Here is a 144,179-nt window from a genome sequence, read left to right on the forward strand (position 1 = left end):
CCTTTTAAACCAAGATATTTACATTAAGTCTTACGCTGCACTCATTTACATGTGGCTGAAAAGTGTTTAGAGGAGCATATGAAAGTTGTTTATTGTCAACAGTAATAAGTAGACTTCAGAAAGAGGTCTGAATGGAGCTTTGTATCAGAATTTTTGACTTCACCTGTTGTCAAGAATTTTGCTTGGCACAAGTTCACAGGCTGTGACTAATTTAAAAGCTCGTTATTCATCCCGATGTATACGTCAGCCTTTGCTGCAAAGCAGACACTGAGCGTTTTCTTTGCTTTTTAGGACAGTTTTCCAATTCCATAATTTCCAGACGACTGTCAGAATAATTTAGATACATCCTGATATTAGTCTATTATTAACACTCTTGTTTTCATTTGTGGAGCATAAGCAGGTCACACTTTACAAACAGACAATATTTTGACTGTCAGAATCACTAAGCTGATATCTACTCTCATTAATGCAGAAATTACAATCCATAAACACAAACCGCCAAATGCTTTTATTTCTCTTTCACTGTTTTTAAGCTTTAATCTAGCCAAGTTTCCTATTTTGTCCTATAATTTCCTTACTTGGGGACATTTAGAGGACATACATGAATTTTTCTTATAAAAAAGACTCAGACTCATATAAATTAGAGGCACGCTGTGACCAGAACCTGGAAAGCAAAGAATAGCATCAATTTAGAATATATGTTATTGATGTCGGTGTGTTTTATGGGCTCATTTTCTTCTTGTAAAGCATATTGAGACTTTGGGGAGTTCACATTTAAATAAAGTATTAATTACTTCATTAATTTACTTTCTTTGGTGCTGAAAATGTGGCTTTGGTCCAAACTTTAATGGGCTTCCAAAAGGCATTACATTTACATTGTGTAGTTTCTGAATCCTTGCTATCATGAAGTCTTCTGAAGGTAGAAGACAGCTTTCCATGTGTAAAAAATTTTTTTGCTTATTTAGGTTTGTTTGCTGAGGTGTCAGGCATTCACTTCCCCTCGCACAGTATATGTGCACAAATTCAACAGGTGCAGGTGTGGAATTAAGCAGCAACCAGGTGTTCGAGAGTTTGTGGATTTGTATGCTTTTACAGGTAACTGCTGCTAAAGTGGATCTGACAGTTCCTGGTGGGGGGGGTGGGGTGTGACAAGGAGGGATTGACCCTCTTATCAGTGATCACTTTCAAAGAAATAATATGCACACAACCCCACCTCTTGACTGACAGCTTCAGTTAACTGAGCAAACACAAATATAAAGTCATTTTTCTGCCACTTTGTAACTCAGCATAACTCAGTTAACCGAAGCTGTCAGTCAGGAAGGTTGCGTGTGTGCCGTTGCTGTTAAAGTGACCATCAAAAGGCCAGTTCCTCCCTTGGTTTCCGCCCCGTAACTGTCAAAAGTCAGTCAGTCAATTAGCACAAGCAGCACTTCAGTTTCTAAAGCAGAAGCTCTTGCATGCTTGTGGGGCTGATTTATGTGCTTACATGCTTTTTTCTTCTACATGCAGCAATGCATGTGTGTTTAGCACTATAGTTTCAGTACAATATAGGCTTAACACACACAAAAATAAAAAAAATCAGGCAATTAAAGGAGATGGAGTATTTTATTATACTCCAACCGGTGGCAATTAAGTGGTCTGCCTGTAAGAGAAACAGGCAGAACTAAGTTAGTGGTCAAGCTTGTAACACCCCCCTCTGCAGAACAATCCTTGATTAGAATGCACAGTACAACAGATATCATAAAGATTTAACAAATAACTCAGGGATTTTGATTTGTCTTGTACACAAAGTAAAGACTAAAATGTGTGTAACAGATTAAAAATCTTCATTATTGGTATCAACTGTGTTCTCTTCCCCAGAAATGTCAGTTTCCAGAAATTAAAAGTAATTTATAGCCCCAAAAAGTGATTAACAACAAACTCAAGCAAAGATTTCTTTTTTCTTTTTTTAAAAGAGAGCAAAAAAGAAAAAGAATCCGATGCCTATTCCGAAGTATTACACTGGATCCTGTCAGGGAAAAACTGACACAGGCACATTTCCCAGTGAATGGCACTTCTCTTCCACCACACTGGTCAGATCACTCAGAGCAACATAACAGTACACATCTACCAGGCCTCCTCTGATCTCTCCCAGGAAGGAGACAACACTTTCATATCAATACCCTGTCATCTCACAATGTGGCATCTTCCCCTTTGAAGGTACAGTAGCGTTGTTGCTGTTGCTCAGATGTGAAACTCTTTCTTAGCTTTTATCATCCTGTTTTTTGGGCAAGGAGGAGAGTAGTGGGAGATGAAGGAAACAATTTCTTTTTAACTTGGACCCACCAAAGTGGAAAGAAACAGCGTGTTGACAGGTGTGTGAAAGGAGTGCTGCTGGGTCAACTGGGGAACTTCAGAGACCAGTTTAGAAGGCTTAACAAAAGTCTCTCAAAAGAGTGGGCTAGTCTTTCTGGCAGAAGAGCAACTACACTCATGTACCAATCAGAAGTTAGCACTGAAGGCTAGTTTCTAAGAATAGCTGATTTATTTATTTATTTTTTACCAAAGATTACTATTTGAGAAAAAAACCATGCTGGTGCCAGAAGAGACAGAAGCCGGAGAGATTTACTCCTTGTCCTGAATTACCAGCCAGCTGTAAACTACAAGTCCCATTCCACAGCAGGAGGATCACTCCTCCCATTAGCCTTGGCAAAGAGCCGACCACAAATGTGAGAGCCGTGGTCGTCGGGAGGCCCGGTTAGGACGAGACCCTCTGTCACTCACTGCGACACTTGTCATAAAATCATTGTATTGCCATCAATCCGGGGACCTAACCACCACCACAGCAGATGGAGGCCCAGCAGGAAGACAGGGGGCCGTGCCCTGAGCCTCAGCCCCACACAGAGTGCACACGGCAGGAGTAAGCAGGGCCACAACTACAGGGGAGCCCCAGACCTTAAACTGGACCTCCTGTGGATACACCTCTGGATTGAGTCCTAATGTTGTCCTTGATTAATTACAGACAAATGCAAGTGAGGGAAAAACAGGCCCGCTTTTAACTTCAGTCAGATCACACACCTATTTAAAAATATATCAGATCATCAGCGATTAGTCTGGATCACAATTGTAGATATTAGGAAATACATCAAGGTCTAAACAGTGGCCACACAGAGCCCTCACAAATTTTAACACGAAAACAGTGATAAACGCGGTGTGCAAAGAATAAACATGCCTTGCCTCCCCTGAATAAGGATATGTAATGATATTCATAAAGAGACCACCTACTGAGAGTGCAGAAAAAACTGTTCCTTAGCAACAACATACACACTCTTACAAGCCATATCTTGGGAAATTTTGACCGGATTGGGATGCAAACAACAGAAAACCTTTAACTAGGCCATGTTATGAGACAGCTCCCTATGGCTGAGTATCTCAGTGTCTCGCCTGGCACAAATCTTCCCCCAAAATGATACATATTGCATATCAACAAAAGACAGTAAAGAGAAAAAGAGCCAGCTCGTGGTATTTTTGCAAAATCAAAATCTCGGCCCGTTTTTAGTCCCGTTCAAATTTTTACTTGAGTGATTACAAATCATACAATTAACGTTCCAACATCCATTATGACTAAATGTCAAAAAGAACAAAAGTACCTTTTTGAGGTAGCTTTAAAAGAAAAAAAAAATCACACATGATAATTTTACAAGTTGTCACACAACGGATATTTTGTGCTCTCAAATGGTCACAAAGTGGTCAGCCTCACCTTTTAAGCCCTGTTCTCCCTCAATCACTCGGAATCAGTTTCATACCATCAGCTGAACGCCGCAAATGTCACATTTGGTGTAGAAATGAGTGAGGAAATCTATTCAAAGCAAGTGAAAGTATGAAACTCCTAAGCCTATGAGGAATTGAAGGCTTCTTTTTGTTTTGTTTTTTCCCCCTTTTTTCTTTTTCTGGCAATACTAAAATCTTAAGCATAGTTCCTATTAGCCTCTTTATCCAAATAGATTACAGCCCAATAATAAGTGATGTTTGTTTGTCCCTGTCATTAATTGCAGTTAATCAAAGACAGCAGATGACTTAAAAGCACCACTTAGCAAAGAGCTGGAAGAGGTCAACAGACAAAACACTTTCCTCTGGGAGCAGGGCTTCCAGGAAAAAAGAAAAAAGAAACGATAAATTATTTTTAAATGCACATCATAATAGATCACCACCCCCAATGTATTAATTAGCACCTCACTACTATTATCTGGTCTCCAAATCGACACACTAAAGTGAAAAATGCAAGCATTCGGATTCTTTAATTTCCGTCCTCAAAGTGCAGAATATTTGCAGAGATAACTGAATCCAAAGCTGCTCCCATAACTCTAATCTGCAGCATTTTTTTTCTTTATCAGCCACTGACTGGCGTCTGAAAAGTTGATCTGTGCACACATTGCTTCACTGCAGTTGAGTAGAAAGGCTTCATTGCCCTCTTGTGGTAAAGAGATGAAATTCACGTTGTAAGTGTAGCTTACAACAGGACTTTCATGAACCTCACAAAAGCTGCTATGTTATGTGATTTTTGGCACATGGAAGACATGAACTGGAGGAAGCTAGGGAGAGGTTTCTGTTCATTCGTGTTCTTCTGTACCTGGGGGCTGTAAGGCTGACGGCGGGTTTCGCAAATGCAGAAGGTCCAGTGACGTGGCCACCTGAAGGGACGTTGTGAGGCTGGTCGACGGGCAGACTCTGAGAGACAAGGAACAGACTTATTCACAGCATATTAATATCTCCTGACAGTCTAAGAAAACTGATAACAGTCTGATGTCTTTATGTTAAGGTAGGGGTGTCAAACATAGGGCACGGGGGCCAGTATCAGCCCTTCAAAGACTCCAATGAGGCCCAATATTTTGATACAGTATTTTCATAACCTTTAAAGCTTTTCCTATTGATAAAGATCCTCACCCCCTGCCATCCATGCCACACCAAAGTACAAGAATATTTTCTCTGAATTAATTAAAACTTCATAGTCTCAATTACAGGATACTAACTTACTAAGCAGTGATATACCAAAACCTTTAAATGTTTTTCACGTAGTTTCACCGGTCAGGCCAACTTGCTTAAGTCAGTTTGACACTCCTGGGTTAAGGTACTGTACAATACTACTACAGATTCTAGTAAGTGACATGGCTTAGTGTCTAATCCACCTTAAAACCAAAAAACTTTTGACTTTTTTACCACTTAAGAAAGCAAAACAAAAAAAAGAAAACCAATCTAACATCCAAGACAAGCAATTTGGATGGATGATTGAGCAAACCTTGTCATCGTTGAATTTTTTGGATGGTGTCTCAGATCTATGGAGTAGTTCTCTCTTTTTCGTGCCCTGTTTGTCAGCGCTGACAGGTGAGACGAGACAAGGCGGCACAGTTTCAGAGGTTTGGAGAGCTTTCTGCTGTGGATCATAAATGAGGTCTTCCCTCCTTAGGCATGCGACTGATAAGGACATCCCTTCATCATATATGTTAGAGCTCCTGGCCAGGCTGTTGACTGCAACAAAATAAAAACACATTTTATAATTTCAGGAATTACTTTTTTCTAATGAAAAAAAAAAAGAAAAACTTACTGATATTAGTGAAAGTTTTGAAGCTGCGCTCTAGATTTATTTTACATCTTTCAGAGTCTTTCACATTTAAGACAAGTCCAATGAGCGACATTGTGCTCTGTCCATCTCTAAACCAGACAGAAAAACAGGCACGAGTTAACAAAGACAACGCTACTCATAAACACGGTTTAAACGTAACCAGAACATCGCTTGTGTTTACTTTTTATTCGCTGTTCTGTGCCCAGGAAAGGCGTGTGGGTGAACATGGGCCAAGGAGACCAGCTCATTTCTCTCCAAAGTTGACACCAGTAATCTGATTTTCGACTCCACGAGGCCAATCCTGCCAGAGCGAACAACAGAGTTTTCAGAAAGAGGACAGCGCTACAGCAGTCGGGAATGAAATATTAAAACTGTTTTCAGCCTTTAAGAGAAGTGCTGGAACACATAAGAAGGATTCATACCCAAAGTCATGAGATGTTCCAGTTTTGCTTTGCGCTATGTACTCACCATTCGAGACGCTTCTCTTCTGTAGTATAAGATGCTTCCAACACAGCGCAGTGCCTTGAAACATGAGACAGAACAATGGCGATAGGCTCCACACATGCTGGAATCTTACATTAATCATGCTTCCTGTTTTTGAAGCTGATTGACTGTCTAATCAATATTTAAAGCAAGTCAGGCAGCGTAACAGGACAGTGGGTAACAATGCTGTACACATAACAGAGAGAATACTGACGTACTGATGATTTCCCCTTTACTGCACTCGGTGTAGCCCTCACAACAAACAAGCAAAACCACCGTTTAAAGCAACAGCTGATGATTACACCATTAACCTTTTATTTGCCATTTTATTAAGTAACCCAGAAAATCAGAACACACGGTGAATTTATTCAGACAGGACGATGTAAGTGCAGCAGAAATGATAGAAGCTACAGATTCCACAAGAGTTTAGAGAAAGCATTAAAGAATCAGAGAATATCAGGAGCTCAAAAATGACTCAAACCATCCAACAGCTCATATAGAGATGAATAAATGAAAAACTACTTCAAATACCCCAACAGGTTTCAGTTTATATTTGAATCATGGACAGAAAACAGCAAAATCTGTTCAACAAACCCACCACTCCACCATTATGCAAATGCATGTCTGAAGCAGCATACCAAGAGTTTAGAAAGCAAACAAATAATTTAAAATCCCCACAAAAACTGACAGACGATCCACTTCCTATAAAATTACTCAAACAGACTTCACTGAACGCTTTTCAATTAATGACAGCAAACAGCCAAACTTGTACAACCACAGTTCAGTAAAGTCAGGTACAAACGTAAATTCGTCACAGTATCAGGCGAAAGCTGATCCACTTTTTAAATTTAACCAATCGGGTTTCCTGTATATTAACTGAATAACAGCAGTGCATTTTCTGTACAATCATCGTACAGTCGGCATCCCAGACATTTTACAAAAAGAATAACATAAGACAGCCCGGCTTAATCACCCACTTTAAATTTACACAGCACATAGAGTAACATTACAATGTGTGCACAAAACATTCTTATTTTGCCCTTTATATACAGTAAAGATAGTAAAATTTAAATAGCTGTTAATTTCATTTAATTTATTATTATTACAATTTAAAAAGTCAAACATCATCAAATACAACGCTCTTTTCTTTGTCAAAGTACAAATGAACAATCAGAAGACACGAGTGCAAAACATCAACACAGTGTGTGGTAAAATATAAGGAACTTGGGGAAGACAGTTGTGTTCTGTGTGTGGCAATTTTCATCTTTACATGTCTTAATACATACTGGTACTTTTTGAAAAAGTCCGTTTGTTCAAAGAGTTCAGACCACTTTGCTTTTTTCTGCTCTATTTCCTGGCAGATGGCGTGACCTGTGGACGAGGAAGGAAATAAAACTGGTTAGAGTCCAGGTATAATTAAACCCCCTCGCTTTGCTTACAGAAGAACATCCCTGATGTTGTGAGTGAAACAGTCTGAACAGTCCACCTTAACTCAGTGAACAGTTTCACCTGAACAACTGACTTCACATTGGAGCAAACAGAAAGGTTCAAAGACTGTTAAATTACGCTTGTATTTATGGTGCTTATAATCTCTAACCTCGATGAATCTCCTCATTCAAGATGGCAAACGTGGACCGAGAAACATTGACTGAGGTGTTCTGCTGCGGATACACTGGGGTGATGATGGGCATTAGGTGACAGCGGTCACTTCGATTGACCTGGAAATGCAGAAGCACGTTTTACTTGTGCTTTTTGAAAATGTTCATTTATTAAACATCTGGTGGTGGTGACTCCACCAGATTTCTTTTTAGCTGGGCATACCTTGGGATCCCAAAAAGGAAGGTTGTAGTTGCATTTTTCTACTTCTATCAAGCGGATTGGGATCGGCCACACCCTGAGACAAAACATATGAGAGTTTCACAGCAGCTGATCCTTGTTTGCATTGGTTGTTCACACTTCATTTTAAAAATATTTGGGGGGGGTTTTCATCAAGGAAATGGGGAAAAAGTGAGACAACTCACCACATGGAGAAGATCTTGAAGAATTTTATCACCAGGGTAGAAGCGGTAGCATTTGGGTACACCTGACAAATCCTGGCTACCATTATGGCCCACGATACACCGCCCAAGAAGCCCAGCTTGTTGGAGTAAATGTTACGCTCTGAAGGGAAACAACAGAGAACATTAGACTTCAGCATCTATATTATTATCTCAAAGCACCCTTTAGGTATTTGATAAGACTTTTATAGTTTGCATTGCTGCTGCTTCCTAATTCTCCTGCTAATTCCTAATACTCAAATTGGTACTTGGACAGGTACTAGTCACTGTGCCACTAAACAATAAATCATCACTTATTTTTTGGCCTGTGGACAGAAGATTATGTCAAAATACTAACAGATGTGTCAGGAGGTAAACTACTCAAGGTCTACATTTTTTATTTCAGAATGTAAGGCGCGTGCTTGAATGAAATGCCAACATGGCTTAACAATATGAATATAAATGTGTAATTATCCTGCAAGTTGAAAGTTCGACTCACGTTTGGCCCATAGTTTGATGGCTCTCAAAGCAACCCTAAAGTTGAGAACATTGGGTACCAGCCTGAGAATCTCTTCTGTAACTCTGTAGCCTACAGACAAGAAATAAAAGTAGAATTTCGTTTTATTTACTTATTTTTTAAGGGGGGAGGCCAAGAAAATCTGTCAGGTGCTAATTAGCAATTTAATTACCAAATTTTAATCTGACACTTACCGTTGAAACTTCTGACACAGCGTGCATCTACGACGTTCTTCACTATGCTGTTATTGAGAAGGTCAAGGTTATCAGGAACGCTCCTCTGAGACAGCAGAGTGAAGACTAAGTCAATCTTTTAAGTAAGACAAACACAAAAAAATGATTAAGACAGATACAAAAACACTTTCCCTGAATCATCCTGCATTATTAAAAAATTTGCTCTCTAAACAAATGACCTGTATCCCTTCCCAGGACAGTTTGATGACTGGGACGTAAGCCTCTTCAATGGCCTGAGGACAATGATACCGTCAGCTTGCACAAAAGAGCAAAACGTCATTCAACTTTTGTACAGTGACTCAGTGATGTGACTGACCTGTATGTCTTTGACCTCCTTCTGAGCTTTCAGCTTTGCAAAGAAGGAGGTGAAGAAGGCTTTTCTCCCAAGGAATCCAGGTCCGACACACAGTGCATCAATATCAGCACCTGTCAAAACGGCACTATTTCAGATAAAAGCAAAGCCAGGGAAAGAGCTAACTACTGTCCTGCCCTAGGCTATCATTTTCACCATGTTCTTTCAGAAAGTTAGCACTGAAAGATGCCGTATAATCACAAAGACATGCAACGTTCAATTGCACAACAACATTAAATAATGTCTGGGTAATTACCCTTTGAGTGAACTCCCAGATGATACGAGCCAAATGGGAAGATCTTGCCTCCAACTTTTTCTGTAACCACTTTAGGTACATTCTAAAAATCAAATGACATTACCTATCAAAATAAACCCTGTGCAACTCTCTTTGTTTTTCAGATTTGGAGATTCTTTTTTAAAAAAATTCTAGATAAATTCTTACCATTTCTATGCACATTTCTTTGAGCCAATCCCTAAAGAGGGACTCCAGTCTTTTAACAACCCTTTCTCTGCAGATGAAGTAGAGCATTTTGAAATTTCTCTGAAGTGAGGGGTGCTATGCAGGCAACCGCTTGCACTGACTCTTTCTCAAGGTGATGCAACATTAAACAGGGCTGGGAAAACTATGTATAATACCTGTGCTCCAATTCTAAGTTGTTTTCATATACATTGTAGGATTTCATAGTGTCTAACAGTTTTCTGGTCTGGATCAAGTTTTCCTCTTCAGGTAGATCCTCGCTGATAGGACCAGTGAGCCCATAGGTCCTTGGCATGTCTGACCATGTGGGAGCTTGGCTCCTGTTTGGAGTAAAAGGAAAATGCTAGTGTCCTAATGGGAAACCTTAAAAATAAATAACATTACGAAAAAACTAACAATATGCATAAAATGTACTTATTTTATAATACTCGTAACTATTTTGTTACGAAATTTTAAATATGATTCCTATTAATCCCATAACAAATCCGTAACCATAACAAAGACCGGATAGCAATGATATATATGTGTTTTAGCTAGCTAAATTACTGAAAAAGCAGGCAAAAAAAGTGGATGCAAGTACTTACTGAAACATTGTTGCACTTGTTTCTTTAGTTGAGTCAGGTATATCTTGCTTGCTTGCTTTTTTAAATCAAAACAGCGCTAATGTGCTCCAATTCTAAGTTGTTTTCATATACATGCTCCTTGAACATTCCATGTTCAGCGATGAAGGTGAGTCGCAGAAGAACAGTGACACGTGACGTGAGCCCCAGGTATGTATGCTTTTAAAGCTGCATTAAAGTGCACATGAAACACTACAAGTATCAAGCGTAATTTACACAAAAACACTGTAATAGATAAACAGTAATAATTTAACTCTGTCCGTGAAGCTGGATTTAAGAAATAAGTGTTCAAACCTAAAGTTTTTTGAACAGGTTTAGCGCCCTCTTGTGTCAGTACAGAAAGTGACCTCACTGGGTTGGTTGCTGCTCATGTAGTAACATTAGTTTATGTCAGCTAAGCTAACTAATAACAGAATCAGTTACTGAGTGGAAAAGAAAGCTGTTATAAATAAAAACAGCCTAAGAGAATCACTTTTTATTACCCCTGGCTGCAACAATATTTTTTTTTGTTAAAAAAATAAAATAAAGGATAGGCTGTCACTTTATCACTTAGGCAGTAAGTGGTTATTCATTATTTGGCTAGCTGCACTGAAACGGGAAGATCCACTTGTTAGGAATGACGGTTGGGTGTCCAGGTCAGCTGTGCCGAGCTGTGCAATTACAATTAATATGTGTAGATCATGTCCACTTTAAATTTATATTGGCGCAGTCAGAGTAGCTAGGTATTAGTTTTGTCTCAATATAAAATATTTGAATTTGATATTTAAATATAAGCAAAATATTTGTCCATTACCTGTGGTATTACATTAAAATATTACTTTATTTCAAACGAAGCTCGTTGTTTTGAATATCATTAAGTGTTTAACTATGCTTAATAGAGTTGATACAAGTATCACTTATGCAATAAGTCTCTTTTTTTTTAACAATAATTAATTAATTGTTAGTTATTGTGCTTCATTATTATAAGGTTGCTCTAAAAAGCCCCAAAAGCCTCCAGGTAGTACAAAACACCACAGCGAGAGCTCTGACAGGGACAAGAAAGTCATATTTCTCCTATACTGACGTCTCTCCATTTGCTCCCTGTTAAATCCAAAATTAAATTTAAAATTCCTTCTCCTTACTGCTAATTAGACCCCATCATGTATTAAAGAGAATATCTGAAAGGGATTTCTGCTATCAGACTCATATGAAACCAGCTTCCAGTTTGGATTCAGGAGACAAACACTCTCTCTGGTTTTAGGATTAGACTCAAAACTTTACCCCATACTCTCTCTCTCTTTTTTCATTAACTGATATCTCTCCACTTAGGTGTTCCATCTGCCAGACAAAGTTACAAATTACGTGACAAAGGAGTTATTTTGAACAACTGTGGGCCACAACCAGACAACCAAATGGTTTAATCTGGCCCACTGGATGGTTTTACAGGTGTGAAAATTGCAGTGAAGTAATTAACAATTAACATTAAATAGATTTGCAGTGAATTGATGCCAGTATTACTACTCTGGAGTGAAAATGTATACGGAGTATTTTTGGTTATCATTAACTTGCTCAAAACATAGTAAATAATGAAATGCAACCCTTTTTACAGAGGCTAACATGTAGGAACTGCTTAATAAAAAGAAGAAAGGCTTCTGGTGTGGAGAATGAGGAAGAGGAGGGTGTAGCACAACCTAGAGGGTAAAGCTGGGGAAATGTGATGGGTCCTACAGAAGGAAGCTGGAGGCCAAACTCAAGCAGACCTGCATGAAGAATGTTTGGAATAGAAAATCACTGACTTTAAGGTTACAGACAGACAACCACTGGGCAGCCTGGAGAGAGTAAATGAGTTGAAGAGTTTCTTCGGCAGCTTTACTCCGTAGCCCTTTACCAGATCTTCCACCCTTTTTCCACCCAACTCAGACACCCCACCCACTGATAAGATAAGATAAGATAACTCTTTATTGTCATTGCACAGACATACATAGTACAATAGTACAATGAAATTGGAAAACTGTCCTACGTCGGCACTACATATAACACAACACGACACGATACGACACATCACAACGCAACACAAACAACACAAACAACACAACACAGTATAATAACTTAGTAATAAAAAAGAAGAATAAGTGTATTTGTATTGCACACTGTTATTATTGCACATTAATTATTATTGCACCTTGTTATAAATATAAATATTATTATTGTTACTGTTTTTACCGTTGTTACCTCCCCTCCCAAAAAGTCCAGGTAGGTAGCCAGTCAGGTCAGCTATTTGCATTGATCAGGGCTATTGCCCTGTTGTAAAAGCTGTCCTTCAGTCTATTTGTTCAGGACCTCAGCAGCCTGAACCTCCTGCCAGACGGCAGCAGCTTAAACACCCGGTGTCCTGGGTGTGTACTGTCCCGTAGGATGCTGCGTGCCCTCTTGAGACAGCGAGTGCTGTACAGGTCCTTCAGGGAGGGAAGAGGATGTCCAATGATATTTTGGGCCATATTGATGACCCTCTGGAGTGCCTTTCTGTGTGCTGTGGTGCAGCTGGAGAACCACACACTGATGCAATATGTCAGCACGCTTTCAATGGAGCAGCGGTAGAAGACGGTCAGTAGCTCCTTCTTCAGGTCCATTTTTCTGAGGATTCTCAGAAAGTGGAGACGCTGTTGGGCCTTCTTTAAAACCGCAGAGGTGTTAGAGCTCCATTGGAGGTCTGTGTCTATGTGCACACCCAGAAACTTGAAACTGGAGACCCTTTCCACACACTCCCCGTTGATGCTGATAGGCTGCAGCTCAGACTTCCTCCTTCTGAAATCAACTACCAGTTCTTTTGTCTTGGTGGTATTGAGGTCCAGGTTGTTATCTACACCCCAATCTGACAGCCTCTGAACTTCAGCTCTGTACGCCGTCTCATCTCCCCCAGAGATGAGCCCCACCACGGTGGTATCATCTGCAAACTTGATGACTGCGTTGTCTGGGTGGGAACTAACACAGTCATGTGTGTACAGAGTGTACAGTAGGGGACTCAGTACACAGCCTTGTGGAGAGCCGGTGTTAAGGCTGAGGGCTGAGGAAAGATGAGGCCCCTGGCACTGGCATGCAGACCTGATAGACTGCGAACTCTGGCCTGGGTTAGGAGTTAGGATGCTCTCATAGCATCATGTCAAGTTCTGAGGACCTGTGCTAAACATTTGTCTAGCTTCTGAATGCAAATAATACCAGAAAGATGGGGATGGGAAGACAGCATCAGAGGACAGCTACTGTACATGACCCATGTCTATCCTGGGACAGGATGTTGATGTGACAGAGAAGTACTAGTAGCTGGTTGTCCACAACAACAGCAGTCTGAACTGGAAGACCGACATAAAGGCTATATACAAAAAAGGTGATTAACAGGTTTTGTTTCCTAAGGAAGCTGAGATTTTTCAACATGTGCAGCAAAATGTTGAAGTTTTCCGATCAGTCTCTATCTTATAAGATAACCTTTATTAGTCCCACACGTGGGAAATTTGTTAAATTTGTTATAAAGATTTAATAAGCACTATTCAGACTTTTTGTAGCTCTCCCTCTAATAGAAAACAAAACAAAACACATTTAACGTGTCAAATTTGGTAAAGGATGAGTTGAGGAGGTGGTGACCATTAACCCCAGGTCTGCTTTGTAGAACAGGCCTTTCAGGTTTGAGATATTCTGGGTGCATAATGTCACTGCAATGCTACAGCCAAATAATGCGAGAGACCTTTAGATAAAGTAAGCCTACATTAAGGTTACGTTTCTTTATTGCGCTGTTTCATAAGGAAAAGAACAACAAAGTTGGTAAATTTAATTACTGTTTTTTAAGATAAATCTATATATATTTTGATTATATTTTGCATGTCCACTGTAATAAGCAGACCGAATGCATAGAATGACTTTAAAACTTTAAAGAAACAACCGTTTCGCCACAGTGGAAATAACAAAATCCATCATGCAATTTGTTAGACTAAGACGCAAGGAAATTTCCAGGCAGTGTCAGTTCTCCAGAGAACCCTGAACGCAGCATACAGAGCTATGAATTGAGGGTTGAGAAGGACGGTGAAACAAAAATGGACATCGATCGAAAATAGCCTGGTAAAATTGACATTTTATATTTTCACATAAAGACGCTGATGCAGATTAGGTGTCGAGGTAGTGTGTGGACCAAAAACGTAGAATAATTTTCAAAAAACAGATTGTTCCTTCAGAGCAATGACTGCTAGTTCCGTTGCTAAGTTAGCCTCCGTAGCTTAGAAAGGTACGCTAGCTGTGTGGAACATTAAAGGTAGGACACTGGCTATTAGCTGTGTAATCGATTTTAGCTAGCGGTTGCTAATTTGCCTTAAATCATGTGAAATCTTTTTATGAACCGACTGTAATGCTTGCAGCCTTAGTTCACTCCCCCTTTTTACGCTGCCCTCGATTTCTCGGTCAGCTGTTGTTGTTATTGCTTGTTATTGATACACTGAAACGTTATTTCACCTTGTTGAACAGACTTTCACTCGAGTTTTTGTTAATGATAAGGTAAGTAAGCAACCAATGTACAGCGAATGGCTACACGAATAAAGCTTGTAATTGCAGAAAATGTTTTATGTTTTATGGTTGTGGCCATCGTTGTAGTTTCTGTAATGGCCTCGAGATGTCGCTGTTTAGTCTTACAATCAAAAACTAGCATTATGGTATATTACATCTGTATAAAATTCTTTGTTTATTGTATTTCTGAGAAATACGTTACATATACATAAAACCCCTGTTGTAGCCGGTTATACCTCCTTTCCCTTTTATGTTTTTGCCCAGTGTTAACATATTTTTGTTTTCCTAATTTCATGACAGGTGATCTATGTCAGAATTCTGACGGGCACTTCACAGAAAAGAAAAGTGAAAGAGGCCAGAGTTCAGAGCCATGGAGGCTCGCTTTGGGAATATTGTGTTTAGCTCCAAGTTTGACTCAGGGAACCTGGCACGTGTGGAGAAGGTGGAGAAGGGCAACTCCAGCCTTTCTTCTGACACACCTTCTAGTGGAAGCTCCTCCTCTGGGTCAAGCCTCACCCCTGATTATGAGTTCAATGTGTGGACGCAGCCAGACTGTGCCGGCACAGAGCACGAGAATGGAAACAGGTAACCAAAATGTAATTTTTTGTGCCACGCCAACTTTACCACATTAGATGACTTAAAGTATCCCGTATCATGTTGTGGTTTTTCAGATCATGGTTTTACTTCAGTGTGAAGGGGGCTGCACCTGGGAAGTTACTGAAGATCAATGTGATGAACATGAACAATCAGAGGAAACTCTACAGCCAAGGCATGACTCCTCTCGTACGCACTTTACCGGGCAAAACCCGCTGGGAAAGGATACGAGACAGACCAACATCTGAGGTAGATATTCACTCTCTGAGCCTGTCAGAGAGAGGATGTGGGCAACAGGACTCTGTGAGGCAGAGTACTGCCTGTCAGGCTATTATTATCCATCTATAAATATCATTCTTCTTCTTTTCTTCTGCTGCTTTTCAGATTGTAGATAACCAGTTCATCCTTTCATTCACTCACCGGCTATTGGAGGTGAGAGGGGCTACCACCTATTTCTCCTTCTGCTACCCATTCTCTTACACAGAGTGCCAGGAGATGCTGCAGCAGTTGGATCAGAGCTACCCCAGTGCTGCTCAGCTCAGTCCGAGCAGGTAAAGCGCACAAGTGACACAAACTATGTACACACAAATTTGGAATCTTTTCTTTGTCAAAGTACCTTAAATGTGTACAGTTCTCTAACATTTTTTTTCCTTAAACTCTTTCCTGCACTGCTCCCACTGCTAGTACTCCAGGCACTGTGTATTATCATAGGGAGTTGCTGTGCCATTCTCTAGATGGCAATAGGGTGGACCTTCTCACTGTGACCAACTGCAGCGGGATGCAGGATGAACGGGAAGCCCGTCTGCCTAAGCTGTTTCCTGACACCAACACTCCAAGACCACACCGCTTCCCTGGCAAAAGGGTATCATTTAATCATACACAAAAACACAACAGTCACTATTCTGTAAAGGTCCCGTATCATGAAAATTAGTTTTAGACCATTATGAGATTTTTTTTTAAATACATTCCCGTGTGTAAAGTATGATCTGTGAAGCAAAGTCTTAATGCACATTCTTCCGAAACCTGGCAACTAGACCGCCTCCAAGCAGTTAGCCTCCCCCCATGAAGAAAAGAGTAAACTAGTACATTCGCACATAATCAACCCATAGCTGCTTGTTTCTTCCTCGGTGAGTCTGATGTAGCGAGTTATGGCATGCTGCTAACATAGATGCTAAATATAATAATGTGGATTGTCAGCAGCAATTTTCCCACCTCAGAAAGGACTGTTTTACCACAAGTGAAGAAATGATCATTTTAATTTAAACTTAACTGGCTTTTTGTTAAGCTGCATCCACACTGGAAGTGAGTTGCTCATCGTGCATTACTTTCAAGCTGAAGACTGTTCACTTGCAGAAATTCCAGGTTTTGGCTGCCTAGGTAAACCCCTAATGTATTTACTACCAGTACAAATGTCAGTTGTTGGTATTCTTAAAGTCGCTGAATATCCTTGACTTTCTGTGATCTCCAGTTGCCACATGGCTGTGAATCACTTCCAGTGTTTTGTAGATTGGGACCTTTAATGATAATTTCTAAGACTCTGAGCTTAAACAGGAACGTTCACTCTTGGTATTTGCGTGTCTGTGTGTGTTCCCAGGTGTTTTTTCTCAGCAGTCGGGTGCACCCTGGGGAGACTCCCTCATCCTTTGTGTTTAACGGTTTCCTCAACTTCATCCTGAGAAGAGATGACCCACGTGCACACGCGCTGCGCAACATGTTTGTGTTCAAGCTCATTCCCATGCTGAACCCAGACGGGGTTGTCCGTGGACACTACAGGTAAGAGTTTCACATTCATATACATCCACATCCTTAAATGAGACATGAGAGCGTTTCCTCTCAATAATAATGTGAGTAGTGTGCACCACAATTATAGTCTGGAAATGTGCTACAATGTATTGTCGTGCTACATTGTTCTGTCATTATTGTCACAAAGCAAGTTGGTTTGATGTTGAGCCTGTTAAAAGGCTACACAGCAGTTAACAGTTGCCAGTATAAGATGATTAGCTCTGTGTTTCTGCATAGGAAGTCTTACAACTGTAGACCCATATGTACTGCAAATAAAATGGCTATATCCTATTAAAAATAAGCATTCTGTGTGTTCAATATCTTTGTTTTTTGGCTTCCTAATGAAATTTTGATTTGAATAGAAAGTTTGTCTGAAGACCAGGCAACCAATGGGGATATGGCACCTGATGCTACAGTGCAAATGTGTCTGAATTTTTACAATGACCATTAGTTTTTGTATTACTATGTGCATATCTTCCTCTTACTTTGCCTTCACAACACTCATTGTCAGTATCAACTGAATGTCTTTGCTAACATGTGCATACATTTAAAACTTATATAAGAACTAATTTATGCATGTGTGTGGCCAATGAACCTGCTCGTTTTAGGTGAAATCAAGAAATCCAGCTGGAAAAATTAGGTTTCTTTAAGCCCTATGCAGTTATCACTCAGGGGGAAAAAAAGCTCAGTGACTACAACCTACTCAGAAATTACGTGCAATTTAATGCAGACGCATTTTAACTTTTTTCAGTTTTGAGGTGTTTTATGTTTAATTATTGTGTACAGATGATAAATTGCTTGTGTTAAATAAATAAAAAAGCAATATCTTTCAAGATGTGACAATTTAAAATACAGTGATGGAAACCCTGGCAACTGCATTTGGTACAAATGATAAGATTCTGGAAATCAAATTGGAAGGGAAAGTCGACCACAGCTGAGTTTAGTTTAGGCTCATCACTACTACTAGTCATAAGGAGGTTAGAAGAGCCAGCAGAGGTGAGATGTGGTGACCTTTTTACCAGATGTCCCTGTGTCTCAGAGAATGATGCACTGAGGTGTCAGTAAATGGTGACGCTGCTTTCTTGGCATGTTAGGGTATGCTGCCTCTTCTTTTGATTCCCAGACCTTGTACAGAGTTGTTCCTCTGTACAATTTTACTTAATCTAAACATCACCATGTAATAATGTATAAAATAGCTCACATATTAAATGTAGCAGAGGTGAAGTGTACAAAAGACTGTCTGCTGGGTTTAGACTTGTCGATAATAAAAGGTTCTTTACTTTCTCTTTTTTTAAAGGACGGATTCCAGGGGTGTGAACCTGAATAGACAATACTTGAACCCCAGCCCCGAGTTACACCCGTCCATCTATGCAGCCAAAACACTGTTGCTCTACCACCACACACACAACCGCTTGCACAAAACACAGCCAAGCACTCATTCTAACGGCCCCACCCATACAGAGCCCCCAGCTGCTAAAACAAAACCTGCAAATCAGCATGAAGCACCTCCCCTCACTGCCCTCGAAGTCACCTTAAACCAACGGAATGCAGAGAAAGATGCAAATCCTGCGCAGCCAGAGGTCCCCATGATGATGGAGGAAAACGCCTGGGCTACCTCAGAGACGGAGAAGGGAGATCAGAACAGCTCACCGAGCTCCACAGAGACTGTAGTTCCAGGTGCTGGAGATTTAGCAGTACCACAGGTGGAGGAACAGGAGTCGGTGCCACCAAAGGAGGGGGGTGTGGCATATTATGTCGACTTGCATGGGCACGCGTCTAAACGTGGGTGTTTCATGTATGGAAATAGCCTTCCTGATGAGAGCCAGCAGGTAATAATGAATGCATTTTATCCATTACTTTGCAGTACTTTTGCAAAATTGTCAAACAACATTCAAATTTGTTTTTTACTAGCAGTACTTTTCTTTCATTTTTTAATTTTCATTTTTTTTAGATTTACATTTGATTTGTAATACTTTCTGTCACGTGTGTCTGAATTGCTGTGATTTTCTTGCTGCAGGTCGAGAACATGCTGTATCCGAGGCTGATCGCTGTGAATTCTGCCCACTTTGATTTTCTGGGCTGTAACTTCTCTGAGAAAAACATGTACGCACGAGACAAGAGAGATGGCCAATCTAAAGAAGGCAGCGGTCGGGTTGCCATTCACAAGGCAATAGGGCTGCTTCACAGGTCAGACATTAGATTTATGACATTACTGCAATCTGTGTTCAGTGTAGGAAGTTTATGTAGTCATTTTTGAGGTGTTTAAAGTGTGATTTCCAGAATTTTTACTCAGTTTTGAATTAACCATAATGACCAAGTGCAGATGCTGTGGGCCCAGTACAAATTAAGTTGCAAAAAGCCTTGGAAACACAGTCATGCTTTTGTGTTGTAATTTTATATTTTATCTTGCTTCTGCAACTGGATATCGACCAGTTACACTCTGGAGTGCAACTATAACACAGGAAAAACCATGAATACAATCCCACCTGCCTGCCATGACAACGGACGAGCTACCCCCCCTCCACCTCCATCCTTCCCTCCAAAATACACTCCAGAAATATTTGAGCAGGTAGGAAGCGCATATATAACACACACATGCATATTATATAATATCATATCATATCATAACAAGTGTTGTGGCCATTACTAATAAAGTTACTCTCCATAGAAAGTCATTTGCTCCACTTTTCTTTGAATTATTTCCCACCCATAGACTTTACTTGGGAGGTATGTCCAAGTGTATTACCATCCCCTTCACGCATACTTGTCACCTCACATTAGAATTTTCTATTTTCATTTTTTTATTGATTAGTGAGAGCAACATCTCAAAGACAAGGCCTACTTGCTCTTATTTTGAAAGCACACACTAACCACAGCCTGCAGCATACTGTATGTGAAACCGGCTAAGACACGTGACGAGCTCACTGAAGCTATAGAGCAAAACGAGGGTTACCTTCACATCAAGACAATGGAGTTAGAGTTATTCAGCAGGATGAAAGACTCACTAGAGAGCAGATTATATTACTTAGTTATTGCCACAAAGTATTTGGCAAATCAAATATTTAGAAAGAGAAACTATGTTGCTAATGACCAATAAAGCACTTGTATGCACCGACCCTCCTCCTCCAACAAATAGAACCTAAATCTATGACCTAAATCAATACCATCTGGAAAGTGTAGGAAAAATATACCTGGACAGAAAAACACAGTGGAACACTGTCAGTCATTGACTGGCCTCCCCAGAACCCGGATGTATATTTGCACATTTTAATAAATCACTGCACCTGTTTCCCATTTTTCTACAAAATATAAAGAAATGAGATGTGGCTTAAGACAGTACTGTACACCTACCCTGACACGTTAAAGAAATTTCGCAATTTCTGTAAACAAAGTGCGCCTATCTATATCAGTTCTGAAATAAATTTGGGTGATGCCATCAGGTGGGCCGTGCTGTGGCGATCTCTGCCCTGGACATGGCAGAGTGTAACCCTTGGCCGCGACTGGTGCTTTCTGAGCACACCTGCCTGACAAATCTCCGAGCCTGGATCCTCAAGCACGTCCGCAACACCAAAGGACTGATCACTCACATCCATGCCAACCCTCCTCCACGAATACACCACAATGGCAGCAAGGTGTCACCACCAAAGAGCTTTAACAAGTGAGTTCCCACACATTTTTAACTTAGATGTCTTTAGTTTGTCCAAAGATAACAGCCGGGTCATGAATTTCTGTGATTTCTTCATTTTCCTACTAGCTGTCTGTCTGGATCTGCATCGGAGAACACCCTCAGCCGCGTCCGCTGCAACAGCCAAAGTAGCAGCAGCCAAACACCCTCGCCGAAGATGCACAATTCCCCAAGTTTTACTTTCGGGTGCCCCCCACCCCGAACTCATACACAGCACAACAGCAGCGGACGTGGAGGCAACAAAACACTCGGGCCAGTCAGGGGTAAGTTGAACTCCCAACTATCTGCCTGTGCTGTGGCTGCCTTTTTCTCTGCTCCACTCTCTCTCTCTGTGTATCACAAATCCTCTCTTGTGGTCTCTCTCTTTCTCATTTTCTTCTCTTTCCTTTTCTTCAACCTCTTGTTCGTTGCTGTTGGAGCTGTTCAGAAAGGCTCATTACTGGCTGATGTGTTATTGTCTGCGTGAGTGTTAGCTTCTGGTTTGCTGCGCGTGACGTGAAACTGGCCACAGGTTTGGGATGAGCTTGGTGTCCTGGATGTTAACGACCTGTAACATCCCCCACATTACCTCCGCATGACCTTTGCATGACCCCTTTTCCTGCTGCTGTGTCCTTACCCTAAAGAAAAATCTCAACATTGGTTTACATTTTGGTACAAAACTCCTAAATTTTTCTCACAGTATGGATAATACAGTATTCTAACATGATGTTTAGAGTTAGTTAGAGTTATCAAGTTTCTTTTCTTCTTTTTAAAGAAATATGATGAGTGCAGAATAGACACGCATCCCAGTCTCAATAACACATGTACCAGGGTTTCCACCAGTGTATAAAGGGTTTGCACGTGACATCATGGGCATGTCGAGCTGTCCGCTATATTGGACGTGATAAGCGTCACTACTTTTTTCTCTCCTCACAATGCCTGTATTCTGCTACATGGTTGGGTGCAGCAATCATCAGAGACAGAAAAAAAATCTTTTTAACCGCTTTCCTGTTGTTTCAGATAGAAGAATATGAAAATAAAGTTGGCAGATAAAGGCATCAGATAAACAGTATAACAATTTAACAATTATAAGTTAATTACATTTTTAACCTCCTAAGACCCCGACTCTTTCATGGCATGTATTTTTAATCTCTCCTTGCTATTTGGGCTGATTGGGACCTGATGAATGTAAAAACAAAGAATTACATTTTTTTGTTTTTTATCTGATTTTTGTCTCTGAGAAAAAGGAGATCCACAATTATTAAAGGGCATTAAAGAACCTGGCAAATGTTATGACTTTATTCTGTTTTACTTTCTCTGCTCATATTCATCCACTTCGGTCCACTAATCACTGTAAGATATATCCTTCATCACTTTATTTCAATAGAGTTGAATATGTTTTGGTGTTCTCCAGCTTGTATATGCATGCATGCTTTTAGGGCTGTTCAATATAACGATTTAAAGCGGATGACGAAATGAAAACGTTTATTGTTTCATTTTACGCTATCGTTTGTTTCGTGGTGTCACAAAATAAACTGTTTACGGCAATATTTTTTCATCGTTTTGATGGTCACTGTAGTGGCTATATTAATTTCTTTACGTTCCCTCTTTCTCTTATATTTAAAATAACCACACTACAGATGGATAAGCAACTTTTTTTATGCGTTGTCGTTAGCAACAATGACGGTAAACCCAGCTTGTGGCTCCGCCGTCTGCTTGTTTATTTTTCCACATTAACCTTTCACAATAAAGCTGAAGATCCTGTTGAGACTTTTCAAAATAAACTGAAATGATGACAAACAGAAGGACCAGTCAAAACAAATCAAGGACCTTATTCCTAAACGAGGGGCTACCTCTGTAGCATCGACATGGTTTGGTTATGAAAAGTCTGACACGGACCAGAAAACTCTACTATGCAAATTATGCAGGAAACCGGTCCCCACCTCAGACTCAAACACGACAAACCTCTTCTACCACCTACACATGAGAAGCAAAAAAGAGCCGTCAGGTGCTCAAAATAAATCTTAGACTCAAACATTAGAATAGGCTTTCCCCCGCAGCACGCCGTGTAATAAATACTCACAAAGAAAATGCGGCCATTACAACTTACAGTGGCTTGCAAAAGTATTCGGCCCCCTTGAACTTTCCCACATTTTGTCACATTACAGCCACAAACATGAATCAATTTTATTGGAATTCCACGTGAAAGACCAATACAAAGTGGTGCACACGTGAGAAGTGGAACGAAAATCATACATGATTCCAAACATTTTTTACAAATAAATAACTGCAAAGTGGGGTGTGTGTAATTATTCAGCCCCCTTTGGTCTGAGTGCAGTCAGTTGCCCATAGACATTGCCTGATGAGTGCTAATGACTAAATAGAGTGCACCTGTGTGTAATCTAATATCAGTACAAATACAGCTGCTCTGTGACGGCCTCAGAGGTTGTCTAAGAGAATATTGGGAGCAACACCATGAAGTCCAAAGAACACACCAGACAGGTCAGGGATAAAGTTATTGAGAAATTTAAAGCAGGCTTAGGCTACAAAAAGATTTCCCAAGCCTTGAACATCCCACGGAGCACTGTTCAAGCCATCATTCAGAAATGGAAGGAGTATGGCACAACTGTAAACCTACCAAGACAAGGCCGTCCACCTAAACTCACAGGCCGAACAAGGAGAGCGCTGATCAGAAATGCAGCTAAGAGGCCCATGGTGACTCTGGACGAGCTGCAGAGATCTACAGCTCAGGTGGGGGAATCTGTCCATAGGACAACTATTAGTCGTGCACTGCACAAAGTTGGCCTTTATGGAAGAGTGGCAAGAAGAAAGCCATTGTTAACAGAAAACCATAAGAAGTCCTGTTTGCAGTTTGCCACAAGCCATGTGGGGGACACAGCAAACATGTGGAAGAAGGTGCTCTGGTCAGATGAGACCAAAATGGAACTTTTTGGCCAAAATGCAAAACGCTATGTGTGGTGGAAAACTAACACTGCACATCACTCTGAACACACCATCCCCACTGTCAAATATGGTGGTGGAAGCATTATGCTCTGGGGGTGCTTCTCTTCAGCAGGGACAGGGAAGCTGGTCAGAGCTGATGGGAAGATGGATGGAGCCAAATACAGGGCAATCCTGGAAGAAAACCTCTTGGAGTCTGCAAAAGACTTGAGACTGGGGCGGAGGTTCACCTTCCAGCAGGACAACGACCCTAAGCATAAAGCCAGGGCAACAATGGAATGGTTTAAAACAAAACATATCCATGTGTTAGAATGGCCCAGTCAAAGTCCAGATCTAAATCCAATCCAGAATCTGTGGCAAGATCTGAAAACTGCTGTTCACAAACGCTGTCCATCTAATCTGACTGAGCTGGAGCTGTTTTGCAAAGAAGAATGGGCAAGGATTTCAGTCTGTAGATGTGCAAAGCTGGTAGAGACATACCCTAAAAGACTGGCAGCTGGAATTGCAGCAAAAGGTGGTTCTACAAAGTATTGACTCAGGGGGCTGAATAGTTACGCACACCCCACTTTGCAGTTATTTGTAAAAAATGTTTGGAATCATGTATGATTTTCGTTCCACTTCTCACATGTACACCACTTTGTATTGGTCTTTCACGTGGAATTCCAATAAAATTGATTCATGTTTGTGACTGTAATGTGACAAAATGTGGAAAAGTTCAAGGGGGCCGAATACTTTTGCAAGCCACTGTATGTCTAAAAACGTATAGTTTCATGCCTCGGTCAAAACACTCGACTCCAGGTACACGACGCCCAGCTGAAAACACTTGAGATTCACAGAATTTACAGAAAATGTAAAATTTTTGTGATATATATCGTTGTCGGGGCGATAAAGGTCTTATATCGGGATATGAGATTTTGGTTATATCGCACAGCCCTACATGCTTTTTACTTTCTCTTCATGCTGGAAGCATGAAAAAAGATCTAGCGATTGTCTTCCTTTTCTCTTTCCTGGCAGAAACCCTGTGTACCAAAAGAATTTGAGAATTTCATTTTGCTTTAATGAGTTTTTTTTGCATTTACTTTGCGTTACCTGTAATGACTTTGTTCTCAGTGCATGCAGGGTAGTTTCAGCCGCTTTGTGTATCCCTACGGTCCCTGCACGTCTCTGAGCAGGTGTATGTGTCTCCCTCTCTGTAGACACTAAGCCCCAGGAGAAGAGACGCCCCCCCCATCACCACCGCTCCATCCTCCGGTCTCCCAGCAACAGCCACACACCCGCTCGCCCCCCACTCTCACCCCCTTCCTCCTCGTCCTCCTCATCTTCCTCAGTGTGTGCAGCAGGCTCCTGTCCCCTCCCGGCCTCCGTCAGTATGACAGGTCTGTACTCCCTCCAGCCCCCCAGCCTCTCCACCTTGCTCCCATCCCTGCAGGCCCTGCCCCGCCCTGGGCTGCTCTCCAAACTGAGTCCCCTGCTCCTTCAGAGCTTACCACCGGCCGCCAGCAGTCCAACTGGGCCCACCCCGGACTGAATCTGACTTAAACCATGAAACACTGGGCACATGTGCTTGTGCGAGATGATTGCGTGAGATTGTCTTTTCAGAAACCTGCCTGGTAGTCCATGTAGGTCAAAGCGTGCGTGCGTGCGTGCGTGCAAAACATCACTGGTGCTAGTAAATTTTTTTCTTTCTGCACAGTAATTACATGTCTACAGTTTTAGCACCTTAAGGTAAATAACACTTTTACTTGAGAGCGAATGTGTTCCTCAGATCTCAGCTACGACTGAAATGCTTTTTCTCACCGACCTTGAATCAAGTGCTGGTTGCCGCACTGTCCTCTGGCTCTTTGATAAACATAGCAGACTGGTTAGTAAATGGGGATATTTGCTTGGGTACCTAATATCTGCTGTCCTATAAGATGTTCAGAGCACACAGTAGATGTTATCCGTAGACAACATAATATTATAATATGGATCCAGACGAAGCTTTTTGTGTATACAAGTAATAAGCTAAACTTAATTACCACGTTACTGTGCTCACCATTTGAAAGTAGCCGGGAGATTTTCTTCTTTATTCGCACAGTTGCTGTTGTGATGCGTTTAATTTTTGAATTATTTATTGGTTTTATTTGACTTTTGAGACATATTTTTATAGACTGAACATAGTCAGACTTTATTTTCTTTATAAGCCTTCCAAAGCACCCTCTGATCTGTTCTGTTGTCTTTGGGTTTCGCTTTAATATTGATTTGTAAAACGATGTCACATGTCGATCACATTATACTGTCATTTGAGGCTAAACATTTAAATAGCTTTTTTTAATTTCTTATGATTCAAAGTGAAATTTAAAGGTTTGCTTTTAGATTTTTGTACACAAGTCAGTTTTTCATTATCTAAATACCATTAAAAATAAATAAATAAAAACAAAATCCTGCATCATTCCAATGTCGGACCAACATTGGTCATGACGTTATGATCACAGGATAGCCTACTGCCAGAAACTGTGTACCCTCATTAGCTTAAGTCCTTAAGGGGCACCCACACAGGAAATGTTTTGCGGCTCATTCGTTGGCATTTACCATCCTCTCATACATCAGTAAACAGCATCCTTCCCTCTCATTGGTGATAGCTACAATTTCTCTGATTATCGTTGACTTTGGTCACCATGTCACTCACTTCCTGTGTGGAGACCTCATTATGGATTTTGCAATCTTGTAGCTGCTTTGGGATAACTACGGTTGATTTGTGGGGCTGTTTGCCAGCAAGTAGTATTATATGAAAAGAATTAGTTTAGCTTACAACCAGTTTGACTGGCAGGTGTTTGTTGTTTTTCTAATATGACTCTAACACTGGTTTAGGTGTAAATATGGTGAAGAGTTTTTGTTTGTTTATGTATTATATGTTTCCTTAAACTGATGAAGATAATATTTATCCTAATTTGTTCAAGCAGATAGACATGTTCCTTGTGTAAATCGATCGTGGCAGGTGTGTAGTAGGCTGTCGACGGTTAGAGTTAATATATCTTGTGGTAAGCAGTCATGAGAAGCTACCATGTTGTCTAAGATTTTACTCATCTATTGTGGAATTATAGTAACTTGTCTGTAATTCGTTTTTTGCGTGCTGTTATCCAAGTACTTGATGATGGTCTGTGTTTTAGGACCGGCCATTTATGTTGCACTGAACATGCAGAAGTGAATTATTATTTTTTTTTCTTCTTTTTTAGAAGGAGCAAACAAACCAGATCATTAAGGGATCAAAATAGCTTTCAGAATATCTGGCCTTTGCTCACTGTAGCTACTGTCTGATCCAGTGCTGTTACACATTGTAGTTAAGCTGTGCCTTGCTTTGTTGTAAGCAGTAGGTTTTGAAGGTCCTGCTCCTATTGTGATTTTATAGGGTATATATCCTTCTTCTTCATCTGTTTTTCATATTCAGTGTGACTTGTCTAAGTTGCAGTGATCTCACAACATAAATTTCTTGCGAATTCAAGCGTTGTTAAGCCAAATAAAAAGCTCTTGTAGAAACAGTCCTTAATACTCACGCTGGGCTCAGACTACATGATACCTCAGTCTGTCGCAGTGGTCGATGTGTCAGATTAGGTGATTAAGAGTTATAAAATCTTGTTCATCTCTTCTTTCACAATCAGTGTGATATCATTGGAGGTGCAGTTGATTTTCAATAAAAGAGTGTCAACAGAACAGCAAACAAAGGAGTGTCTATGACACTGGCTATCTTGTGTTACTGCTTCTCACACTTCTTCCTAACTATACTGGGACATCATTCTCTCTTTTGTAATGTATGCAATAGTACACCTACCTTATATGCTAGCCCTTTTGTTGGCACATTGTGGTTGTCAAAGACGCAACATAGCTTTTTTTGTCTGTCATGACACCCTATTGGCATGCGTTACTCTCATTTTTGTTCCCAACCTCCAATCGATGCTTTATGTGACTCAGATCTGACCAGCCTCGTATCGTATAGTCTGAACACGGCATTAGCTTCAAATGTCAGCTCTCTAAGTTAGAGGAAGCTCAGAAAACCCTGCAAATCTGATGGTTGTCTTGTGCTTACTGGACAGTAGTCTCATCTAATATTACTGTACTAAAGGTTTTAGTGTAGCCTCAGCTCAGTGGAGTTACGATCTATCAGTTTAGATCAGTGCCCTGCTAAATGGTGAAGGAGTGTTCTGTAGTTGTTGTTTTTTTCCTGCTTTCTCACTGTGAACTATGATGTTCTGTGTCCCAGTTGTTTCAGCCCTAAAGCGTCTACATCTTCATTGAAAATGACAAACAGAGCTTTAGGTGAAAACACTGTATGCATAGTCACATTCTCAGTAGGTCTTTCGGCTTTATACTCCTTATGAGAATTGTGCCGTTTCCTTCAATGTGGTGCTAACCTTCTATACCAGACTACAGTTATGTGTTTGTCCGTGTAACGTCTCTACAATTGTCACCTTTCTTGAATGTGCTGCTGTCTTTTAGCGCCTCTCTGTTTAACCTCTGGAATAAAAACTATCCGTTTGTCAAGCAGCTACAGAGTGTGGGTCCTTTTGCTCTCTTTTGACTCTGATTGTGATCTTTATTTTTCAACTTTCACGTCGAGGAAAAGATCAACACCAAAACTCTCACCACTTAAACTTAGTTAGGAGTATATGTAGATTATGAGATATTACAGGACATTCAGTTATTTCAACATATTTGGTTTTTGCCAGCATAATTGTGATACTTTAAACATACACACACTAAATGGCTTAAATCTTAAGTTTTATAAATCAGATTCTTAGTGTTTCATCTTCCACTCTTTGTTTCTCCTTTCTTCTCTTTGTTCTGTTTATTTATGTGTCTTCATCTGGTTGACAGGCATTAGCTGCCCGGACTTTGAGACTGGTGGACCCAGTTCTGCGGTCTGGTCCAGAATGCCTCTACCTATACGTCCTGGGCACATAGGGAGAGGGTGCCGAACTCTTACAATCACTCATCCCCCCACAGAAGCTGGTAGAGAGGTTAGGTTACCTTGCTGGCTCACTCACTGAGCAAATTCACATTTCCATTATTAACACTTTGTTGCAAAAGATCTCCCGTATTAATATACACTTAGACTATGATGTGTTGTTGTAATGTCTCCATGTGTCACAGACTGCTAAAGACCAGGGGCCTGAACACATCCTTTCCTCCATCAAATTTAGCAAGTAAGCCCTATCTTTTTTTGTTTTGTTTTTGCATTGTAATAATTTGAATCCAAAACAGTCAACAAAGGCTGGGATCTGAAAAATGAAATGAAAACCACACTGGAAACCCCTTCTTCATGCTGATATTTTCTTTCATGAATAGCGAAAATGTTAACCTCTCTGTCGCCTGCCCAGGTGTGAGCTGCAGCCCCACATCAGCCGCATTCCCATCCGAAGGATGGGGTCGACTGACGCACCTCCCAAACACAACAATAAAGCATCTCCATCTAGCAATAACCCACCAGGAGGTAAAGAGGTGTCTGCTACCATGAAGGTGTGGAAGCTGCTCAGACCTGGCCTCCACAGACACCTGTCATTGTCAGGCATGTACACCTGCTTGTTGCTCTGGGCTGTTTATGACCTAGATTACAGAGATGAGCTGACCAATGATCAGTTAAAATGGGGATAAGTGACATGAAGGCATCTCATAAAAGTATGTTTTACTTGATATTAAAGGAGAATTGTTTCTAAAACAACAACATAGAACTCGTGATTGTGCTTATTTGTGCATCTGACCACAGTGTTGTTTCCCCAGAATGCATGAAATGTAATGAGATAACTTTGAATGACATCCAGAGAATGAGTCTTATAGAGTCCCCCTGACTTTTCAGATACCACTTTTGAAGCTCAGATCTGTACATCCATATAAAGGACACACATTCAGGATCCCCAAGTGGTAGAATGACTTCAGTCACCCCCTGATTTTGACACTGGCTAATATGAGGTGGAAATTTCTGATTTTAAGTGAAATATTTCAACAGCTGTTTTTGGTGCAGTCATACATTTCCCCCTTCTAATTACTATGGTGTTTGCCATCTGGCTTTGATCCGCAGATGTAGTAGTTACTTTAGTGGTAATTAGCATATGTTAGCATAGTGATGCTTCAGAGTGGACCTATTAGGCACATCAGCTTAATGTTTTTATTCTTGAGCTCTGCTAGAATAGTTTTGAATGATACACATGCTTATTTTAGTGACACCTGGCCTTGACACAGTCCCTCAGGTTATCCACCATCTTACACAACATGTTTTACCGTTACAGTGCAGAATGCTTGTAATAAATATAGGTAAAACTTTCTCTGAGGCCCATGTATGTAAGAGTGATATATATATGAGAATGGAAAAAGATATAATTTATGATGATCAACCCAGGCACATAGCTCTGGCTCTGAGCAAGAAAGCCCTACCCACTTGCTGCTCAGATCTTTTGTTTGCAATCAGCAGCCAGTCAGAAGAAAGTCAGCTTAAGGAAGGAGCGTGAGGTGATTTCTGTGATGTAGTGAACTGAAGAGCTGCGCCAAGGCCCAGCATGACATAAATAAAGAATCATTTCAGCTTCAAAACTTTGGAATATGGAGCTGAACTGAGTGTAACTGGTCCTCTTTAATCCAGGGAACATGCTATCTGTGACCATACACTGCATTCTCCTCTCATTCACATCAACCAGACACAAGAGTCTTCCTGTTAAAGGGGAGTTTTTCCTTCCCACTGTCACCAAAGTGCTTGCTCATAGGGGGTCATATGATTGTTGGGTTTTTCTCTGTATCTATTATTGTACGATCTACTGTACAATATAAAGCGCCTTGAGGCGACTGCTGTTGTGATTTGGCGCTATATAAATAAAATTGAATTGAATTGAACTGAATTGAGTAAAAATAAACAGATGGAACCCAGCAGTCTTTAGACTCAGAAATGGACTTTAATAAACTACCTCCTGCTGGAGCATTTTATTACTGCACTACATAATTTTGTGTCCACTAAAATGTAACAATTTCTGAAGTACTGGTCCTTAAACCCACAATGTTACCATCAAGTTTTACTAAATCTCCCATTTCCCATATTACAGTGGACACCTCACATATTATTTGCTGACTCCCTACTGTTATTCCATTCTGCAGGTGTATCTGAGAAAGAAGCTGCCATACAGCTGGCCTCTAAAGCTTTAATGAAGAAAAGCACAGACAGAAGTATCACGTACAAAGAAAGTGCTATCATAGAAAGTGCAGCAGAGGCCATGGGAACACAACAACAGGTGAAAACCGATGTGCACACTTCTTGTTGTTAATGTACATTTAGATTGAAGCTATAATTTAATATGAATAACTAAAAGATGACTAGGCTGTATGATGTTGTCTTTAAAGGTGGAGGAAACTCCAGTGACTGTGCCTGACACTGTGAACATGTGTGAGACAGTAACCCTGTGTGGAGAAGCCTAGGAAACCAACAGCCTAAAAATATCATATTGAGCAATTGAATACTTCAAAATGTGAGAGGGACTTGTCACCAGTGGAGAATTGGTTGGGGCATGATGATGTGCAATATAAATTTTTTGTTTGTAATCGCATTGTTTTTAGCCTTTTTGGGCAACATTGAGAACCTAGAATTACCTGTTACAACTACTGAGCAGCTTTTGTTTTTACTGGAATAGCTGAAGGTTAAGTGCCTTGCTCTATGACATTAGCAGCTGTATTGGGGGAGTGGTTCAACCTTTCCAAATTTTTCCAGCTGCTCAAGAATGCAGACTTGAAACATCCTTGAACATTTCAGCTACCATAATTGTACCTCACATTTCCTGTTTTTGTGATTTAAGTTGCATTTTTCTGGTCCTTGCTGCTTCCCTCAGATACTGACCAATACTGTTATGTACTGCTAAATATTTTATTAGGCAGCCACTTGTATAATTACAGGGAAGGGCTGATTTTTATTTAGACTCATAAGCACAATAGCAACTTTATAATCTCATTATCTCTATTGTGGATGTTTAACAAATGTGAGATGAGTGTATTTATTCCACTTTTGTGCTTTGCACATACTGTTTATAAAATGGTTTTCACTTACTTGGGCTTTTTTTTAGTTTTTGTGATTCTACTCACCAAAAAAGTAAATGTCACATTATAAAATCCTCCTGCGTGCAGGTTTAAAATAATGTATTATGTGTATAAGGAACCAAAATTATCATAGCTGTATGCTGAAGATAAAACAAGCTTTGTGTGAGGCTTATGGAAGTCGAGGGTTAAATTAATGCTGCAAAATGCACTCAGTGAGGTTAATGAAGGAAACTTGATGCATCCAACCGGAGTGAACACCTAAATAGTAACCTGTTTGTACTGAATTAACTTTTCTTGTGACAGTCCTGTTTTTTTTGCACGAGTTAGAACAAATCATTTACAATTATACATCCTTTTATATGTACATGTGTATATTTATTCATATAGCGTTCGTGTTTTGGGTTTTTTTGCAAAAAAGATTGTGATGAACAAAACTGTTTAAATTTGGAAGTATAAATAACCTGCAATAAACTCCATGTATTTTAAAGTTGCATAACAAATGTTTACATGTGTACAGAGCAGGTGAAAAAATTCAAAGACTGTAGAAATCCAAATTCAAACATGTTTATTAGAAAAAGAAAAAAAGGTCCTTGTGCAAACAGAAATTACACCTCTTAGAAAGAGGAGAGGATGAGGGGAATGATGTAATCAAGGTGGTGGTTTTGATGTCCATCTCATCTGTGGGGAGGGAAAAAAAGCCTCAGTCGTTTCAGTTGTTAAACATTAAAATCCTGTTTGTTTGTAATTATTCCTCCAGATTTTTAGTAGTGCTCAGTGATCAGCCATGAACTCAGATGGAACAAATTAACTCTATATATGTAGCCCAATAACCTTTATTTCTGTGCATTTTCCTTTATTAATGACACTTACTGAAAACTGTAGAAGGGACTTTTCTTCAATAATAGAATAATGTAGCACTGACAGCATCAAAATTATACTAACTAAATGTAAAAGCTGCCATACTATAAAACAGTTATAGATGGATTTGAGTCATGTTTTTTTAATACATGGGGGTATACATAATAGAAACACAATAAAAAAAACTGAAAGAACCTGCTTTTGTCCAATTTGTTATTTTATGATGATCAGCATCAGAAATGACAATGTTAAAAGAAAAAACGCAAACAGTGTCTGACCTCACTGACCTCTGCAGTCATACTGTACAACTCTACTCCTGCTTCTTGGGGTTATTCACAGCAACGTAGTGGTATAACACCACTAGCAGGAACAAGGAGACGCCAAGCATGTTGGCAAATATGGCCAGCTGCACGTCTGTCACCATTCTGCAAAAGGACACAGAGGCAAGATTAGGCAGGTGCTGGGGTGAAGAAAAGGTGTGTTACATCAGTGGGTAGTAGGTAGGAGAAGAGGCATTTTCAAAAGGTTAAAATAAAGTCATGTTTATTTTGTATATTCTGTGCTTATTTTTACAGCTTTGGCAGATATCTGAATGCATTTCAGGACCTTTCACCAGTTTCAAATAAATGTCATTCTCTCTCACTAGCGACTTGAAGGTAAGGCATGACAATTATGTCACAAATTAACAGAGAAAGTTGGGGAAAAAAATGAAATGGTCGCGAGATCATGCACAACTTCTTGTAATGTTACAATTAGGTGCCGACATTTTGCACGTTGCCGCAGTTTGCATATTAGGATTTTTATGCGAATCAACAGAGTAATAATAACAGATAGGAGTGATCGGATATTTTCAAAATAATCCGCCAAATTACCGTATATTTTAGTAAAATTTCTAAGTGGACAATGAACGTAGCGTTAGCAATGCTAAGCATGCTAACTACTAACACCCCCACGAACTGAACTAGGTAAAATAAGTAACGTTTCATATTATATTTCAGCAAAATTACTAATTTTATCCAACTGCAATCACGTTTACCAAATGTTATCACTCACATTTTCTGTTAAATTGCTTTTTAACTCCCGGTTCGAGCAATACTTCAGCTCTCCAACAGCAGGTAAGCGCAGTGACGCCTCTTCCGGCCAAAGAGGAAAGCCACGTCACATCTAGGAGCGCCATAGAAGCGGTTTGATTGATGGAGCAATTAACAGGAGTCAAAACTATTTCCAGCACTTTAAAAGTTTTTTTTAGTATTCTTTTTATCAGGTGAGACCACAATCACCATACCATAGTGGAAGAGTGACCCAGTCAACAGAATTTCATGGAATTTTGTGTGGTTTATTTTTTCAGGGTCCTCCAGGCCTGCGTGGCGGTAGTGAGCTACGGTTACCTTTAACCGGGAAGGGGGTTGCGCTCCGTAGGAGTGGTTCCTATGGTTCGACATCGCCTCACCCGGCGTAAACGAAGGCGGCCAAGCTAGATGGTACTTGAACACGGCAGCTAACATTGGAGATTTGCATTTCCAAAGGAAGAGATATTTAGTTATCTCGTCTTTGAGCCAGACCCTACCGCCATGGCTCTTTACGAATATGTCACTCAGGAGCAGCTTGCGGGCTTCGACAAATATAAGGTATGATTTATAGGTTACAATGGCGTGCTAGCAGCTAGCCGCTGAGCGGACAGGTTCTGTGCGTTTAGCAGCTAGTTGTCACGATCTGCAGGGTGCTTCCCCTGAAAATTGTGTAAAGGTACTCAGAGTTTACGGAACGATACCGGATGTTTGCCATTTTTCCTGTTGAAAAAAGCCGCAAAGTAGGTCATCTCATATTCACCAATGGTACGTTTTTTGTTTTGAAAATTTTGCTCGGAAGTGTCCTTATTTTCTGTTTTACTTTACATTTGGTGCATATGCGCTAACAGCTAGCGACTCCTCTCTGCTTATGTTGTATTTGAATGGAGGCTTCTTTGCTTTGACCCCACAATTCAGAGACTTTATCTATTTCCTTTTTTATTGGACTCCAGCTGTTAATTTTTTTTATTATTATTTCAGCCACTGTAAGGAATAAAACTGCTAACGAACACCTGTAATGGTAGCGTGGAGAGGAAACCATTGAATTGGATCCAGTAGGATATGAGAAACAAAGAAGCACATTAAAAACGTCTAAATACAATTGTAAAAAATTCTGGGGTGTACAACATTGTCTTTTGATGGGTTTTGAACGGAATCACACTTTGTGTTTGCCAACTAATAGCATTTTAGTTAGTTAATTCTCATAAGGATGCGCTTCACTGGGCTATTACCAGTGCGCTCATCTGTAAGGGCATGGAAGTCATGGAGTATTTTAAGTAGTAAGTTGATCTTTGAATATCTTCATTTCGTTAACATGTGTTATAACATTACAACTTTTTCTATATATTTTTGCATTATTTCAGTCAAGTTTCTTCTTCCTTTAAAACCCTAGTGTGGGTACTCAGGCTCCTTCCTAATACCCCATGCTTTTACTGCTTCACACAGCAGCAAAAGCAAGAGTCGTCATATATCTCTGAGTATCACAAGAAACCATTTTTTCCCAGTATTTGCTTTATAAGTGGCTTCCTCTGTCTAATAGCAGGCGTAACCCAAGCACTGGTTTCTAGCAGACAGCAGAGAAGGACAAATGAGAGCAAATGAGGGGATTGTGACTCTCCTTGAAAACAGAGGTTGCTTTCTCAAAAGGGGAATAAAGATGCATATAGATGAGCTTTAAGTGGGAAGAACACAAGAGCGTGGAGATTGCTCAGCTGATCAGTTCACTTTTTTTTTCTGTCACTCCACTTCTCACATTCCTTTGTAACAGGTCACAGACTGCAGGGCCACCTTAGTTGGTGTGAAAGTGACATACTTGTGTATCTGTTAATGCACACAGACTATGATTATAGTGCCTGTTTTTCCATGTGTGGTTATAAATAATCACACAGGTTATTACATAAAAAACCTATTTTGTCATTACATAGTATAATCATCATTATCTACAGTGAACATGCTGTCAGTATTGCAGCAGTAGATAAACATTTTCATATTAGGTTAGATAAATCATTGTGTAGGCTTGAGTGAGAGCACTGTGTAGTAAAATTAACCTGTGTCCTTAGTTGGCTGTTGCGGTATTAAGTGCTGCACTGTATTCACAGTGAACTTGGAAGTGAACACTGGGGAGCCCAGCTTTTGTAAGAACAGTGTATTTAACAAAAACAAAGCAAAACAAATACCAATAGTTAACCTTTGTGTAGTCCCCTAAAAATGAAGATCCCAACCTTCTTCCAAGTATCTAGGAGTGACAGTGCGATCAAAGTCTATCACAGGAGATGGCTGTGCCAAAGGATTGATATCAAAGAGTCAATATTTACTCATAATAGGAAAGCCTACCAAAATAAAACACACAGTGCAATGCAATATAGCTTTTACATTGGGTCCTACAATGGATAAAGGTGCACACTGCAATCAGTTTTATTCTTATTTAGTACCAAGATGGTCCAGTTAACAAGGCAGTTGCTTTGCTTTATCTGCAATGAAATACAGAATTAAAGACCTGTTTGTGATCACACCTCTGTGCCTCTTTGCAGTACAGCGCAGTGGACTCGAATCCCCTGTCCATCTATGTCATGCATCCTTTCTGGAACCTTGTTGTGAAGGTGAGGAAGACCCATCCAGCTTAATGTGTCAGTTGCAGGCTACATCATTAATGAGATTTCCAGCCGTGTGCTGTGATACAGTAGCGAGACGACCTGATGCATTACCAGCGCGCATTTTTCTGCCAGTGTCAGAACACATCAGTCACTGATTGTAATGGTTTGTTTTAGATTTGGGAGGATTTTTTGTTGTTGTTGTTTTTAATGCTGTCATTTAACCAGACAGTCATTTGAAAAGGTTCATATTAATATACATAAATCTTCTATTCAGCAGTACTAATTAAATTCCAGTTATTCAATATGCCATTACTATGATGAGAAAACTGTGTGTGAGAGCTGAGTGGCATGATCATGAATTGTTGTTCTCACGGCCTCTTTTTTTTTCTCACTCTTTTCTTAACAGTTTCTACCCACATGGTTGGCACCAAACCTCATTACATTTACAGGCTTTATGTTCCTTGTGTTGAACTTCCTCATGTTGGCCTTCTACGACTTTGACTTCAATGCATCTTGTAGGTCATTCACGTTTTCTTTTTTCTTAAACTGGGGAGGGTTGCTCAGTTTGTTTTCCCTCAAACATACTAGACGTGGGTTGAATCCATCGCTGTTGTCTAGAGTAGGAAGAGAGATTCAGACATGTGCAAGTTTGTTTATGGAAGGCAAAGTCCAGCAATCGACTGCCTATGGTGGCTCATGGTAATCACTAACCCGTTACGTCATTCACACAGGCAACAACACCCAGGGAGCTGTTCCTGTTAACATGCCCAGACTACATCTCTGTATTGCAAATAAGATACTTTGCTCTAGCATTTCTGCTGTCCAATCTAAGTGGTTACCTTTTGCACACATAAATGAAACACTCATGGACAAAAGGCTGACCTCTACAGTCAATATGAGGGCCAGTCAGGATTTTTTCTGTCAGTACTGAGCTCTTACAGGAATAGCTAATCCAAACAGTACACACATATTAACAGTTGTCCTAAAATATTGACTTTTTTTAGATTGGATGGCATTGGTCTAATGAGTGGAATCAGTAATGTGGAAAATTACTCTAGTCTAAGTTTTTCATGATCTCCATGTGTCGTGCCATATACTCACAATGTTTGTTTCTCAGCTGCAGGACATCAACACGTGCCTAGTTGGGTCTGGGTTGCAGCGGGGATCTTCAACTTCTTAGCCTATACACTTGGTGAGTTCTGACCTCTGCAACTCCATGTGGCTTGTTTTTATTTTTATTGTACATTTTTTTTCCCTTCTTACTCATGGGAAGTAGAGAAACTCACGGGGAAGCGCAGTGCCTCTCGAAAGCTTAAAGGCCGCTATTCTGTTTTTGTTTTGGATGTTTACTTTGTAGAATGAGGCACGCAGACACCTGTTTTTGCTATAATTGGATTGTTTATATGCACTCATGTTACATCTCATAGCATTACATTTTCATTTTTTAGAAGTATCACTAACTGAAATCATAAAAGTTATCAGACTATTTGTAACTTGAATCAGATAAAGCTGTACTAGTCTGTCTAAAGCTATGTATGACATCCTGGAGGTATGTGTATGAAATATAAGGGACCAACCACCATTGCAACAACATTATAAGAGTAAATATATTGCACTCCCAATTCTGATATCTATATATTTTATTTTATAAAAAAAAAAACTTGAAGGAAAGCATATTTGAAATAAAATTGTTGTCTGACATTCAGTATGACGTGTGGCTGTCAAGGCTTCAAAAAAAGAGACGTATCTTCTGACAAGTAGCAAGGTGGGGGAAATCCAGGCTGGAAAATGTCATTGGGGAAATGGATTTCAGTACATATGACTGCCCACTTAATAGCTATAACATAAGTACAGTGGTCCCTCGCTATAATACGGTTCACCTTTCACGGTCTTGCTGTTTCGCTGATTTTTTGTGTGTGCAATTTTGCATGCTTTTTAAAAAAATATATATTTTTAAACAGCGCATTGTGTAATGCGTTCTGATTGGCTGTAGACCATTGTCAATCAATCTCGTGCCGTGTTTCTTGTACAGTACAGAATGCGTTCAGCTTGTCAAATTTATCTAAATCTTTGATCACTAGCAATGTGACTCTGAAATGCTGTGTTTGTAAGTTTTCTCCAACAAACAAAAAAATGTTGATGAAATGTTTCGCACCGTCAAAAGCAATCACGGGTGCCTTTGGTTTTATTCTATAATACTGGACTTATTTTTCTACGAAGGTTTAAACTTTTAGAGTGTTTAAACCATAAAGAAAAGTGGGAAAATGTTCATGCCTGTCGGAGAACAGTGTAGAAAGTGTAGTGAGGGGTTTTACAGCCATGAAACATCTATAGTAATTGTAAAAAAATAAAGTTAGCTACTTTGTGGATTTCACCTATCGCAGGTTATTTTTAGAACGTAACTACCGCGATAAACGAGGGACCTCGGAAGCAGCTTCATTCCCTGACTGTAGAGAACGGTCACACTGCAGCATCCTGTAACGTCTTCACTGAAGTATACTATACACAAGCCATTCCTGCTGGACTGCCGTTTCTTCTGTTTGTCCTGTCCACCATTAGTGAATGACTGATGACCTCAGTAATCACTGTGTGTAACATTAAGTGTGAACGTTTAGACATGAATGAAGCCTCTTATCTCTGGGCATACTTTCAGTTTTGACTTTCTCATTGCAGTTTATGATAAATATCAGCTCACACAAGTGAATATCATCTTTTTATAATTGTCTGTTGCTCTCCCACTGACATGATCTGTGTTAGTTAGTTAAACTGATCCCTTCTTATCTATCCTTCAGTCATACTCTGTGAACCATTAAAATTAAGCAACCGTGGTGTTTCATATGAGGCTGTGCTCCTGAGTGAACTGAATGAAGCCCAGTTGTGTTGGTGTAACAGTGAAGTGGGAATGTTGCTCCCTTTGACCAGTTATGCTCAGCCTTAGCTGAGCGGAGATGTCATCATATATACATATCCCCATAAGCATGTACTGTATGTGCTGATCTGTGTCTGTCTGTGCTTTTTATAGATGGTGTTGATGGCAAACAGGCACGTCGCACCAACTCTTCCACGCCGCTAGGGGAGCTTTTTGACCACGGTCTGGACAGCTGGGCCTGTGTCTTCTTTGTGGCCACTGTATACTCTATATTTGGGCGTGCGGAGAGTGGTGTCGGTGTGGTCACACTTTATTACATACTGTGGGTGGTGCTGTTCTCCTTCATACTGTCCCACTGGGAGAAATATAACACTGGCATCTTGTTTCTGCCTTGGGGATATGATATCAGCCAAGTGGTAAGTTTTTGGGCGTTTGGATGATTGACAGTGTAAGACACTACACTAGACTTCTAAACATCTGTCTTGTGTCCTGTCTCCTTGCAGACAATCTCCCTTGTTTACTTGGTTACTGCTGCAGTGGGTGTGGAAACCTGGTACCAACCAGTTATTTTTCACCTTCTCTACAGAGACCTCTTCACCTTTATGATCGTTGGTGAGCTGTGTTTGATTACTCAGTTACTGAATATGTTCATTCATTAGCCAAAGCAGTGAAACTGAAACTAATTTCTGCTGATTTCCAGCTTGTTCCTTCACTGTGACCTTACCTATGAGCCTCTACAATGTCCTCAAGTAAGCACAACTTATATCAGCCTTAGATCACATTTTCTTTTTTCTCTTGCCTTTGCTAATTCTGTTCTTAACTGTTTTCCCACTGTGCTTTTGCAGGGGTTACAGGAATAACACACTGAAGCACAGCAGCCTGTATGAAGGTTTACTGCCTTTCCTCTCTCCGTTTCTTCTGTTTGTCCTGTCCACCATTTGGGTGATCTACTCTCCATCCAACATCCTGGAGCTGCAGCCCAGGATCTTCTACCTCATGGTGGGGACAGCTTTTGCCAACGTCACGGTGTGTGATTTTTCTCTTCTTCTTCTTTTTTTTTTTTTTTTTTTTTTTTAAACGTTTTTTGTGTTGTGTTTTTTCCTTCAACCTCTGCAGTGTAGTTTCCTCAGTCAGAATTTCTCTTTAGAATTTCAAACTCTGTACTGATACCCTGGAAAATACCAAAGATTTCATTTGTGTTTTTTCAACTTTTCAAAGATAGATTACAATAATCCTGGTCCATGCACATGTATTCAGCTACAGTCCTGTTTATTTCATGTGCTTCTGGTGACTTGGCACTTGGGCTGAGTGATGTGAGGAAAATCTAATATCGTGATATTTTTTGGCTATATCGCGATACACAATCGCAATATGTCTTGAGACCCAGTGCCCCCGAACCAGCTGGAAAACAAGACCACAAATATACAATAACATGGAATCGGACTTACTGTGCCGCTTTTCTGTTTCTCTCGCCGATAGCTGTTGTAGCTTGTATCACAGCTGGCTTATTTAAAATTTTCTTTGGTGTGTGGTTCAGATTGCAGAGTTTAAAACAGTCTTAATTTCGCAGTGGATGACTTTTCAGCTGGTGGAAAGTTTTCTTGGTACTTCTACCTTTTGCAGAAGTAGTTTTACGGCATGTTTTGCAAATTACTGCATTATGTTCAACATCCTCCTGCTGTCGCCATATTTTTCCCTATCTGCTGGTATATAGACACGCATGCTCAGCGCAGTGCGCTGGTAGGAAATTTTCTGGATGGGGGAGGGGGTTAATGATGCATTCACAGCGTGTGGGAGAAAAGAAAATCAGAGTGAGTTACATGCAGACAGCTTAATATTTCCATGGCAACTTATACTGGATGGTTACAATAAAGCCATTTTAACTGTTGTACGTGGAAAAACTTGCGACACATCGAGTTTATTCGATGTATCGCCCACCCCTACTTGGCACCATATTTTTCTTTCTAAAATGAGTTGTTAAGGTGGACTCCCACTGTTTCTGTTTAGTTGCTGGTGGACTTCAACTCAGGACTTTTCAACTTCAGTGTGAGACTGAAGTTGAAAACAACACTTTTTAGACACTGATTGTGTTTTTCTGTTAAGTAATGCTGTCTGTTAACCTCACAGATGGGCAAGACTAATAGCATTTGCTGCCTAACTCCCACAATAATGTTATCCTTTTATCAAGTAGCCACAGTTACTAGCTGTTGCCTTAAACCATAACTTAACAGATGGCTAATGTGACTGTTAAAACAGTATAAAGGCTAACAGTAATGTGTATGTCAGCCTGGTTAACATTTATGTTTAATACTTGAGTGTTGGTGAAACAGTAGCTTTACTGACCTCATGCAATTCCTCAGAAATAGGAGGGTGTCGGTCTGTAAGATGCTTCACTGAGTATCTATTTTAGAAAATCAAAAAACAAACGGGTACTATCATGTTTTTGGAAATCAAAACGTGCCATACGTATTACTTTTGATGAAGTACATAGTTAATGTTTTTTCACGTGTTTTTTGTGAATGTCTTTGTTTTTCAGTGTAAGCTGATTGTGTGTCAAATGAGTAACACACGCTGCCAGCCACTGAGCATACTGTTACTGCCCATGACAGCGATGGTGGTGTTAGCCATCACCAGGGTCTTCACCAACGAGACGCTTCTGCTTTATTTGTGGACAGCTGCTGTCGTATTAGCGCACATACACTACGGCGTGTCTGTGGTAAGAGCACACATGCAAAGAACATGTTTGATTCCCTGCTGTGCAAAGAGGCTGCAGCTGTTCCAAAGACAAAGATGTGTTTGTTGCTGTAGCTCTGCCAGTAACACGCAGCCAACTGAGGCTAAGAAGACACTTAAAAAGCCCCCCAAAACAGTGATTGTGTTCATTTAGATCAAAACTTATAGACGTTAAAACGCCGAAATCGAAAAGATCTTCATTTATGTAGCCATTTTTATGCATAATACATCTGACTGCATGGCCTGTATAGCTGTAATGAATAATGTTTCTGTCCTATATGATTTAACCTGGAGAGAAAATGTGCACGTTAAAGAGCAATGGCCCAAAACCTGAACCCTGAGGAGACCAGTGATTTTTGTGTTCCTAAAATTTGCATTCAATACAAAACTGAACTGAAACAGAATATTTGAAGGCCTTTGAATTTGAATTAACTGCTGTTTTTACCTTTTTCGTTGCTAGGTAGAACAGCTCAGTAACCACTTCAACATCTTTGCCTTCTCCCTCAAGAAGCCCAACAGCGACTGACAGGAGGAGGAACGAATCGGCTTGAAAGGAGCAGAGGTTTAAGCTTCTCTCCTCCTCTGCTTACCGACACTTCACTTTCATCACCGCGGAAACTGCATCCCCTCCATCCATGACGACACTGCAAGTGGAAAGGACTAGGGTTTTCTTTTTCCAGTGTCTTCAAAAACACACAGTCACTCTGAGCACACACGCTCACACTTCCCCTAACCTATCCACCAACCAAACTCTGGTGTCAGAGGTGTGGTGGACCCAGGGGCTCTGGCTTCCGTCACTGATGATTGGCCAACTCGGTTGAGCCAATGAGGTGCAATTGTTTCCTACGGAAATGTGCTTCAGTCGCGAGGACAGGAGCCCAGACGAGCCATGCAAAGACAAACACTCGCATCGTTTGTTCTGCTATCTTTCGTGAGGGCCCTCATTGTCCCAGTGCAGTGCCCAGACCGCCCCCCCTCTTATATTGTCCATAACAAGTCAATGCCTAACCCTTAACCGCACACGTTTCTACTCCAGGCCTCCACCCTCACACAGCCTGTCTTCGAAGTTCCGACTCAAAGTGAGGAAAGGCAGAAATTCCCCTCACTCCCGAGGTCTTCACAAAGATAGATGTACAAGCTAATTGACACAGGAAGATGCATTATTCTGTTTTAATGCAGAGGAATAAATACTTTGTGGCAGATATTTCATTATAGACACAGCCACAAACACGCACACACATGTGTACTCTTAAAAGTATTATGAATGTATCATATGCCTTGGGGAAATGCCATTTCAGTTTTATTCTATTAACAGGAATGCCTCAAGTAGTGTTGTTCTTGAACGTGACCAAACCATCAAACTCTGGCCACATGTGGCTCCACAGCTGGGTCCAGTGTTTAAGGTTCTGTCACTTTTTTTTTTTTTTTATGAGATGATTTGCGGTTGGAAATCTGAGATATATGTTAAAATATATATATATATATATATATATATATATATATATATATATATATATATATATATATATATATATATATATATATATATATATATATATATATATATATATATATATATATATATAAAAACGGTATGTGTAAGGGGATTTGGGGCATCCTTTTTTTTCTAACTTAAATGAAACCGTAAAACATTGTACAAATTTCCCTCTGAAGTTCACTGTCTGCGCTGTCGTCTTAGAACAGAGTTGACTATAGAGCAAACCCAGGTGACTTTTACTAACTTTCCACTTTGACCTCTGTCTGAGCACTGGCTTCCCAACTCTACCTACTATCTGAGGTGTCGTGTCTTCATGCTGATTCTTTTCTTCTTCTTTTTTTTTAAACACTTTTTAAAAATGTGTTTTGGTTGTAGTTTTTACAATTTTTTTTAACATACATCACGTCTTTTGGGGGGGGGGGGGGGTTGATTCAACTGTTGCCATGGCAATGGTGTGTGGTAAAGTTGCGCAGCACTTGAATGAAGAGTGGGTCCAAAAACCGCTAACGGAGCGGGCTCACTCTGAAGGAACAAGTCGTCGCACGGGACACCGCAAATTCCACAGCACCGCCTGGCTCCGTGGTCCCTCCTCGCACAGATACTATCACCTCTTTTTTTGTTTTTTCTCAGCAGTGTGTCTGATAACTTCTCGTTGCTTTTTCTGGTCCTGTAAAACACTGTTCCTCTCATGTGATTGTAACTATGTATCCAGTGTGAAGACCATTCAGTCATGGCCTCAGTACTTGGATTTTCATCAAACTGGTTTTCAAAGCATGCCGAGAGAAGAGGGGCAGGCTTGTTGTAGTTCAGTTCAGCTCAGATTGTTAGTTTCACCAGTTTGAGCTTCACCATTTTTGAAAACCAGCCAAACCAGAAGAAAACCAGTATGAGATGTAAAGTTCTTGTTTACTTGGGATACCTCACTCTTTATCGAAAGGTGGAACAGAAAGAACCAGTAAGCTGAAAATAAAAGGACAAAAACCCACAAAACTCATCACTGAATAAGAATTATAGGAAAACCTTGGACTGGTCTTAGGAACACTCAGGCCGGTCAGGAGTTAATGTTTGTTAGTTATCTGACTGAATACGATTTCCAGTCATAGTAAGCATCATCTCTTTATACAGTCTTCTTTATTTTAAGGATACATAGGTAACATGCACTGGGGATATATAAACAACGCTGGTATCTGCAGTTTTACCACTTGTGCAGAAGTTTTGTACGTAAACTGTTACTGAGCATCACTGAACACTGAGACCACAGGCACAACCTAGTTAGTGTCCCTGTATGGCTGGGAGGAACATGGACAGCTAAGTAGATGATTGTGATTCGCAGTACCTGTTTTCAGTCATAATCGCATTATAGCATTATAACAGTTGAAACTGATTGGACAAAGCTTCTTTTTTTTTTTTTAAATGATGTTTATGAAGCCCCACTTCATAAAGTAGATTGTAGTAATGTGGCAACAACTGTGACTGATTTAAGCCCGGCACAGCGAGCTAACTGTGTCTCTGGTGGGTTTATGCACTGTCTGGGTATGTACAGCTCCATGAGTACATGTTTGTTTAAGTATGGGTGTATACGCTGTATGTGTGAATATCTCTGTAAATACATATTATTATTTCTTCTTCCTTTTTTTTTTTTAACTGCAAGTGGAATTGTTGACTGTCTCACAGTTCGTGATGGGGTGTGATGCCAGTCAGCAGTACAAAACACAAAACGGTCTATGGGACAGTGTTTAAATGTGTCAATGTTAAGGTTTTTTTTTTGGTTTTGTTTGTTTGTTTTTAACAATTGTAGGAATTTTTTTAAAATTTGTGTTGCTTTACCAGATGATGAGATCACCTCCAGTTCTTTTCTTTGGGATCCTGTGGAAAGGAGCAGTAGGATTTCCTCTCCAGGTTGCAGACACTACAAACTCAATCCAAACAGGGAATTTATATCAGAGAAAATGTTGTCTGGGATTTTTTTATTATTATTATTTAAAGAAGGAAACAAAAAATTGTCATGCTGCTTCCTTAGTTTCTTTAGAATCCAGTTTGTGTTCTTGAGCTTCACTCACCACCACACAAGTCTTAACCACCCACCCTCAGATCAATGAACCAAGCTGTTGTATAATGCTGCTCTGGCAAACACCCCAGAGCCTCAGTGTGGCTTCTTGTGATGTTGTACTTAACCAGTAGAAGAAGGACTGTACGGAAACAAATAAAAATAGATTTTCTTTAACATTTTGCTGTTGACTGAGGTTTGAACTTCAGGGCTTGGAAGCCTGTCATTTCTTAAGTGTCCTCCTGAGGGTAGCAGAGAGCAGCATTCACTCACCTCATGTGGTAAGAATGCTCTGCTGCCACCTGCGCTGTGATTCCATACAGTACTATGTTATTAGCTGCATGCAGAATATTCAGAGAAACTTTCCACAGTATCCCGACTGTTGTCTTTGAAGCTTTTGGGTGTCGGTGCAAATTTATTGATTGGTTAAAAGCAGTGAATATTACAGCTGACCCATCTAACAGATTTGAGCAGCACGTCATACACTTGTTTTAATATATGTGCCAATCCTCTTTGCACACAGTAGTGTGCAAGAGTCTCAGGCCACCGGTCATTTCTTTATATTTTGTCAGGAAAATGGAAATAGTTGCTATGATTTATTGAAGCAAAAAAAGAGTTTGTATAATTTTAATGAGCTTGGAACTCAATATTTGGTGTGAGTGCTTTTTTTCTTCACCAGTCGAGCTCTCTCATGGAGCCTTCTTGTCTTTTGTTTAAGTATTCAGGAATAGTTCTCCAGGCTTCTTGAAGGAAATTCAAAGCTCTTCTTTGGATGTTTCTGCCTTTTGGTCTGTTCTCTGTCAAAATGCTCCCACACTGCTTCAGTAATGCTGAGGTCCAGGCTCTGGTGGAGGCCAATCCATGTCTCACAATGTTCCACTGTGTGTTTTTCTATCAAGATGCTTTTAGTGCATTGGCAGCGTGTTTGGGATCATTGTCATGCTGTAAAATTAAGGAACCAGCAATCACAGTCTTTGCAGAATGTATTGTATGGTGGAACAAAGTGACATGTTTTCTTAAAGACATGACTTTCATGGTAAATGGTACTAGTCCCTAAGGACCCCAAAGCGCTTTACATATCCAGTCATCCACACATTCACACACTGGTGATGGCAAGCTACATTGTAGCCACAGCCACCCTGGGGCGCACTGACAGAGGCGAGGCTGCCGGACACTGGCGCCACCGGGTCCTCTGACCACCACCAGTAGGCAACAGGTGAAGTGCCTTGCCCAAGGACACAAAGACTGAGACTGTCCAAGCCGGGGCTCAAACCGGCAACCTTCCGATTACAAGGCAAACTCCCAACTCTTGAGCCACGATCGCTCTAATCCATTAAACAGCACAGCTTCTGTGGGAACAGGTGGAAAAAACACTTTGTCTTTAATTATATTTGCTAATGAATGAGCAACAATCGCCCACTTTCAGATGCTGTAGATATCTTTTTAGGCGTAGCAGTCATTTAGTGCTCTAGTTGTCCAGTTCCCTGAATTTTTTAAAGGCAAACTGCACACTCCAAGTTTCACAACTTAGGGAAGTATATATTGTAACTTTAGAAGAATATAGCTGCATCTCATAGTATATATTATCAGAAATGGGAAGCACTTGACCTTTGCAACAGCTCTAATCTGACAAAAAAAATACACTACTAAAATTGATAATTACTGATATTCAGGTGTCTTATGCTAAAATAAGAAAATATAAATAAAACTCAAACAAGACCTCAGCTGTAGAAAATGCTTCCATTATTGCGCCACATTAAAATGAGCATTTTACCACATAATTTATTTCAGTTTCACTCATTTAAATAATGAAATTGCTTTAAAATGGAATATACTGTTGAACCTATTTACATGAACGGAAGAAGCTACTTTTAGCCGCTCCCTTTATCACAAGGGGTCGCCACAGCACATGCGTGGCAGATTTTTATACCACATGCCCTTTTTGACACAACGTCCAAGAAATCTGCATCTCCTCCTGGGATTAAACCAGCGATCGGTCCCTTGATAGGCAGATGTGTAAATCGCTACACTGCTGAGTCACATGTGGAAAGAAAAATAGTGAAAATAAAAGTTAAGAAGTGGAATGAACTAATATGTGGATTAAATCATCCACAGTTTTGCCCATGCAATGAATTCAACACGTCTGCAGCTGTTCTCCAGTCAAACTGTGGTCGAATGAACTCAGACAATCTGCAACACAATTACAGTTTTGAGTGGAATAAGGAGAACAATTAAACATACACTAGTTTCCTCTGGTTAATACCCAGGAGCTATGCTGTTCAACTCAGTTCAATTCATTGCACATTTCTAGTGCTGTGTGTGCCTCAGAGATGGAATATCAAAGGTAGGAACTGGCTCATCCTTATGCATTATGCAACTCATCCAGCAGATGGAGCTGTAGCTCAGCAGATGTTGCAGTTTTACTCGCTGTTTCCAGCTCTTACAGCTGTGGACCTGACAGTTGAGAACTATAAAAGCATTGTTTCAGCACACAGTTCTCCACAAAACGAGCTTCACACGTAACACAACTGTTGGCATTTTAAAAGTCTTCTTCGCAGTATGAACAAAATGTGCCGAACTCAACACCCCTGACTTATGTGGCTCTGCTCTCTCTAACAGACTTCATTAGTAATTGACGTGTCCTTGCATGCAAGTTTGTCTGACAGCAAAAAGCTTGTGTGTTTTTGGTTTTTATCAGCTTTGCGCTCACAGAAAGACTGTAAAAATAAATCTCACGGGGAAGTTTAAGAGACAGAGTACTTATTGAAAATGAATGAAAACTTTCAAACAAAGAGAAATCTGAAATGCTTATAAAAACATTAGGGCAGCTGCCAGAGAACATCAAAGAGGCAGAGTCCGTGGCAAGTTTGCCTTTAATAAATGCACAGAGCTGTATGTTTGAATGTGGAGGCCCGGCGCGTCGGGCCCGGCCTCTCCATTGTGCATGTGTAGGTGCTGAGTCCTGCCTGTCAAAACAGCTGGCAGCTCCCCAAGATCTTTTTCACGAAGCAATGATTCATTCAAACACAGAGCAAGCCGGGGGATTGTTGGCACATTAAACACGAGATCAACTTGATTGTCTGGGAACAACAGCCTGGTTGCAGAAGTGTTACAGAAGAGTGGGGGGGATAAGTTACAGATGATCATTCATTTTCAGTCGATCATTTATACCTATTAACATCTGTGCACCAAACGAGTTCCACACTTTATGAAGAAATATATGAATCCCTTAAAATCTCACAGTCTTTTTGCTTGAAATGCTAAAAAAGTTTAAAGCTGGCCTCTTTGATAGCTGTGGTGGATTCACAGCATTAGCAAACTGAAAAAAGACCAAGAAGTTACAAAGAAAGAAGCTTTAGTTTCCTGAACCTAATCCTAAAGCACAGGGGACTTCTGCTGGGTTGATCCATGTGCTCAGTCTTCCAGTCACATTATTACTATTGTCAAAACGTGAGTCCTTGGGGCCACTTTCTGAAGCCATGAATTTTAAAATCATTTTCAGTGAAGAATTCTTTTAGACTGAGCTGATCTATGAAGCAGGGGCTGCTTCATAGATCAGCTCTAATCCATTAAACAGCACAGCTTCTGTGGGAACAGGTGGAAAAAACACTTTGTCTTTAATTATATTTGCTAATGAATGAGTAACAATTACAACTGCACACTTGATTGTTCTCAAATCCACCTAGGAACATGTAAAAGAGATAACTGACTAGTTTTAACTGTCTGCTTATTAGAAACAAATGTATGGACTTTTATTAAAGGTTGATGTAAAATGTGCACCAGTAGCGGTATCTCTTACCGTTTATGAGTGCCAATAATATTTTATAATGAACAGTTCACTTAAAATGTTGTTTTTATTGGCTTAGATGTGATAAAACGTTAGTAAGTTTGAATGTATAGTGAATATAAATGTAAATGACGACCTTTAGAGAGGAAGCTTTTTTCATGTCATGTTTTGTTATGTAGATGATGAGACACTTTAGTAAAAATGTTTCATTAGCCTTTATTTTCATTGCAGGAAAGATAAGAGAAGCTTTACATGGCAGAGAGAAGTTAAAAGACAGAAGTGATTCTCACTGAACCCAATTCATGCAGATATTAAAGGTGTCTGTCCATCCATCCCTGACCTTAAACTTTTACAATACTGTACTGTAGGATTTTGATGTGCTTCATGGACAAACAGGATTTTCTCCCCATTCTCCGATGATCTACCATGCTTTGAAAGTCGACGTGTGTTTAAGCTGAAGGCGGCTCCCACGCGCTGAGGTTAAAACGTCTCTGGTCAGGACGTCCTTTAGTGAATTAGCTGGTGTTGATGCCCAACTGACAGTTAATCAGAGGTGGCATCAATTAAACTGCCCTGGGCTCAGGTTGCTGCCCTGCGGTGCTGGGCGTTTTGTGCACCGCTGACCCCCCGTGACTCATATATGGACGCTCACGGTGAGCAGCTGGAGCCCAGTTAACCACCACGCCACCCTGGACTGTTCCCGGCCCTCCACTGCGAGGTGACTCTCAATTATGGATGACCATCATTAGAAACTAGACACGCCGGAACACAGGGTTACCCATACTGGCACACACAGGCGCGCACGCAAACACTGTGATGGACACAGCGATTATGCTCAGAGACACCCAAGACTATTGAAGTGCTAATGGAGTAACACCATCCATTTCATTCCATAAGCACTGCACCTGTAACCCCTGTAGCCTCCAGGTCACCACCAGTTAGTATTTTCCATATTAGTGTCATCGTTACTAGCAATTTAAAAATCTGTGTCATATCATGATATTCGAGGGGAGGGTAGCTGAGTGGTTGAGTTCTTCTCTTTCATGCATGATAACGATACAGTATTCTTGTCTATTGTATATAGACGCAGCATATTTGTGGTTTTGTATCAGCTCCTAATCCTGCATTTGTTCTGGGATCATCTGGGGACATCTCTCATCAGTCGTTAACAGATGAACTGAGCTGTAGACTGTAGACGGTGGCATCATGCGTTCACAGTGTACGCGCACGCAGGCACACACATACACAGACATGAAGGCTTCAGCTTACAAGTACAATCAGGGCACGTTAGGTTTTCTTGTGGGCTCTTTTCTGCAGCTTTTAAATACACGATTCTCCCTCAGGATTAGTCTGCACGGAGACAACTTTTTGTGCACAGACAATGAAAAGCAATCTAACGAGGCCACATTGTTGCATACCAATTTAGTAAAGACAAAGACACGGATCCACAGAGGGTGGTGTGAACAAATGCTATTTAAGACAAGAAATTTACAATGACTTTATAAATGGGTACAAAGACAAAGGGAGGGAAATGATGAGTGAAAAAAAGATTTAGGACACATCTGCTGGGTTGAGAAAGCTCACGACTGCTATTTCTAATGCTTCTCTAATATTTAACCAACTTAACAAAAAACAGCAAACATCAAAGAAGTTGCAGGGAGACAAGTCCGGGCATGTTTGATGTCTGAACAATTTTAACTAAATGAGCACACATGACTAACTGCCCTTGACCACAAGCAACCATCTCTATAGCATCTTACCAAATGGGCCATAGCCTTCAGGTGTGTGTTATCTCAGATCTTCCCAGGAGTGGACGTCCCAGCAAACTCACTTCAAGGTCAGACTATGCAATGCTTTTTAAAAACTCAGGAGCTGCATCTCAGACTCTACAGTTAACATTTTAAATGTTAAAGTTAAAAGAAAAAGATTGAACAAGTATAGCTTGGTTGGAAGGGTTGGCAGGAGAAAGAACATGGCAGCACGGCTTAGGATTGCAAAGTTGCAAGTGAACAAACAACAAGACTTCTGGAACAATTTTCCTTTGACAGATGAGGCCAAAGTAGAGATGTTTAACTCAACATATCAGCACAAATACCACCTACCAGCTGTCGGACACGGTGGTAGAGTGGTGATGATTTGGGCTTGTTTTTCAGCCACAGGAGCTGGGCAGCTTGCAGTTTTTGAGTCAGCCATGAAGTCCAACAGCAAAAGCTTGGCTGATATACAGTGGCTTGCAAAAGTATTTGGCCCCCTTGAACTTTTCCACATTTTGTCACATTACAGCCACAAACATGAATCAATTTTATTGGAATTCCACGTGAAAGACCAATACAAAGTGGTGTACACGTGAGAAGTGGAACGAAAATCAGACATGATTCCAAACATTTTTTACAAATAAATAACTGAAAAGTGGGGTGTGCGTAGTTATTCAGCCCCCTGAGTCAATACTTTGTAGAACCACCTTTTGCTGTAATTCCAGCTGCCAGTCTTTTAGGGTATGTCTCTACCAGCTTTGCACATCTACAGACTGAAATCCTTGCCCATTCTTCTTTGCAAAACAGCTCCAGCTCAGTCAGATTAGATGGACAGCGTTTGTGAACAGCAGTTTTCAGATCTTGCCACAGATTCTCGATTGGATTTAGACACCAGACAGGTCAGGGATAAAGTTATTGAGAAATTTAAAGCAGGCTTAGGCTACAAAAAGATTTCCCAAGCCTTGAACATCCCACGGAGCACTGTTCAAGCCATCATTCAGAAATGGAAGGAGTATGGGACAACTGTAAACCTACCAAGACAAGGCCGTCCACCTAAACTCACAGGCCAAACAAGGAGAGCGCTGATCAGAAATGCAGCCAAGAGGCCCATGGTGACTCTGGACGAGCTGCAGAGATCTACAGCTCAGGTGGGGGAATCTGTCCATAGGACAACTATTAGTCGTGCACTGCACAAAGTTGGCCTTTATGGAAGAGTGGCAAGAAGAAAGCCATTGTTAACAGAAAACCATAAGAAGTCCCATTTGCAGTTTGCCACAAGCCATGTGGGGGACACAGCAAACATGTGGAAGAAGGTGCTCTGGTCAGATGAGACCAAAATGGAACTTTTTGGCCAAAATGCAAAACGCTATGTGTGGCAGAAAACTAACACTGCACATCACTCTGAACACACCATCCCCACTGTCAAATATGGTGGTGGAAGCATCATGCTCTGGGGTGCTTCTCTTCAGCAGGGACAGGGAAGCTGGTCAGAGCTGATGGGAAGATGGATGGAGCCAAATACAGGGCAATCTTGGAAGAAAACCTCTTGGAGTCTGCAAAAGACTTGAGACTGGGGCGGAGGTTCACCTTTCAGCAGGACAACGACCCTAAACATAAAGCCAGGGCAACAATGGAATGGTTTAAAACAAAACATATCCATGTGTTAGAATGGCCCAGTCAAAGTCCAGATCTAAATCCAATCCAGAATCTGTGGCAAGATCTGAAAACTGCTGTTCACAAACGCTGTCCATCTAATCTGACTGAGCTGGAGCTGTTTTGCAAAGAAGAATGGGCAAGGATTTCAGTCTGTAGATGTGCAAAGCTGGTAGAGACATACCCTAAAAGACTGGCAGCTGGAATTGCAGCAAAAGGTGGTTCTACAAAGTATTGACTCAGGGGGCTGAATAATTACGCACACCCTACTTTTCAGTTATTTATTTGTAAAAAATGTTTGGAATCATGTATGATTTTCGTTCCACTTCTCACGTGTACACCACTTTGTATTGGTCTTTCATGTGGAATTCCAATAAAATTGATTCATGTTTGTGGCTGTAATGTGACAAAATGTGGAAAAGTTCAAGGGGGCCGAATACTTTTGCAAGCCACTGTACAACAGGACAATGATCTCAAGCAATCTCAATCAATGTCCCAGTCAAAGTCCAGACCTTATGCATAGCTCTCTTAAGGGCCCAAAAACTTCAGTGAAGCAACACTGTAAAGCAGAGTAGATCAAATTTCCTCCTTAAGTCATACAGAAAATGCGTACTTTGAGCAATCGCTGCTAAAGGTGGTTCTACAAGCTATTGAATAATGGATTTTACTTTTCTTGGGACTGCACAGAGTCCTGAGAAAACTTTCTTGTTCTCACGACTGTGCTTGCAGATGTGTTTACAGACAGCTTTAAATGTCACTGAACAGGAGCTGAATAGCGTCTTTATGTGGGTACTCACTTTCTTCATCAGCAGTACATAAGCATCTGCTTGGGTCCAAGTACGGTGGCCTTGAGAGGCCAAACACACTGCAACTTAAGACAACACCAGCAATAAGATAAACGCTGCAAAACCACACAAAACACAACGGAAATTGGACAAATGAAAACAGAAATAGGAAAAAACAGATTTCCAAAAGCACTAGGGAAGTGTTTCTGGGGAGACAATAACCCGAGGGACCAGTTGCAGGAACCCAAAACATGGTAGGTGTGTTTTATCATGATTCATAAAATACTGATGATGGATTTTTAGGCTAATAGTTAGGCTAACACACTTACCTCTCATCTTTTCTTTTCTCACAAAACCGACAGATCCTCCACTTCTTTTAAGTGTCTCCCAGCGCAATTCTTAGCATATTTTGGTTCCTGCAACTGGTCCATCGGGTTATTGTTTCCCCATAAACACTTCCCTTGTGCTTTTGGCAATCTGTTTTTTTCCTATTTCTGTTTTCTGTTTTTTTTGTGCTTTTGCAGCGTTTTTCTTATTGCTGGTGTTTTATTAAGTTGCAGTCTGTTTGGCCTCTCAGGGCCACCGTATCCAACAGATGTAAATGTCACACAGACCTTATACTACAGCTGTCCATAAAGCGAGTATAATCCTGATCTTTTACTATTTCCCATTCCACTTTCAGAAAGTGTGTGTAGTTAGTGCAGAAATGCCGCAAACAAATGGAAAAAGACCTCACAGAGCTTCGCGTTGACCCTCGGATGTCATTCTGACCTAAATGGATCCTTTTATACCACTGGTTGTGGAAAGTCTAACTTTTCCTGCATGAAGCCAGTAGATCTTGAACTCTGTGTTCTCTAACACCTTTGAACGCCTTTGTTAATGGCATGATGCTCATCACATGGCGTTTACTGTGGCATGCATGCAAATGCAACGTTCCAGTAGCTATGGATACATCTGTAGGTGCAGCATGCATTTTTAATTGAATTTCCATACCACGTTCATCCAAATTGTTGTGCGCATGGTTTATTCAGAATCAGTGTGACTGAAGTCATTTCTAAACGGGTGAGGGTTACCGATGCTTGTTTACTCACACCAACATTTCCAGCATCCAAAACAAGCTTTATGGATCTTTTTTTATGTTAATTTAATCCAAAGAGCTAATATAGTTTCAGTATAGAGTTATACTGAAATGACATATTTTGTTTTCAGTGTTATGCACCTTTATTTACATAGGCTTACTTTACTTGGCACCTTTACTGTTACTCTACTATTGTACAGCTTGAATGTGTGCTCATGTCTGATAACAGTATCAGAGCTTACTGGTTCATATCACTGTTAAGTAGCCAGAGAGGTAACTGGAGTTCGAAATGTATCCAGCTCAGTGGGTTCAATCTGTCCATAGTGGGCACACACAGAACATCCACCTCACCAATACACACACTCGCAAACAAAAGTATCAGATGACGGTCCCTGAATTATTGAGAGCCACCAAGCAGCAACCAGATTCTTCTACATCTTTGTCCTGAATATTAATGATCCGCAGATCCTAGACTTGGGGGGGAGGTGGCACAAGCCAGAGATTTGGGGGGAAAACATTGCTGACTTTTTAAATATACATTTATTTTGCCCAAAACATGAGAATCTCAGGTTAAACCTCACTAAAACCTCACGGACCCAACGCTTTCTCACCCGACGGCAGGTACACGGACACGCAGTCAGGGCCGACAGCTCACTGATTCTGATGCGTCGGCGGGTCCGTGCTTTGTGTTTACGACTTTTTTTGTGCTAGATTCTGAAGCTGCAGGTTTCATCACTCTCCAACCAAAATTGATTGAACCAGCAGCCAAAGACGATCCAAACTGCGCTTCAGATTTCGCTTCACATACACATTGTCATGAATTCCCTCTGACTTTTGGTGTTTTGCTTCCACCACGATAAAATCACACTTCCTGCACCCCCTCCCCTCCCCCCTCAGTGTACTTCAAGAACAGTTTCCCATCTAAAAATCTCTGTTTTCTGCATTATTGCTTGCTTAAATTTAACTGACTTCCGTGAAGAAAGTCTCATGTCTGCTGTTCAATACTAAAGAAATTTAAACTTTTTAAAATGCTGCGAAATTGCAAAATGCTTAGCTGTGTTTCTAATCAAACCTTTTTAACTTTGCTCTGCTTCACTTCAGCAGCATCAGGTAATGTTTATATGTTGATTCATGGTTTTCTTTCGTTTTTGTTCTACTGCAGAATATTTTTAAGGTTATCTGCTATGAAAAGCCAGGCCAGGAAAATCTCCTTCATCTCCTTCACAGGCATCTGCTGTGATGCTTACACCTCTGATAAAGTCTCACAAGTGTCAGCTTTCTTTTTATAGATATAAAAATATGGATATGTACTGATAAATGATCAGAATTATAATGTTTCTGACTGTCTGAGGCAAAATTTCTCCGATTCAAATTGAATCGAATCGACTCGTGGATCAAATCAGGACCTTGTGAATCAGAGTCTAATTGATTCTAGAAATCAGTGACGACACCCAGCCCTAATGATACCTCTGTATATGAAGGTGCATTCAGAACAACAGCTAATGCCATCTCACTTTGTGTCATGTAAGAGCTTAAATTTTATGATTTTAAAGCACAGTAACCTTTAGCATCTGTCAGCCCGATACTAGTCAGGGCGTAAATCATATGGGTGCTTAGTGCCTATAATTTTACCATAATACAGAAACTTTCTGTTTGTCTGTGAACTCCTACTATACAGGAGTTGAACAACCAAAAGTGGCACACAGGTGCACTTCCAAGTCTTCTCATCTTTGCGTCAGTAGGCCCCTGAAGGTTCTTATCTAGATCAGATATTATGATGTCATCATGCTGCAACATGATAATATCATAATACACTAAAATGTGTAGTTTTTATGCACTTACAGCACCTTATAATAGCATTTAATTTCATGGCAATAACGTCTAATTTATGACCGCAAAACTTGCATAATGTGTTATGATGTTATAATGTCGCCTACGAAACCAACTAGCAATTTATTAAAATAATAGACATATACTTGCATATACAATGTATTACCCCTATGCTTTTTTCTACTACCCTTGTCAACCTTGACTATTTGATTGGCAAGATATTCGTCAATCAAATAGTCACAAACTGATATTTGTTTGTGCTCACAAACATTTTTTTATTCCTCTCACCAAGTGAGACATTGGTCAAAAAAAAAAGCACAACCTGGGCCCGGAGAATCGGACGAAGATGGAGTAAGAAGAGTTAAAGATGAATTTGAGGGATAGATTATTTCCTAAATTAGATTTATAATATATTTCTTGTTATGATCATCGTGTTTTCATATTATCACTTCTTTTAACCATGATAGTTGTTTAGTGTACATCTGACACATACCACAAAATAAATAAATAAAAATATTTGTATTCTTTGTGTAACTGTTTTTTTTTTCTTTTCTTATGGCAACAATAACTTTGAAAAAGAAAGCACATAAAAAACATTAACCAGTATCAAGGATTGCTTTTACTTTCACTGTCAGTACAAAAATCTATTTCAGAAGAGTGAATACAAACAAAGCAAAAAATCATCATTTTGAATTCTGCCTTTGACTTTGTATCAGTGGAGATCAGCACGTCGAAATTCAAGAACAACATGCTTGATAGGTGCTCGGCCAAAGTCTTGTTGATGGACACTGGAGTTGTACGACTAGCTTATTGTTAAGAGTTGAAAGTTTTGGCACTGCAGCACTGACCCTGCTGGTGAGAAAAGGCATGAAGAGAACAGCAGAGTGAGAAAGTAATATCTTTAGGATTGTACTTTTCTGTAGCTGCCATTTAAATCTGTTCCAAATACTTGTTGCTCGCTATTATTTCTGTTGACACCCGTATTTACTGAATACTTCTTTAGTTACTGTCCCTGAAATACTATCAAATCCTGTCATCTTTGTGTCAGTAGTCCATGCTGTGTAGCTGACTCTTCCTGTCAGGTTTCCCCTGCAGGCCTGCAGAAAGCAGTGGAAGGTTCAGGTCTGCCACGCGACGCTGGAGAGACGAGCGCAACTGAACTGAGTTCCTCTTGGCTCCATTTATCCCTCCTGCTACTCTCTCTCCTCGTGCTGCAGACAGCTCTTTCCTCCTTCCCCTCTCCTGCCTGAGGTTCTTGAAGACCAGAGTATGTTGTCTTTGTGAGGGGAAAGCAGGAGGTTTAGACCCATTCACGAGGAGTCTCGGGGGCCCGGGTCGGGTCAGCCCTGCCCATGTCATCTTCCTTCCCCGCCCATCTTTAAGCGCCACGTTGTTAAGGAGTGGGAGGGGGGAAGAGGGCGATGTCTGTGACGCCTCAACAGAACCCAAGTGGCCTCTGTCTGAGGAGTGTGTGGTGCGCGTGTCAGTGTCCAGGAGCGTCCTGGGAGACGTGCCGTTCTTCTCGGATGAATAAAACGTCTGCAGCTTCTCCAGTCGCTCATTGATGCTCAGGTGATGAGAATCTTCCGGGCGCCGGGTGCCTTTGAAGCAGTCTGACCCGGGGTCCGCAGCACCATCTGACTGAGTAGTCCTGAGCAGGTGCGTATTTCGGACTGGTCTTGACGTGCTGCTGTCTCTGATTGGCTCCGCAGGTAAGGGAACTTGGCAAGGGGCGGAGTCACAGAGTTGAGATGTGGAGTTTTTAGGAGGAGAAAGGTGGACGAGTTCCCTGTCTCCAAAAACAGTTACTAGAATACAACAACATAAAAGTATAGTATAGTTGACATTGTATTATATTGTCACTGCATGCAGGATTTGTATTTAATGCCCTCCTCACCTTCTGCAAACAGTGTCTCTCTGGCATCTAAGGTCTCCTCATCAGTAGCCCTCTCCTCTGCAGACAAAGGTGCAGGGGAAGGAGAGGGAAGACGAGGGGGTAAGGACGGAGAGGCAGAGTGAGGAAGCTGGGGTAGAGAAGGAGAAGGTGACCGATTCTCGTCACCCTCTCTGTGCAGGTTCTCAGTCCTCTTTCTGCTGCTCTTAAATTCACTTGCCTGTTGGTTCCTCAGAGGCTTGCTCAGCTGCTTCAAGCTTTTTTCATTGGTTGGTTCATTCTGAAGGTTGATCAGTGATTGGTTGTCAGGATGATGAAAGAGGAATATAAAACCAACAACACATGTATGATACTAAAACACATTACCTGACACTAGTTTGTACCACAATGTTGCCTAAAAGCTAAAAAAAATTAAAGCCAATGCAAAAAGCATTGCATTATTTAGGACATGGCTACTTTGATTGACAGGTGGCTGCTGCCTCTATCTTTCTGCCCAGTTTCAACTCTGCAGTTTTTGATTTTTGATTTTGATTGTACGCGTGTGTCGTTTGTGCCTTTCTGGAGTTTTTAGTGCAATTATGCAACGGATATATAATACGACTTGCTGTGTCCGTGTAGAGCCAATCATTGAAGAGGTCTGTACAAAAGAGATGGTGAGAGAAAGGCTGCATTTTGTGTTTTAAGTAGCAATAATTAGCAGCTGTTTGTGTCTGTGTGGTTTACAGAAGCAGCTTGTTAAACAAGCTTGTTGGTGTTAGCAGATATGTTAGCATGTGATCCTCTAATGCTAATTCTAGACTTTAGTACGGGTCCACAAACCAGCTGGTAATGTCCGTGTTATATACAGTCTATGTGAATCAAATGAATGAGATGCATGGTCAGTTTTTCTGTGTGGGCTGTTTTTGACTTATATGTTCCTTTATTATGTACTGTAAGCCCACATGAGTGGCCCAAATTCAGTTTATCACTTAAAATGGATCAAAACTTTATCTGAATGTTGATTGCAACCAATATGTCAGGGAGAGTAATAATAGTAGTGAGATGGGCGTGCCATCCTCTGATAACAGAATATTACAGTGACCTCAGGATTACCTGTTGTGGAGTCTGTGATTCACTGTTATTCCTCTCTTTCCATGTATTCTTGCTGGGAAGACTCCAGTCGTTATTCTCTAGCTTCTGACAAATTAATCATTGTTGATGCCAAACCATGAATATATCACTTGTACTGATGGTTTTTTGTATTTCATATTTTCAGGCCTTTGTGTGTATATCTGTGTGTTATAACGGGAATACCTTGCTGGCTTTGGCTCCTTTCTGACTCCTGCTGAGCCGGCTGAGCAGCAGGTGATAGGAGGCCGTGAGGGCCGAGGGTCGGTTGGTTGTGACCGTGTGTATGATTTCAGAGAGGGAATATCCCAGTGTCTCTGTCATGTATTCTAGCACGGTCGAGTTGAGATCCTCTGGAGACAACCTGGAAAACAAGAGAAAGCTTTGGAAAAGGCTCACAAATGAGAAGTAGAAGGAGGAAGAAGAAGTGGATCTAACAGGCCTGTGTGGCAAAGAAAGACTTGGAGCTGAAGGATTTTTGGAGCAGGGCTGCAACGGCTCTTGCTCACAGACTGTGGCATCATTCCTGCGGATTTCGGAAAACGCATTATTTCCAGCAGGAGCCATACATGATTGCATTTCCATTCTGCGTAAAGTGATAAAAGCTTTTTAGTTGTGCTATAATACACAAAGCTGTTACACTGCAGACCACAAAAATGTTCATTTTGTTCTCAGACACGCAGTGATTTCCCTCTTGGTTCTTTTACCCACACTGTAATGTTTGCTGCAGAACTTTCCCTGAGGAGAGGCTTTGTGTCCTCCTTTTCTCTCATGGAACAGATGCACATTCTTATGTTACAATATAATAATGGTATAAATCATTTCAATCGTTACAAGAAGGGTGCCACTTTTTGCAAACACATTACCATTGTCATTTGTGTATACTGATGAATTGGATGTGCACCATATGCGTTAAGGTGTGTTTGTACCTGTTTTTATGAGAGAGAGTGTGCAGAGCTTTTTTGGAATAGCCCTCATTTATCCATCTCTCCTCCATGGCAGCTCTAACACTAGGTCTCTTTGCTGGGTCGGGCTCCAGGAGAGACAACACAAATGACACAGCACCTGCAAAGATGAATCTTTTTAAAACAGGCGATTCCTATATTTGGTTGAGTTTAAATTCTTATTGCCCGTTTTTAAAAAGCCGAAGAAATTTACAAGCATTTTCTAACTTCCCATTAATGCATTAGACAGACAGACAGACAGACAGACAGACAGACAGACAGACAGACAGACAGATAGACAGATAGATAGATAGATAGATAGATAGATAGATAGATAGATAGATAGATAGATAGATAGATAGATAGATTTGTCCAGTATATCCACTCTCCTTACTCTGAAAACGTTCAGTAGATCAATCGTTCAAGATATGACAGCAGGTCTGCCACGTGATTCCATTCAAGTCAAGGTTACATTTAGTGGATCAATGAACTGAACTAAAAGAGCTGTTAAAGGAAGGTCATGGGTAGATTCTCATGAAGGAGGTGATAACTGTTAAAATGTCCTTTTTTCTGCTTTGTGGTCAAGAGAAAAGAGCAGCATTAGACATAGAAATGAGAGGTCCTGTGTAGCCAGTGTGCATCAGCTGGTCGTTAATCACAGGCAGGATTGTGGTTACTGTTTGATAAACATCTCATCACAGATGAGCCCAGGGCTGAGAACCATCTTTTCCACTGCTGTTGCAACCTTATAAGTGATACATACTTAGAGTACTGACGACTTAATTTGCTCGCTCTTTGTGACTTGTGAAACTGTATCAGACAGCGAGGAGAGAGGCAGGGTTTCCCTTCAGGAGAACCAATTCAGCCTGTCAGCCTGTGACATAGAGCTGTTCTGTGGCAGCCAAGCATGGATGATAGTTTGAGTCCAGATGGGGATTCCAGATACGTTTCACAGTGTAAAAGAGCAGATGGGTTCAAGCGGGATGGCTGCCACATTCAAAGACACATCAGCCAAGACTGCTCTGTTCACTTTACTGCTATCAGTTCGCTTTTGTGTCAGAGCCAGAGCGCCTGTCTCAGCCAGGGACAACTCAATTTGTTTGTAACAGATCAAAGGAAGACACACGATTGATGAATTTTAATCAGTGAACCTGTGGAACCGTCATTCCTCCAGACAACAAACACATAAACTGGCAAACTGGCACAGATGAAAGAGAAAAATATATATGCTTAAGATGAAAGTAGAGAAGCCTAGAAAGAAAATCCTAGAAAGCAAAGATATATCATTTAAAGGATGTCACAGAAACAAGCGAGACAAGCATGTAAGCTAAGAAACGGGCCAGTCTTCACGAAATCATGAAGTTCATGAATTACCATGGCTGAAGAGAAAAAGAATCGGTAAAAGCCATGCATAATTTAAAAACTCTAGAAGCACACAGCCCCATTAGGAGGCAGAATAAAGTCTAAAAGTTAATGTGAATGTCTCAGATGCCCGCCCATGGCAGCGGTACAGCCACTAATCTGATCTTGTCACAGTTTCAGAGCTTCGGAGCTGTGCTGGTTTTCCCCACAGTAACAGGAGCTATGTTTGTTTGCGGTGACATGGCGCCATGACTGAGCGTAATGATGGGACTATGTGTAAGAGAGAGACCAAAATAAAGTAGAGAGAAACAGGACACTGAGGCTGCTGTGGACTTGGCAGAGGACAAGTGGTAGAGGTAAGAAGTTTGTAAAACGTTTCTTTCCTCCGATTTATTATGCTACGACATGTCTAAAGGCAAAAACACGACTTCCATAAAGGTTTAATAAGTATCATCATGTAGACTTGTTTTTATATTGGTTTCAGAATGAATAAACACTTTCAGCTACATCAGCTCATAATATAATCTGGCATTTTTTTGGTATGTCTAAGTCTACTCACTTATTCTCGTTCGCTTAATTCACCAAGACTCAACTTCAGAGATACACTTAACCCAGTGGCTTTTTAATAGTATAAGCCCAATAATCATGGGCAGAGGTTCACCAATCTGCAAAAAACTGTGTCTGCAAATTGGGAAACAGTTTCAAAACAATTTCACATGAAACTGTGAAGATTTTGAATGCCTCATCATTCGCAGTAAATGTCATCATCAAAAGATTCAGCAAATCTGGAGGAATCTCTGTGCGCAAGGGACAAGTCTGAAAATTAGTCCTGGATGGCTGCGATCTGGATGGCACTGCATTAAAGATGAGCACAATTCTATCTTGGACATCAATGCATGGGCTCATCAACGCTTCCGGAAATCAAGTTTGTTAACACAGTTCACCATGCCATCCACAAATGCAGGTAAAATCTCTATCATGCAAAGATTTAGAATGGACAAAGACAAAGTGGAAACCTGTTGAAACTTGAAATTCTTTTTTGGAAATCATGGACAGCGCACACCTTAGCGCAATGAGTAAAGAGTCATCTAGCTTGTTATCAGCACTCAGTTGAAAACCCTGGATCTCTGATAATATGGATGTCAATCAATGCCTGTGGGATTGGGCATGATCAATGCTGAAAGATATATACACAGGTGTAAGAGCATCCAGATGACATTGTTTTCATGAAAAAAAAACCTTGCATATTTCAGCCAGACAACACTAAACCACATACTGCATCTATGCCAACAACATGGCTTTGTAGTAAAAGAGCCCAGGCACTGAACTGACCTGTCTGTAATCCAAGTGAAAATATTTAGCACATTATGAAATCTAAAATATGGCAAAGAAGACCCAGGACTGCTCAGAGGCAACAATCCTATTTCAGTCATGAATGAGGCAACTTTCTTCTCCTTAAAGTCCAACAGCAGCTCTCCTCAGTTCCCAGACATTTATGTAGTTAAAAGACGAGGGGGTGCTAACCAGCGGTAAACATAACCTCGTCCCATTTTTTTCTGTCCTATTGTGAATAAAGTTTTGGTTTATGAGATTTTCAAATGATTGCATTCTGTTTGGAATTGGAGTTAAATACGGTAATGATAGAAGCTTTGTTTCGGTCACTCTGATAGGTACCTTTGCTGATGTCACTGGGGATGCTGCTGATCTCCCCGTTGACCATCTTCTGGTGCAGCTGTTTGATGTTGAACGGCTCAACAGTGAAGGGCAGAGTTCCTGTCAGCATTGCAAACATGCTCACGCCTCTGTAGATACACACAACGGGAAAATGTGAGGAGGTGGTCAACACATTTACATGAAAAATACTGAGAAAATCATTACATAATCTGTTACAACACTATAGAAAAATGTGTTCAATATCCAAGCAGAGAGTTTCTCTGACAGACACACTGAGACTTTCTCACTTACACAGACCACACATCCACTTTGGGTCCATACTTCCTGTGAGCGAGGAGCTCCGGGGCGGCGTAGGCTGGACTTCCGCACTGGGTGCTGAGGAGCTCCAGAGATAAAGAGTCAGTCTTGAGGGTGTTACTCAGGCCAAAGTCTGTGGGAGAAATCATCATCTTACAGCAAAGTTCTTTTCAGAAATTTTAGACAGCTAAAATAGTTTAGCATAAATAATTGAAATCAGTATGTTAGTGACGAAACTACAACATACCCACAATCTTTATATTGTTGTGTTCATCCAGAAGGAAGTTTTCGATCTTTAAATCTCTAAAAACAGGGGAGAAGGAAAATAAGAGACAAATCGGTTTGGTCTCAAAGGAAGAATGTGGTTCATAGTAGCATTTTTATAAGGCTCTGTCGTTAATCCTACGGGAATTTCTAGTTATTTTTCTCCACACAGTGCTGATGAGTGTTCTGGGGCAATTTACTTGACAGACATTGTGGTGGTTGCTCAGAACTCCAACACTAAGCTTTTTCTGTGTATTTATAGATGACCAGTTGAGATGGGATCAGACTGGACCCACAGAAGCAAAAGGAATAACCCAAACGCTAAATTTGGGTTTGGGTAGAGCTCAAGCTTTTGGAAAAAATCCTCAAAAAGAGAGTTTTTGTCAGAATAATCTCCTCTGGTGATTTGGAGGATGAGTATGTTTTAGAAAAGAAGCTAATTGCCCAAACTTAAAAAGCTGCACTCGATTTTCAAATCAATTCATGTCACCTTTTTCTGACTTATCTCTTATTCTTTACCAAAATACCATATCTCTGTTCACCTGAAAAAGTTGCTTCGTTCCCCTGAAAGTACCCCAGCCTCACCACCAACCACACTGAATGCACTAAAACTACCAAGCTAAATGAAAATCTGCGGTCAGGAGCGAGAGAGCCCCTATAAACTACAGCCTGGGAATCCGCCATGCTCCTTTCATCTGCCTTCATCTAACCAAAAATCCAGAAAACCCTGCTCACACAACCCGAGACAAGTTCAAAGAGAGGCAGAGGAAGAAAGAGAGAAAAAAGAGCAAGAGAGAGCGAGAGCAGACATTGTCATAAAGGAGAAAATGTATGCGGTGAACCTATTGAACGTGGGTGGCAGGAGGTGCGTTTAAGTGCAAAATTTCCATTTATTTCCAGTTTAATCATCTCTGTGTGGCATTGTGGTGCAGTGTGTGTGTGTGTGTGCGCGCGAGAGAGTGAGCGAGTGAGTGCGTGTAGGTGAGCGCGTGGGTGTGTGCGACAGAAAGAGGTGCCATTGAAGGGTTGAGAGCGACGTCGTTGAGGGACTTCATTAGAGAGGAAGTCCATGATGTTGTGATGATGTGTGAATCATGGCGCCGGCGCAGGATGATGAGGTCATTGCCTGGTAATCACATTCCCACCTTCAGAGGAGCCAAGGTCTTAAACCAAAGCGCAGTGCTGTGCATAATGTGTGCGGCTGTTTTGCAAGTGTGTGTGTGAGAGACTATTGAGTCTCTAACACCTACACGTACTTAAATACCACTAAAATAAAACTCTCATCTCCCACACTGTGCTGTGCCCAGCACTTCCTCCTCTGTAGGCTGTTAATGTCCTGCAAACTTCTTTCTGTGTGTATATGCATGCTTTTTCAAGATGTGTGTATGAATCATAAAGCTTTGAGCCATATAAACAACTTTTTGTTTTGATCCGTTTTTTAATTCTCTCTCTTTTTTTTCCACCTTTTTAAAAATAAATATCTTTGACCAATCAGCTCAACAAGAATAATTTTCTTAGTAATTTTCGATTGGTAGAATTTTCTACTTACCAATCAAACATGCTGTAGTAGATCACATGTCAAAGGCCATCTGAGATTCAAATTTGGCACTAAATTCTAAATGTGCTCAAAAGTGATCTGATCAGGTTTTGGGGGTCACTGTGGCCTCACAGCTGGTTGCCCCAAAGCTTTCTTTTCTTTTCTTTCCATGATTCTGAGCTTTTAGTTGGAGTCGGGCACAAAACCAGGTAAGGGAAAAGATCGCGGTATGAGTTAAAATGTTAAAGTGGACTTACTACAGTAATTTCCACCCCCTTTATTTTATTGGCGGGCTCTACTAGAGTAGCTTTGCATGATTCACAATTTAAAATAATCCATATTTATTTTATAATGGGTCTTTATATAGCCCCATCTGTTCACTGTCCACCTGAGACAGGCCATTTTATCTCCTTTAAAACCAACTTTCCACTGACTGGCTCTCCCTCATGAACAAATGTTTAACACCACTTGCAGGCAGCTGCCATCTTTAAAGTGGCTTCGGTGTGACAAGACACTGAGTAAACGGTCATAAGATAGCATCAGTCTGCTATCAGGTGACTGAGTGATTACATCCAATCTGTGACTAAACTGTGATAAATCTGTGAACATTGCAAACCTGTTGCCATCTACACAGAAATTCAAATGCCAGCCAGAAACTCAGTTATCTGAAAGGGAAATTCAGAATTTCCTCCACAAGTAGATACACAGTTGCTGCAAGACTGTGATTTAAATGCTAAATGAGGTACATGTACAGCAACCTTGCTTTTATTGGGAGTAGAGCACAGAGTAGAATACAACCAGCTGGCAACCAGATGAGCTGAGTTCCCTAATGCAAAGAGCAGACAGGCAGACAAGTTATTGGGAACATATTGGGAATTGTCTGCATTTATAAATTAGGCAACAATTATTTGTAAACCTCTGCCAACCTGTCTGAGAGTGACTGCAGTCACTCCAAGTTAGACAATTCTTTAGAGACAGGTTGCCTCCTGTGCAGTCGCTGTGCAATCAACACTGGTTGCAACCAGTTTGTTGTTGCAACTGCTTGTAGCTGGTTGTAGAATGTGAAAACATTTTGTGCAATCACCAGGCAATCATTTTCCTAATCACAGGGAGGTTCCTGTTCCATGTTTTGCATATATATTTATATAGCAGGTGACCTGGACCTACTGTGTTCACAGTCAGAGTGAGAGAAGGACATTTTTCATTATTTTATCACCAGCTAAGCTATTCATTGTTCATCATCATCATCATTTTCATTAGTATCATCATCATTACATCATCGGTTGCATTTTAGTATAAACAGATACCATTTGCAGCATGTTTAGAAGCTCTAAATAACATCTGTTGTATTGTTTGACATCTGTTTCACTTGGTGAGAGACTTAAAGCTGATTGTAGTAATATAACAATTTGACAACTGTTCAAAAAGCATTTGATCTTTTCTCTATGCAAATGAGTGAACTGTGAACAATGCAATGGAGTAAATCTATCACCTATTTACTATGAAGACTAGATAAAGACATGGAGCAGAGTCAGAAGCCTTCTAAAACTGTAGATGACATCTGCCTCGAAGGCATACATGCTCTTCCTGTGTGTGTGTGTGTGTGTGTGTGTGTGTGTGTGTGTGTGTGTGTGTGTGTGTGTGTGTGTGTAGTGACCTGTGCACGATGCCGTGTTTGTGCAGGTGTTCCACAGCAGAGAGGATCTGTCGGGTGTAGCGCCGCACCTCCCGCTCCTCCAGCCTCTTCCTCTCACAGATCCTGTCCATCAGGTCTCCTCCAGCACAGAGCTCCATAACCATGTAGTAACTGTTCTCAGTCTCCAGAGTCTGATGCACAGGATTATTCATATGTGGTTCACAGCAGATATAAAATAACCTTTCAATTACTGTCAGCAATCAACATCTACCACTGAGACAGAAATATGTCTCTGGATTCATGTATGTTTATTTCTGATGCTGTGCATGTTAATGGTTGATGGGTGAATATGTACTTGTTGTTGTGATTTTTTATTTTCATGTCTTTACCTCCAGCAGAACTACAATATGAGGGTGTCGCACCATCTGATGAATGCGAGGCTCCCTCTTCATGTTCTTCTGTACATAGGAGTCCTGTCGTGCTTTTTTTTTGTCTATCACCTTAATGGCTACCTGAAAACAGACATGCACACATGCACATTTGTTTGTTTTGTTGTTTTTGCCAGAAATCAACAGAAATTTACATAAAGACACTTTGCTTTATATAGAAAATAGATTAAAATGTTCACAGGTGACTGTAAGAAAACCTGATATTTATTATGACCAACATGTAACACACTTAAGTTGAAATGTCAGAGGCTTATTTTAAGGAAGTAGGGTGCGTACTTCTGTCACTTTTTGTTTCTGCATTTTCTCCACTCATCCAGAGGTTTGAGCCAACAGCCTATAGTCATGAACCCTTCAAAAGCTCAGGATACGGACTGCTCTGAACACTCGATTTTAGATTTTTGCTACTTAGTATGATGCCAGAGAGAGAATATCCTTAATATGGTGATCTCAGGAACTGGCTGTGAGCACTGCAGCTCCACCCACCTGCTGTTCAGTATAAGAAGCAGCCAAACAGAAAAGAATTGGCCTAAAGGGAGAATGAAGGGAAAGCTACACGTAGACTCAGTGTAAGATTAATAAGGATTATTGTAAACTGTGACTCATATAAAACTACTTTAATAGGGTGAAACAACAACACTGAGTTGGAAATGAGAAAAAATATTTAAATATTTGATAACAACAGCATTTGTGCTCGGTACAACTAATTTTCCTCAGAATAACAATCTTGGCAAACAAGGACATTTTCATTTAAAATGGACTAAAACTGAATATAAAAACCTCAATTAAAATGAAATAAAATAATACCCTCCTCCCCCAAAAATAAAAAAACCACAACTAAGTGAAACAATATCCTGCACTTTTTATTTTTATAAAAAAGAAAAACTTTTGAAAGTGAACTAAAAAGAAAATTTGAAAACTAAACAACCAAAATAGTCTGCAAAGACAAACAAAGTAAATGTTTTATTTATTAAAAAATGACGCATCTTGTCATCTTGGACACATAGCACCGTTGGTTTAAATAGCAGTTAAGATCAAAAGGGCTCATTTTATTACCAAATCTGTTTCTTACTGCATGCGCGAGTTTCTGTGTCATAAACATGTAAAATTTATGGCTTAGGTCAACAAAACATTTCCAGAGAAATCCAAAGGCCCCCAGCAGTGGATGCTTGCAGGTTTACAGTTTTCACCTTAACACAGTATCTACCTGCAGAGGGTAAACTGGGTTAAGAGGAACAACAACCCCCCAGATGAGTTTGGGCATTGCTAAGGCAACCAGGTCAGGTGCATTGCCAGGGTCAGCGACTCGGTGACCGGTGAAAGTTACACTTATGGATACACACAACCACACACAAACACATTAATGAAACACATGCACAGTCTGGCCTGCGCAGTGAGTGCAGATGGATTGCCATATGACCAGAAATAGATGTAGAAGACACAGAGTACTTACAAACATGCAAATTCATGTTTTTTGTTAATCTGAAAGAGCACCGATTCTAACATCATTCTGCACTTTTTAAAGGAACTAACGACAGACATATTGCACAGAAACAGATGCATTTCAGACCTCTTAAATCTGCTGAGCAAATGTTGTCTTGTAAAACCCCTCATAGTCATGAAATAAGCAGTTATGGACGAATCTGACTGAGTTCTGTGCACATAACAAGAATAATAACAGACTACTACGTTCTTTAAACCCAAGAGTGTATAATTATCAGTTACAAGGCACTAGTTGTAAGCATGTAATCATAATCTTGTATGTGTGTGATCTTTTTCTTTGCCAGTGTGCCACCCCACCAGTCAGTGACATGTCACTTCATGTCTGCTCTCTAATTGTCAAATTGGAGAGAAAGCACTGACCTTTTCCCCTGTGCTGATATGCAGCCCCTCCATCACTTTGGCAAATGAGCCCTTGTTGATCATTTTTCCCACCAGGTAGGATCCAACCCGTTTGGAGTGGGGGAAGCTTCGCAGCAGCTCTCTGGGGACCTTCAGGGAGGGCAGAGGCAGCCTCTGCCGACCCAGCCCAGCGGTTTCCCATTGGGACACCCCGCGCTCCCCTACGCCCCCTCCCTCGGCAACCATGTCCAGAGCAGGCTTCACCGCAGCAGCTGGCATCCCGGACAAGGCCCGGGCCCCATGTGGCCTCCCCTTGCGCTCACAATCGAATCCAAAAACAGGACAGTCCTTACAGAACGAACATGCTAACACACAAATGCACACAAACAGACACACAATGCTGGAGTTTAATCGCAGCAGGCAAAACTGAAGTAAAACTCAAATCCTTAATCAGCAAGAGGCGTCTTCAAATGCAGATTTCTGTTATCCACTCTCGGGTGAGTATATCCTTTTCTTCCAACTGTCTGATGTACGACTTCTCTTTTCTTCTTTCTTTATTTTGCCTTTTAACAAGTGCAAATGCCTCAAAGTGTCATTCAGCTGCTCACCCGGCTCCTCTCTTGTTCTCTCACTCTGCCTGTCCCTGCCCGATAGTGGATGATTAACCGTTGTGTTCTTAGGTCAGCTCCAGTGATGAGGAAGACATTCTACACCTAAATTACCCCCCCTCCTGCACCAAGGTACACACGGATACTCACAGTTACACAGTAACCGTTTAAAATGATCTTAGTTAGCGCTCTTGATCTGCTCTTTTTCTACTTCAGTCCATTTTGGTTTCACTTCAGGCACATAGAAAAATTTGTGTTAACTGTACAAAAAGGTCAGGGGATTGATTGTAAGTGTTTAAATTAGTCATAAGTGTTGGAAACCTAAAGATTCATTATTAGCTGAAAATTCAGCTAATGATCCAGAATTTGTTTTAATTTGTTTCCACAAGTTTTTTCATGGGTTGTAAAGATCTGGAGAAACTGTTCTGATGCTAAAAGTTAAATGAGAAGACACTCTTTGTGTGTTTACATGCTAAATACAAAGCTAGAGCCAGAATTTAGAAAGCCTTAGATGTGCTACAAGGTAGATTAGCCGGAGCTATGCTAGCTTTCTCTCTTGGTCTCAGTCTTTAGGCTCTAGGCTCTGCTAAGCTTATCAAAGCTAAGTTAATATCAAATAATATAAGACATGAAAAATCAGTCATCTTATTAAGGTGACTGCCCCTGCCTGAGATTGGTTCTGCTGGAGTTTTCTTCTGATTAAAAGGAAGTTTTTCCCTCCCACTGTGACAAAGTGCTTGCTCATAGGGGGTCAAATGATTGTTGGGGTTTTCTGTGTTTTCTCTGTATTGTTTTAGGGCTTTTATCTTACAATATAAAGCGCCTTGAGGCAACTGCTGTTGTAATTTGGTGCAATATAAATAAAGCTGAATTGAATTGAATTGAAGCCAACAATCAAACTAACCTAGTTCCCCAAAATATCCAGCAACATGTGTCAAAATACTTGTCACATACAGTAGTTGATACATTAGTGAATTCAATTCAGTTCAATTTTATTTATACAGCACCAAGTCACAACAACAGTCACCTGAAGGTGCTTTATATTGTAAGGTAGACCCTACAATAATACATACAGAGAAAACCCAACAATCATATGACCCCTATGAGCAAGCACTTTGGCGACAGTGGGAAGGAAAAACTTCCTTTTAACAGGAAGAAACCTCCGGCAGAACCAGGCTCAGGGAGGGGCGGGGCCATCTGCTGCGACAGGTTGGGGTGAAAGAAAGAAGACAGGATGAAGACATGCTGTGGAAGAGAGACAGAGATTAATAACAAGTATGATTCAATGCAGAGAGGTCTATTAACACATAGTGAGTGAGAAAGGTGACTGAAAAAGAAATACTCAATGCATCATGGGAATCCCCCAATTCATTTTGGCTAATTAGAGAGAGCAAGTTAACAATGCGAAAACATCCCCTGTCAATCACAACTGTTAATATCAGTACTGACTTCTTACAGGAACTCTGTGCTTAAGCTACACTGTAGGCATGCTGTATCTGCAAACCTCTGTGACACCCTGCGCCATAACCCGACATGCACCGACCTGGAAATGTAACTGCTCATCACTAAAAGCATAGCCAGCATCTGCTGTGATTGGCCTGTTTTTGAATTTATCAGTGAGAGAATAACAATCATTGCCTCAATGTAAGGACTCACAGATGTCATCATACTGCACGAGGTGGACTGCTGAAGTCAAATCAGAATGCATGTGAGGGAATGTAAAACGTGACAAAACGTGAGAAACGAGAGAAACAAAGTGAGCACAACAAAGAGTCGGGGTGGAATACCAGGATTTTATTTGTTTCTATTGTGCACATAAAACACTGGGACATGACCACAGGGTAATTAACACATAACACACCAAGCAAAAGTATGAATGCTGGTAACGTCATCAGCCACTTAGGTAGGTTACCTCGAGAAAGGATTCCCTACAAAAGTGTTATTTAGATGTTCAAGGTCTTTTGTTTGGCACAGAGAGGTGAGAGGTCAACAACAAATCCCCGCCTCCTGCCCCCTCTCCTCCAGTCTTTCGCCAAATGGCTTTCTTAAAATCTCTAAATCAAAGAAGATATTTACAGGCCAAATCCCACGAATTGAATCAAAGCCTGTGTAAGAAACCAAATCATAAACGAGAACAATGATTTCCAGTGAAAACAGCAGTTAGAAGGGCTTCAAGTCTTGTACTGACTCAGTGATACAATACTTGCTAAAGAAAAAGGTCATCATTAAAGTGTGTGTCTGCTTTTCTGCTACTGTGTGCATTAAAGCGCACGTCTGTTTGCACGTAGGGGTCAGATTGCACTGTATTGGCACTGGATTCTTCCTCACTCAGCTGATGAAAACAGGGATATAGCCTTAGATCGGCCATGTAACCCAATACACTTGCGCGCGCACACACACAACCTTACGCAACCTTTAAATGAGCGCCTGCAGTAACCAAGTGAAGCCTCTATGGTTACCTTGCCTTAAAAGTGGTTACACTGTATAATTTGATTTGGCATTTTGACCAAACGACATGACAGCCTGTCGTTAAACTCGCTGTGATCACAATCAGGATGCCTCGTCTCCCATTAGGTTACCATGCCAACATTTTTTTTTTTTTAAAAAAAGAGCCAACTGGGGGCGCATAGTTATTACACTGGAATGAAGGTTTTGTTTTTTTCTAGAATATTTTGAAAACAAGACAAAAAATATGAAATCAAAGCCCATCAATGCATAAATATGTCTGTGCATACTTACACGCCAGGAGCACTACACTTCATAAACGGGTCTTTAGGCCCTGGCATGTGTGCGGGACGAGGTGTTAACACACCCTCCCTAACGCTGGGAAAGGCTGTCAAGCTGGATATGACTGTGCTGGATGAACACAGGGAAAGAAAGAGAAGGGAAGAAAGTGTGGCAACGGGAGGAAGCTGCATACATCCCTGAGAAAGTGAACGACGACGGACCGGAAATGAGTGAAAACCGACAACTAGACACAGAGACGGGATGAGTGAGAAGGAGAGAAACCAAGCTTCACAACTGCAAAACAAATGTGAATTAATAAGCCCTCGAGAGACTTTTTATATAACCTCAGCCCCTGCCATGCCTAAATGTTTTGCAGAGGCTTTTCTGTGCGTATGTGTGTGTGTGTGTTAATGTGTGTGTTTCCATGGTTCAGAAAAGGTCATTCTCACTGCCAGCGAGTACAGTCTATTTGTGTGTGTGCACTTTTATGAGATCGCACATATTTGCCAGTTTTCTAGAAGTACCGCGATGCGTGTATGTTTTTAAAATGATGCGTCTGTGCATCGACACACATGCATGCATAAACTTCGTTTACATGCACTGCAGTATAATTAGGTGTATAACATAGTCCAGTGTGTGTGTGTGCAGCGTTGGTGCACAGGAATGCTGGCTTGCCTGTAGGACTTGGCGAGCTTCTCGGCGGTCACATTAAATGAGAAGAGAAACCCCCTTCTGCTTCCTGCCTGTAATAAATGGATCCCCAGCAACCATTAAGGCATATTTTAACACCAAATAACTCCCCAAAACCACACTAGAACAGACACGACCCCCACCCTCTCACCATCTCCTCACTCTGTTTCCTATTCTTTCACTTCTTCTACTACCGCTGCCACTTTTGTACAAAAAAAGGTGCTTGTTGTAAAATAAGCTCCTGCGTGATGAACTTCACAGTCACACAGTTTGAGTGTTTCATGAAAGTCGCGACGGTGGCCGTTCTTGCACTGACTGCCCCTTGTTTAAATGTTTTAATTCGACCGTTTTGAGCTTAAACAAGAACTTGAAATCCACATATTATCTAAAAAATTTCAAGTCTGTATTGCACAATACAAAAATTTGCATGCAAAAAACAGTGGACGTAACAAAATGTGGAGGAAAACGGCAGAAAGCAAGAAGAATACAAGGAACATGTGATGCTAATGCATTTATGTAATTACAGAGTATGTTGAAAGGACGACTGCAAAGTGTGTAAATGATTAAAGTAAAAACAAATCACATGGATTCTGCAAGTGATTGAACTAGAACTGTAGATTTGTGCAAAAAAAACAAACAAAAACGAGTGCAGTTCAGAATATGCCACAGATTGGCATAAAACAAACTCATGATTTATTATTTTAACACTACATAAATTAATCCACTTCAAGGTGTTTTACTGCATACGTCCAAACATGCAGTGAAATATAAAACACGACAGCTCTCGCGTGTAACTATAGACTTTGCGGCTTCTAGACTGTTTGTGATATTTAATGATTTAATGTTATGAGTCACAAGTTAACCCCCCTGAGATTTGTTGACTGGTCTTATGAAGCTGTAAGGACTGAAATATAGGATTTGGTCTCACATAGTAGGAAGAAGCACTGAGCTACAGATTGCTCCAGAGATTGCAAACTGAGTTTTTGTTTGTCATGTGACTCTCAGATTGCATATATAATAAAATAACATGACATTGCACAGTTAAGACATTCCAACAGGTCCTCTGTCTCACCTCTGTGAGTGTTGCCAGAGCTGCTGTCGATGTCTGCCCCCAAGTGGATGTAGGAAACTTGTGCAACAGCCCCACCTGCAAATCCGTCCATGCAATTTCATTGCAGATAATAGAAACAAGACTAGTGTTCCTCTTTTTCTCCAATCTGTCTGCTTTCTTTCTTTGTCTGTCTTTCGATAACAGATTTCTCCTCCTCCTGAGCCAAAAAATCCTGAGTCATTAGCTACATTTGTAGTAATGGAGTCTAAATGTGTTTAAGATTACTCTGAGAAAATGAACTGCTAGTGTCTGTTTCAATCTTTACAAGCTTTCACACTCACCACCTGCATACCCACAGCTGACTGAACCGAGTGTTTCACATGATGACACTCATCATGTGAGGAAGTACAGGAGGGTAGTCCTGCTTGTGAGGAGGAGTAAACATCATTTACTCATACTGTTTAATGGCACGCAATGATCAGATTGCAAGGGAGTGATCAAATGTCAAAACCAGGAGACTAAGAAGGTCTTATTCATACACTTTCAATCCACTTTAGTTAAAGAAACAGCAGGATTTAACCTTTATGTGACGACGTCACTGTCTAATCCTGAATTATCACTTCAGTTTGTCACTACGTAGGGGCGAGGAAACAGCCGGCTGTTAATCCCAGATGACTTCATCAGTGGAAGCAACCTCCTTGACGTGTCATCATCAGTCAGTGCAGCGAAGCAGGCTTAGCGTGTCATCAGTCAGCGCCTGCATGCTGCTGTGGTTTAAACCTCACATGTTTTGTGGTCTTTGCCTCTGTGACGACGATTAGAAATGCTTTTGCACGGTTTCTAAACAGACAACGACGAGCCGGACTCTAAGACTTTAAGCCGTGTGTCTCCCACATCATACGTATTGTGACAGCAGACCAAAGACCAAACCATTGCTGCCCACAGAAACATTTCAATGAGATCAGGTTGCTTCAGCAGTGAATTCAACCAGAAATTGTAGTAAATTACGTCTCCGAACAGTGCGGGGAAACGTGTTTGGTGAGCACATACTGCGCCAAGAAAAACTGAAACAAAGAAAGGACGCATAAAACAAATAACTCTGGATTTAAGGCTGTCTTGGACTCTTAACTAAAGTCTACACAAAGACAGAGATGCTGAAGTATTTCAGTGTCAGGCAGTCTTGTCTGTGGTATCACAAATGAGTTGCAGTCTAAAAAAAAAAAAAAAGACGTCACGAGTACCGCCCAACCTAAATCATTTTATCAAATTTCATTTTTTATCACCAAACTGTTCAAATTAAAGACTTTAAATAATATAAGTCAGACTCGAAAATGTGTAAAATCTGTCTGAAAATGAAGACTCTACTCTCTGTTAAATTCTTGATGAAAAGTAGGCTTTTGTTTTTAGATTTTACTGACAGTAAAGTCATTTTGTGCACACACACAGACACACACACAATACATTTCCATAAAAAAATTCCTTTCCCAGAGCCTCAGTATATCGCACTCTGTTAATCCCACACAATCCTGACCAAGCCTGAAATGGGAGTTTGTGTCACGGGTGGTTTAAAGGTTTTCTACTGTCAACAAAACACCGACGGGAGACAGAGAGAGAAAGTGGGAGAGAGGGGGACAGCTTTAATAAAAATACATAAAGAAAAGGATGAAAAAGGAGCCCACCCCTTTGAGCTGAAAGGCTGAAAATGGTGCGTTGTAACAGCTAAAAGTACACTCCCACCCTTGCTAATATGGACCGTGTGTGTCAGTGCCTGAGCGCTTATGCCCAGATGTGTGTCCATGTGTGGCTGCGCGTGGATGTGTGTGTGTGTTTATGTGCAGATTCGTGCTTGTGTGCGCTGTAGCTGCCTGCTGTGCCGCTCCCAAATTGAAACGTGAAAGAAATGTGTTGGAAGGTGATGACAAGAGTGAAGTGAACCAGTCGTTTCCTGAAGGCTCGGGCCAGATGTGCTGCACACAGAGCCTCAGAATTCTGCAGCACATTTCTGCTTAATAACCAGGATATTTAACCAGGAGAGGCGGGAAGATGGAGGGTGGCAGGGACCGCGGGATTTTTTGCGCATGTGTGCTTACCTGCATGCATAAATATATGTGTGCGCGTTGTTTGTTTTTGCTTAGGAAATGAGTTTGTGTGGGTGTGTGTGCTTCTTAGGGGTGCATCAAACACACACACATACACACAAAGTGTGGTTTATTGCTTTTATTGGAGTTTTTGAAGCTGCAGCGCTGCAGAAAGTGAAGGAAGGAGAGAGAGGAGGAGCTAGACGGACTGATGGACACACCTCCAATCGCCACTCAGGACACACAGACACACATACACACAAACACTGGGTCTATTCCATACTGTAGTCAGCTACTGACCACAATGCCCGCCACTTCCTCTGGGAGCAAGCCCTGGCGCCTAGAATAACAAAGAAAATATTCAGCTCCATACTGTCTGATGTCTTAATATTTCCAACCCTTCTGTTCTCATATACGCATGATTCATGGATTATAACTTAGAAATACAATCAGATCCTTTTCCAGTGATCCTTCTGCCAGTTCAATAAAGCTTTTTCAGAAGTAACTGCAGGAGGAAATAAAGCAGGCGTGTTGCAGATTTCCTAAGGCCAGTATACTATGTGTTTTAACTGGGGAGACAGTAAATACACAGTGGGACATATTTATTATGGGATAAAACTGTACTGACCCTCATGGCTGTGCATAAATTATACAGCATTAGGGCCAGGAAGCAATTAGTGTAGCATAGCATTATGCTAAGCATTATACAGCTGGAGAGGTTGTTTATAATATAAACAAACAGAAATGTATGAAGAAAATAAAAATACACTTTCAGACCATGTTATGGACTCTGTGGACAGCTGGGAGGGTGTTGGGTCTGGTCACCTTTGGGATGTCACACAACACAGTTAAACACTAGTGGTGTCAAACATAAGGCCCAGGGCCAGAATTGGTTCGTCAAAGACTTTAGAAAATGGAGAGTTGGACACAATTTTTAGCCTTTAAACTATATTTTTTAATAAGTTTTACAGCTTCTCCAACTGATAAAGACATCCTTCATAGCCATGCATGCTACACTAAAGTAAATAAGTAATAGATACACATTCCAATAACAGAAAGTTCCTGCTTTTCACTATCTGCTAAAGAATTTTATGATTTTTACAGTGGATTCACAGTAAAAAAAAATATGTAATAATAAAATTACATTTTGTCAATAAACAATATAATTACATTTATAATTGGTGGACGGCCTGCGCAATGAGCTAATGAGCTTTATTACTTACACAATTTAAGCCCAAAGCAGAATTTCTTTATTTTGTGGAAAAACCTGAGATGCACTGTTGAAATTGCACTTCTTTTTCTTATATTTAAATATCTCAAGGATTAAATGTGTAGTTAAACTTCTTTACACTGACAGAAAGAGTTGTTTCACTGGTCCAGCCTCCTTAAGATCAAGTGGGCTGTACAAGGCCCACATGGTAAAATGAGTTTGACATCCCTGCACTGGACGGAGAACCGAGTGTGTACTAGATCCACCATATGAATGAAAGAATCATAGACGTATGATAGACTGATTCTTGTTTTTCTATGTTTAATGCCAACCTAGCTGTTCGCTGCAGTCTGCTTAAGCCAAACAGGGTTTATAGGCTAAATGTTAAAAAAGAAAAAAACTCCATATATGCAACTAACTCCTGGACAGAGAGCCAAACCACACTGTACTTTGCAAAATGTAGAAATCTTCTGTTATGTCAAAAATGGCTACTGCTACATCTGAGTGTCTCAGTAATGAGTCCAAGTTAACACTGCAGAAAGTGATACTGGTGAAACTGGTTGACATCTGTGAGCTAACAACGAACCATGCAGGCCGTATTGTTGCTAACGACTAATTTTGACACCAGCTGACAGCCAACTAACCCCAAACAGAGCCAAATCTGGCAGCCATGCACAGGCCTCACATTTGCCACACGTGGCAATGTGCATCAGTATTTTTAACAGGACGAACGAAACCGGGGTTACCCCGTGTCAGCAACTGTTGTCTTTAAATTTTCTAACCCACACTCCAGCGTGAATTGCTGCATTGTGCGCTCTGGAGAAGAGGTGCAGTTTGTTTGGGCAGGAGGAAGCAGCTATTTACACAAAAGGTGTTGGACCAGCACACGTTTAAGGGCTTTGGCTTGTGTGTGTGTGTGTCTAATGAGGGAGTGTTTAGCTGCGTAAGCCTGCGCATGTGAACATAATCACCCATGATATACAACATTATGGACGGTTCTTAATAGCTGCGTTTTAAGAACAACCATTAATGCAGCTTGTAAAATATTCCCAACACCAGGCCAAACACTCACTTCAGTTTCACCTCCCTCTCGCTCACACACACACACACACACACACACACACACACACACACACACACACACACAGACACCCTAGCTCTCTCTCTCCGCCTTGCTCTGCCCCTCTTGCTTTCCCTCACCTCATTTGTGGGAAAATTTATTTAACTCGTTAAAAACAATTCTCTGAATATTCCCAGCTGAGTGATCAGGCTTCCGTTTTTGTTCTTTTTTTTTCCATCCCTCAAACTTTTTTTTTTCACCCTCTGTTTTCTCTGGCTTTGTTTTTTTCCTCTCTTCTCTTAAACTAACCTGTATAATGTTGTCAGGACTGCTCGAGAATGAAGTGCTAAGTGTTGCTTTTTATGGGGAGGAAACAGACTGGAACAGCGGGTGCGTGCTTTCTGATGCCTACTAGACGCACACACACACACACACATACATATGTATATGTATATATATATATATATATATATATATATATATATACACACATATGTATATATACTTTAAGATATACACATTTAAACCCTTCCCAACTGATTATGTAAAAGACCTGGTCACTGATAAGATTTTGATCCTTTAAGCTTTAAGCAGGTAGATCATTAGCGTTAGCATGTGCTGCATTTTTGTGTTTATGTGTGTTTGCAGGGTGAGTGGCTGACAGTGTCATTAAGGCACCTTTGGTGAAAATCTGTTCTCAATTGTTGTGGTGATTTCTGCTGTTTTAATTTGGACAGTAAAGGCGCTGCCAGGTCTACCCGCCATGATTCCGTGACCACTAAATATTAACTCCGTTCCCATGCTCCCCGAACTGCTACATGTGCAAACTGCCTTTTATGCCCCGTGTCCATAAAAAAAAGCCCAGCTCACAATTTCTTTTCCAAAATCACGGTGTGTCATGAGTGACGAGTCTTTGTTTAAAGGGTGTGAATAATGTGCCGAAAATTACTCTGTGTTTTTCAAAGCATCGTAAACTAAAGCTCGGTACCTTAGTCATTCTCTGTGTCTGTGCTATGGCTTTTAAAAGTGCAAGTACACTGTAACAAAGAAATTAAAAGGAAAGGGTCAAAAAAAATATTACCAAAATTCAGATTAAAAAACCTCCAAAACACTACTTTTTTTTTTTTTTAGCTTTTACTGACAATACAAAGGAAAAAGATGTAAATTTGAAGACAAATTTATGCAATAAGCCTGTTGCAGAGACTGTGGGGCTCAAAAGCAACTGTACAACCTCAGCTCTAAGTTTAGACTGAGGAACTGCTAGTAAAGATTTGCCACAGGATCTGTGTGGGTATGTGTGGAGCAAAAGCTGGGAAAAGCTAAAGCCAGACCCTGGAGAGCTTTAAGGATGATAAATATAACATTCATAACTTTACTATATTTTAAAATCAGCTGGAAGCTTGGACAAAAGATTTTGTGCTGTCTCTGTTTTCGTTTTAGGAAAATCGTCAAAATTCTTCTTATTATATTACATCTGATTATTTATAAGCATTGAATTAATCAAAGCAGTCACACTTTTCGATTAGTGCATTCTCTGTTGTTTTTTCTGTGTCAGCTGCACCCTGGTATTTTGTTAATTTGAGTCTTATGTTGGAACGGGCTCCATTCTGTATTCAATGAGCAAATTTCTCACTCCCTCTCAGTCCCTCCGGGCCCTCTGCTGTCCCAGCTGACAGCTGGCTACAAGCACCTCTGACTCTGGCTCAGAGGATGAGATAAGCTACAACATGATTGGATGGAACTAAAACAGTTTCCGAAGAAAAACCGTGCGGTTGCATCAGAAAAAGGGCCACAATATAGTGAAGCAAATAGCAGAATGCAATTAGAGGAAATAGAGATTAGTTAAATCCATTTATGATTAAATTTACTAAAATTGCAGCAAGTTTATTGTCCTGCAATAAAATTGCACATAAATGTTTGCCAGTTCGGGATTAGGAGTGCATGATGTTTCGTTACTTTTGCATATCTTTTAATTTGATTTCCATCGTCTAAAAAGACCAAAAATACATCATGTTGGAATATTAAGGGGTGTAATGTTAGTAATAGTGGTGGTGCTGGGACCAGTTTAAATATGGAGTGGACACAGAAATCCGATGGATTCTTTGGATTGCCCCATGTTTCTTTGACCTCAACTAGCAGGATATGCTATTATTATTCCAGCTAAAATCTAAAATCTCAATTTGCATGTCTCTGATATCTTTGTTTTGACTCATGTAGGAAAATGCACATGTGTTTGAGTCGAACATGATTAGGTGGGGTGCTGGCTGTTAAAAAGAGCTAATAAAGTCTGTTCCCTTTCGTTAGCATGTGGTAAAATGGCCTGGCGAAATTAGTTTGTGTTTGTGCGTGCGTGTTTAGGTGTAGGTCAGTTTAATGGTGTTTTTGTTAACTAGGTAATATTTCAGGTGCTGAGACAACATGCGCTGGAGTGTATGCATGTGAGCGTGCGTTCATTAAACACGTGTTATGTTGTTAACAGCACACCTCGTTGGCCAAACAAAATGAGGTCATTAAACTGGTGTACAACTGTGCTGCTTGTGTACTTACACTTAACAAAGGCAGGCTTATATTTGTCAATGTAAGGATTGTATATGCATATGTTTGTGTATGTGTGTGCGTGTGTAAATAAATATTGTTTTATGTTCATGCGGCTGTGTTAACATGTAAGATGTTATCCTGGTAAGTCAGCAAAAGTAACCATGATTGCAAAGTTAGCATGGAAAAGCTATTAACAAACAGACTGCTGTGGTCCAATTCGAATTCTTGAAGGGCAGAACCAGTCATAGTTCTTTTGTCCTGCTATTGGCAATTGGCTCAATCCTCTTTTTAAAATATAAATATTTGTATAAATATTTAATTGTAATTTTACACCACAATGCAAGCTGAAAAAAAGAGAAAATTCTATATTTTTATTTATTTATTCAAAGATATAAGGTGCTATGCAAATGAAAACTGCAACTAATGCACAAATAAAACACTCATAGCTGGCAAAAAACTATTTGCTATGTCAGAGGAAACAGTCATGTCAAAACTAACGTTTTCATGAGTCACAGGTCGTATCGGACTTTGCCTAGGCCACTGCAACATCTTAATTCTTTTCTTTTAAAGCCATTTTGTTGTAGATTTGTTGATGTACTTATGATAACTGTCTTGTTGCAGGACCAAACGTCCACGAAGCTTTAGCTGTCAGACAGATGCCCTCATGATTGACTCTGGAGTACTTTGGTATACAGAGAAGGTCATTGGCAGGTCCTGTGGCTGCAAAAAAGGCCCAAATGATCACCTCTCCAGTTTGCACTGGCTGATGTCCTGTGTTTGGTTGTTATCAAATGTGTGGCTGTGCATTATAGTAAGAGATGTCCTCTTTGGTCTCATTTGTTCCAGAGGTTATGTGGGGGGGTTTTCAGATGCAACTCTGCAAACTTAAACTGTGATGCCATGTTCTTTTATACAAGCCAAACTTGTTCAGTCTTTTTCTAACTGTACTGTCATGAAACTAAACATTTAACATACTAACTGACACCTGTGGAGATGTAGGTCTTGGGTTTTTTGTAGTTTCTCTCAGCACTCCTGGGAAGACTAATGGCAGTAAAATATACCTATGTGACTGCACAGAGTCTGTGACTTGTCTAGTTGTGCTAACTACAAACAGCTCAGTAGCTACAGTGGCTTGCAAAAGTATTCGGCCCCCTTGAACTTTTCCACATTTTGTCACATTACAGCCACAAACATGAATCAATTTTATTGGAATTCCACCTGAAAGACCAATACAAAGTGGTGTACACGTGAGAAGTGGAACGAAAATCATACATGATTCCAAACATTTTTTACAAATAAATAACTGCAAAGTGGGGTGTGCGTAATTATTCAGCCCCCTGAGTCAAAACTTTGTAGAACCACCTTTTGCTGCAATTCCAGCTGCCAGTCTTTTAGGGTATGTCTCTACCAGCTTTGCACATCTACAGACTGAAATCCTTGCCCATTCTTCTTTGCAAAACAGCTCCAGCTCAGTCAGATTAGATGGACAGCGTTTGTGAACAGCAGTTTTCAGATCTTGCCACAGATTCTCGATTGGCTTTACTTTCTTCAGTCCGAGCTATCTCCAGTAGTGCAGATGAAATTTCTTTCAAACACTGGTTTGCATGTGCAAAACTGCATCCCTTCCAGTCATACCTGTAGTTTCTCACAGCTCAGTTCTGTAATAATTAAAACTGAGACTAGAAGAAAAATAAATCAAACACAGTTACCTGTTGAATGTTTTGACCACTTTCCACCCTTTAAAGTGACAGGAAGGTTAAAAGTATATGTTGCATCAACTCTTCTTTAACAAGTAACTTCAGTTCAATCAACTAGTACACAGACCAAGACAAGCATCTTCAGTGACTTAACATTATAAGAGGATACATTGCGTTCTACCTACCAGTGTTTTTCTCCAGCCAAGTTACCCTAAGAATAACGCTCACATTGGACAAAGCTACATCTCAGCTCCAATGCAAACAAATGTGGCCTGAGCTGGGCCAGACCAGAGTTTGCATCCCATCACAATAACCTCCAATGTTTGCTTTTTGTTTTGCTTTGTTTTAACTGTGACCGCAATCTTTCCCTAACCTCTGTACACAGTAACACTGCAGCTCCTTTGCACAAATTTCACACACACACAAAAAAAGAATTTAAAAAAGTTCCAGCGTTTTGCTGAATTGTCCAACATCCACATTCTTGACTGGTAGTAGTTTTTCCAAAGGAGACAAATGAGTGTTTTGGAGGCATTCCTCAGAATTAAGTTGTTGTTTTTTGTTTTTGCAGCTTACCCTCTCCTATTGTCACGCCTCTTTTATTTTAATACTTTTTTGTAATATTAGATATAGGTTTGGGAAAAGATAGAAAACCTAAATAAGGAGAGAAAAGAAATGACATTCAGTGCTTACCAGATGCCAAGTGCTCACCTGCTAAGGCCATTTTAGCCCATGTGGTATGTCTCTTGATCCCTCAGACTTTGGCTGTGCCATTCTGAGAACTCTGACACTAAACTCCTAAATAAAATCTCAGACACTTGGATTTAAGGTGGTGAAAGTCTCAGAGGAGGATACCTCAACATGTTCCCAGGTCAAATTAGAATATGTGCTTCATTTTTTTCTAATGCAGCTTGCACATGAAAACGTATATAAAGGTTGTTGTGTATCTAACCCTCGCCCATCTTCCACTGTAGCTTCTAGATGATTGAAAACTGTGATTTGCAGGAGGGATTTTTAAAAACACTGTAGGTTAGCTCCTCCTACTGTGCTGAAACAAAAGCACTCTTTTCAGATGTGTGCAGCATCTTGTGTACAAAGTATAAAATCTACAATCACGAGGGAAACTTTTACCATCTGTTAACGAAGGCGGATGGAGCTCGCCTTTAAATTAGTGCAACTTTTATGTCTGCCTTTAATGAGTCATACGCCATGTGTGCCAATGTCATATGTAAGCTTGGGTCTTTCCCGTGGTGCATGCCTTCCCTTCTTCCAGTGCTAATGTGCTAATCTGCTGTTTAGTCCAACCAGATGGATTTCTCCCCCCTACGTTGGGGGGAGATGGTGGAGACAGAGAGGAGGAAGGAGGGTGCAGAGGAAGTTACCTGCAGAGATCTCCACTCATTAAAAATCCCTCCGCCTAAATTACACACCCCACATTTGAGCCCCTGCCTTGCCTGTCTCTCTGTCTTCCAGTCCTTTTTCCGGGATCACCAAGAAAAGAAAACAGTTACTAGGCAATGACAGCTGTAGGCAACCAAACTCTGCATCTCTATCTGCCCTCCACATTCTTTTCCTTCACAGCTCAACTTCCTCACAATTATTCGTTCACATCCATCTAGAGCTAATGTCTGACAGCTAGCCCGAATAGTCTCGTCATACTTTGGCATCCACATCACAGGCCTGTTGGCATATGCACTGACTTCACATAAAACTAACACATTCCTCGCTGTTGATGAAAATAAAATAAGAGCTGGAGATGAAAGTTAGCAAGATCTGAGCGTTAGATTGATTTACGTTTAGAAACATAGTATGTAAAAGAAAGAAATGGAAAACACACATGGAGGCCAATCAGAGAGACCACACATGCTCTATTTATGCATGCACATGCTAACAGCTCTATTTCCTTTGCCCTCTGAATGTCTATCAAGTTCAGACCATCATGCATGAGTGCATTCAACAAGAACGGGGAGGTGTAGGGGCACGGGCATGATGAGAGATGATGGAGGGATAGGTGGAGGAGGGGTTAAAATAAATGAAGTCTGTTTAAAACCCGATTAAAATTCTTGTGCTTTATTGTTCTCCTTTTAAGTGGTCTGTTGACAAAAGTCAAGTAAAAAAAGAGAAGCGGCATAAGACGAGAACAGCCCAACTCTGTGAGTCAGAGCTGATACCAATGAGACAGTTTAACAACGGAAAAAGGGAAGTCCGCAACGCTCGCTGAGAATTCCTGCATATTATCAGAGAAAGGGACAGTGAGAGATGTGAAGTCGCTGAAAACCTTCATATCAAATGTTGAACTCGTTGAACATGTGACCAGAGTCTCTCTCTCACACACACACACACACACACACACACACACACACACACACACACACACACACACACACACGGGCTTCATCTTTCATCGCAAGACAATGATCTCTTTTCCTGGACTGTCTACACACTCACACACTCAAAACCAAAACCGCAGGACTAAAAATGGGTCCTTGTCATAGTCTATTAGGAGTAAATTTGCTGTGTCCACAGAGTTGTTTCTCTCTTTCCCATTTCAGCCCCTTTCTCTGTGTTTTGATTGCTCACTGGATTTGGTCCTCTCACCACCTCGTCGTATTTAGAAGGATTTAGCTGCCACCATCAGCCACACGGCGGTCTGATCGACAGATAACATCAGCTGATGGTTTCCAAACGAGCAAGTGAGCGCACCCCGATCCATTTTCCTCCTGTTTGTCTTGATACGTAGAGAGGTGCATTTATTGGTTTTCATTCCAACGTGTCGTCTTCTCTTTCCTTGGTTTTCTGCTGCTCTCTCTAAGGCTCGAAACCTACACAAGAAGCTAAAATTCAGCAAAAAGGTCCAGTCACAATAACACCAGCTACAGAGCAGAGTCCTGAGTAAGTTTTCAAAAGAAAAAAAGAAAAAGAGAAATAAAGCTATACTCAATCACTTATACAGTGTTTTGAGTTTTCCTTGGATCCTTCAGATAACAGTTGCATGTGTACTAAATGTTATTTCACCAATTTAGTTTTCAATATTTTCCAGTTTTAGTGATGGGTATAAATCAAGCTCCAACCCCGAAGGCTGAAAAATAAAGCCAGCACAACATTTTCTCTGTCACTTTAGGCTACTACTAGACTACTATGTTGAAAATGCCCAAATTTACTTCAGCCTGGCAGAAATAATGGATTTGATCTCCATTCATGATGGGCTGTTTGGGGGAATCTTTTTAAACTCATCTGATTAAGTGTTAACAATTAAGGCATTTTCAGGGGTGTGGGCTGCTCTGATTCTGACAGCTGGATCCCAAAACAGGCAGTTTACCTGCTAGATTTCTGTTAAGGCTTCATCTCTTGCCTCTCTCTGGTTCTGGACTTTTTAATGCAATAATCTAGGATTTGTCACACTAGCAGCGTGCTCCTGTTTTAGTCATTGAAGCTCTGCTGTTTCTCTGCTTGCTCAAGTTAGCTGATAACTTAGCATTTGGCTATCTTGTCCAAAACAAGATGGCGGCAGGCCATAATAGTAAATCCACAGCTTCAGCAGGGATTCACAAAGAAAACTTCACCATGCTATATTTACCGGCATAGGACATTTACCCACAAGATGTCCTTTGGTGTCTGGGGGATGGTATTAGTGATGTGTCACTCCTGACTCCTGACAGTGTTACTGTATGAAGTGCCATATTTGAACCCAAACCACAATCTCTTCCTGAACTTAACCAAGTAGTTTTTAGTGTCTAAACCTAAACAGCCAGTGAAAAAAGCAAATTAAAGAGTGGATGAAAAAGTGCAAAACACAAAGGTCTCAACAGGACACAAACCACAGTTTCCTGGCTGACAAACCTGCGACTTATGCCACCACCGCCACCCCCTGTAACATCATAATGCTGGCCGTAGATTACGGGACCATTATGTCTTGGCACTCAGCATAGCCAAGCATCAAGGCAACAATGCCAAATGAGAACTTGTGTGTAACAAGGCGACACAGCTGACAAAACAGCACTGTGTAACGATCTGAAGGAATTGGTCACAAGCAAATCTGCAGATTTAATATTGTTATTGGATCTTTTTGGTTTACTTTGCATTGCAGCATTTTTTATGTCATATCCGGCTATTTTTAAGTAACCGTTTCACATCTGGAGAAATCTGTTTCTTTGTTTTCTTGCTGAATCACATGAGAATATCATGCCTCTATCAATATGAAACTACTGGAGTAGAAAACAGCAGCCCTGGCCCTCACTTCAAAGGTTAAAGTAATCTTGTACTAATGAGTGTTTATAACAAGTGTCATGTAAAGCTAAGCTAACATCGCTTACAGGTAAAAGAAACTTTGTACACCAAGGCAGACTGCTACATTATCACCGCTGACATGTGACAAACACATTGTGGGTTTTTCTCTGAAGCAGTGTGTGAGGAGAGCATAGGGCATGCACACTCCTACACCAAGGTCAGAGCGAGTTGCTCTTAACATTTCAAAGTAAGAAAAAAATGACTTGAATGCGTTACACTTATTTGTTTTATGAAAAACGTATGCGTTTGACTTTGTAAATCGTTGCAGTGGTGCATATTATTTTTCTCTCATTGTTAACTGTTACCAAACAACATCTCCACTCTTCCAATATATTTAGCACAAAGTGCAGCTATTCAGACAAAGCTGAAAACACTGTTATTCTCACTCATCACCATCTCATACAACAGTTGAGTTGCCGAGCAACTCGCAGGGGAAAACATCCCGACTGGTCTCCGTTGCTAAGTTTTAAGTCGACTGCTTCATAAAGTTAAGGTTTCCAAACATTTTCAAATCAGGCACACATTTTAAAAACGTGTTTCGTGCCTGCTTGGCCAAGGCTGATGAAATCACATTAAAACTCAGCACTAAAAGGCATGACCCATTTAAGGCTGTAAACTACAGTTAAGAGTCCAAGCTGTAAGTCACAGGTCGGACCATGGCCCCAGCTTCAAAAGAGACTCAATGTGATGCGCTACGTTGACAGAAAAAAAGCCCAGACCAGCCCTCAGTCTGTCTATTTGTGCGTCGGTCTCTTCAAACTAGCTTTGGGTGCAAAGGATTGTGGGTAGCCACTGACAGCATGGCCACTCCTCTCCTACAGAATATTCATTTTCAGTTCAATTAAATTCATTTTTATTTATATGGTACCAAATCACAATAACAGTCGCCTCAAGGCGCTTTACATTGTAAGGACCCCGCTCTGAGCAAGCAGTTGGTGACGGTGGGAAAGAAAAGCTCCATTTTAACAGGAAGAAACCTCCAGCAGAACCAGGCTGCCACGATCAGTTGAGGGTGAGAGGAGGAAGACAGGATAGAAAAGTATTTATATTGAAAAACAATAAAATTGCAAAGAAGAGCACAAAGATAAATGGGTGAAACTGAACACTGGTGAAAAAGATGGGAAAATATAGTGTAATGCAGACATGGGGGTAGAAGGGGATATAAATGAAAAGGCAGGGGGAAGACAGTATAAAGAGCAGGGATAAAATATCATTATGTTGTTAAAGGCTGTGCTTGCCAGTAATAAGATGCCCAGATACTCCGAGGCTCCAACATTTGTGTTGTACTTTGTCCCAGGACTGTAAACACTCATTCATCAATGTGCAGCCCAAGAGACCGCCTGTCATAATTACCTGCCCCACTCGGAGCCCATTATGAAAGGGAAACAAACTGTCACATACACCAGTAACTGTTCCTATGACCTCTAGTAATACAGGGTGTTGTTAATAAACCTATAAATGCTGTTTTCATAGCCAAGTTAGAAGACATGGACAGTGATACTCCCTGACAGTAATGCCTGCTGTTCGTCTGTCTAACCAAAACACTTTTTCTTGGCTCACTGATGGAAGGAACTTTCTGAATCTGAGCCTTCAATGTACCACACGGTCAGGACACATTTAGGCAGGAATCTGTGATGTGGATTTTTTTTGAGCTGCAGCTTTGGGATTCTTTGGTAGAAGATGTGCGTATGCATGTGTGTTTGTACTTGTCACACAGGCGCTGCTGGCCTTTCCATCAAATATACAAGCAAAATAGATTCGGTCTCTTTATAGGTCTTAAGATCTCTCCATCATGAATTACCTTGTGAATACAGCGGTCCCTCGTTTATCGCGGGAGTTAGGTTCTAAAAATAACCAGCGATAGGTGAAATCCGCGAAGTAGCCAACTTTATTTTTTACAATTATTATAGATGTTTTAAGGCTGTAAAAAAAACCTCACTACACACTTTACACACTTTTCTCAGACAGGCATGAACTTTTTCACACTTTTCTCTCTTGTTTAAACACTCTCAAATTTCAAACCTTTGTAGAAAAATAAGTCCAGTATTATAGAATGAAACCAAAGACACCCGCAGGAGCCTTTGATGGTGCAAAACGTTTCGTCGAAAGTGTTGTGTTTGTTGGGGAGAAAACTTACAAACATACAGTACAGCACTTCAGAGTCATGCTGCTAATGATTGAAGATTTATGTAAATTTGACAAGCTGAACGCATTCTGTACTGTACAGGAGACACGGCACAAGAATGTTTGACAACAGTCTACAGCCAATCAGGACACAGAACACAATGCGTTAAAAAAAAAAAACATGCAAAATTGCACACAAAGAAAATCCGTGAAACAGCGAGGCCGCGAAAGGTGAACCGCGTTATAGCGAGGGACCACTGTATAGCATTATTTAGTTTAATCTACAATGTATTTCATAGACACTTGAAATTTACTTACAAAATTAAATGTCAGTGTTTACTCTTTTTCATATCTGTAGATATAATATGTTTTGAAACAGAAAATTCTGAGAGTGGAAATTTCCAGTATTAGAAATGTGGCACCTTGTATTTAGAGTATGAAGTATACACCCACCTTTACTGGGCAGACCTTGTGCTATTATCAAACAGCAGAAACAAAATATATTTTGCATGCAGACATGGTTAAAATGACCTGCTGAAGTTCAAAATAAGCATCAGAATGGAGAAGAATGGTTGTCGGTGCCAGATGGACACCAACTGCTGACCTACTGATATTTTCTTGAGTTTATTTCTAGAGTTTATTTTCAGTGAGCGGCAGTTGTCGCCTTGCTAATGCCAGAGTACAGAGTAGAATAACCAGGCTACTTCAAACTGTTAGGAAGGCAGCAGTAACTCAATCAATCATGACAATCAGCATACAGAAGAGCATCTCAAAATGTACAAGAAGATGAACACCGGTGCTGCTCCTGTCGGCTAAGAACAGGAAACCAAGGATACAATTCACACAGGCTCACCAAAAATGGACAACAAAAGATTGAAAAGATGTTGCCTGGTTTGATGATTCTCAATAGTGGAGTCAGAATTTGGAGCTAACCACATTAAAGCATGGATTCATCCTGTCTTCTGTCAATGATTCAGGCTGCCAGTGGTGTGACTGTGTGGGGAATATTTTCTTGGCAATTTGGAGCCGTTAGTTTCAGTTGAGCACAGTTTAAACACCACAGCTTAACTGAGTATCGTTGCTGGCCATGCCTATTCCTTTATGATCACAGTGTACTCAAACTTTTATGGCTCCTTCTACCAGGATAACGCACCATGTCAAAAACCTCAAATCATCTTGAACCTGACAACCAACTGCCTTCAAATGGCGTCCACAGTCACTGAATCGCAATCCAACAGACCACCTTTGGCATTTAGTGGAAACGGGAAATGTGCATTACAGACATGCAGCTGACAAATCTCAACAACCACATGGAGGTTAAAGGCCAATATCAAGTACAGGGTACAGGTAAGTGAACACTCTCACTTAACTACCCAGGTTTGCCAGATCACATAAAAATAACCCGTCCAATAATCCATTATCTCATCTCTGTCAAATTAAACAACACACAAACAAACATCATGGTAGCGTGATGTCAGCAGGTGTGGTCAGTGCCATCCAGCTGCATCCTACTTGGCGGGGCATGAGCAACATCCTCACTGCCTCATTAACAAATCATAAAATCCTCACATGGGCATGTGTGGCTTATGTGTTTGTGTTTGTTGTGTAAGTGTGTGGGTGCGAGACAATGTTCAGAGGGTTAGTTCATGTGAAAGATGAAAGACGAAGCTCAAACTGAGTCAAAATGTCGAGCTTTCTGGGGTAATTAAAGGGCTTCGGGCTGTTGGAGTCTCAGATGGTGTGTGAGAAGAATTATATCCACCACTCACAACCTTCTGTGCTATATAAATGAGAAAAGGGTCACAGATTCACAGATGGGCTACTAAACAGCTGACTGATAAAGCAGTAGATTGAGTAATGACGAAGGGCCGAGTGGATAAACGCCAAAACAAAGCTCAGTCCTATTCACTGCTCTGTTTCATAAAACTATACAAGTAGGAATGTAATAATAATATTCCAGTCTATAAACATCAGTCCAAACCATATTCCTTGTAAATTCTTCAGCTTTAATATCATTTTTCTGTCGGTATATGTGAGCCATTTATTTGCCGCCTTCCCCATCCACAGTCTGTTAGAAGCAGTCAACATCTTTGGAGTTTATTTGGAGCCACAACGACACGTGGCAGTTTTGTAGGGATGAAAAATATCCCCCAGCACTTAATATATGTTGCAACCCTATAGATGTGAATTCAGAAACTTTATGTGACACACACACGCTCTTACATGTGTGTGTGTTTGCACAACTAGGCTATAATATGTTTGGTGAGAGCAGGATGCCAGGCAGTGCCCTTTAAAGGCTCTAATGTGGCGGTGGTTTCATGGTGGTTGGCACAGATCAGCAGGAAGAGGGCAAAGAGAGGGGTATTTTAAAAAAAAGATGTAGAGAGGGGAGAAGAGGGATCTGGGAGGAGGAGCGTGTTAAAGAAAAAGAGCTATAGTTACACAGGCACACCACAGGCATCAAACTGTTGTGAAGATATGAATTTCCACTCTTTCTCCACTTCCTCGCTGCATCCCTCTATTTTCTCCATCCATCCCTCACTCTGGGTCAGCGGCCCATTCACAGTGCGGTCCTGGGGTGATCAGAGTGGACCCTGCCCTCTCTCGCTCTGCTTTCATTCTCTCTCCATCTTTCATCCCATCTTTTCTTTTTGCAGCGGGGGGGGGGGGGGGGGGGGGGGGGGGGCAAACAAAACAGTCATACTTCCCCTAAACTCATCTTTTATTAATCAGACCTCAGCAGTGTGTCAGGGGGAAGAGTGACGCACATGGGTTTGTGAGTTTAAAACGTGCTCCGTGAACACACACACACACACACACACAAGAACATGCAACTGACCACTGACAAATGCCTCGGGGTGTTTCATATTTCCTCTGCTGCAAAACAGACCATCACAAAAAAACACCAGAGCTCTTTTTGCGTCTGAGTATGTGTCAAAGAGAGAGACGGAGAGAGAAGGAAAAAGAAATTAGTGAGACAGATGACTTGAAAGCACCGCACGACCACCTCCCTTCTGTCATTCATAAAGCCTCCCTCACTCTCTTCCCTTTTTTCGATCTCCCTTAAACACACACGCGCACGCACACACAAGCACACACACACAAGCTCACGGGCAGAGCGGAGCGGATATTCTGGGTGGTGTTATTCCAGGTGTGGAGTCGTTGAGGTCTCCATGCTGTGACCCTGTTATCCTGGGAAGAGGGAGCGTATTAGACGCATGCAGGGAGAGGAAGAGACTCTATATCAAAAACACATTTCTCCCCGAGGCTGTATCACTGCAGACACACGGCTACGAACCCAGCACATACTGTATATAAAGGCATACGTTTTTATGTACTCATGCGTGAATGTGAATGCTTTGCACGGCCAAAATCTACTGTCGGATATTATTGGTCGCTATCAGTAAAAGGTCCCGCGGTACATGAAGTGACAGGTATTGTCACAAACTAAGGCCCTCTGTTAACAAGCCAAATAAATAAACAAACAAAGGACTTTAACTTGTGATATTTGATAAAGTTTGCATATTTTAAAAATGCTCTTCAGTTCAGTTTGTAGTGGAGATGTACATCTTCTGAGAAGTGTTTAAAAGGAAAATATTAATAATAAAATATCTGCCCCTCTTTTTCAATTCAATCCAGTTTTTACTGTTTTTCTTTTGTCGTGCATTTACTGGGATGCAAACAAGGATAAAGCTGATACTATTTTTGTTTGCATCACTTTTCACTCTATGCATTATGGGCAGCATATACACACAGCCTCAACTGACTGAGACTCACTCTGCGCCTGGAAAAAACAGAAAACAGAGCTTTCTTACACCAAACAAAAGTAAGCAGCAAGTGAATGAAACTTAAAACTGGTAACAGACAAAACTCGAGTTTTTGTCTCTCCAAAAAGCCGACAACAGAATCAAACAACTGGAGGACTTGTGAGGGTTATAGCTGGATTTAAAGGACATAATTGAACCTGGCACTGCCTGTTATGTCTTTATTAAGCCTATCACAGAACCAGAAAGTGGAGCACTAGAGCCTTATCGTCCCTCCTATACCATCAACAGTGGCTTGGCGGTTCCTAAGTACAGCTCTAAGAAGTTTGATCAATTTGGGCTCTTTACCATCTCAGAGATTACAAAATGTATTAACCTGCAGCTGACAACTAAGAAATTGCCTATGTTGTTTCATATTGAGCGTGTGTGTGTGTGTGTGTGTGTGGGGGGGGGGGGGGGGGGGGGGATATTAAACTGATGTGGATAAAAGTTCCTTAAACCTTTTGATGTGTTGAATTTCCTTTAGAAATTGTTCTTTCTCTCTCCGGCTAAAATTGTGTAATTCGAAGCCTCAGAAACGCTTAAAAATAGTAAGCACCAGGCGAAAAACACTGAAAACACTGAAACGCTTATTTATAACAAGGTAATAAAATCCCGTATATACATATATATGCTTTCTGTGCACTATAATGGAGACATTCCTTAAATACAGTAATAAAACAGCGTTCCTTACATTTGCGCTAAATGCTAGTTAGTGCTGGCCTGAGCGCCGAGCGCAGGCGGGGAGGAGAGGCAGGCTTAACGGACGCCTTCGCCGCCAATCCTCAATTTTAACGACTTTGCTCTTTGATTAAAAAAAATGCTTAAATGGTTCCAGTTGAGCCAGAGAAAGAGAAAAGAAATAAAACTCCAACATCTAAGAGATGAAAATAACCGTTGTTCTCCAGTTTTAAGAGGCACGTGTGCTGGGTTTGGCCTGAGACGCTAGTTACGAGCTGCAGATGTTTGTATGGTTTTTTATGATTGTTGTTATTTTCAAATTGCGGTGTTTCTATGATGAGCTTTGCATTCGTTAGCAGAGTGTGTGTGTTTATGTGTGTGAGTGCGTGAGTGAGAAAGGAACTTCCAAAAAAGAAAAACGACCCGAGTATTTTGAGTTTAATTAACCATAGTTCTAATCTGTGTGCTTTTTAGCAGCTTATTATGCAATCTGATCGCAGGAAGCTGTAGTGGTGATTACACACGATGATAGACTATCTATATATGCACACACACACACACACACACATAAAGTTATATATTTCAAAATTATGTAGCAGGAAACAAGTAGGGTAATTAAACCACTACATACACAATCCTTCCTTCTTATGATCTCATGCACACCCATACAAACACACACACGCGCACACACACACACACCGCTCAGATGTTCACGTGGTTTCGCGGGTTACAAGAGGAGAAAAAGTTTTCACCTCTTCTTCGCTGGATGAAGAAAAACCATAAAAACAGCACCTGCTCGCTTGTTCTCTCTCCATCCCAACTGCGCCTCCCGCCATCCCCCTCCTCCGTCTGTCTGTCTGTCTTTGAAGGGAGGAAAAAAAGAAGGCAGTGAGGTAATGAGACGAGCTGTTTGGCCGCTTTCTAACGGCATTAAAAACATTACATTTGCATCTTAAAATTGATTGGACAGGTAAGGGTTTGGCGTCTTCCTCGAGGCCGCAAGATGGGGTCAACAAAACCTGCCAAGTTCAAATATCTTCAAGCGGTAGGGCATTAATCACTGCACATGTGAAGGCTATGAGGTGATGAAACACGCAGATCACTGGTGCATCGCTGTGGAATTGGACCAGGTTGTCTTTTGGATACGAGAGATGCTTGTTTAACAGTGTGTTCAGTGCCAGAAAATGAACTGTTTACTTCCGCAAATTATGACTATGCTTTGTAATTAACAGACCTTAGATCAGCCCGAGAAACATGTATAACTGCGTCTCCTGCTGACTTGGATAAATATGACTGGAGCCAATCCTGCGGAGCTGTTGACCTCTGTTGACCTCCCTTGAGCTCAGAGACAATTACTTACAGCACCACTACATAAAGCGTTCAACAGACAATCAGGAAGGACCGTTTTCAATGTTAAGCTCCTTCGTTTAGCTTTCACAGTTTAAAGTATAAACCCAAGATGCAAAAGGCTAACATCCCTAAAGTTTAAAAAAACAAAAAAACCCTGTCCCTAATCTTGAGAGTAATGACACATCAAATGTGCTTTCATTGGATAAATCACTCACTGAAGCTCTTTTATAAAGCGGTGATCCCTGGTATGATGTTCCTCCAACAAACTTTGCTGATAATAAGATCAAAATATCTCTCTTATCTGTCTCTCTGAAATGCATGTTCACAACGTGGTTTAAATGCCACAACACCATCAAAAACATGTTGTTTGTCTAACGGCATCATCGCACCTACAGAATAGTTTTAAGGCTTTGTCCTCTGCCCGTTCCAGCCTATCATGAGGCTTCAGTCTTCTGTTCTCAATCTATCGAGACACAGTATTTACCATCAACAGCTAGAAATGATGACAAAAGCTAGCAATGAGTCGTAATCCATCTAAAGAAGGGCAAACCAGGTCAGCAAACCACCTGTGAGTGTCAGCTTGTGTTTAAAAAATACGGATGAAGAGGTTTAAAGGGGTAGATGTCCTTCAGGATTTGCTGTAAATTACTTTAAATTTGTTCATCATGGACAGACTTCAGACTAGTTGCAATTTTAGTTACAATTTTTATCGTTGTTCTAGTTTTGCTTCCTCTCACCTCCCTACTCTAAACACTCCTTTTTTTCTTAATTACAATAGTAAATTCTTATACTGAACCCTCTTCTTTTGTTTTATCTGCAGACAGTGAGATAATTATACTAAATAAGTTTCAGTTTGATACCATGAAAACAATAATTTGATGTGTTTAGCAGCAGCCTAGTAAGCTGAGCAAAGCATTTTTTATCTCTGAATAAGAGGATGACTCCCGCTGCTTCGGGCTGTAACTCAGAGGTGCACAGAGCCATCTGTCTCTCTCTCTTTCTGTCTTTGTGTGTCTGTTGCGCTTGTGCAAATGAGACAAGCTATTGCAGCCAGAGCAGGAGTTCAACTAGAATAGCATCCGAGGCGCACAGAGGCCTGAATAAACGGCATCGAGACCAGAACCGGCTCGTAAAAAGAAAATCAATAAATGTCACAGATCCGTCAACTTCTATCAAGTGTGTCAGTAAATACCACATTTTGAATGGAAGGTTAACTTTATGAAAGAACGCGGGGGTCACTTCACTTGGATGACGAGTGATTCTGGGCCAGCATAAGCAGGATACGCTCGGAGGGGCCCCGGTCGTTTACTTTGCAGTGTTGCTTCAACTGCAGATAGGCACGGAGTTCAAGTCGTGGCTGTTCTTAGTGGAGCCATGCAGAGGATCCAGCAGTTCTCGGACTAGGGTCTGCCTCCCCAGGACATGCCGGATGTGTAGCAGGGACCCTCCTGCACTTCTCCCCGTATAACTACATCCATCTTTGTGTACACCACTGCATCTGTGTGATGTCTGTTTTTTTGCTCAGATCAGCTGTAGCACTAAAACGCCATGTCCTCTGGAAAGATCGGTGTGACACATTACAAAACTGTGGAAAGCTATCACTCCCGAAGCCTATAAAACGCACTGCGTTACCGCTGCCTTGTATGGAGGTCTCTCCCCACACGCACACAGAAAGAAACTCACACACCTTCCCTGCTCTCATGCCACTTCCGCCATAAAATGCCTGGCAGTGTTCCACGTGCCCATTAGCAGGCGCTAAATAACTGTTAACAATGTATTACCCAGACTCCCCTGTTCAGGCACTTCTACCCTTCCACGGGTCCCTTCAAAGCTCACAGGTAATTATGTCAAAGGTTTTTAATAAACAGCTGAGGCTACTTGGTGCAGCGGGTTACGCCCACCTTCAAAGCGGCAAAATCTGTCCTTTAGATAAAGTTACAAATGCGCAGGGCTCTGATTGGCTGAAGTCTTCTCAAAGTCGTTAAAAGCCATCAGGTAACCCCGCACCTGCATGTGACCGGGTAATTAGGGATAATGCTTTGAACTTGACTAAAGGATATAGTCAATCACAAGTGGACTGAATATTAAGTCCATTAAAACGAAATGCTGTATTTTTGTTTATTTCCCAAATTAATTACCTTCGTCCAATATCTCGCAAACTGGAGACGAAAGGGAAGGATGATAAATCAAAGCAACAGCTTGAGCCTATTATAGCGGCACCGACAGCGTTTCATGTATGGCGGCGAAGCCTGCCGCTAGCAACCTGTGATTATATTAAAAATGTATTTATTTATTTATTTATTTATTTTTTAAAAGCTACATTAGAAAATGGCCACACGTTAATATGTGCTGATGCTTAAAGCTTACATCCTGTTTTCAAAATTTTTATTTTATTTATTTTATTTTATTTCATTTTGAACAGTTTATCCTATCAGCCTCGGGAGATGAAAAACTGAAACACTTAACAAAACAAGCAGGGCAAGCTGCCAAACTTAGTTAAAACAGCGTAAATAATACATTATTTATTTATTTATTTAATTTTGTAGCCTGACTTATATGCAAGTAATGTTAAATGACGTGTGGAGCTGCCGGATATGAGGGGGAAAATAAAAATGAATAAATACATAAAAAAATGTTTTTTTAAAAAACCCGTCGAATAAAAACAAAAAGGTCACTAAAATGTGCAGAAAAATTTCTGTGCGAAGATATTATTATGAAGAATATCACACCAGCATCAAATAATATAAAAAAAATAATTTCATAAATAAATGTCGCATGACTTACCAATGTTTTTGTATTCCTAAATACACTGTTGCGACGACACATAGTATGATAACAAAGTTACGATAATGTGCTAATAATAGTTACAGTGCTCTGGAAGCAACGACATCAGTTTCACGAAACGGCTGTTTCAAAAATCAACAATACCAATCGAAACATTATTATTATTATTATTATTATTATTATTATTAAATAGTATGTATTTCATGAAAATGATGGGAAAATAATGTGCACTCTGTTAACGATCAGCCAGCCAATACAGTAATGTTAGTTTCTTCTGAAAAAAAAAACCATTTAACTTACAAATAAAATCTAAAATACATAAATAAGACAGTCTTTATGAAAAAAAAAATCCAATTCATACAGAACCTTTGTTCACGAGTGAAGATTTTCAAAATAAACTTAAACCGGTTTAAATTACTACTTAAACAATGTTGAGATTACGATTGTAAACACATTCCTGTTAAACTGGAAAAAAAGAGGAAAATCCGTTTTGTGCTGTTACTAAATTCTGCCCCTTTTTTCGGTTTTTTTCCCTGTCTTTTTTTTTGTTTGTTTGTTTCAAGTACATCTGTTTACGTGCGTTTTTATTGGTTCCAAGGCTGGTAAGGGAGCAAAAATATTCGCTTTAAAGTTTTTTTTGACAGTGTCAGGTTAAGTCGGGAGGCCTGGCATCGACTACAATCTAAATTTTGTTTTAAACAAATGTTAGCCTCTGTAAATGTGACGGAATTATAAATAACCTACCACATTTAAATTAAAAAAAAAAACGCCAAGAGGAAGTGAAAGAGGCAGGTTTTGATCTGATACCAAAAGTATATAGACAAGGAATTTCTCCTAATGTCCAGATATTTACATTAAATTTACGCCAACAAACGGCGGATATGTGACCAACAAGCCAGGAGAGGCCCGATGTTCACGCTGATTTTGGCGAAGGGAGGTAAGCTGGAGGCTTAAATACTGTTGTGAATAATGGCATTTTGTACTTTCTAACTCCGACAACAGCTTAATAAACACACCAACAAATGAACAGGTTCATTAGGCCTTTAGTTTGGCCCATTTTATGCAAACTGCAGCACGCGCGGTGCATATTACACTTGGAATAAATGGCGTGTTTAGGTCTTAAAAAGAGCATCAAGAACTAAAGAAACCTGTACACACACACACACACACACACTCGTAGGCTCAGTGCTTTGTTTATTTATAGCCAGCTTCTCCTCTCCATATCTCACCGCCACACCAAGGCGCATTCCCGGCGTGACCGCGCTCGTTAACACGGCCTTGAAAATGCGCACGATTATTTCCACACGTGCAGTAAGAGCGAGTCAAACTCATCCATGTATTTTATCCAGCTGGTTGTATTCACTCATTTCCCCCTGTATTTCAAACATATTCCCAAATATTTCATTTAGCTACTGTTAGACTCGGGTTCAGTTTGAGACGGAAATATTACCTCATGATTTACGTTTTTCATAAGAAAATAGCAAAAGCGCCTATTAGATCATGATCGTTATAATGACATTATCATATCTGTTATTACGTTATCGACTAAGAGACTAATACTTATTGCATTAGCCTTTAAATAGTCTATAGATTCAGGGTTAAGTGTACAGCTATCATACGGTTGTTTTTAGTGCAGCAATTGCCTAGTTTCTCTTTTTACAGTTGCATATTTGAGTTGTTGTAGAAAAAGAAAAAAATCGAAATTTAACTAGAGTTAATGGCACTGTTGTCATGACATTTATGCCAAAATACACGTGAAATGGTACACAACAAAGCTCTTGTGTATTTTAAACATTCGCTGCTCGGTGAGGCTCATTCAATAGACATAGTTGGGATTTTTCAAAGACTTGTTAAAGACACAAAAATAGTATTTTACACAACAAAATTTAATTCCATACTCGTATTATGATCATGCATATTTTGAGGTAAATAATCAGTATAAGATTCAGTCTGTATGATAGTTCTGTCAGGACTTTTTTTATTTGGGGGAGGGGGGGGGGGGGGTCCAGTCGTGCAGGAGCTACTAATGGCCAGATATGCAAAGCATGTTGGGCCGGTGTGTCAAAATGCGCGCAATGCCCCGGAGAGACGCTCCTAGCTCTCCTTGGCCTGAAGACATGATTCATTCACCAGCTCTACTTTTACCACATAAGGCGGCACGAGCGGCCCCCACAGCGGGCGGGACCAAAGGAAAAGTTCCGGGGGGTTGTGATTACTCATGATTGGTTGCTCTGCGCTGTGACTGACAGGTCCCTCTCCCCGACTCTCCTCTAAGCTCGGTTGTTGACACTCTCCAAAACTCCGCAAGGCACCTACGGATAACGGAGACACCATTACAGCTCGCCCCAGGCCCTTCTGTCTCGTCAGCTGCTCCGTGCAAGCACGGAGAAACTACCCTGCCCTCGGCGCGGGATTGTCAGCGTGGATCACCTTTTTTTTGCGACTTCCTCGGTTTTGAACTTTTCTTGGTCCCGGCCTGCAAGCTCGTGAGCGGTCTCCTTCGTCTCCTTCCTCTGTCCCGAGACACGGAGAAATGGCAGAGAAGCGTAGGTCCCCGTGCGCGCTGAGCGTCAAGGCGCATGCATTCTCAGTAGAAGCGTTGATCGGCGCGGAAAAACGCCGCAGGACGAGCGGGGAGGAGGTCGTGTCCCCCGGCTTCGAGGACGAAACAGATGTGTCTGATGTAACCGGGAGCCCGGGACTACGGGCGGATAGAGGGTGTACCGGCGACCGGGGCAGTGAAGCTGAATGTGGAAGTGGCGGATCCCGTAAGTTATAATAATAATAAAAATAGAAATAATAATTATGTAAAATAGAAATAGGTGTCTGACATGTCAGCATTATAAAATTATTACATGACGCTCATACTCCATCATTATAGGATGCATTTGTTTAAGCTGGTTAATTACTGTGCAGCTGCTGCCCGCGCACATTTGTTATTCTGTTATTATATCAGAAGACCAAAATCCTGATCCTCGCTTATGTGTTTATTCATGAGCATTTTCCCCTTGTCTGCATAATAATTCATGTTCTCTTCTTCTCGTCACCGACTAGAATTCGGTCATAAGCATAAAAAAAGATGAAGTTTATAAAGTAAAACAACAATAGGCTTCCTTCGGGGCCGCACGGTGAGACTGTGATACATCACTGCTCTGGTCTAGTAAATATGAGCGGTGTGAGTGTGACTAATGTGAGAGGCTTTATGAGTTGTGTTGCAATCATAAACACGCCAATTAGCAGCGTATAAAGGCCGGGAAACTGCCACGGAAAGGATACTAAGAGGTCTGCAGACGAAATAAACCGACTGGCCCGGACAAATTAGGGTTTAAACCCGCTGTAAGTTCACAATGCATTTGGCTGAGGAGTTGTCTCTGTGTTAGTTTGCCTCGTTAGGCCCATGTCTAATGTCCATAAATTTCTACCACTTGGGGAGGCCTGTGCTGAATAGCACAAATAACAACAGCGGCGAGACGCATAAACACCGCTGTTAGTGCTTCCTCTGAACATATCCTCAGTATTAAAACAGGTTTCAACTCAAGCACTGGCGTGAAAATCGTTTAAGCATGCAGATATTTCTACTTTCTCATAGTTTTAATTTTTTAAAGGATATCTAATAGCGTGACATTAAATCGTAGAGACAGAAATAACTGCCAGAGGTTTAAAAATATTTATTTAGCTCCTGTCCTTTTGAAATAATTGTGTGTTGTAAATTAAAGTATGCATAAGGTTTTTAACTTATTTCCTTTGTTCTGCTGTGACGTTACCGTGTGACGTTACCGTGCTTTAACCCCGTTCAGATTTATTTTTCTTTTGTTTTAATGAGTCACAAAACAAAAGTGAAATGCAACACCTCGTGAACAACGCTTGGCTTGTGATGGAATGTTACAATTAACACGTGCCAATCTCAATTCATCCCGGTGCAGCAGAGAGCGACGACGCGCTGCTGGAGAGCCCGCAGCCCGCAGCTCTGTGCACGGCGCCGGTAACCGGGACCGGAGAGGAGACCCGCGTGGACCTGCAGGGATCAGACCTGTGGAAAAGGTTCCACGAGATTGGCACGGAGATGATCATCACCAAGGCCGGACGGTGAGACAGGGGTTCGCGTGAATGCGTAACTTTATGGGTGACTGAAGAAAATAAGAAATGAGAGACTTGAGGAGAGAAAAAAAAACATTTTTAAAGACGAAAACAACATCAAATATATAAGAAGAAATAAGACGCACGATTCGTAGAAATTAGATGAGCAAGGCAGTGAACCAGATGATAATTTGAAAAGTGAGCAAAATTGCTATTAAAATAATTATTTAGAGAGTTAATCTCCCTAACCAAGCCAAACAAAACTCTGTTGCATTGATTCTTTAATTAAGCTATTATTAATGCATTTTTTTTGTGATGGTGAATAATATATTATTATTCACCAGTTAAAAAATGACAGAGTGTTGCAAAAGAATGATTTTGGTTTTCCTGGCAGCCGGATGTTCCCCGCTATGCGTGTGAAGATTACGGGTTTGGATCCACATCAGCAGTATTACATCGCCATGGATATAATCCCCGTGGACAATAAACGATATAGGTAAGACCCACAAAAAGCTCCACCACAGGCCTGTGCACACTTACTCCAAAGCTCGTAAATCGTAAAGATGCTGCTTCTTAAACTTTGAGATCCTGCTGTCAGAATTTTTAAAAGCTATTTCTCAAATCTCGTAATGAAGGAAAAAGTAAAAACAGAATAGAGTGCCAGTGAATCTGAGTACACTGGGATATTTGAAACACCATTTTATTTTTGACTCGTCAAAGCAATCCCTGTCGAAATATAAAACAAAGTCACATGACACAAATCCTGCGACATCACGTGAGGGACTGTGGTCGGCGCCAAAAAAAACAAATTAAATGAGAACTAAAAGAACACATTCAGCTTTATTTGAACAAAAAGAGACTTTTTGAGTTAATAATATGTAATAATTTCAATTATAGTATGTACACTATCTCATTAATTTTATAATTGTGTACAAAATATCTTAAAAAGTAATTTTTAAATAATGTTTACTTTTTTTTAAATGAGGGCATAATCTTGGTGTTCATTTGCTGACTGAACTTTTCTGATAAAGTAATACGCTAAAAGGTAGATTAAGTGTGGCAGTGATGTAATTCTCTAGTTCCACGTAACTTTTAACCACAGTAAGACTTTTTATTAATTTGTGATTGGATGTCGAATTGAATTGTTTTAATCCTTAAAACCTTATATTCAACTGTTTTGATGAATCACTGGGCATGATAATGAACTTGTTAGATATATTCAATGCCAAAAGTTAAAGGATGTATTTATGCACTGATAAAAAACAAAACTCTAGAAAATATTTGTAAAAAATGCATATTGTTTAAACATGTTGGATCAACGTAACACCTTTATCAATAGCCAGGACTATGGAGCCCAAGGCAATTTATTGACGTAATAATCTGTTAAGCTATAATAACACATCAAAATAGGCTAATGCATAAGGTGAAGCAAACATGCTGGATGTTAACAAAAACAATTGTTAATATGATTATTTCAAATGTGCTGTTAGGATTTAAAGGACTCACTGAAATACTAAGCAATAAAACAAGTCATTTGTAAAATAGTTCAATAGTTTTGTGTCATGTATTTTATCCGAAAAAAGCACAATATAAGGAATTTGGTCAAATCACACGACGCATTCCCAATGTCAGAAAAGCGATTTTGAGGCGAAAAAACGAATCGCGAAAAATGTCCCCAAAAGAATGAAAGCTGAAATGTACCCTACAGCGCTGTAGCTTAAATACACACTCTCACACGCGTGTACTGTATAAATGGGAACAGCAATTTTCTTTAGCATGTAGTCCTGATTTAGACTCCATACACTCTGTTCCTGGTACAACCCAGGATTTTTCAATTGTGCAACCTCAGCTTTGCCTCCACAAATGGTGCTTGGCACCGGTGTTTTGTCACGGCGGTTTTGTCGTCCCTTTTGGAGAGGACCGTTTGGATACCTAACCTCTCCACCCTGGAAGGTCAAACCAGCAAAAGTCGTTACAAAGCAGAAGAAAACGGCGTGTTATTGCAGCGGTATCCGTGCAGCCAAGTCTTTGCGTGATATAAACCGCGTGGGTGTCATTTCAAAGGTTCAAAATTCAGTTTATAGGATACCACGTTTTAAAGTGAATGACATGCCGGATAGCACGTTACTGGTCCGTCTGCCTATAGAACATATAACAAATGCATTATGTAAACTTTGGTGCGCATTGGCGCACTTCAGAACTTCCGGTGTCAAAGCGCCGTGGATCAAACAGAAGGAAAATACTGTTTGTTTAAAAGGAGCATTAATCCAGTAGTGGAGTCTAACCTGTGGCCTGGAGGGGGGTGTCCAATCTGGCCCTAAAGTCATAAAGAGTAAAATATGAACTTAGATTTTAGTGTTAAAGTTTTATGCTTTTGTAAATTCACTCCCTTGTAAGAAAACATTTTGTTATTTGTTATTACTGTATATTTATTCATCAGTTATTGAAGTATCGAGTCTATCTTTTGATTTGTAAATGATATGTTCATTCAGACAGAAACCGTGCTCACTCACTGTCTTGTGTGTGAATTGTGTAGGTACGTGTATCACAGCTCAAAGTGGATGGTAGCGGGGAATGCCGACTCCCCTGTGCCTCCCAGAGTATACATCCATCCGGACTCCCCGGCCTCAGGAGAGACGTGGATGCGTCAGGTGATCAGCTTCGACAAACTCAAACTGACCAACAACGAGCTGGATGACCAAGGACATGTATGTAGCAGCACATCACACTTGTGTGACACATTTTTAATGTGGCTCTGTTGTATGAAATGATATACTACTATTGTAGCAAATAATATGACTACATATTATTTACAATCAACACATTAAATTTCACAATGAGCTATTATATAAAATGTAAATTTCTAGTCTCATAGTTTCATAGTCTGAGTTGAACATGACTTAATGTTCTGTGCATTTTTATGTTTTATTTAATTTTCTTTCTTTATTTTTACAGTGTAGGTCTGTAGATTTTGTGCACCCACAAGCGTACATGTCCATTTTCCCCAGCCATGCTTTATGAAACACATAAAATAGCAGTTACATAACCCAAGCCTCAATCAATGTGTTTTCCTCCCCCGGCTCAGATCATTCTGCACTCCATGCACAAATACCAGCCGCGGGTCCACGTAATCCGTAAGGAGTGTGGAGAAGAGTTATCCCCAGTGAGGACCATCCCTGCGGGGGAAGGCACGCGCACCTTCTCGTTCCCGGAGACCGTGTTTACCACCGTCACGGCGTATCAGAACCAACAGGTAGCTCAGCTGAACTCCTCTGTAGAGACCCATAAACTAAATATAACAAAATACTCACAGTCGCCAAGAAACTCACATTTCCAGTGTGTGCTGCTACAATGTGCTGTGAATTTGAAAACACATGATGTAATTTTGGATGTTGTGGTTGTGAAGTAGAGATTGATGTTAGAAGTTTAATATACATTCGTGCAGCTCATCATTCAGTGTAAATATAAGCTATTTTAATTCCTAGTAAGTAAGTAAGTAAAATGTATTTATATGGCACTTTTTAAGAAAATAATCTATTTTAAAGTGCTTTACAGGGATATTAAAAAAACATTACACATGTTCTTTGTTTTGCATTTAAAGACAGATTCCTCTCTAACTGTCAGCAGGCGTGTATGTCTATGCATGTACATGCTCTACAAAATAAACAGAATAAAGTCCTCTGGAAACTCCTCTGCAGGCTGTTAAAGCAGTTTACCTATAAAGGCTTATGTGACGGGCTGTTAAGAAATAATAGTGATATTCGCTTAAGTTGTCACACATAGCTTAAGATTGTTATATTTTCTGTTTTCAGTGAGGGAAAGCTGCAGCTTTTCTGTATTTTTGCACATGTTTGCTCCATGTGAGCTTTGAAGTAGGACGTTAGCTGAGGTTTGCTGGCCTGCAGTGCATGATGGCTGAAGTCAGAACATGGTGGTGATGTCTATAAAAGTCCTTTTGGATGAGGGTCACAGAGCTGGGCCTTAAACACCACCCACAGTCTGAACAGGCCCACAGACATTAACTCCATGCATGCATGAACCCACACAAAGTCACATAAATGTGCAAAGAAACATACAAGTGCACATGCTCACGAATGAATTTATTTATAGACCTGATTGAAAGATTTCAGAGAAAGAAAACATTTTGGTTGGAAGTGGTATATAGCGTAGTGCGTTATCTTTGATTTCATAATAACAAAGTTTCAGGAAATAATTAGAGTCTTATTTTGCTTTTTCAGATTACAAGGCTGAAAATTGACAGAAACCCATTTGCCAAAGGCTTCAGAGACTCTGGCAGAAACCGGTGAGTTCATTTTAACCGCAGAGATTTGCACATTATCTGGTGCATTAGGGGTAGTGAGCGATGCATGACTGCTTCATATTTTGGCTTGCATGTGGTTTTTGTCACTGCTATTTTAGTCTGATTTTATGGGGAGCAAAGCTATGTATTTATTTATTTATTTTTTCCCTAATGGAAAATGTGCTACAGCCTCCCATTAAATTTTGTCCTGAAGGGCAAAAAAAAAGGAAAAAGAAATGGACTAAGCTGAAAAAAGACGTGGCACGTAGCATTATGGTTAGAGTGGTGATACGTTTTCGTTCAAATGTGCTAACTTTAAAGGCAAATTAATTCCTGCAATTGCACAGTTACAGGCACATGCTGTAACTGTGTCTGCGAGCCTAAATGGAGCGTCAGATTCCAGCCAGCCTCGGGAACATAAACATCAACAGCAAAATAATAAAAGTCAAGAGTGTCCCGAAGAAAATCTGTATAAACACATTTCTAAACATATATAAACACAGCATTAAAACAACACAGCAGTAAAACTCCAGCAGTCTCCAAACAGCCACTCCCCCGAGGCCTCGTAGAAATCATTAGAGAGGAGAGGAGAGCCGGAGGAAGGGAAGCAGAGGGAATGTGCGAGAGGGAGGAAGGTAGAGAACGGCAAACTGGATAACCCAGGCACCTTGACAGCTGACCCTATAAAAGTTAAACTCAGGAAGGCTGAAAAAAACCCTCCTCTTAAATATTACAGGAAGAGTTAAGCAGTTTGCTAAATAAACTTCTGCTCTGATAGGCTGCTTTGGAGCACACAGAACCGCTCCGGGCAGCTTGTCTAAATTATCACCGTGGCTACAACCCCGCGGGGGGGAAGACTTTTATCCTCACGCTAACGAGAGGTAACAGAGCACTCGCATTACCCACCCGCCACAGCAACCCTCCGCCCCACCTAGAGGAGCATGGAGGCTCAGATTTGGGGTGGGGGAGGAGGAGGAGGAAGGAGAGTCCCACCTCATAAATCGTTGCTGCGGCTTCCTGCTCCTTCGTCCTGATTCGCCCGTAAAAGCCGTGTGAAAGCAATTACACACAAGCACCCAACCAGCAGCAGCCAATCGAAGCCTGGCGTTTATGCCCCTCATTACCTGCGGTCTCCATGGAGATGGCGAGGAGGGCCCCACAGGCGACTAAGATGGCCGCCAGGTGGTTGGCGAAATGCACGATTTAGTGAGGCATGCTGAGAGCGAGTAAGAAAGAGAGGTTCCCACTGCATCAGACATTAAAAGGTTGGGAGAGCTCACGGTGAAGTGTTAATGTGTGCATTTGTGTGTGTTTGCAGGATGGGTTTGGAGGCTTTGGTTGAGTCTTATGCATTCTGGCGTCCATCCCTGCGAACACTCACATTTGAGGACATCCCTGGCATGACCAAGCAAGGTAAAGTTTAACAACAGGATGCTTCCCGATGGTGAACATAAGCCATCCAACCTAAACACAAAATCTTTGTTTGTGATGGGCGTCCTTATTCACACCATGAAAGTGTTTATCAGTCACTCACACAACCTATAAGACCATAAAAAAATTGTAAAGACAGAGTACTGGTTGGTCATACCAACTACAGGTTGCCATGGCTATAAACATTTATCCTGCTCTTATTTTGTAGGAGTCCCAGGAACTCACGCAGCGGTTGGAGCATCGTCTCACCTGCTCTCCACATCCCCGTGCTCATCTCCTTTCCAAGTTTGCCCTCTCAGCCCACCGGACTACACCTGTAGCCGGCCGGCACACCCCCTCCACCGTTACAGTAACGCCCCAGAGCCATTCCCCCCACCCAGAGGTCCATCTGCGTATGAAGCCGAAGGATTCTGCTCCCTGCCTCTCCCTGCCTCTCAGCTCGGCTATCTCTCCAACCCCACCTCACAGGGCTATGCCGGTCTTCGCCTCCACACGCCGCCCTACAGCCTGTATGGTTACACATTTCCCTCTTCACCGCGCCTCGCTGCCAGTCCTGATAAAATGGCCGCCACTGCCACAGCCAATCATCAGAGTGCCTTTCTTGGCTCGTCGCCCAGTGGGACTTTAACGGACAGTCTGGGTGTGCTCGGCGGAGGACAGCAAGGCTTCTTGTTCGATTCTCGGACTTTGGGACTGGCAGGGAGCCAGTCGGGAGGCGGGGCCTCGCAGGTCACTGCTCACATGGGCTGACTTTGACTCTGGGTTGTCACAAACACACAGTGACACCCTGGATTGGGTGTGTGCTGCTTTTGTTCCAGAACACTCTCTGAATTAACGATCAAGCATCACGCTGAACTGAAGACAGAAAGAAGTGACAGAGCAGGCTTTTTTGCCTCTGTGAATATATGAGTTAAAGCTTTACCTGAAGGAAATAATTTTTACTTTTATTTTCACGCACGATTTCTATGACATGCCTGTGGACCTGCAGTGGTCACTAAAGAAGCAGCAGTGGTGGTTAAGGAGTCCAGACGAATGAACACACTGACTGAATTTGGACTGGGCTCAAACCGTTGTGGCCCAGAGAATAAAAGCGAGCACTTCATCCCCTGCCCTGAAACAGTAACTATGATACTCAAACAGTGCTACCTTTGTCTCTATCATTGCCTACATTGGGTGGGACTACTAAACACCATCAAACTTTTTCTCATTACATGCACGATTGTTCCTTCGATCACTATGCACTAATGGCAGGGCCTGTTCACCACTCAAAAACACTTTTTACACACAACACTCGGGGTCGGACGTATAATTACTTAATGACGTCATAGCCACAACAGACCATAGGAGTTCTCCTGGTGGCAGTTGCGGTCTAATGGTAAAACTGTAGAGAGGAGTGGATAATGAAAAGATTTAAGGCTTAAATGTATTTTTTCATGTCTGACAGAGAAGCAACAGTACATGACTCTGTATATATAAGGGGGGAGGTGGGCGGGAGGAGATTTCTGTATATAAAGGGCTGTGCAACCCTTCGCACTTAAAAACCCCAATGCACCTGCTTCTGCTCTTAAGACTGGGTCAGGTATGGGACACCCTACCCTGAACTTGACTGAAAAGCTTTTCTTTGCAAATACGCTATAACAACAAGCCCTTTGGCCCGAGGACATTAACATGTTCTGTGACCTTTTTGAGCCAAATAAAATATATGTATACATGTCACGATGTTTGAATGTAATCAATAACTTACTAATTTAACTGATTTCACATGGTTTTGTAATGAAATTCAGTGCATGTTCGTGTGGGCACGACAGTTTCTTTACTTTTTTTTAAATCAAAGCAATCACAATACAATATTTCCTCAAGAAAATTCGCCTAGTTGTATTTGCGTATAACTGCAGGTGTGTGTGTGTGTGTGTGTGTGTGTGTGTGTGTGTGTGTGTGTGTGTGTGTGTGTGTGTGAGACAAAGTAGCCGTTTTTTTCACAGAAAAATGAAAAACATCCGAGAACAAAAGAGAGAAAGCGCAACTCTCAAACACCATCGTCACGATCACCACTCATTACAACTCCAAATCTGCAGAAGTGATGAGTCTTACGACAGAGGGTGTGCTATGAATGTGGATGTGGGTGTAAGGATGTGGATATGTGTGTCCCTGTGCACACTTGTGTGTGCGTGCGTGTGTGGGGGGGGGGGGGGGGGGGGGGGCAACAGGTGGTTGAGTTGTCAGCGAGTGTGTGACCTCACAGTCTCAAAGTTCATGTGGATCCCAGAGAATTGACACCCCCATCCTCTCCCACACACACACACACACATATATGCACACACACATATATATGCACACACAAAGTTATGTGTGTATGAAAGCACCAGCCAAAATCTTTAGTCTTCTATGTACTCTAACACCCGAAAAAGTAGAGTTCCCAAGAAAGCCAGACAAAGCAGGGTTTCATGTGAGAAGAGAACTACATCTACAGCTATCTTAAGCTAATCTTAATACTGAGAGGCTCTGTCAATACTAAACCTACACAAACATCAGAAACTGTAGCAGCTGCCCCAAAATGGGAAACTTGCATCGTGAGTCGTGTGTCTTTAAGACATAACTACACAATGAAATTATTAGCACTGGCGCCTAGAATAGAGAGCAAACACAGTTAGGAAACACTGATCAATGGAGGATGGAGAAACATTCAGAATGCACTCAAGGTACAATATAAATTTGGTGGTATTTGTAACTACAAAGTCCAATAATTTATTACATACTGTCTGAGCTCGCAGCAAATCACAGTAACAATCATGAGGCCAACAACTACAATAGCCTCTTTAGTAGCTAGCTGTGATAGGTAGAAGGTAATCTGCCCATTTAAAACTGATTTACTCGGCCCCATTTCTACCCTTTCAAAGTTTGCTGACTCCCTCTTGATGTCGCCCATTTCCTCCTCAGCTCCTCATCAGTTGTCTCCTGTCACTCTGAAGGTGAGAGGTGCTGACGAGAGGAGCACATGTGAAGGGAGAGCAAGAGGATGGAGGGGGGGAGGAGAGCTTATTTTAGAACTCAGGAATGATTGGCTTGTTGTGTCCGAGTGGCAGGAGATGGAGCTCTGCCTGTTATATACGCACCACACACGGATATTTAAACACATTGCTGCTTAAATCTCCTTCTTTCTGAAAACTTTGAAAGCTTTAGTAGACTTCTGATCTCAGGTGCATTTAAAGCTAAAATACGCCGAATCACAGAGGCACAGTTCAGCGTGGCGTCAGTGCTCCGGTGATTCTCAGCTGAGGTGGGGACATTAACACTTGTGTAAGACCAGGTGCCGATGTGACAGATCTTTGATGCTATCTGCCTGAGGGAAGAGAACAGGAGGGGAGGACAGAGAAGGATGAAGGGAGCAGTGTGTTTGTGTGTTTAAGACCTGTATGTGTCTCTTTAGCATGAGATTTTCAGGGAATCCTGATATAAATCTATTCAAACTTTAATCAGAAATTAAACATGCACAAAAAAACAAATATGTTCCATGAGATTCACTGTTATTACAAAGTAGCATTTCCCAAATGCTAGTCAGGTGCTCTGAGTAACATGTCAGTGGATCTCATGGCAATGGTAGAAAGGCCAGTAGGTCACATCTGGTGACGAAGAACACTGTCAGCACAGTGTAGGAGTATCCACACATCAAACAGACTGATGCTGAGACAAGAGGACCAAGACAGGATCTAAAGAAGATTACATCTGTAACACCATCACAGGAGGAAATATTTTACTCTGATCTCATCGTCCCAGATCCTGCATTCTTAGCATATTTCATGCTATGACCATGACTTACAATGTCCTGAACACAGAGGTGCCAATTTAAAAAAAAAAAACAAAAAAACAAAACACACACAACAAAATAGGCCAAAGGAAAAATGCAGGATTGGTCCCTTGACGACCATGAATACCTGTACACCTTGTCAGCTAAAACCAAAAGTTTGTTTAAACCAAAGCGCAATGAAATCTACAACCACAGCTTATCTTTCCTCACATGTTTATTCGGCACACTTCGCAACCAAATGTGCTGGAAATCACTCAAAAACTTCTCACAGTCAGAGTCACCGATCAAAATTCAGAAAAATCTAAAAAACTAAAAATATAATATTTGCCACATTTTTATTATTTAAATGTTTTTAAATAAATGTTTTTGTAAAGAATTACAACTTCATAAGTGGAATTCAATTTCAATTACTGAATTTAAAAAAATTAAGAGGTACACAAACGGTGTTCATGAGAAAAACACAAATTTGCCTCATTTGTAATTTATAAATAGATCAGATAACTTCCAGCTGAGTCTCAAATGCATGATTATATCAACAATATGAGGTAGATGAGGACTGAGTCACATTTAACTCTTTGTACATGAGACTTATTGGGCTGATATTTTGATGCATTTTACAATTAAAATGCATCAATTTACAATGAACAATTATGACCTTTAATTTGTAATCATTTTTTGCTACACCAATCATTTTCATATAGCTTTTGCTTAAAATGTTATTGTGCTGACAATGTAGCGTTCTCAAAGTGTCACACAAAACTTCAAGTAAGTATCAAGTAAGTATTCAACTATCAAGTATGACACATTTGGCATCGCAGGGTTAATAAAAATCACTATTTATCTTCTTTACTTGCAATATCTGTTATTATTTGAGTACACTACTTTGTCTTCCTGTTAACATTAAGTACACATAAATATACACTAGCAGTGCTGCCAAAGCAGCTCACCATGACAATGAGTACTGAGAGACATCAGGCTTCTTTCTAAAGGCTGTGCGTTCATGCCAGCTCAGGCATCTGCAACTTGGATGAGAGAGTACAAAAAGAGCTGATGCTGGATGGAAAGATTAGTACTGTATGTTGTTGTGATGATACTAAACAGGTAAACTGGCTGTCAACCATTTCATTTGATGCACTACTGCAAATCGAAATATATTTACATACACTTGACTGCACTAAAGCAACTATTAGCTGTGATGAAAACGTTTTGCAACTCAGCCCATCAAAAGGAGAACCCAACACAGATTTAATACTCCCTTCAAATAGTCTCTTTGCAACCCACTGCACTGAGTTACAATTGGATCACTCCTTACATGACTCATTCTGACCCCACTGGAAATCCTGATTGAAGCTTGACACAACTTTCATGTGAAGTATCGTTACTGGTTATGAGAGCTGGGTCCCACACAGTCCAGAGACCAAATAAAAAGTGTTTATGGTCATCGACATATTTGACTTTGTCCTCTGTATGATTAATAATGAGTTCTGACACCTCAGTATATATCAATGGCTTGATGACCATTAGAACAGGTTTTTCTAAGGGTAGCTGCATAGGCAGAGACCACCCTCACTAACTTCTGATGCAAACACAGTTATTTTATTCTATAAGCAGACCTGAAATATGTTGGAAACCACTCAGTTCAGAAAAGAGCACCACAGGTTACTCCTAGTAGGCTTTCAAGGAGAAAGAGTTAAAGTTCTAGTACAACAGTCTACATTTGGGGTATCTGAGGGAAGATTTCCAGAAACTCTGGAAGCTAATATAACACTAACATTATTCTCATCTGCGACCTGCTTTAACAGATTTAGCTCCCAGTGGTTTTGTTCTCCTCCCTAAAAGTCCTTAGGTTGTTGTTTCTATCATGTAGAAGAACAAAACCTACAGAAGTCTGCATTTGAAGGGTCGAGTCCTGCATGGGACCACGTTTTTGCACTCTCCTTTTACTATTATTTTTGTCCTCACCTCCTCTGTTAGTGTTAGATGCATGCAAAAGTATTTGTTTAGGTTTAAGGGGGATAGAAAAACTCATGGTTTGGGTTCAAACAGACTCTTTCACGATGTTAAACACAAGTTTAAAGGCAAACTTCTTCCATCTGCAGCAAGTTTCTCCTGTGTTACCCAGTTATGTGTCCTTAGTTACCATGGATACACGTCCCACAGTAGTGATGACAGTTCACTTCTGTCTGCAGTGCAATTAAAATGTATTTTACATGTCACAGATCAACAGTACCCTTCAAAATCAAACACCAGTTCTTTGGAGCAAGGACAAGTTCACTTGGGATCTTGAACTAGCTGAGAAAGAGTAAAAGGTGTTTTTATTTTATGTATCTTTTAACATGTTGGATAAAGTGAGTGGCTTCTATTAAATATGAACAATAGCATTTAAGAAAATGAGAATAAGTCTATTAAGTAGGGAAAACTGCAATGCCTTAAAAATGTTTTCCATGTTCAGTTTAATGTTTGTGGTATCGTTCAATAGTGAGCAAACCTGTTTACCATATTTCTCCTCTATACTCGTCTCATTTCTTCCCTCAGGGAATTGGCTGCCCGGTGCATTCAACACAGAAGTCAGTATTTGCATAGAGGGCAGTTATGTGGTTTTAGCATTCTGTGTGATTGAAGTGCGCATTAGCATAGGGGCCGACAACGTGACCACGTGGTCGAGCGTGCTCAGAGGGGAGTTGCGGCCTGCTGTACGTGACCAAGCATATAAACCGGGGAGTCCACAGGTGAGGTCATTTTAGGCAGTGACAGGAAAGTTCCCCTTGAGCAAAGAACAAGGTTTGGCAAATATGCTTGCAACGGTCCGAGGCAAAAAAGAGGTCTGTTTGTATCTGATGAACAGCATATTAGAATTACAAATGGCGGTTTGTGTAGAAAAAAGAAAAAGAAAAAGCCTTGAGTGTCTTGAATGCAAAAGGAACCTTATAGGTTTCCCAGTAGGAAATGTTCTAATGAGATTAAAACATCTGTCAACACTTGAGAGCTGGATTTTAGCTAAAGATGCCAGCTGACAATTCAGGATCTCACATCTTATATCCATCGTGTGTTACAGTGTCTCAAATTAAAGAGCCAAAGATTCACCAGGATGAAGGAAGAGGACAAATACTTGGACAAAGAGGTTCTTCCGCCGCTGCCGCTGTTCCAGGAAGTGCACCTGTGCTCCGGGCGCTTCAGGGGAGGGGGGGTAACTGTGCTGATGATGTTGCAGGCTCAGCTTAGCTACGCCTGTGTGACCTGTTAATGGCCCCGTGGGTATTTGATGACAGTTGACTTTTAGACGTTTAGGCTCAGGGTGTCCTTTACAGCTATTTATTCTTTGTCATCAAATCTGCTCAAGCTAAGCTGATTTATAGCAAGCTCCACCGGGAAGTTTCTCAGTGCACCCCTATTAGACACCCCATGAACTCTGATCTATGAGAGAGGTGTTGAGAAATAATTATGACACAATATTTTCCTGTAATCTTTCCATGTCAATAAAGAAGGCACAAACAACTCCTCTCACTCCCCCCTCTAGTTCTACAGTGATAGAAATATGCAAAATACATTCATGGGAATACACATGTAGACTTCATAGTGCGTAACGCTTCGTGCTTGTGTGAGACATTGAGAAGGTCTGACAGACTGAGTGTCCAGCCAAAAGGAAAGGAGAGTCACTGCAATGCCTTGTAAATGTCTATCAGTTATTTAAGCATGTGATCTGTAGCTCGGACCCTCCTGAGTCCTCTAGCCAACACATAACCGAACGCAGGACAGTTATTCACAGCTGCCTTAGCGGACAGTTTTAAAGGCTAAGGACTTTTTGGGAACTTAAATTAGCAATGGATGTAAGCACTTGTTAAATAGAGTATCACAGAAACATATCTATCTATCTATCTACTGTGACAAAATCCAAAATCAACAATTAAGCAGGAACTGTAACTTCTGAACCTTAGAATAGATCACAATGGCATTTGTAATCTAATAGCTAAGATGCAAATCCCAGAACATAACCTTCCCTTTAATCATGCTATGAAGTTTCTTGTGGATGTGTGATCTGCGGTGTAAGGAACAAAGGTATTGCACTTGATAAAAATCATAACCGACATACGCAGAAGAGCATCTCTGAATGCAAAACACATCCAACCTTGCAGAATTTGGGCTACAGCCGCAGAACACCACACCAAGTACCACTCATGTCAATTCATAACATAAAATGGAGGCTACGATTTACACAGACTCACCAAAAATGGACAACACAAAAATTGAAAATGTTGCCTGAGTTTCAGTTTCTGCTGTACAATTCAGGTGGTAGGGTCAGAATTCGGTGTAGACAACATCAAAGCATAGATCTATCCTGCCTTAAATCAACAGCTCAGGGTGCTGGTGGAGCTGTAAATCATGTGGGGGATATTTTCTTGGCACGCTTTAGTTCCCTTAATGCCAAGTAAGCATAATTTAAACCCACAGCCTACCAGAGTATTGTTGCTGGTAATTTCCATCACTTCATGAAAACAGTGTACCTATCTTCTGGAGTAGAACACACCATCTCAAACTTGTTTCTTGAACCTGACAATGAGTTCACTGTACTCAAATGGCCTCCACAGTCACCAGATCTCAATCCAACAGAGCACCTCTGGGATGTGGTGGAATGTGAGATTGGTATCGTGGATGTGAAGCCAACAAATCTGGTCCAACTGTGTGACACCATGATGTAAATGTGGACCAAAATCTCTGAGGAATGTTTCCATCACCTTGTTGAATCTGTGCTATGAAGAATTAAATCATTTCTGAAGGCAAAAGAGGAATGTCTGTCTGAAAATACGTTTGACTCTAGACTTGTGCAGTATAAGCATCGTCAGTTTGACAAAATCAGTTGGCTACAACTTGTCGAGATATGGCTTTAACGGTGACAAAGCAGGACGAGCAATGAAACAAAGCATTTCTGCACCCCACAGATAACAAATGATGATAATGATAAGAAAAAAAAGCGTTTCATGCCTAATCTTTCCCTTTCGGCATTCTAAGGAGGTCTTGGAAAAGACATTATACTGAAATACTGTTTTTAATTTGACTATAAAGTATTGGACTTCAGGACCACCAATTTACAGCAGATATCTTTGGAGGGGATAGACAGGTTTGTGTGAGCAGTTATGTCTGTATGTATATATATGTGTTGTCTATGTTTGCATACTGTCACGTCCTTCCTGGGCCCCAGCTCAGACATTCTGCTGCTAATAAAGAGGGTGCATGTGAGAGTCTGAGTGTGGGTGTGTGTGTGCGGGTTTGTGGATGTAGCCCTTGCCTGACCGTGGCCCTGTCCAAGTCTTAGCATGCTCATTTATAGCCAAGCAGTCCATCAATCTTAATAGAGGAGAGAAGTGCAAAGAGCCGATGAAACGCCAGACATGATCACTATTCTCTCAATGGGGGCAAGGAGAGAAGGAGGAACACGGGGAGGGAGCCATGCGAAGAGATGACAGGGGAGATGGAGGTGGCAGGGCGAAAGAGCACAGAGGGAGTGAAACTGAGGAGGGAGGGAGTAAGTAAGAGGGATGGGGTGAGAAATAGAGAGGTCACAACTTGTTTATTCCTGTTGGTGATAATAATGATCTGATCTGGTGTCTTCCATCCGTGTCTCTCGTGCTCCTGCCACTGCAGACACATAAAAAGTGCTGAAGAGTCAAGGTTTCAGTTGCATTACAACACACTGATACTTTCTGTTTATATTTCTTGTTCATATTTCTTATTTTGGTAATCAATTTTCATGTAAAGGTGGACTAACACATGCTGCTTTGCCAGCATAGTTGGAGGGGTCACATGCTGGGCATCAGATCACACTGTGCTCTGTCCTGGTCCTGGAATGGGGCGGTGTGTGTGTGTGTGTGTGTGTGTGTGTGTGTGTGTGTGTGTGTGTGTGTGTGTGTGTGTGTGTGTGTGTGTGTGTGTGTGTGTGTGTGTCAGTGGGGGCAGGAGCACTGCTGAGAGGTGGGAAATGGCAAGAGGATATTTGGCAATGTGCTGCGAGCCTGTGCTGACACAGTACACTGCATCTTCATGCAACAACGGAGCGATCACTGCTAGTTTCAGACAGATTCAGAAAGGCATAATTTACAGTTTATAACGTGCCCCTAGTTGAAGAGAATTTTGCTTTTCCTTTAATAATCACCTGAAAACAGATATGGGTACGTCGCGGCAAAATGTTGCGTTTTTTAAATGGACTAACAATGAGGTGGAGCTGCTGCGATTAACACAAAAGTACAAAGTTGCAAAAGCAGGGAGAATTAAAGAATTTGAAGAAAGGCTATCTGGAGCATGTACAGACTGATATTAATCTTTAATAGGGCTGTCAAATTAAGAGCAAACAAAACAACTGCTGTATAATGCCCTCCGCTATCTTTGTTTAATTGGTCACATGACTACATATGACTAAAATGTGTCATCGTTTCCGAAAGTCTACACTGTGACGCAAAAACGGCGTTTTCAAATGTATCCGCTTTGGAGAACGTTTTCAAAAAGCTCTGTTTTCCTTGACCATAAACGCCGTCTCAGTGTGGACGTAGAGAGAAAACGTATTAGTGTGGACATGGCATAAATATCTTGGCAATTAGCCATAAAATGGGTATCAAAATCATTAATAAATCAGCTTGCATGCCCGATTTAAATATTCTCCTCCCTATAGTTTGCACCTTCAGAAAAGAACTCCTAGAAAAATCTTGGCGTCCCACCTCCTACATGCAAAACTGTCTCTGCGCTCTCACTGTAATTATTACCAGCACTTTCTTTTTTTACCCCAAACCCAGTTAATATTAGTAAATCTGGCCTTATATGTAACAGAATGCCTTAAACCTGATTTACAAATGTGATTCCGAAAAGAAGTTCGATCGTATAGAAGTTTATAAGAAAATGACTTCACTGCTCCTCTGATTTATGACATTTTCCTGATGAGTTTTTAGTCTGAGTTGCTAGTTTTAGACCGTCTTTACAGTTGGTGTTTATTTCCTCAGTCGTGATCCTATTTTCAAAGGCCACTATACTATACCACTATGTCCACCTTATGATTGACAGCCCAGTGTCTCAGTTTGATAAATGTTAAACTCCAGGGTGTAAAACAGTAGTCCACATACCAATGGGCGACATCATGGTGTCTCTAGTTTCCTCTTTTATACAGTTTATGCAGTTACTGAGCTTTAGATGTGCCAGTAAATACATTTTATTACTTTTGGACACATTTTAAGTTTAGCTTAACAGTTTTATATTTAACTAGTTTACACATATTTTTGCAATCCACAAACCCAGTAGACCCAAATAAAGCCGTTGTTTGGCACAAGCTTAAAAAATAGTGCCTGATTTTTCTTATTGTTGGATGAGATGTGTTAACTCTCTGGACTACTTAGCAAGATACGTCAAGCTCACATCAAAGCAGTTCAAATATTTAAAACCCTATTCATGTCTTGTATATTTTGCCTTCAGGTCTGAAAGCCAGGACCACAGAGGGCAGTGCAGCGAGGTGAACCTGGGAACGCCTGTAACAGCTGTGAGAAACCATCAGATCTGCCATTCCTCACACTTCAACAGCCAACAAGAGAGCAATTTATGGCGGCTTGAGAGTGAGAAAAAGAGCTGGGGGGGAAAAATAGGACAGACAGGAGAGAAGGAGACATAAACAGAGAGAAAAACTGAGAAAGAAAGAAATAAACACAGAAGGAATATGATGAGTTGAAAGGAAATGTGATAAAGCAAAACAAAATGACAGAGAAATAGATAAATAGGCGGAAAACAAGGAGCAGGAGGGACAGAACGAGACAGAGAGAGCAAGACGACTGACGAGGAAAGCAAAGAAGAGACATGGTCTCTCCTAGACCCACTAAAGACACAAAAATGTCAGGTTGTTACATAGACGAAGTGTGCACACAGACACAGAATCTCTGAAACACACACCGGCCTTTTACAGTAAGTAATCAGACAAGCAGGACAGCTGAGCAGATAGCCGCACAGTTCTGCAGCTGACAGACACGACAGCCCGCCTAATGACAGGCTTAGATGCTCCGGTACATCTGTTTCTTCAGTGTGCTTTGAGGACACTGATTAAAAGTGACTTACTGTCTTTTACAGCAAGGCCAAAGTTCAGGTAAACTACAGAATCATGTTCAAATGGCACTAAGCAGTGCACGTGTAGATGACTTTGCACCATCCAGGTGAGAAACACCCCCCAAAGCGATCCAAACTGCTGCCCCAAGACATGAAAGATCTCTCTCCTTCAGCTGCTCCCCTCCAACATCTAACATCCACCTATTTCCTGCTGTCACTTTCTCGAGTTCTTTGTGCTCGTCTGCGGTGGGTTGGTGGTGCGAACACTTCGTTTATTTGGTCTTTTAATACAAGCTGACCCCTGTCCCTCGATGTGTGTGCATGTGTACGGGAGCGCATGTGGGTCCAGAGAGCACTCTCCCATGACAACTACGTCAACGACCCAGAGACGGTGTCGAAAGAAGACCACACCACACGGGGAGAAAGAACACATCAACTCAACTTTAGCACATATACGCTCATATATCCGACGCAGCAGCGCAGCACATAGAAGAATATGTGTGTGTTTATGTGTGTTTTAGTGAGGAAATCTTCGGCATGTGTTAGACGAATGAATCCCCGGGGTCCACGGTCGACTCTGATTGGCCGGTAGGTTTGCTGTGTTTGTTTCCACAGCGACAGAGCTGTCACTGCCTCCTGCCACCCAGGTAGAGCTGTCAATCCGCCTGGCTCACAGCCAACCACATGCAGGCCTCACCGCAACCAATAAAAACTCACAACCTTTAGTTAACAATTATTATCAAGCAATTTTGTTAGTACTGAGTTAAATAAGAATACAAACCTGTATACTTTTATTCTAAATTATTGAAATGTCAACGGAACTTCTGCTTTATGGGTAAACGGGATCTAGAAGGTAAGTACAAAAAAAAAGAAATGCTTAACATTATGGGGAATGAAAAGAATTGTATAATGTGACATTTATGTGCCACAGGAAGCTTTTTTATATACTGGGCCAACATTTTGGGTTATTTTGCTTCAGTGACATGTCCTCTTTCAGACCCAAGAAAAGAAAATGTCCAAAATAAACATTTAAGTGTTTATTTTCTTTCTTATTTTGTCTATCAGAAAAATGTTACATTAATTAAATATAGAAAAAATTTAAAATAGTACAAGGCACATTCAAAAAAAGTCCCACTTTAAGTCATTAATGGTGAAGTTTCATGATGGTATCAAAAATGAACATTTCAAATTTTTTTTAATTAAAAAAAATGACTGAATTTTTGCATTTGATATAAATTTGCTTTCTAGTTTTAATCCATCAGTATGCTGAAGGTTTGCTTATACATTGTTTGGAGTTATAGAACATTTTCTTTGTTAATAAAACTGCATTTTGGGGGTTGTCATTATCTTCTAATTCTTCAAATATTAAAAGCGATCTGCAAAAATCTTCACTCTATGAGGCAATAAAACGAAACGTGGCTTCACGTAGTATTCACACTATCCCTTTGGAAAACGATGTAGTTTGGGGCCTATTTTTACATTAATATCATTTGCAAATTTAACACCAACACAATGTTTTTCTTTAAAGTAATGCCAAAGTGAAGACTGGATGTGGAATATAAAAACTATGATGCTACTGTGTGCGAAACAACAGCCGATCAATCCTGTTTTCAATTTTTCAAGTTTTATCAGACAGTTATGTTTTAAGAAAACCATTCATGGCTTCATCTAAACAATTTCCAGTTTTATATATTCACAAGATTAGGTGATGAAAGCTGTTTTTCATTAAATTCAAATCAATTTTATTTATATATATATCACCAAATCCCTGCAGCATCTGCACTTTTTGTATTATTGTAAGGTAAAGACCCTACAATAATACAGAGAAAATGTTATACTCATTCATATGTGCGGGTGAGCGGTGTGGCATTACTTTAAAAATCTCATGTCTCAGAACACAATATCATTTAATTTTATATGAAGCTTGATTTCTGTTAAGTTTTAAGCCCAAACCATTTAAAAGATTCCATAAAAGATCTCATCCTCCCACACACGGCTGACAGCTACATGCAACGTGTTGGCCTGATGCAGACAACTGTAATCCTGTCAACATAGGATAAAGTCTCTGTAAATGAATGAAACTGAACTAGTGACCTAAGGATGTCGTCTATGATGGCGCTACAGTCCTTCACTCTACCAGCTGAGCAATCAAAGGGTCTGAAATGCTACATTTGTAAAACAAAATGATCTAATCATGACTTCAGCTGTATAAAAGCACATCGCTAATCACAAGCAGCAGCGAGGTTTAACCAGATGGGCGGACTGTTCGACATATGAAGGGATCTGACTGTCTGTCTTGGGCCTGCAGGAAAGTCAATAAAAAACAATTAGGCATTTTCTCACTCTTGAGCGTTTTAATGCTTCTACAAAGCAACATTGTGCAGTCTCCACAACACACAACAGCTGAAAATTAAATGTGACTTTAGGACATGTTCTGTCTGGGTTTTATCTGTAATTCTTTGTGTTTCACTGGGAATGTTTGTGCTGGTGTGTGTGTGTGTGTGTGTGTGTGTGTGTGTGTGTGTGTGTGTGTGTGTGTGTGTGTGTGTGTGTGTGTGTGTGTGTGTGTGCGTTTCATGTTAATCTCTGTCCTTGCTCCGCAGTCACACACTCTGATGTAAACACGTAGAGCAGTTTGTCCCAAGCGGGCTACAGTATCTCCTTCAGTGTGTTTGTGTGCATGCTGGACTGAATACAGTAAAGCCTTTTCACTGTAATCACTGATCAATAATACTGATCAAAGGGCAAGTCATCAATACGCTTCCATCTGCTGCCGTTTGACCCGAGCAAATAAACGCCACACACTGAGGCCTGACTCCACACACCTACAGCTGCTTTGTGCAGCACTTTAACGTTTCACGGTAAAGCTGACGCACTACAGTGTGAACACTTGAGCTCACGCCAGCTGTGGCCACACCCACCTTTACTTCACACCAGATACAGGGCTTCATACGAGGAGTTACAAATTAAAGACAACGTGGGACATGGATGTAAAGTCGGGGGCTCATTGTTCCTTTACCAGCCTTTACTCAAAACCCTACCCTTTGCTCATGGGCAGGACTACTCCAGGCTTCAAACTCATATGCCTGCAAAGTTTCATGACTGCATGATTGAGTGGAAACCAAACCAGTCATGGTGCCAAGGCTGGTAATTAAAGAGAACTATTGAAAAACACTTAAAGATACCCACACCCACTGGTCTACAGTATAAACCCCTCATTAATGCATTGAGCCGGATGTTGCTGTGACCTCTCTCTTTTTAGGTATGACCCCAGCAGATGACCCTAGAGAGGGATTAGTCTCTGATGATCCCTGGAAGTGTACACTACTCTCCATTCGACAACACCCTGCTCCTGCTAAACGCATCCTTTCCTTCTCTCTTTTTTTTCCTGTGAGGGACAATTTTCATTCATCTTCTTGAATATTTTCTGCGTTAAACAGTCCCAAACCTGCAAAATCCATCCTCACAGCCAAAACAACCTCACTTTCAACTCTACCTAAGATCTGCCTCGCTTACCGCTTACACAAAGTTTTCCAGACGCCCCAGCCTCCTCGACCCATCTACTAACACTCTATAGCCTTAGCTAGCCCCTGTGTAATCCCTCTGAAACCTAAACAAGTATATTTTGACTGTGGGGTTTGCAGAAAGGAAGCAGAGGTTGGATTTCCAGAGGAGTTTAAAACCGACAAAAACATTCATGGGCGAAATCTGCGGAAATGAGCCCGTTAACATAACACACGTGCACATGCACACTTACACAGAGGTTAAGAAAAAAAAGAGATTACTGATCACTTTTTGTTATATACCTACATATATAAAGGATATTTATTATTTTTTCGCACAAATAGGTGGATTCATCTAGATTAGAAGCTGGAATATTTGTTTAATATTTTTGTTTAATAATTCTGTGAATAAATAGAGACTATCCATTTAAAAAAGCATAGATGCTCTGGCATAGCGGATATATTAGATGCAGGATATTGAATATGGAGCTGGCAGTAAGAAGGAAAAGAGGATGGCCTCAGAGAAGCATGAATCTATACATTTGTGGAGAAAAAACACAGTAGTTATTCTCATTTAAAACAATGAAACATCACAGAATGAGGCTGCACAAACACAGATACAACCAGCTTTTGAAGCCATAACATTTGTCAGTCTGTGTTTACTGGCACACAATTTAAATGTTTAATCTTTCAACTGAAAGAGCCTGCTAACACCTTGTCTAAAGTTTCAGATGTCCTCATTATTTGGTAAATGTCCTTGTTAGTTGTTCTCACTTCACACACACACACACACACACACACACACACACACACATAAAGTACAGTATGTAAAGTATCTTGGGTTAGGCTTACACGATGCAATTTGACACCAAGTTACAAAACAGTTGCACAGCCAGGGGCGCACTATTTAGGTTACCACAGTGTATCTCCAAGCTTGTCATTGTTAGAAGCTGATAGGCTGGCATTTTGTTAGATGGCATTAGATATTTTTTAGCTCATGCAGATTAATTTGGCATGCACGCTATTCTATTTGCACCTCCTCAGCATTTGAATATCAGCAAATGCACGTGTACATATTTAAGATTTATTCAGAATCTAAAGTACTTTTTGGTTTTTGGTGTGAAGCATTTTCAGAACAGGCACTCGTGTGAGAAAGGATCTTTTCCACTAACTTTAACAGATTCCAACCGTAATCAACTGTATTCAACGAAAGATGGTGGTAGCCTTAAAATGCTTAAAACTGTCAATGCCCAACAAAACTGAGACAGCATTGCATTTGTTGAGGTTTTTGAACACAACAAAAGAATTACCGTATTTCAGATGGAAGCTGACAGATCCATCCATCCCTCTTCTTCCACTTTTCCTATTAGCATATTGATAAGCTAACAGGTTAGCAGAAGAATTTTTTTTTTACCTTTCATCAAAAGTCTCTCACATAGATAATTCCTTCATGCATTTACGTAGCTCTACACTTTGGCTACATTAATTACGGACAGTTCTATAAATTATGAAATATGCAACTAACTCCTCCTGCCTCACTCACTAGCTTGCTATACAAAATACAAAATTTTTAATTTATTTTATGTCTGTGTTGAGAGCTCAGTGGATCTGCGTTCGATTTATCCGCCTAGGCTGCACTGTCGAGCGCAGATCCACTGAGCGCAGCGCAAGCTAGTGAGACAGAAGTTAAGCTAGTTGCAACATGGCAAATTGAACCTCCCCCACCCTCATTCAGATCTGGCCTTTGGAACTATTTTGGTCTTCATGTGAAGTATGACCCTGAAGGTAAGCGCGTCATGGACAAAAGTAAAACAGTATGTCGGATGTGCCACGCAATGCTCAATTACATTGGTGGGAACTACTGCGTTAGCGCAGTTTGCTCGTTAATGTGTTGACGCCATCCAGCCCCACGCACGGGGCGATCCGCGGTAGCTCGTTAACGGAGATTTGCCGTGTTGTGGCGTTAACGTCATTTCAACGAGATTAACGCTGACAGCACTAGTGGGAACACAATGAATATGACTGCACATTTACTCCGACATCATCCTAGTGCAAAGACAAGTGGAAGCAGACAAAAACAACAAGCACGCATGCTACAAACTTTACCCGAGTCATTTAGACAGCCGTTAGCACATGATTCTCCTTATGGGGACCTGATATGTTTAATATGCTGCTGAGAATATACCCCAGAAGAAGCTATAGTATAGCTTTTATTTTGGAAAGAGACATTTCTCTGTAATAAACTCTCTTTTCCAAAGATGAGGGGTTTCTCCATGAGATATTTATGTTTTTATTACTTTGTCGTTTCAGCAACATTAAATTTAAAAACTGTACTTTTGAGTTAAAATATATATTTATAATTTTAATAAATGACAAATTAAAAAGGCATGAACATTTTTTTGTATCGAAAAAATATCGAACCGTGACACCAAAGTATCGAACCGAACCGTGAATTTTGTGTATCGTTGCACCCCTAATATGTATGTATGTATGTATATATATATATATATATATATATATATATATATATATATATATATACACACACACACACATATACATTTGAAAGAGGTTGGCTTTGATTGGAAACTGCTTTTATAAGGGCAGATACAATACACAGGAACCTCCTTTGTACGTCAGCTTCACTGTACGTGTGTGTGTGTGTGTGTGTGTGTGTGTGTGTGTGTGTGTGTGTGTGTGTGTGTGTGTGTGTGTGTGCCCTTTTATCTTTTCACAGAGACTTATGGGTACCTCCCCACAGCCGCAACTTTTCCCAGCTGTATCATTTTGATAACTGAGTGGTTGTGAATGCATTCCTTTGTTTCTATTTCCCTATAGAAAGCACATGTGTGTCAATTGTATGTGTGTGAGCATAACCCATCTATTGAGGCCAATATCAGCCACGCAGGTGTGAAGGTGTGAAGGAAATGAAATAAACCACCTGTGAATGCTTCACTTTGCGCACCTGTGAATGAGAAACTGTGCATATTAAATGTGTGAGCAAGTGTCTGGTATCAAACTGCCACTTCTATGACATCTGTGACGTCTGTGCTAAAACGCCATAGCATTTCACACTTTATCAAAAGAGAAAATCACATTAAAACATATTAAAATTGTTGCTTTTCATTGACTTTCTTTGAGGTGGGGTGGGGGTGGAGTGTGATGACAGGAGAGTGTCCCAGATTGGGGGGAGGGCAGCAAGGACAGAGAGGGGTAACTGGTTATTACAGGCATCCAGAGAGCAGGACAGATGGTTAGACAGTGGTCAGGGTTACACAGCAAAATGCTGTAAAACAGATATGTGAAAACCATGTGTGCGTCACCTAGGAATGCACACACACACACTCTCGAGCAGACACAAATATATGTACACCCCTCACACTTATGAATTCCTGTTCACATTTGCACACAGGCATGACGAGGAGAGAGGCTTGGAAGTAAGAAGATAGACTTGTAGTTTTGTTTTTTTCCCCAATCAGAAAGAAAGACAAATACTTTCAATCATTTTTAACTCTATAAGCAGCGTCCGCCACCCACATCCAAAGTTTAAAATCCTACTTAAATACGTGAAGACTAGAGCGCTTTTGTTTCCTTCCTGAATCCACTCCCATGAGGACAAAACATAGACAATCACCCCAGATCTTAAAAAGAGCAAAATGACTCCAAGTAGCATCAACAACCTTTTTTTCCCGGCTCTGCTGTCAACACCCTCAGGATCCGGGTGACACATCAGTTCACTAGAACCACAGACAGGCGCCAAGGACGAGCCTAATCTGCTCGCTCATCTGTCTCTCTTTCTCTGCCTTCATCTCTTTAACTCTCCGGGTCGCTCTGGATTCTCTTCACTCACACCCAAGCTTACACTTACACCTGCAGCGAGGCGAGACTATCCGAGGTGGCATCTTTACGGAGGCAGGAGAGTAGATGAAACTGGCTGAGAGAAGAAGCTCCATCTGTTTCATCTGCAACCTGTTGCCGTGTGGTGGTCACTGTTGGTTTCTGGCTGTGTTTTGTTTAGACACGTACGCTGCCTGTGTTTGTGCATATTGTTTGTTTACAGTTGTGGTTCTGTGTGTCATGAGTATGTGTGCGGGTAATATCTGGGAAGCAGAGGTTACTCTCAGGTCAGGTTAACACCTTTTTTTTTTTTAATTACATTGTGACACTAAAAAATTGCCAGAATTAAAATATTTGCTATCATCATAAACACTATATAAAGTTAAGTCAACGCACAGGTGCCCCAAACCTGCTTTCATTCCATTCAAATCAATCCAGATCACAACAACAGTTGCCTCAAAGTGTTTTAGATTGTAAGGCAGACCCTACAATAGTACATACAGAGAAAAAAACAACAATCATATGACCCCCTGTGAACAAGCACTTTGGCGACAGTGGGAAGGAAGAACTCCCTTTTAACAGGAAGAAACCTCCTGATACAATGGCTAATGGAAGGCTAATCCTCTGGTTCAACAGTTTATTTATATAGCACTATTTAAACAACACTCACCTCCAGGCGTTTTATATTGAAAGGTTGTCAGATACAGAAAAAACCTCCATGTGGCAACAGTGGGAAGGAAAAACTGAGGTGAAGCCATCTCTGTGACCGACTGCAAGTGAGGCGAGAAACAGTCGGACTGGGACCTTTGTGTATAAGAATCATGGCAGTGGCTTGGGATATTTATATATACAGCTTGGCTGAAATAAGGAAATGTAGGTTTGGATTTAATGTTAACTAAAAGTTCAGTGCTTTAACCCGTATAAAACACAGTTTTTGGTTTGGTAATACAGTATTTTACAGCTGTTTTCTGAAGTTATGTACACAAATCTGTGAAATGTACATGGATTTTCAAATTGTAATGTACTTTATGTGTGCAATGAATCCATTTATGCTTTTTTTCTACTGGCCAATGAAAGCCAATAAGAGAGGGCAAAAAAATAAAGCAAAGGAAATGAAGAATCAGGTCAATAAAAAGCTCCCATCAGGAATTACTTACTGAGTCTCCTGTCACCGCCTCATGTTAGTGCTCTTCATTCCCACGACCAAGACGCTGCAGGACATGCTGCTGGGAAGGATACGGCGTTCGGATACCAATGTAGCATGAGCCCTTCTTGCAATAAGAACCATACAGACAACCAGACAAGCGTATACGTACACAGTGAGTGTGTATGTGCGTGCATATTCATGATATCATCTCCCACTGCTGCTGTTTCCCACACCTCTCCATCCGGTTTAGACCCACCACCAAATAAACAGCATTCACACTCCATCCGAGTCCACACACACACACACACTCACCTATATGCACAAATACAAAACCTTGTGTGAGTAATTGAAATAAAACAGAGTGTGGGCAGAGGTTATGACTTGATGGTTCCGGCAATATGCCATAAAATCTGCTCACCCAAAAGAAATATGGTCTCTCTCACTCTCCCTCCATCTTTTCATACATGGATTCACTTGTCATCAATATATGTTTAACATCTAACAAAAATACCTCTCTGTGTGTGGATTGTTGTTGGACTTTTAATGAACCCTAACATTTCACCTTTTCTTACTTTTCAGCGTTTGTGTGTTGAATTGTGATGGTGTAGTATGACAACATCATTGGGGCTTTAAAATAATAAATATGCCAAGAGAAGGGCTGCTGAACTGAGTTAATGTTATGTAAGGTTTATAGCTGACTGTACAATGTAAACACATGCCATGCCAGTCCTCTGAGATATGGACATGTGGCTACACAGTGATATGGCTGAGAGTTAATATCTACGTTTTGGAAGAAGATAAAGATTTCAAGATTTTTTTCTTTTGTTTTATTTTTTAGTGACCCAGTGCAATTAAACCCTGCGGCTTACATGTAAAGAACAAATGCAAAAGTCATGAAAATGCATAATTGAGATGTAAACCTAATATAAAGGGAGCTAACTTAACTGTAGTTAAAACATTAGATGATCTGATCTGCTTCAGAAAAAGGGTAACCCCCCCCCAACACCACCAGCACCACCCCCCAGCAGTCTCCCTCTTCCTCTCATTTGCTTTCTCTCAGTGCTAATCTAAATTCCTCATGAACACCTTCCATCAGGCGGCTGATGATCCATGCAGAGCGCCCTCCCTGACGAGTTTCATCACGGCTCCAATACGCATAGACACTTACATGCAACACACACTGTATTGAGCTGCGGGCCTTGACCTTTGACTTCATCGCCCATAATTCCACCGTGTTTGGATCCCACACACACTGGCCTCTGAGCGCTAACAGATAAATCCAGAGGACTTTCACCAACATAAATAGGAGAGGCACACACAGACACCACAAGGCAATGGTGTCTGCGCATGTGGCCAGGACGGTTCTCCCCTTTGAGACTCAGATTTAATTTAGGAGCACAGCTACGACTCTCTTGACTGCTATAGGCGTCATGCTCTGTAACGACACGGGGGCCAACGGAAGACAGCACGGGAGAGCATGCAGACATTTGTTAAAGTTTCAGGCTAACAAGTCTAAGGTAACTTTTTTCAGCCGGTAAAAACAACGGCGCAGGCACCAGGCCTCTCATTCTTTCAGACTAATATGCCGCAAGCTTGTATTTGTGCTCAATACCAAAGATTCCCCGGTAGATGAACCAACTTCAATACAAGCATAAGTAGAACAGTCTGCTCATCTAGCTCAGTAATATTAAACTTTTATAAAACATAAAAAAATTAAAAGAGTTAAAAAAAAAGATCAAAACTAAAAATATCTCTTCTAAAAAATTGGATTTGTGATTAATATCAATGTTACCAATGAGCAAGTTCAGCGTGCTGCTATAAAACCCCAGATTTCACTTTCTTCACTTATTTTTAAACCTTTATTTATTTTTTACTGTTTCTTAGAATGAAAAGTGTGGAGAGGAACAAATCCAGTTATGCTCTTTTGATTGCATCGACGCACGTTATCCAGATCTGCAGAGAGTGATGGTTTTTAAGTTACACGGTCAAAAATATAAAATTAGTAGCTGGACGCAAAATGTCTGCATCAACCTCCTCACGTTGTTGTCTCTGTACATGTACCGTCTCACCTCAAATCCAACAACAGAGTGTGTGTTGCGTGCATGCGGGCTGCATGGATGGATACATATAGCATGCCTCCAAAAAAGCGTGTACATCCGCGTGTGTGTATGTGCGCTTGCATCTGTTGTCTCTCTGCCTATATGAGTCTAAATGGGGCCGTGTTTAAGCCTTGTAAACACTAAACATAGTGGGGCTGTGACCAGCATTCTGCCACGCTGCTTTTGATTAGCAGGTTACAACAGAGTGATCAGAGACAGCCAGGCGAACGGAAACCAGAGAATGTGTTTTATGTGGACCTTATTTTAGCATATATTTCCCAGAATTAGCTCCAAACGTGGCGGGGGTAATTTCAGACATGGGGATGTAAATGCTAAATATAACACGGCAAACATCTAACAGATGCAAAGACAGAAACTAATAAAATGCGAAGGTTTCCTTGCCAAGTCTGTACATAAATGTGCACTGATGTGGAGCGCATCCGCACCCACCCAGAAAAGGCGCACACATGTAGCAGATGATGTGGGGGCAGCATAGATGTTGCTATAAGCGTTTCCTGTAAAAGAATTTTCCCTGAAAACAAACTTCTAAAAGATGATCATAGACATAAACAAGATGCCTGAAATACAAGCATGTGTGCCCATTTCTATTTGTGTCTGTGCAACAGCTCCGGCTAAAAAACCCACTCTGACCGAAGCTCTAAGGTGTCTCATTATCAAGTTCAGAGAGTTCCTACCATACAGAGGTGCTAACCAAGATGGCGTGGAAGGATCAAAAGGGGTCTAGACTGAGCAGCCTATTACCACTATAAACAACCACGCGCACACACACACACACTCAAATCTTCAAGTACCTCTTACCCCCCGGATCAGCCCTCTTTGTGCTTCTGTTGCCCTGTTGTTTATGTCTGTCAGCAACTTCCCCTACACACACACTCCAGCACCACTGGCACAAGAGCATATAAGGAGTCAAAATAAAGTTATCTGAACGTAAACATGGACATATCGCAAAGACCGGGAACGAAGGGAGGAGGAGGATGAAAGAAAGGGGGGGAAAGGCAGGGAGAATTGTTATCTGTTGCCATCAGCGAGAGAAAGAAGGTGTTGAAAGGAGAAAGCCCCAAATCCTACACATCTGTATCTGAAAGAGCAGGAAATGCACATTGACACAAAAGGAAATTAACACCCCGTAACCACAAAGCACATTAGGGCAAAAAAAACCCAAGAAACCGCTACAGGTAATCGCAAGTTGGGGCAGATGCCATGGGTGTGTTTCAGCAGCAGCCAGTGAGGCGTAGAGGTGACACCATACAATCAGGATTACTGATATAATTACACTAACACAGGCAACACAACACTGTCCAGTAGCAAAAATCACAGAGGCTTTCAGGGAACGTTGTGTGTGAGAAAGCTAACGGCCAGGCTGCGACAGCTTTGTACGAAACCATCAGAGGTTGGGGCAGGAAAGGCCAAATCACTTACATATTTTAAAGACTTCAAGGGGGGAAAGAGAGGAAATGAGTGGAGGGGACTAACAAGGGCTCTACGTGAGTGTGTTGTGAGGGTGACAGCATGCTGGCAACACCTCCAGAATTAACACCTTATTATTCACACATACATCATTATGTGTGTGTGTGTTTTTGTGTGTAAGGAAGCAAAAGAAGGGCCGTTATTCGTCCTTTAAAAGTTTTGAAATCTTTCTTTTCACAGACTTTGAAGAGAACTCAAGTCCGAGCACTAAACTGTATTTTAGTGAAAGTGACGCGGACACTTGTATGAGGTGAAATTAGGTTTAAACAAACGATTTGCTGATGCTGTTCACAGGAAGTGAGATTAGATTTGACTGACTCATCAAAGCAAGTCCCCATTAGTGCTTAAAAAACCTACTGAAAGAAAAAAGATGATATTTCACAACAAATACAGTGTTTCCCCAGATGATTCCCAGACTGACGTGTTTCAGTTTTCAAATAATACGAGCAAGGTTCGGCTGCATTCGGCGCTCTGTTCACATCGTCCATTTGAAACATGCAGCGTTTTCAACATTTACCCTCAGCTTTATGGTGCATGATAACAAAAACACAGGAATCATACGTAATTTAATAAAACTTTTCCTTCACTGCGTTTGAGGTGGGGGGCACACAAGAAGGGCTGATGCTTTCTTTATGAGGCACGGCAGCTCTGCGTGTTTACTGAGTAGACCAGGAAACTGGAGATGGACCATGATCTCCCCTTCCTCTATGTAACTCCCAGTGTGAGTACAGACCTAATCATCACCCGACTTAAATCTGTACCCCCCACAGCCACGTCACACATGCAATTTCAATGTTGCATGCAGGGCTAACCAGTTAGCAAACCTGTAAAAATGTGCATCAGTCGTGTGTTAAATGTGTCTTAGCTTAATTGATGATTGTATTAATGATCAAACTGATAGAAATCAGTGGATTCAGCAAGCTGGGATCATAGGTTATAATGGTCACTGCCACTTCCTCTAAACCCTGAGTCATTTATAACAGCAACTCAACAGTTCCCTCTCACAAACTCCACTCCTCCTCCTCTTCTCACCGCTCCCTCCCTTCCCTAGCCTCTCTCCTTCTATCTCTTCCCCTGCACCTCCCTATTGCCCGTCTCTCCTCCCCAGTCCTGCAAAAACTGTGTGAATAACTTCAACCTTCATACACAGAGGAGATAAGTGATAAGTGTGTGTCCATGTGTGTGTGTGTTTATGAGTGTAATTAATGAGCTTGCGGGGGTGAGGACATCGTGTCAGACGGCTGTCTCCATGTGCAATCAGTTGTTACCTTAGAAACACAGAGAAGAACCAGATTTTCATTACAACACAACGCAAATCTTTGACGGAGGCAGACAAGCAGCCACCCTACTTTTTCCAACATTTATCCTGTTTCTGACCTTTTAATTGCACACAATCAGGGAGACAGATACACTCGTTTATCTTCTTCGTGGCTTTCCTCTCTGTGATATCATAAAGTCTATCCTGAGTCCTTGATATCCACAGCTATTAGCCCCAACTTTGGGGATTGCTCACTGTAGCTGGCTCTGTCCGGCTGCTGTCTGTTCGGTGAGGCCGCCGTTATTTATCACCCAAAGTTAAAATGGAGGGGGGCTCGCCCGGCGCCCGAGCCTTATTAGTGAGATTTACAGTGTGCAGGAAAAGCTCTCATGGGGGGAAACTCTGCTCTAAGCACCATCAGCTGTTCATCAGATAACACCCAGAGCAGTACATGGTCCATGCATGGGAGCTCAAACACATACACAGAAAGGTACAGCGGAAACGTGCCAATTTCCCACTGGGTTCAAAACATGGACCACAGTGACCTTTCCACTTCTGTAGCGGCTGTTGTTGATGGAGTTCAGTGTGATTTTCGTTTCTTTTCATCCCATAAACGTACTCATAACATTTTAATTTATGATTTTTTTATAATCTTAATCTTTAAAGTAATAAAGTTAATTATATTTTACCAGTATGTTGCTTTCTTTCTGTTTTACTATGAATGTCAAAAACATATGTGGTGACTGCCAGCAACATGCGTTGTCCATGTTCACTGTAGATTTTTAAGCAGTATCATCATTTTAATTGCATCCCTTCTAAAATTAGCAAAGCACAAAAAAGGTTTTAATACCCAGCACTGGTGCGATGAGAAGACTCGTGCTGACACAGCTAATGGCAGAAAGCCAGTGAGGGATCAGGTTATTCACAGTTTTCTGTCATGTGACTTAAGCAGAGATCTGAAGGCCAAACACTGTTAGAACACAACCCACAGAATAAAAACATATATATATGTGAGCAAAGTGCAAATTTTGGGTCCACATACACTAACTTATTGCAGTATTTCTGTTCTCTTGTAGATAATCTGATGATAAAAGGATGTAAAATTTTAGACTGTGATATGTATTTTAATGTGAAAGGGTCAATACACTAATTTGATATCAGTTTGATTGATGGAAAACTGTCAGTTTTTACAATGACATCATAACAGCTATGTTAGCAACATTAGCCTGATAACAGAAGTGACATGTAAACAAACTAGACTGAAGATAGTTTATCTACATCAGTTAGCATTTATACAAAGAGTTGTAGATGAACTTTAAGTGTATGTAAATAGGGAGCTGTAGAAACAAGTCACTGGTATTTGTTTGGTGAACATTAAAAAGAGCTATAACACTGAGATTTGAGAGGTAAATAACAGGATATCCTTCATTTTGTAAGCAAAGTTTAGAGCTGATTAGCAAACATTAATGTAAGGTTTCCTACCACTGATCTATAAGGAGTTCCTGTAGTCAGTGTTCAAATACAGTAATATCTTGATTAGATTAACAAAATCTTGTCCCATAAATCTAACTGAAGCATTTTGTTTCTAATGTCTGGTAAAATATTCCTAAACTTTAAATGACCCACCAATGACAAGCTGAGGAAGAAGGAGGAACTCGTTGATCTACTAACATGTTTACTCAATAGTTGCTACTTTGAGAGAGATTTGCTGGAAGCTCAGCCACATTGACTCTTACATTGTGTTCATGCAAATCAATCAAATTAAAAGTAGATTAATTTGATCATCAATAAAACAGACAGCAGCCTAATAGCAAACATAAAAAGCAAGCAAATCTGTCACACAGCCAACATGTTCAGCTGAACAACCATCCTGCATTTTAACTGAACAAATATGGTAAAACTAACAAAGAGGAAGAAGGCTTTATTTTACCCTCCAGGTGGGCATTACTATCATGACATGATGAGAAAACTATGAAATGCATTCGTGAGTCAGACGACCTGCAGAGAGGGGAATATCATCTGTGTGACCCACAGTGTACCTATGAACAGCGCTGGGCTGTGGAGGATTTTTGGTGTCACAGTCAGAAGTACAGCTCAGCTGACCGCATTTTGTACAACTGTAACTGAAACGGCTTCTTTTAAATTTTAGAAATTACAAAGTATCAAAATGAAAATGCACCTCAAGTATAGTCCCCACAACATCAGTAACACCAGTGGTAGGAAATAAAAAGTACCGAGTACAAATATAAGAGTTTAGTGTTTATATTTTTCTGAGTGCAGGCTTTGGCTAAACAAGATATGAATTGCTCCGACAATATGAACAACAATTAGCTGCATGCGAGAACATTAATTGGTAAGTCATTTTTGTATTTTTCCATCTAAGGTTATCAAAATTGTCTTAATTTCATTTTTTTTTAATTCATTTGTTTGCTTTTTCTTAATATTGTTTCAATTAGTTCATGTTTGGGCCTTTTGATTGGCCAGACCAGGCTTTGTAAAGTTGCCACTTGTAAATGTAAACTGTAAATGTTACAGAAACCTACTAAAAACTGAACAATCAAAAATTACAATCATCAGCATTTAGGTAAAATAAAGATTTTTAGTTGTTTAGTATATCTTGTAATTAATTTGAGGATCTAAATCTTCTTCCACCACTAAATAATACACAATCAATCAATAGCTTAAAATTTCTTTGAATGAATTCTGATAAAACTTTGTAGGGGTGCAGAGTGGGCTCATGTTAACAATCTGCAAAAACTTGGCTTACAACCATCAAGGTCTTCAAGGTTACCTTAATGATTTATTGGTCAAAAACTAATTTAAAAAAAAAAGTCTTATAACCGTATAAACATTTAAAATATCATGTCATGTTTGACCTCTGAAGTTATCTGGAGGTCAAAGTGATAAAAATGCCATATAGAGCTATTTAAAAAATATGTTTCTTTGTCACATTGTGTGTAGTGACAACATAGAGGCATATAGGAAAAAATATATTATTATGACTTTGTTATGTAGATTGCAGTAACAGCTTCTAATATAATAATTGAAATAAATGTTACTGAATAAGAATAATTTATTTGGAAAACAAAGTCAACTTTTAATGAAATGAATCAGAAAAGATAATATAAAATAACTGTATTCAAAATTATGTCAAGTATATTAAAATGGATTTTAACAGGGCAAATAACAAAGGCCTGAATTATGTGCTTTTTTTTAAACTACATACAAATATCTTAAAAGAATAAAGAAAAGAAAAAATAATATTGACTTCAAAATAAATACTCCCCAGAGAGTGAGCCGGTGGAGGTTTGCGCTCTCAGAGTGCTTCTTATTTTCCCTGCTTTGGGTATTTCTTGTCAGGAGTGGGTCTAACAGTGCATCTCGCCTTATTTCCAGATACAGACACAAATAGCTTGCGGTAATGTGCTGGTCACTGTCACGGCCCAAAAAGCCCGTCTCACCCACCTCAGTCAGTGCAAGTGTTAAATAAGTGCTTGCTATATCTCGTGTTGCTAAACGGTAGGCTTGCACACTCTTATCGGGACTCTTAAGTGCTGTAGTGGGTGAGAAAAGACAAACAGGGTCTCTGTCATGTGTCTCTGTCACAGTCTCTGTGCTCAGGATCTGGCCCGATAGCCGTCGAGAGCATCATTTGTCACTTACTACATGCGTAAGTGTCGTGTGACAAACAGACACCCCGGCTGCAGTCGCATATTTAACCTACACGTGCACACGTTTGCTCTCATCTCTCAAACATTTAGTGCTTTTGTAGGGTCACTAAAGCAGTTTGTGCAACACGTGCCCACCTCATACTACCCACAAGTATAAGCAGAAAATAATGATTCAACAATAAGTGCCACTGATTGCCCTATAATGTTATCAAACTGCCTGGCAACATAGATTTTCTCTGCAAAATGTGTTTATTGAAATATTTCAAAATACTGGAGCAGGCGTTGCAGTTTTACTGGCATCAGACGGAAAGATCAAACAGGCACAAAGCTCTGTACCAAGACCGCAAATTCTGACATCAATTCAAGTTTTCAACTGTGATGTTATATGTATGAGGCCACTAAACAGATCCTGTGGAGCCCTTTCGCTATCATCCATATGCAGTAGCTTTCTTCCTTCCTTCCAGGCAGTGGCGGTTGTGTTCTGGTTGCTCCTGTCGAGCCGTCTCCACCAGATTCCAAAGGAGCCGGAGTGATTTCTTAAGCTGTTTTCTTGGCCTTGGCTATGGCTACGACAGAAAAAGTGTCTTTATGTGAGTTAGTGTGCGTGCTCGTGTGTGTTTGGACTTCTTCGCAGTGTGCGCCTGTGTGTGAATATGATAAGTATGATGGGGTTATTTTAGAATCAGTTCCTCTGCTCCTCTGAGGCTGTCAAAGAGACAGAAGGGCAGGATGCGGCAGAGAAACAAAACCAAGCGTGACTTTGTGTGTGTGTCTGTGTGTGTGCGCGTGTGTGTGCATGTGTGGGAATACAAGCTGGCTGTATTTACATGGCAAAAGTTCATTTCTATCCTTTGAAGTGGGGAGTATCAGTGTCTTAAGAAAACACACAGAGGAAAGGCCAGTTGGCTGGGTGTGCATTTGTGTGTGAGAGGGAGAGGAAAGAGAAAAACAAAGACAGAGAAAAAGAAGAAACCATTAATAACTTCTTTATCACAGAGGTCTCTCTTTGCCTTCATCTTCTCCTCATCCTCCCATCATCCCTCTTCTGCTCCCTAATCTCACCGTCAGCATTTCTTTCACTACTTGTCTCATAGCAGCAGAATGATGGGGCTTGGTGACTCCAGCCATCATAAATATGACAGCGGGCATCTTCATTTATGTGAAACTAGCACCTCCCATCTTCCAGTGCATGTCTATGTGTATTTGAGTAAGCCTCGGTAGGGATGTATGCGTTTCCCCTGTCCTCACCCTTATCTTCGCTATATACAAAAAGGTCTCGTCTCTTCAGAGAGGGGGAAAGATTATGCATACAGAAAACTGTCGGAGAGACAACATCAGACTATGATAGATGTTAGCTGGGGTGAGAAAGAGAGGTCACCATATCAGAGGCAGCCGTTTTTTTCTTTGGGCATAAAAATAATATCTCATTCACCCTCAGCTGTTGCTTGTGTTTTGTGTTAGGAAATGTTAGTATGAAAAATGAAGATGGTAAACATAATGTCTGATGACAATCAACCTTGACTTTGAGCATGTTAGCATGCTATTCAATGTATAAAAGATGGATGTGGCCGCCGTGATACTGCCTGTTGGTTAGTGAAGTCCCATCTTGAAGCCTTGACTTGAGCATCTTGATCAGCTCATCAGGAAAGTGTTACTGGCCTCATAGATCATCTATGATGAGGGGTTGCTTTGTGCCTGACTTCTATCCGGTCTTTAAGTCTGACATTAGCCGTGCCTGGGCCCAAACTCCGCTGCAGGTCCCTAAGTCACACGATCACTGGAGCATCACTGAGAGTTAAAAACTGTCTAAATTCTTGAATCTGTAATAAAATGATCAGCGTTGCTGCTCTACCGGGTGTAACAATTAAGTTTAACATCCAGGCATCCATGAAAACAGAATTTATTAAATTTAAAGTTAGAAGTTACTGTGAGATTCCGAAACAAATTACGTTGTACAGCTCTGGTATCACTTCCGATATAAATGAAGACAGGGTTACTGAAGTTGGGCTAGCTGGTATATAATGATGTGCTACGTGGTGGCTAGCTACACAGCTATGTCAGCATAACATAAACACACTGAAGCTGGAGGATGAACGCTAACTTTTTTCCACTCGATAAAAGTTAACGTGAGGGTTCCCGATGGTTAGGGACAAATGCAATCACATGGCAGGATGCTGTAAATGGACCAAACTTCAGTCAGGAGAACAGCTGAGATAATCCATCCACAATACGAGGTTAGTCATTCATATACTGCTGCATGGGCTGGAGTTACATCGTAAGGGTTTAAAAACTGAGCTTTAAAAGGATTAGTGGCAATAAAAACCGAGAGAGGCCGACAGTGATCACTGACTGTTTTAGGGGCTTGTTGAGATTAAATAGAACAAGATACCAAGAATTAAAACATATTAAATACACAACAGCCTTATTATTAAACGCAGAGTAGTTTGGGCCTGGAAGCAGGATTCATCACGTCATCAGTTAAAGACCAGATACAGTCTGACTTCTTTTTGCAGTCAGAGGCGTTTCCCCCTGCTGGTCATTAGAAAAAACACATATAAAGTATCCCAAGGCTAAGTGCAGCTTTCATATGCAGTCAATAATGCTGAAATGCATTTTTCTTTTTACATTTTCTCCCCACATGTTTAAACACATTTCCAGAAACTCTAAACCCAAACTGAAGAGATTTAACCGCTTTGTTAAAACTCCACAGAAGTCTTGTAAAAAGAAACATGGCACCAAAAACCATGTTCTGTCTTCTCAACACTCTCCTCCTTCCACCAAAACAACACTGAGAGTTATCTTACAGGCGTTGATTTGATCTGCGGTATCAGTGGAGCTGTGCTTAGACTTTAGCAGTTTTGAGTCGTATTTCTGATGCATCGGCGTCACGTTTTCAGAATTGTGCTCGATTCTTTGTGTCTACAACTCTCAGAAGCACCACTGCCTGCACTAGACAGCCATTAGCATTGTTTCACACTATCACTGGTGTGACCGTCTGTGCTCCATCTCAGGTTTTGTGTCACACTACATTACTGAAGTTTCTACCTACAGTTTCTTGCTTTTCATCAAATACAGCCCATCCAAGCAAAGACCCCTCAGCCTTTACCCTGTGAGCTTCACGTCATCCAAAAAGATCGCCCATAAAAATTTTGACAGGCAGCATTAGAGAGACCTCGGACAATGACAGCGCAAGATCACTTTTACATACCATTTGTCCATTAATAGGAATAAAGGCGCGCCTGTACAACAACACACTCTCAACACGTGTGCACAGGTTTCACTAACTTTATGACATCTTGTAATATTTTTTATTGGAAGCGAGAGGGGAACGGAGAAAGATAGGAAGAGTGAGACAGACAGATGGAGACAGAGAAGTGGGGAGGTCGCTCCAGGAGCCAGTATCTGCAGATAAAATAATCTGGTTATTCTCAGCAGCACCAGGAGGAGACATGCCATGTACATGGCGTGGCCCTGTGAGTGTGCGATTAAATGTGTCTATGTGTTAATTACATCTACAGGGAACAGATACTTTACATGAACTCCAACCACTTGAAAAGCTGAAGAGAAACGGTGGGAGTGTTCACTTTGGGGCAAAGACACAGAGAGTGTCCTTTAATAACTGGTTCTTTTTGATGTAATCATTAAGCTGTGATCGTAAGCATATAAATGTTATTTACTGCTTGTTTGTGTCCTGTACTTTACTACTTTTTAAACTTTTTAAATGCTATTACTTTTTATCATACAGTTTCTTCACATACACGGGAAAATGTGATGTTGTGAACTTTTTCCTAAGATTTTTTGTCTAAACTCAGCAAAATAAGGAGCACCACATATTTTACGATTTTACCAAATACAATATGCTCGGTGCCTTCTAATTTTCTCTGTATGGCAAAAATCTAGAAGCAGAAACTCTCTGATTCATATTCTTTTAGTGTTGAGGCCAGAAGTTGGTAAACCTCTTGCAGGCCTGGACGAAGATCACTGTACCTCAAATGTTTATGAAAAACACGACTCCCTTGAAGTATTGAGTGGATTACACTGGTTAATGAAAGTAATGTCAACTGCCATTTTTACTGTAAATGTTTTTTGGTTTTTATGATGGCCAAGTATTTTTGAACATTTTTGTGGAATCATAAAAAACACAAAGTCTGTGCTGTTTTTCCATCCCACGAAAGAATCACTATTTTTTTTGGTTTTCATTGATTATGTTTGTAATTTATCTCAAAGAACTTTTCTACTTAAAATAGTACTACTGCACAGTGAGGAAGTATTTGGCTCCCTTCCTGATTTCTTAGTTTTTTAAATATTTTCTATTTAGGTCCTCAGTCATTCAAGTCATTGATATCTAAGGAGCTTGGAACGAAAAGCAGCTAAGACCAATAAGAGATACATAATGGATGACAATGTTGTTCAGGAAGAGCAGGTCCTCGATGGGACAAGAATCAGCTGTCCACCTGCATCTAAAGGATAAAGGTCGCTCTTTCGAGGATGCCAATGTTCACAGAGAGAAGACAGACGGTTTGAAAGAGGAGTGAAAGAAGCCGTCTATGTCCACTGTCAGCGACCACAGTTGATCTCAACAGGTCACATGACAGGGTGAGGCAAGATCTCACAATAGTTTCACCCTTAAACTCTAACGGCGTTACAAGTAACAGCATTACTAACGGTGTGTAGTTAATGTGTTGTCTTGTGTAGTTAGTGTGTAGTGTTGTGGATAGTTTTGTGTTGTGTGTCAGAACAGTGAGGCGACTGCTGTCTCCAGGTAGAAACAGGAGTGATACACCTGCTGCTGTCAGACCTGCAGGTATCAGGCTGTGATGTTCTCCTTTATAGTGGACAGAAATTATTTTTTTGGAGTGGCAAAAATAATTTTTGTGGCATCTTATTGAAGAACAGCTGATTGTTCTGTAAATAGTTTGAAATGGTTATTTTAAAAAAAAGGTAAAAGGTAAATGGCTGCAAATAACTTTGTTGTTTGCAAAACTTGTGCATAGGATTTTAAAATTGACAATTGCATTTAAAGTTATGAAAGTTATGAAATATGAAATATGATTCAATAAACATGTTTGTGGTTGTTACAGTAAAAAATATAACTTTTTCTACTCGGATTTTATGTTTTCCGCTGATTTTAGATCAATTGTGTTAATACAGTATGTCAAAATGAAAACATAACTGTAAATTCAGACACGTGAGGTTGTGCTGAAAAGGATGATACCAAACAAGGCAAAGTAAATAGTTTTTAAAGGTAAAATGTGGAGGGAAAATCAAAAGTACTAAAAAATGGCCAGTTATACCCTGGACCCCAGAGGGTTAAACGTTTTTTTTGCTTTTTTTAAGTAACGCAATAGTTACTTTTCAACTAATTAATTACTTTTAGAATCTTGTAACTCAGTTACTAACTCAGTTACTAACTCAGTTACTTTTTTGAAGTAGTAACTAGTAACTATAATTAATTACTTTTTCAAAGTAACTTGCCCAACACTGGTGATGACCCACACCATTTTTCAGACCTTGGGTCATGTGATGAGGCAAATGATCAATAGTGGGTCAACGACCCTCTTAACTCCCCATAGGGCTTAAAATCTGGGCCCACACCTGGCAACGAGTCTCTCATATTGCTGTGCAGGAATTTTGGCCCACTCTTCTTTGCAGAATTGCTTTAATTCAGCCACACTGGACAGTTTTCCAGAATGAACAGCTTGTTTAAATTCATACCAAAGCATCGCAGTCGGATTTAAGTCTGGACTTTGATTAGGTCGCTCCAAAACCTTTTTGTGAGCATTCAGAGTTGGACTTGCTGGTGTGTTTTGGATCATTGTACTGCTGCATACACTATGTGTGCTCAAGCTTCAAGCCATTACCTTATGATTTTCTGGTAGAGAGCAGAATTCCTGGTTCCACGAATTACAGCAAGTCATCCAGATCCTGAACCATCACACTACCACCACCATATTTGACTTTTAGCGTGATGTTCTTTCAGAATTCCTTCCACCTTTTGAATTCTCCGATTTTTGCCCAGTCTCTTTCATATTGAGGCACGCGAGGCCTGCAGTTCTTTAGAACTTGTTCAGGGTTCTTTTGAGACCTCCTGGGTGAGTCATTAATGCGCTCTAGGAGTAATTTTGGTCGGCCAGACACTCATGTAAAGGTTCACCACTGTTCCAAGTGTTTTCCATTTGTGAATAATGGCTCTCACTGTGGTTCACTGAAGTCCCAAAGCCTTAGAAATGACTTTGTAACCCTTTCAACGCTGACAGTTGGTTACTTTGTTCCTCAGCCGTTTCTTTAGATTGGTGATCTGAAACAATGTAACAAATAAGTGTAACAAATATACAAAAAAACAAAAAAAAACAACTAAGAATCACGAAGGAGCCAAATCTTCTTCACAACACTGTATATATCCACAACTCTTGAAAATGAACCAACTACACTAAATCTTCATTGTTTAGGTAAGTCAGTAGCTAAATAGAGCTACTCACTAGAGTAGCTCAGTTTTTCAGAGCTGTGATAAACAAACGGGACATTTTGACATCAAATGCTGCCATTTTGTCAAAACCGCTGCGCTGGTATCTCACAGAGACACACAAGAAGTCCTTTGCCATGAAGCACTGGATTAGAGCAGAAGGGAGACAGATCTGTCACTCCCACCTCATCACACTTGTAAAGGATCGTACTGGGTAGGCGTCATTTTTCAACCTGCAGGATTAATGTTGTGAAGGGCAGTCTTTAAGCCAAACTGTCATCTTTTATTAAAGTTCATCGAGTAGTTTTTAGTGACAAATGTAAACAGACAGTGAAAGGAAAAGTCACACTGATCAGCATATAAAAACTAAAACTCAGCCAAACAGAAAGTGAACCTCCTGGCTGACAAGTGTGCAGCTACTTTGTAGTTCATTAATAAAGGGACGTTATGTATTCAGCTCCACCATAGATGGTGAGTCAAGGCCCTATCAGCAAAGAACACCTTTTGTGTATTTTTATGTTTGTGGGAATGGGATGAGAAATTTTGAACCAGAATAATAAGCTTAAGGGTTTTTTTGTTGTCGTTTTTCTGTTGCAGGATCATTGCATGGAAAACCAGTGAGAGCCACCCATCTGCTAATCTCAAAATCAGCTGTTTTCAGCCAGTAATGTTGATGCTCTTATGTTCACGCAGTGTTCTGAACCCCTGACGACAGTCCCAGAAAGTTGCAGTCATCACAGCTTTGGTTCAGTCGATCAAACCAACCTGTAAATCAGCAGGTTGTCTGGCAAAGAAAATACAACTTTGTCCAGTTAACACTCAGTAGGTCAGCGTGCTTTACATGCTGCGAGAAATCTGGTTATCTCTGATGCTACTGCAGTAACTGTCAGCTTTGCTTGT

At 40.8% G+C, this 144,179-nt stretch overlaps 6 protein-coding genes across 10 annotated transcripts; 3 read left to right on the forward strand and 3 right to left on the reverse strand.

The window, feature by feature from the left end:
• Positions 1–2,796: 2,796 nt before the first annotated feature.
• Positions 2,797–9,749, reverse strand: LOC134643530 (poly(A) polymerase type 3-like). Its single transcript, XM_063495944.1, has 16 exons — positions 9,663–9,749; positions 9,477–9,558; positions 9,185–9,294; positions 9,048–9,101; positions 8,830–8,944; positions 8,618–8,707; positions 8,104–8,242; positions 7,904–7,976; positions 7,680–7,800; positions 7,369–7,453; positions 6,068–6,121; positions 5,781–5,900; positions 5,627–5,688; positions 5,276–5,505; positions 4,610–4,707; positions 2,797–2,986 (listed from the first exon to the last, which is right to left on the reverse strand). Exons 1-16 carry the CDS (start codon positions 9,747–9,749, stop codon positions 2,797–2,799), a joined length of 1,710 nt encoding a protein of 569 aa, XP_063352014.1.
• Positions 9,750–14,314: 4,565 nt separating this feature from the next.
• agbl5 (AGBL carboxypeptidase 5) lies at positions 14,315–31,898 on the forward strand. 2 transcript variants are annotated; one of them, XM_063495400.1, is made up of 17 exons: positions 14,315–14,404; positions 15,143–15,427; positions 15,514–15,685; positions 15,821–15,987; positions 16,121–16,298; positions 17,031–17,209; positions 18,516–19,047; positions 19,236–19,405; positions 19,652–19,787; positions 20,659–20,876; positions 20,973–21,166; positions 25,040–25,219; positions 28,695–28,837; positions 28,971–29,023; positions 29,198–29,385; positions 30,960–31,093; positions 31,203–31,898. In XM_063495400.1, exons 2-17 carry the CDS (start codon positions 15,213–15,215, stop codon positions 31,275–31,277), a joined length of 2,934 nt encoding a protein of 977 aa, XP_063351470.1. In that variant the 5' UTR covers positions 14,315–14,404; positions 15,143–15,212; the 3' UTR covers positions 31,278–31,898. The 2 variants fall into 2 exon arrangements, with proteins under 2 accessions (XP_063351470.1, XP_063351471.1); XM_063495401.1 differs by lacking the exon at positions 25,040–25,219.
• Positions 31,899–32,437: 539 nt separating this feature from the next.
• On the reverse strand, positions 32,438–33,887 carry ost4 (oligosaccharyltransferase complex subunit 4 (non-catalytic)). 2 transcript variants are annotated; one of them, XM_063495402.1, is made up of 3 exons: positions 33,801–33,887; positions 33,035–33,172; positions 32,438–32,567 (listed from the first exon to the last, which is right to left on the reverse strand). In XM_063495402.1, the coding sequence occupies exon 2, from the start codon at positions 33,169–33,171 to the stop codon at positions 33,058–33,060; it is 114 nt and encodes a 37-aa protein (XP_063351472.1). In that variant the 5' UTR covers position 33,172; positions 33,801–33,887; the 3' UTR covers positions 32,438–32,567; positions 33,035–33,057. The 2 variants fall into 2 exon arrangements, with proteins under 2 accessions (XP_063351472.1, XP_063351473.1); XM_063495403.1 differs by having other exon boundaries at positions 33,026–33,172.
• Positions 33,888–34,158: 271 nt separating this feature from the next.
• Positions 34,159–43,492, forward strand: selenoi (selenoprotein I). Of its 2 annotated transcripts, none has more exons than XM_063495324.1 (10): positions 34,159–34,375; positions 36,346–36,414; positions 36,815–36,923; positions 37,526–37,600; positions 39,431–39,693; positions 39,781–39,889; positions 39,978–40,026; positions 40,123–40,303; positions 41,814–41,993; positions 42,471–43,492. In XM_063495324.1, the coding sequence occupies exons 1-10, from the start codon at positions 34,319–34,321 to the stop codon at positions 42,576–42,578; spliced, it is 1,200 nt and encodes a 399-aa protein (XP_063351394.1). In that variant the 5' UTR covers positions 34,159–34,318; the 3' UTR covers positions 42,579–43,492. The 2 variants fall into 2 exon arrangements, with proteins under 2 accessions (XP_063351394.1, XP_063351395.1); XM_063495325.1 differs by having other exon boundaries at positions 42,471–42,536.
• A 13,994-nt stretch (positions 43,493–57,486) lies between these two features.
• On the reverse strand, positions 57,487–69,724 carry LOC134642822 (hormonally up-regulated neu tumor-associated kinase homolog). The gene is made up of 11 exons (XM_063494798.1): positions 69,467–69,724; positions 67,547–67,669; positions 67,179–67,348; positions 63,968–64,023; positions 63,715–63,853; positions 63,424–63,551; positions 60,373–60,508; positions 59,630–59,807; positions 59,429–59,512; positions 58,340–58,616; positions 57,487–58,250 (listed from the first exon to the last, which is right to left on the reverse strand). Exons 1-11 carry the CDS (start codon positions 69,722–69,724, stop codon positions 57,487–57,489), a joined length of 2,313 nt encoding a protein of 770 aa, XP_063350868.1.
• Positions 69,725–100,451: 30,727 nt separating this feature from the next.
• On the forward strand, positions 100,452–109,787 carry tbx18 (T-box transcription factor 18). 2 transcript variants are annotated; one of them, XM_063495393.1, is made up of 8 exons: positions 100,452–100,898; positions 102,054–102,216; positions 102,602–102,703; positions 104,744–104,915; positions 105,293–105,460; positions 106,446–106,510; positions 107,826–107,920; positions 108,147–109,787. In XM_063495393.1, exons 1-8 carry the CDS (start codon positions 100,664–100,666, stop codon positions 108,686–108,688), a joined length of 1,542 nt encoding a protein of 513 aa, XP_063351463.1. In that variant the 5' UTR covers positions 100,452–100,663; the 3' UTR covers positions 108,689–109,787. The 2 variants fall into 2 exon arrangements, with proteins under 2 accessions (XP_063351463.1, XP_063351464.1); XM_063495394.1 differs by having other exon boundaries at positions 102,057–102,216.
• Positions 109,788–144,179: the final 34,392 nt, after the last annotated feature.

The sequence above is a fragment of the Pelmatolapia mariae genome, linkage group LG15 (genome assembly GCF_036321145.2).
Source record: "Pelmatolapia mariae isolate MD_Pm_ZW linkage group LG15, Pm_UMD_F_2, whole genome shotgun sequence".
Taxonomy (NCBI): domain Eukaryota; kingdom Metazoa; phylum Chordata; class Actinopteri; order Cichliformes; family Cichlidae; genus Pelmatolapia; species Pelmatolapia mariae.

Excerpts from the sequence above, each read along its gene's own strand:
- agbl5 (XM_063495400.1), top strand. The coding sequence starts at position 15,213 with ATGGAGGCTCGCTTTGGGAATATTGTGTTTAGCTCCAAGTTTGACTCA. Across the intron at positions 16,299-17,030 it reads ACCGCTTCCCTGGCAAAAGG|GTGTTTTTTCTCAGCAGTCG; the intron begins GTATCATTTAAT and ends GTGTGTTCCCAG. Across the intron at positions 19,048-19,235 it reads TTCCTGATGAGAGCCAGCAG|GTCGAGAACATGCTGTATCC; the intron begins GTAATAATGAAT and ends TTCTTGCTGCAG.
- ost4 (XM_063495402.1), bottom strand. The coding sequence starts at position 33,171 with ATGGTGACAGACGTGCAGCTGGCCATATTTGCCAACATGCTTGGCGTC.
- selenoi (XM_063495325.1), top strand. The coding sequence starts at position 34,319 with ATGGCTCTTTACGAATATGTCACTCAGGAGCAGCTTGCGGGCTTCGAC. Across the intron at positions 34,376-36,345 it reads CGGGCTTCGACAAATATAAG|TACAGCGCAGTGGACTCGAA; the intron begins GTATGATTTATA and ends GCCTCTTTGCAG. Across the intron at positions 37,601-39,430 it reads CTTCTTAGCCTATACACTTG|ATGGTGTTGATGGCAAACAG; the intron begins GTGAGTTCTGAC and ends TGCTTTTTATAG.
- LOC134643530 (XM_063495944.1), bottom strand. The coding sequence starts at position 9,749 with ATGCTCTACTTCATCTGCAGAGAAAGGGTTGTTAAAAGACTGGAGTCC. Across the intron at positions 7,977-8,103 it reads TTCAAGATCTTCTCCATGTG|GGTGTGGCCGATCCCAATCC; the intron begins GTGAGTTGTCTC and ends GTTTTGTCTCAG. Across the intron at positions 7,454-7,679 it reads GAATGAGGAGATTCATCGAG|GTCACGCCATCTGCCAGGAA; the intron begins GTTAGAGATTAT and ends CCTCGTCCACAG.
- tbx18 (XM_063495393.1), top strand. The coding sequence starts at position 100,664 with ATGGCAGAGAAGCGTAGGTCCCCGTGCGCGCTGAGCGTCAAGGCGCAT. Across the intron at positions 102,217-102,601 it reads ATCATCACCAAGGCCGGACG|CCGGATGTTCCCCGCTATGC; the intron begins GTGAGACAGGGG and ends TTTTCCTGGCAG. Across the intron at positions 105,461-106,445 it reads CGGCGTATCAGAACCAACAG|ATTACAAGGCTGAAAATTGA; the intron begins GTAGCTCAGCTG and ends TTGCTTTTTCAG.
- LOC134642822 (XM_063494798.1), bottom strand. The coding sequence starts at position 69,724 with ATGCCAGCTGCTGCGGTGAAGCCTGCTCTGGACATGGTTGCCGAGGGA. Across the intron at positions 60,509-63,423 it reads CCCCAGTGACATCAGCAAAG|GTGCTGTGTCATTTGTGTTG; the intron begins GTACCTATCAGA and ends TCATCTTTGCAG. Across the intron at positions 58,251-58,339 it reads AGAGACACTGTTTGCAGAAG|TAACTGTTTTTGGAGACAGG; the intron begins GTGAGGAGGGCA and ends GTTGTATTCTAG.